This window comes from Ammospiza caudacuta, chromosome 1, assembly GCF_027887145.1.
Source record: "Ammospiza caudacuta isolate bAmmCau1 chromosome 1, bAmmCau1.pri, whole genome shotgun sequence".
NCBI lineage: Eukaryota > Metazoa > Chordata > Aves > Passeriformes > Passerellidae > Ammospiza > Ammospiza caudacuta.
Window position 1 is genome coordinate 62,030,063 of NC_080593.1, and position 143,035 is coordinate 62,173,097.

Consider the following 143,035-nt stretch of genomic DNA (forward strand, 5'->3'; position numbering starts at 1 on the left):
TAGGGATTTGCTTTACTGTGGCTTGAGTTTTGGATGCTGTTTCAGTATTTCTTTTGATATGTTACCTAGCTGTGCTGGTGACCAGAAGGGCAAGGAGGCAAGGACCTCCTGCCTGCCTTTCTCACTGATGCCAGTGTGGCTGGGCCCAGTGTTCAGACCCCTCATTCTCCTGGAGGTTTCTGCTGCCAGGCAGTGCTCTCTGACTGCCTTCATGGCACCATTTGTCCCTGTCTCTGATTCTTTTGGCATGCAGGGATTCTGCTACACCTTCTGTGCAGCACCAGCATACTACCTTATGCTCTCTTTGCAGTTCCACAGCTGAAGGATTTGAATGTATTCCCAGACACAGGTAATTCAGTCTGTACACGTTCTTGCTGCTAATGGCCCTGGCCTAATTATGTGTAGGAAGTGGCAATATAATTCTGCTTGGCTGACCCCTTTCTCTCTCTATGGGAGAAAATTACTTGAGTCGGCCTTAAAGTTAAGGTGAACCAAAATGCAGAGTGAGATTTGACGTGGAGGAGAAGAGGAATATGGAGGTAATTCCTTTCCTTGGAAATCTGTTGTAGTTCATGTGTTAGCTAATAAAAGATGCGGTCCTGATCAGCAGCTGTGAATGTTTAAAAGGTCATGGAGTCAAAATGTTTGTATAGAGGGATCAGTTCAGACTTTTCTTTTATCCTGTTGCATTGAGAACTGTCAAAAGCTGCCAGCTGGAACAGAAAAACATAGTTTTCAGGGTAAGGCAATATATGTATAATACACACCTGTTTTGACCATACCTGCTGCTCAAGGTTGCCATCCCTCTTCTAGCTAAGAGTGCAAGTCAGACTTGAACTTTTAAGAGCCAAGAAATGCCAAAGTAATTACCAGCAATGCTATCTGCTTGTGTTGTTATAAAAATAACAGGCTTTGTGTTATATGTGAAGGATAGAGATTCAGCTAGCAAAATAATCTTGTGGCCTTAGTTATTTTTAATTGCTGGGATCTCAGGGCTGGCCACCTTAAATTTTAATATGTCTTGTGTTTGTGTGATGAAACTTGCACTTGTGTGGGACAGAAAAGTACCATGGGGAAGATAAGAGGAGCCTTGCATGCACACACTGCAGCACTGTTTGCTGTTTTAACAGTTTAAGAAAGCCCACAGTGTCTGGTAGCTTTGTTCTCATCTGTGGGTCAGAAGCTGTGCACTGAATTGTGACTGGGTGTGCTTTGTGTCTGAGCTTGATCCTAATATCAGGAAGCACAAGCTAGTGTTGCAGTGAATGTGAGCTCTTTTATTATGTGGAAATTAAACATCAATAGATGTGGAGCCACAATGGAGCATGGGAGGACACAGTGCTGCTTTTGTGCATTCACTGTATCCTCACATGATTTGTCCCATCAGGATTCAGTGAAGATTGTACATGTGGTCCAAAGTCTAGCATCTTGCAGCTTTGTTAAGTCATGTTTTCTTAATATAAATGATAAAAAAGCCAAAACAAACAAAAAAACCCCTAAAAATTCACAAACAACAACAACATAAACCAAACAAAATCCAAACAAACAAACAAAACCCCAAAACAAACAACCAAATCCATGACCATTTGCTTCAGGAACTTTTGGTTCTGAACCTGGGACAATAACATTGAAAAATTCTGGATAATTTGCACCATTTCTCAGTGTTTTTCTTAGTGTTGCTAAAATGTGGACTCTCATGTCAGTGTTGCTATTATGTGGACTCCTCAGGAAACTGTTCTATGGTAAAAAGAAGCTACTTTACTCTTTTTTGTGACAGTGAGATTGTAAAGTTGGCCTTGCAGAGGAAAAGGCCTGTAAAATAAATATTTTTCTGCCTCTGGTTGTGGTTAATTTTTACCTTGTGATGTTCTGATACCAAGCCTGATACATTTTTCCTTAGGCTAAAGAACTAAAAGTCTCTCTTAGGCATCTGGTCCATTTGGCTGTTTCTGGGAATGGGTGAAGGTTACAGCAAATGCGCAGTATCTCAGAAACGTTTATCTGCTGTAGTAAGTTCTTCTGCAAATTGTAATTTTTTTTTTTTTGTGGCTAACAACTTTTCCAAGTCTACAAGGATTTCCATAGAAACAAGAAAAAGGCTATATGTGAAATTGTGATCTTACCATAATAATCTCTTCTATCCCTCAAGGATGAAGTATTTGGGGTTTGTGCTAATAAGATGGGGATATTTAGTAGGAACATAGCATAATTCTGCTACTCTGTTTTTTTTCTCAAAATCCACAGGAACATTTCAAAAACCACTGAAAGATGAAGCCTGTAAAAATTATATGCTCTGCACATCTCTTTGGTTTAGTTTGAGTGTCTGAAATAAAGCACCAAATAAAAATAATCACTTTGAGTAATGTGTTAGAATAAATGTACATGGGCAAGTGTATGCTGCTGGATTCAGCTTAAGGAAAGGCTAAAGAAGCCATCTCTTTTCAGCTGGAGATCCCTGTCTGCAAAACTGAGCTCTGGATAAATAGACTTTCTCATGGTGAGGGTGACCATATACTGGCAGATTGTCCAGGAAGGTTGTGGAGTCTCCATCTTCGGAGATACTGGATCTGTCTGGATGTGGTCCTTGAGAGCCAACTCCAGGCTGCCTCACATGAGGGGTGTGGATAAGGTATCTTACAGAAGTCCCTTCTAACCTCAACCATTCTGTGCATGGGTTGTGTTAATCTCCATAGTGTATTTCAGCGTGAAATCAAGCAATTCCATTCGCTTCACCTTTGCAGTGAAATCAAAATACAAGGCTCCATGTTGTGGGACCTTCAGGACTGACACTTTCCTTCTTGTGCAAAAGTGCTTGTTTCTCTTCAGTTGCCAATGATCCTGTACCCTGACCCTGCTCAGTGGCTGCATAATTGGATCATTTAGAATGACTTGGCTTAAAGAAAATAAGAACTTTTGGTCTTTTTGTTTGCTACAAAACTGAATAAGGCTATAGTTGATGGAAGGACAGAGGAGCAATTAGGTAATGCAAGAAAGCAAAAATGGCCCTGTTGCTGAAAATTTTGTATCATAGAAGTAGTACCTGGAAGCATCCAGACAACCTTTTGGTCTTTCTCAGGTCAAGCCTTACTAAATTTGCTACAGAGGAGCACAGCTCCTCTGGCAGGAATTGCTTCCTGAGAGAACATCTAACTACAGATATTAAAATAGCGTCATCTTAGAAGCAGTATAATGTGTGTTTGTCTGGTATTTTGTTGTTTTGGTTTTTTTTTTTTTTGTTGTTTTTTTTTTGTGATCAGAGATAATTTTTCTAATTGTGCAGCATAGGAATAGGTTGGGAGACCAGCTTACTCCTCACTAAGGCAGCTGCCTTAGGAAGGGGATTTTGTTTTATGTTGGATAGAGCAAAACAAGAAGTCAAGGATCAGGCTTTTGGAAAGTTAGTAAGAGTAAGAATAATGCAATGTCTAATATCAGACTTCATTATTTGGAGATACTTACTGTGACATGGGATTTCTGATTTAGTGAAGCAATACAGAGTATGCTGAAATCACAATGCAAAATCCATTATACTTGGCAAAATATAGCAGTGGCAATATGCAGTTTTATCTGAATACCAATATGATTCCCTTCACTGATTTCTATAATCCCAGCATCACAGCATCTTCTGTCAGTGGAATGGGACATGTGAGTTGAAGCTAGCTCAGGCCCATTGCTGTCTTTTAAATTTTTTTGTTAGTTGTTTAGTTTTTATACTCTGTATCGGGTTAAGCGACCTGTTATTGTTCACTTGGCTTGTGAGGCAGCCCTTTAGTGAACTGACTGGAGGAATATTTATTCCATCAGTTGATCCATTAAGCTTTTGATAGAACTCCTAACATCTAAAACAAACATCTGGTCCCTTTCTTCTTGAGATAAATACATGTCTTGCTTTGCAGAAGCTGTGGTCAGTCACAGAAGTGCAAGTTACAGATCAGAGTCCAGTCGTTTGTATGACTTAAGAAACATGCCACCTATAAAGGATCCCTTTTCAGAGAGCAAAAGTCCAACTGCTGAGCTTCTAGGGTTTCTAATCTAGTTCAGTCAGCCCTGGCTTTTCTAAGTAACTTATTTTTCCTTTTGCAAGGGAAAAAATCTAGGCGGTTTTTCATCATATAAAATTATGTGTGGCAAGGAACCTGCCAAGAGCAGCCAGTTAGCAGCGTTTCTATCACATGTAGATATAGGCAGCTGAAATATGAAAGTCACGTAATGAATGTGCCTTGAAAAGGGCTGTTCACTGAAAAATCACTGCCTGTGTTTTCATTTACAAAAGTGTCTCTTGGTCAAGCATCCATTTAGGATCCTTTATGTGGGGGGAGTTTGGCTAAACTGGTTTTTTTGTTGCATGAGTCTTGCATGAGTAATGTTGCTTTGAACTATTCATTCCTTACATCTATTTGTTGCTCAGGATACCTTACTTGGAGAATTTAGTGTCCTGACAAGGAATGTCTGCCTAGAAATTCTGCTTGCATTGCCTTGATAGCTGGGAAAGAATAGCTTGAGCACTCAAAAGCTGACTTAACACTGCATGGATTTTAGCATGGAGAATGCTGTCTGTGCTTCCTTGGTTAAAAGTACCTGCTTGTTTGAAGTTACAGCTAAACCAGGGTCTGGATAATTGCAGACAGAGCATTTGTGGGGTTTGAGGTACTGGAGGCCAAGAGTGCAAATATTTCTGGGGTGTTTCTGTGTATCTAGAGAAAAAGATTTCCAGGTGGGTAACTTGTTCTGTATCTTCAGCATGCCTGATCTACTATGTCATCCATCAAGAAGTCAGGAAGTAATGATAAAGCCTGCATGTCACCTGTCTATTGTCTTTAACTGTGACATTCTAATTAATTCTAATTCTAATGCTCACATCTGACCTAATTTTTCCTGTGCTGTCTGTTTCAGTGCTTGATGGCCACAGCAGGGCACTAAACAGTATTAGAAAAAAACCCCAGCATTAAGACCTATAACTCCCACACCACTGGCTGGAAGAGTGGTTGTCACTGCCTTCCTGGTGCAGCATGGCATTTGGACCTGGTGTACTCTGCCTGTTCCTGTGGACAATAACAGGTAGGAGCACTTCTCCTGTGTTTGAATCATCCAGACAGAACAAATGAATTTAATACTCCTGGAGTGTGTGTACAGCTGTGAAATAAATATGAATAAGGCAAAAGTTGGGAAATCCTGTGATTCCTCAGTGCAAAAAGCTTTGGTAAGTTACAGCTTCGTAAGTTGCAATGGAGGAGGGCAGTTGTGAGTAGATGTTTGAAGCCAATTTCAGCAGGCTGTTTTGGGGGAGATACATGGGGCAAGAGTGGGTGGTGGGAGAGTTCAAAGAGTTTTCTCACTTTTTTACTTGCAGGAGAGCAATTGAAGAATAATGTGTTGCTTGCATTGTGAGCTACATTTTTGTTCTGAATTATCATAAGGTGGTTTATATATGAGTAGCATGAGTGCACTGGTTCACATCTCTCACCTCATCATACTCCCTACAAACATATCTATCCTTTCAAAAACAGGAAAGTCCTGTACATTTCTGCTTCAGCCACAGGAATAGGTAATTTATTTCCATAACCAGAAAGATGAAGAATGATAGTTGATACTGCTTCTGTCAGAGAGAGACTTAATCTAGTGCAGGTAGTTTTGATATGATAACTGAAGAAAAATATATTAAGAAGTGGGGTTTATTTGCTTATAAAAATATTGTTTGAATTCTGTCTCTGCTGGTACTGGTAGTATCCATATTAGCAGAAATGGAGAAAATAATGCACTGCTGTCTGGCTCTTACTTCTTGTAGTATAAACAGAATGAGCTGTTTCATGAGAGAGAGACTTGATTAATTTGCTAAAGCTTAATTTGACTGCTGAATTTGGAAAAGTTGGATTAAAGGGGATAGATATTAGCCTACAGCTGAGGGGGGTAGTCATTACCTATGTCTGAACTTGTAGGTGGTGTTTGAGGTAATCATCAAGATCACCAAGAGGATCTCCTAGTGCCAAGCTTTTTGAAGAGAACATGGAGCTGAGTTTTTGGTTGCTGTAATGAAGAAGTGTGCTTTTTGTAAATAAAATCCTCTCCTATGAGATACTGAATACCTGCTGTAGGGTCTATACTAGCATCTTTAGGAAAAATAAACCCACAGCAACTTCAGCAGAAGACAGTATTGTGCAGTAAATGCTGAAATTTGCCTGTAGAGAATGTCACAGTTTCATGCTTGTGATAATACTGTTAATTGTTAGCAGATTAGAACATCTTCCACATGCATATAGGAAGTTATCTGTTTTAAATTGCAAATTTGCTATGCTCTCTTGGCTTATCTGAGAACAAGACCATTGCTCTCAAAATGCTGGCTGTACTTCAAGCCTCTACCTGTATCTCAACTACCAGTTCATAGTGTTCAGAGGATAATATAACCTAATAGCTCATATTATTTTAGTAAAAATGTTAGTATTTATTTCCATCTCAGTAGTTTGCAGTATTTTTAATACAATTGATATTAATTTAAACTGGGAGATTCCTTCTAATTTCCAGGATGTGTTTGCTACAATGTATCAGTAAATGCTTACCTCTTCTAAGTCAAAAGGGCTTCTTTTCAGTGCTGGCTTTAAGGTGAATTGACTGGTGCTCAGGAATTTGCTAGTTGTTCATTCTGCAGGTTTTTTCTGCCCATGAGCTTGTGCTTTTAAAGGTTACCTTTTCTTTAAAAGACCTCAGGTTATCTCAACACTTGTTTTAATTTGAAATAAGGAGAAGACTGACTTAATATAGGAAAGAAAGGCTTGATACTCCATCACTGAGAGAAGAGAGAAACAGCCTCACTGATTAATAATGTTGGAAGGATATTGAAAAATACGCTCTGGTTCATTAAAAGAAATTGAGGTGGGCTGCTCTGTCCTGTTTAGGTGATGTTTGTTTAGTTTTATTTTGTGCATGATAGTTTTTGACTAATAGTGTTTTACTGCTTTTAATGAATGTGTAGGTTTACCTTTGCTGGCTGCTAGGCACACAGCAAGTCACTCTATCACTTCCCTTTCTCAGAAAGATAGGAGAGAAAAATAAGATTAAAAACTCCATGGACTGAGATTGAGATTGAGACAGGTCATGTCTCGTTCATGTACCAGTTACAGTCAAGAGCTGACAAAACTTGACTTAGTGAAATTTATTTAATTTATTGTCAATTAAGCAGAGCAGGATAATGAGAAGTAAGAACTACTATAAAAACACCTTGCCCTCACTTCTCCCATCTTTCTTTATTCAACTTTACTCCCAATTATTCTTTCTTGAGCCAATGGGTCTTTCCCATAGGCTCACACTCTTCAAGAACTACACCATCTTTTCACATGAAGGTCCTTCAGGAACAAGCTGTTCCAGTGTGGATCCCCTGTAGGGTCACAGGTCCTGCTGGAAAATGTGTTTCTGTGTGGAGTCCTCTTCATAGGCTTGGGGTTCAGGCCAGGAGCCTGCTCCAGCCAGGAGTTCAAGCAAGGGTTCACAGCTTCCTTCAGGGCTTACCCACCTGGTTCAAGGTGGGGTCCTGCATGGGCTTTAGGGGTGGGTATCTGCTGCAATGTGGATCTCCATGGGCCACAGCAGGACAATGAAGCAGTGAATCACCATGGTTTTTACCACAGCTGCAGGAGAATCCCTGCACTGGCACTGGAGCACCTCCTACCCCTTCTTCAGTGACCTTGCTGTGTACAGGATGGCTTTTCTCACATTTTCTTACTCCTCTCTTCTGCCTGCTGCACTTGTGCCAGACTTTTTGCCTCTTTATAAAGCTTTATCACAGAGGAGCTGTGTTGAGCCACCATCCATTTGGCTCAACCTTAGCCAGTTGTGAGTCAGTCTTGTAACAGGTTCTGTCCTGACATGGGGCATTTTCTGGTGTCCTCTCACAAAGACATTCTGGCAGTCCATTTTCCCCCACCCCTACTACCAAGATGTGCCACATAAACCTAATTGATACAGATATCCATCACTGACTAACGTCCATGCCTCTCAGGAGGCTTGAGCTGAGTGTAGCAATGGGTACCCTGCCTCTGTCACTCAACATCTCATGCATTTTGGGTGATTGATTTCCAAAATCTCTGGATGCAGTTCCTAATTTATCCATATACATAATTCCTTAGTGTGCTTATAATCTTGTTTCAGTTTTTTGAATCCATTCATTGATGAAAGCAGCATATATTGAAATACATTTCAATTATTCTGGCCATTAATTAATGTTTTTTTGCTAATGTATCAATTTCTTTTTTCTCTATGAGAAAGAAGAGACATTGTTTTCCAGCACAGAAAAGTGAGTTTACTTTGCAACTGGGAGTCCAGTATCTTGGAAGCAATTAAGTCTAGCTCTCATCTTGAGCAGGCATATTTCATTTGGCATATGATGCAGACCTTGCAAATAGTGCTGTTAAAATGCATTTCTGCAAATATTATGAATAGCATTCTCGTGGCTGACTCTTGGTTTTGTCATATTGTGTGTGTGTGTTGTGTGCTTTGTTTTGAGATTAGCCACTCCAACAAAAATATAGACAGCAATTACCAGGTAATTGCAGTCATAGGTCTTGTGTTGTCTGGTCTCCTGTTTTCAGATCCACATAGCCCAGATGTAGATTATATGACCTCCCATATTCCTTGATAGCCTTCACCAATGTCCTGTTCTTTACTCTAGCAGAAGGTGTTTCTAAATATATTACAAGCCCTCAATTTTCAACATGTTTCAGTACTACTGGTCTTGGATTTTGAAAAATATTAATACCCTTTTCTTCCTACATGTCTAACATGTAAAGCCCAGGCCAGGAGTGTCAAGGAACACTTTATGATGTGGGTGTGCCTTTGAAATGACAGTGGAACCACTGCCCTGGGGTCGTGGTGCATTCTTTGTTACTTTTACTACCATGCCTAGATGTTCTAGTGTCCTGGTTCACACAGGTCTTTCCAGAGATACAGGATGGTGTGGTGCTTGATTATGATCTCTGAGATCTTAGTGAGTTATGCCATATGCCAGGTTAGTTCACATTGTCCATGCCTCCATTGGAAGTGGTCTGGTATTTCCTTGTGGAGAGATGCAATAGTTGCAGCTGTGCATCTACCCTTTTTTTTATTATTATTTTTTTTCCTTCTTTTTAAATAGCACCTAGTTGGTTTATCAGTGACAAACAGGGACAATAACAATTGATGGAATGAAAACAATACTTGGAAAGGATGATCAGACCCACTGAACTAATTATGATGCCTTGACAGATTCTGGACAAAAGAAGTGTGAAGACTGCTGTAAAGACCATAAAGGCTTTGCAGATCATTATTTGCAGATGTTTACTGTTGATAGCCTTTGTTGTTGCATATGTATTTGTGTTTAAAGACCTGAGAGACAGCCTCAGGGCAGCCTGAAGTAAAAGAATGAAAATGCTTTCATGGTGTGCAGAGATGTTAGCTGCTGCGAGGAACCAATGAAGTGACAGTTCAGATGTTGAAATGTTCAGATGTCAGTTCTACTACTTTTCTGGTTTCAAGGACAGTACCCTCTGTAGGGCATTACCAAAGCTGATTGAGTATAAGCCTTTTTCATCATTTATGATATGAAGTGCACTTTGCAGGGGTTTATAGCTCTGCTGTGGAAATTATCTCTAGCTTGATAACTGGAATTTTAATTTCTCCTCTTAGATGATTGTAACTAAAATGAAAAACTTACTTTAATTTTGCTTCAAGAAATTTATCAAAATTGTTTCAGTGTGTTGTAATGGTAGTAGGAAAAAACAAAACTTATTTTTTACTGATGCAATGTCTTTCATCTCAAAATTCACCAAGTGAGGTAAAAGTTACTTGAATAGATTTAAAAAAAGATCACTAAGCCTAAAACCAGAATAGAACTAGTTTGCTGTTAAAAGACAGTAGATGGAGCATATGGCAAGAAAAAAGGGACAATCCTACTCTTCCTGTAGCAAGCTGATATAGGATCCTCCATGCTCAGGTAGTTGAGAGGCTTTTAGGCTGTGAGAATAATGTGCTATGTGGGCTCACAATGTTGTGCTGCCAGCAAAAAGGTAATGGGATTCTGGTCAAATGTGACATTTCTTGGTGCAACGTTTGAATCTGAGCTTTTCTCTATTACTGTACATTTCCTCTTGCCACTTCCTTCTGCTTCTTCTTGCAGTGTTTGCTGCTAGGGAAAGCAAACAGAGTGGATAGTTCTGCTGGGGTGATGAGCTGTGATGACCTAAGTGTTAGTACACGGTCAATTTTCTACTGACTGACTAAAGAAAAGAATACTTGCTGGCAAATCTTTCAAGTGCTTATGGCTGTGTGAGCACGGGGGAGAGAGACTCTTAGGTTTCCATGTCCACTTGCGGAATGGTCTCCAGCCAACTGCAACAGGGGGACAATTATATATCAGACACAGAGCTGTGTTCCTGATGGGCTCCTGGCATCAATGGACTCATGCTCCAAGATGTGAAGGAGCAGAAGTGTGAAGCTCAAAGAAACGTGTGGATGTTCCCTCATTAAAGGAGTGAATCTCTTTAAAATGAAACTGTATTCCACACTGTGACTCTGTTAGGATTTTGGTAAGGGATACAGGTTGGGGTTTTTTTAATGGTAACCATCTTGCCTGACTAGGTCTCTGGATATGTCAGTGTTGTCCTGCTGTAGATGTAACAGATTGCACCTAAGAGGAAGGGAAACACTTTGCTTGCAGAAGTTTTAGGCTTTTGACTCATGTTCCAGAGTGTTTTGGGGGGTTTTAATAAAGGGAATCAGTCTTCCTATCGGTAACTTGAATGAGTTCTACTGAAATAGAATTGCATGATGCTGTGTTTTGCCATTAGTGGTTGGAGTAGAACAGAGTTTTAATACCTGAGATCAGTTTACTAAAATAAAATAGTTGTGCTATGATCTCACACAGTGGGTAGTACTGTGGCAGATACAAATGTTACTAAGTGACCTTTCATATTGCACACCTTCAGTAAATTTTCTGTAAATAAGACACCTTGCTATCTCTGAGTCCACTGCAGACTGGAGATGAGATGTAAGAGAATATAATATTAGAGATCAGATCAAGTTCACTCTAAGTACATCATACATATTTTTCATGTGAAGTGGACACACCCAGTATGAGGCCAAAAGAGCTTGATAAATTCATCCTTTCTTGCACACCTACTGCTACAATTCAACTCAGGTGTAATGCTAGATAAAGCAAGATGAAACTTCCATTACTTTGAGATTTTTTTCTGCTCCTTGTTGGGATGAAACCTTCTCACATTTGCAAAAGCAGGTAGCCAAGATTTGTGGCTAGGTTGCGTACTTGGGGAGATCTAGGTTCAAAGTCATGTATCATCTTAGAAATATGCTGGACAAGTTTCTCTCTGTGGTTGAAAAAGCACCATGACTCTTGAGGGATGTTGACTCTGCAGTGTGATAACTGATGTGTCAAACTGAAAGTGGTGCAGTGAGATTTGAAGTTGATTGAGGACTTGAAGTCTGGCCTCAGGATAGAGCTGTGGAATGTCCCAGTTGTGTAGGCCTGTCTCTTAAGCAAGAACTATTGGTCATTCTGTTCTGAGCAAATAAATAGTGAAACCTTCAGTTTGTTTTTTTCTTTTTTTTAACATACTCTTCACGTTCTGTTTCAGGAATACGTTAAAGAGGGGGAGGGTGATGAAAACAGCCATCAAAGGAGCTTTTTGGCCCACATTAATAGTGCTGTTCCTAAAGTAGTCATTGTAATGATTCGTTACTGACCTGATATTACACATTTGCACAGAGTCATGTTTCTGTTTTCCCTTTTTAAAGGCCTGTTACTCATCTCTCTACTGATTTATGGGATTAACTAAATGCATTTGAGCTGCAAAAAGACAGAATGGTTGAACGGTATGCCTGACTCCTGTACTTCATTTTAACCCAGAGTTTTTCTGGCTCCCCTGTTCTAAGTTGTGCAGACAACTTAAACGAAAGACTTATGATGGCAAATCTGAGTCTCTGCCACCGTCTTATGTTCTTGGAGGTAAAAGGGAATGTAGAGAAAATGTTTATATGCAGTGTAACAGAAAAAAATTGCAGAAATCTTGAGCGTCTTCTGGGTACAGATAAGGATACTTCATGTTTGGGCTGTATAAGAACAGGATAGGTTGTTTTAAGTGCACGTTTCCCTGGGTAGATTTTTTTCACTGAGAGTGTAAAGTGGAACAGTTGACAGCATCCTAGTTCTGTGTGAAGGAGCAGCTGCAGTCAGAAAAATGGTTCTTGAAGTTCTTATCCTTTTTGTCAGCTTCCTAATCAGCTATATTTTTGCATATCATCAATCTTCTTTAAAATTTGTTTCATTTCATGTTCTTCCTTACCCCACACAGCCAGCTCTGCAAAACCATCATATACCATCTTGCCCTCTCTGTCCCTCAGTATATCGTGCAATTTTTTTTTTGTTTTTTTGCATTGAACGAACCTACTTTGCAAGCTTTACATTCTTCCCAGGCAGTTTGACTCTGCACATATATTTTGATAGCTATGTTCAGACCATGTATTGTGAAGGAGTGTGCTGCAGTTCCACCCAGATGAGGTGGTGGGAACTGTAATGTGGCGCTGGAGAATCTCTGCATCTCATATTCTGACTTAACCCCTATTGCCAGCCTATTCCTACTCCTTGATTGCATTTTTCCTATTGTGAATAATGAGGTAGAAAGCAAGCAAAATCAGCTTTGTCTTCCATTCCTGTATTAGCTCCACAGTGGGGGCACGTTTGTTTCATTCATTGAGATAGCAATTCCAGTTGAAAACCAAAGAGAATAATTTTCTAGCTTTACTCAACTTTATTGAAACATAATCAGATTTTAGGGAGAAGAATTATGAAGAGCAGTTATAAGCAGGGAAAAAACACCTAGAAAAGATGTTAAAAACTGACTGGAATATGTAATATGTTGAATCATGCTTTTTTGACCATTTCACTCTCAGTCTGTAATGTGCTATGAAAATAATTCCGATGTCATGTTAAAAAATTTCAGCGTTACTGGAAATGAAGAAAAGAGCTCCATACTGGAGCAAGCTCTTGGGTTTTCACATGAACTTGTGGGTAAAGCAACAGAAGTTTGAGAAATTGATCCAGGTTTTATATTAAGATCAGTGAGTACATTGGGGTGAGGAACTCTTCCTGACATTCAGATGAGATGGCAAATCTTTCTCCTATTTAGAGTTTTGCTCCCTTCTCTCTCAAGTGAAAAAATGAGGTTACAGCCTCTTATTTGAGTTTTGTTTCTAAACATGTTTCTAAAGATCCCAGTAGGAACATGCTGCAGAAGTAATGAAGGTACCACATGGTTTTGGGTTGGGTTTTTTTGCTTGGTTTGGTTTTTTTGGTGTTGTATTTTTTTTTTATTCTCTGCTCTTTTCTTTTTTTTAAGTATTGGCAATTTGTTTTCATCTCTATGTATTTGAATTGTAGCACAGGAGTAAAAGTTACTTCTACAAAATATGTCAAGGTCCTACACTGAAAAATCCTCTAAAGTACAATTTTTACTGCAAAGGGACATGCTTAAAAAGGTAGTGATGATGTTAGTGAAAGGAAATGAGCTCTTCTAAACAGGATACCACGTGTCTCTATCTTGAAAGCTATTTATGGTTACAATAAACTCTGTTATCACTTGGATGTAGTGCTGTGCCTTACGTTGGTGGTGTTGTTACAGGTTCCAGTTGTGAGCAGTGCAGAGAAGGAGCCACATACTCAGGTGCAGTAATATCTCCCAACTTAGAAACCACTAAAATCATGCGAGTTCCTCACGCTTTGTCCGTGTCCGACTGCATTGCGGCGTGCTGTGACCTCTCCGGTTGTGACTTGTCCTGGATGTTTGAACGACGCTGTTACATCGTCAACTGCCAACACAAGGACAATTGTGAGCCTAAAAAAATTGAAACTGTCAAGTCCTACCTTACCTTTGTGCTGAGGCCTTCTCAGAGGCCAGCCTCACTGCTAGGGCTTGGCCAAGTGATCCCAAGCATGGTCCACTCTGTGGGACTCCAGAATGAGCCATCAGAGGAAGTGAGTAGCCTGAAGAAGCTGTCTCTGCTTGGCAAAGATCCCAGCCTTGAGGAGATACCTGAATATATTGATGATTATAAAGAGTTGGAGCAGGACCCCTTTCAGGTGGGCATCAAACATGAGCAGAAGGATAATATGGATTATGCTGACTGGGGCCTGATAGTGGCAGGTGAAAATGGCTTCAACGCTTCCACGGGTGATGATGGAGATAACCAGGAAGATTTTGCTGAAAAGAAAGGGGTGGCTGGGAAGGTGGAAAGCCTTCTGAATAAAAACAGCTCTGAACTGACTTCCGTCAATGAACACCCCACAGAGAGGTCGTCCCCTCTGGAGATTACACCACTCCCTGGGAAGACATTTGAAAGGGAAGCAGCAGTTCCACTCCTTTTACAACCTGAGGGTGCTTTGCAAAAAGAGGTATGTTTGCCCCTAAGGAAGCAGGCTATGGTGAGGCTACTTGGCAATTATTTTAGTTTTCAAATCTTTTAAAATCTTAGGTTATTGCTTTATAATATTACAACTCTCAAATGACTTATAGTTGTGTTACTGTGTAGAAGAGGCTGAAGGGAAGAGGATTGTCTTAAGAGACAGATGAATCACTAAAGGATTTTTTTTTTTCATCAGATGATAAGGAGTAATGCTCCCTTTAGGGCACTCTGAGGTTTCCTTGGAAGTGTACAAATTAGGGAACCTGGATCTGGTGTTATAGTGTTACAGCGTTCTTCACTTCTGACCCCTGGTGACTCACTGGAAGAAGTTAGCAGGGCAGTACTGGTAGACCCTGTGGTATCCAAAGGCCAGAATCAGGGAACATAAGCTCCTCCATCAATAAAATTAGGCCTTCTTCATGGTTTCATGCTACTAATGCACAGTGGTGTTACAGGTGTAAGTGCTGAGTTAATTTTTATAATGCTTTTAAAACATGAGAAGGGCATGGAACTTAAGGAGGCATGATAGCAGTTTTGGACCATGATGTGCAGCAGGATAAAGTGGATAAGGTGTTTCTGTTCTCAGAATCCTTGAGTCTGATAATTATAAAAATAAGTTAATTACCTAAAATCCAATATGTAAGTCAATATACGTGAGGTGCACCTGTTCTCTATTTTCATAAGGTGCACCTGTTCTCTGTTTATGCCAACTAGTTTGATCAGTTGACACTCGAAGGGCCTTGGTTTCTTAATAACAGGGATGGGTTCAGCTGGAAAGTTTAAACCAGCTGTAAATTCAGCATTCCCTGGGTTTGACTCCCCTTGCCAGAGGAAAGAGGAAATTGATCAGTTTTAGCTGAATTGCTCTAAATACTACAAGATTTTGTAACTAGCGAGTATCTCTTGTTGTAAAAATGGTAATTTATTATTATTACTGTAGGGAAGTAAAATGCAAGCAAATAAGAAAGTTGCATGAAATCTGTGACAACTGCAGTTCTGGGAGGGGATGACTGATGTGTGGAGAGCAGCAAGTCATAAGAAACAGATAAAGACTTCAGGTAACTGGAAGGAACCTCCTATTAACAGCCCTGGTCCTCTTGGTGGATTTAAGACACCCCAATACCTACTGGGAGGGCAAGAGAGCGGGGCAAAAGCTGTGCAGAAAGTTTCTGAAGGTTGTTGATAACTTCAAGAAGGTTATTGGTTTGAGTTGCTTCCAGGAATTGAGAAGGAGAGACTCTGCTGGACCTCACCCTTGCAGGAAACAAAGGATTGGTTAGGGATGCAGGCATGAGGTAGAAGCTCCTAAGAGGGGCAGGAATAAGTGAGGAAGCAGAGTCACAACCATGGGCTGCAGTCTTTGGTCTGTTGTGGGATCTGTTTGGAAGAATTGCAAGGGAGATGATTGCCCTGGAGTTAAGTGGGGGCCATGACAGCAGGCTGCTTTTTGAGGACCATCTCCTGTAGAGTCAAGGTAGCCTGTGCCTTTTATGACTGACTAAGTTGGTCTGGAGTGTATTGGCACAAGTGAGAAGAGATCAGAACTCATTTTCATGTGTATGGAAGAACACTTGAAAACAGAATGAATGCTGTGCCAAACTGCAAATTAGGTACTGCTTCTGCAAGCAGAGTTGATGATAGGAGACTTGTTTTTAAAAGTTCCTTCTATGCACACTTCCCCATGAGCATAATTTACATGGGGGTTTAGGTGAGAAGAGTAGATATTGGTTGTTTTTTTCTTAGTATGCAAAAAATATGTATATATGTATATATGAAGAGTATGAGAACAAAGTAGACTGTCACTGCTAATAAAATTTAGAGTGAAATTCTGTCATGCACTAGTGGTGCAGTTAGTCCTAGCACAGGGCAATAGCTGAGCTAAGATAAAGGACATCCAACCACTGCTATACTAAGCTCATCTCCCATGTTTCCTTCCATCTGCAAGGGGAGACTTGCAAGCATCTTTTAGTTGCTGCCTGTGTAGTGTGGCGGAAATTAAGCCACACCAAGAACCTGCAGTAGCTCTATGCTCCACTATATTTGTGTGCTTTAGGTATGCAGTAAGACTTGAAACTTGTTTCCATTGCATTTTGCTGTCTAATGGAAGAGCCATTAGCATGGTGCTAATCTTTAGCCAGTTGTCAGGATCCTTGCTGACTGAATTGCTTATGCCTTGTGCCTTACAGGAGTCATAAAACTTCAGGTTCACCTAAACTATGTGTCAGAGCTGAGCAAGTTTGTTCCCTGTCTCTAAGGGATCACGTGAATACTATTTTATGAAAGTTGAGATTTCACATCCTGCAGCAGTGATAAATATATTTGGCCAAGCCTACTTTGTAGATCTTTACTTTGATTTTCCCACCCCGGCCAAAATATAAAGATTTTGCTTTATCTTTTTACACTGACTGTAGATGGGAGTTTATTGTAATGTGAAATGGAGAGAAACCTACTTCTCACTGGGACACAGAGTTATTTTTGTGTGATCTTTATATTATGCTAGCACACCCACTGAAATTCCAATAAAAAGGCTGAAGAATGAGATGGCTGCTTTCCCTGCAGAAGGGATGAGATGCCGAACCTGGGTTAGTCTTTAGCCACAGCTGATAATGATGCTGAAGAACTGGTAAGACAAGTGTAGTTAGAAGGTGGTTGGGACATGCTCTGTGATCAGAGCTGTAGAAAGCATGTTAATGGGATAACATCAAAAGCTGTTCATGACTTGTATTGAGATACAGCTCTAAAGGCTCTCTATTCATGTAAAGATAGAATCTGGGGAAGCAGAAGACTTTCAGAAAGTGCCAAAGTCTAAGTGACCTTTGTTTCCTAGGTGAGAATTCCTTTGAATTTAGACATGTGTGGAGAAATGAAGATGGTGCGCAGTTTTAGCAAATAGTTTTCCCTTGAATGACCTTCCCTAGAATGAGCTTCAGTCCAGACCTATCTCCTGTCCCCTTCCTAGTCTCCACTCCCCTTCCTTTCAATGCAGATTATGTTCAGTTGCTTTGATGAGGAAACAGGTGGCACAGGAGGTTGGAGTCAGTGCATGGCAGTCTCCTTTCTGCCACTTGTCATTTCTTTCTCTCTTCTGCCACTGTTCCTTTCTTTTTGTTTCATCTGCACTGGTGTGGCTTCTCTGTGGGCCTCAATTCCCTGGGAGGTGGCATGGAGTTCCTGTTTCCAGGAGGGTGTCTCCAGCCCTGTGCACAATTATGTTTGCTTCCAGATGTTTCCTGTTGTGCATCCCCCCACATCCTCCTGTGTCCCCTGCCCACAGTGGCCATTGCCCTTGTTTGACTAGGTTTGAGAGGTTATGGTGCTGGTGCATCGTGCCATGATTCCATCCACTGCCAAGCTGACTGGGACCACCAGAGTGGCCCCTGCAGCCAGTCCTCTGCCACCTAAGCCCTGCCAGGTATGCCCAACACAATTTTTCATCTTGGCTTCAAGTTTTTCTGGTTTGGAAACTTTACTTGTGACCCTAGTGAAATAGAAACTGCCTGTGGTGTATAGTGGTGATAGGATTTCCTTCCTATGTGTCTCTTTCTCCAGCAAGCAGATATTTTCATCAAATCTCATATGGATTGTTTAGCACATATTTGTGTTTCCTTCTGAAAAAAGGTTGGTTTTTGAAAACCAGATTTTGTTATGAAGGAAATCTTAAATTTTTACCCTGGATTAAAAATGCCGAGAGGTCTCCAAATAATTTTTCCATTGATATATAATCCAAACAACCTCTCAAACTGTGGTGGTTTTGTATAGGTTATGAAAATATGAAGGTCTTAAAATCATGCTTGCTACTAAGTTTAATGAATTGCCCACTTTGCCCACATTATGCAATATTGTGTTTTCCTATCATCCTCTCAGTTCTGCCACAGAAGCTCTATATCTCCGTTCCTGGATCCATGCTGATGCACTCCCTTCTGCAGCTTCCAGACAAAGCTGTTTTGACAAGCCAGACAGAGCAAGGTGGCAAAAATGCAATTCCCTGATTCCCTCCCTTCACAGTAGTCAGCAGGATGCAGTGTCAGGTGCTGTGTTCTTTGAGCAAGGACCTGCACAGAGATTTTAAACTGAGAAACCAACCAAACACAGACCTCTGGAGTCTGTGCCCTTGGAGTATCCTTGTCATAAATGTAGTCAGATGCAGGGAGTTTCTGTATGTGATTTGGGAGAGAGAATATGGGGTTTGTCACTTAAATGAGTCACCTGACTGTTGGGTTTACATCAGAGTTCAGAGGGATCTTATGGACTGTCAGTCTCTGGCAGCTCAATAACATGAGTATGTTCAGAAACCTGTACAGAGTATGTGCTGTCCACCTGCCCAGATGAGAAATCTGCAGTGCTGCCCATCCTTCAAGTGAGATATCAGCAAAATTTTTTCTCTTTAAAATTTCTAGTTAAAATTTATTTAAAATTTCCTGTTAATTTCCAGCTGATCTGCTAAGTTAAGTAAAGTTTTTAAGGTCTTAGCCAGAGTCTAGCTGCTGCTATGTTGACGCTGCAATGTTCCAAACATTTACTCAGTAGATAAGGCCTGACTTAATTCTTGTGCTTATTGTATTTGCAGGGATAATGGTGCAGTCAAAATACATAAAGCTCTACCTAAGAAGCCTTAACATGGCTGACAGACTCTATGTGATGGTGAGCCTTTTAGTGTCTGATTTGCTTGCCTTCAGAATTCATATTTAAGACTTAGAATGCAGTTGAATAACATAGATATTCATCTCTTGTTTTGGCTTTGTTTCAGTTTTTATGCCTGCAGAAGCTCAACAGTTCTGTTTGGTTAAAAATACATTGACTTGATCCATAGGATGTATAAAATCTCTGGAAGATGTTTTGATACTTAGATTTACCTTTTTTTTTCTATTTTGAAGTAGGTTCTTCATGGTATTTTGTTGTTCTTATTTTCTGTTGGAATTCTCAAGAGATTTGCCCTCAAGTCAAACCCAGGGAACTGGAGGATGTGGGCCCTCACCATTGGTGTCTTTGTATCAAGCAATAGTGGCTGTAAAAAAGGGTAAAAGCAAACAACCCACGAAGACCCTACCAGCAGAACTGCCTATCAGACTCACTCCCAGAGGGAATTCTTTTCTTTCCTTTAACTTTCACTTCCCAAGCTGGAATTTAAGTTAATCTTACCCTCAATATCTGTTCCAGCAAATCTCTCAGTAACAGTTTCTGTCTGAGAGCTTAATTTCTGATATTGTCCCTGCCCCATTTGTCTGCTGTCTGCTAACATTTTTAGTTTGTCTTTTTGGCTGTGACACCTCTTCAGACGTGACAGTGCCACAGGGCACCTCTTTTGACTGCAGTGCCTTGCCTAGGCTTGCTGACTGAAGTGATGTTTGGTGCCACTGCAGAAGAGGCACCCTGGAAAGGTATATTTGAGGTGACTTTGTCTCCATCCGTCCTAAAAAGCCATGATGGCTGCTTTTCAGCTGCTAGATTGGCAAAGAATGAGGAGAGGCGAGGGAGAGGAGAGGAGCCAGAGGAAGCTCAGGAAAGTAGAGTTCCCTCAAATTCAGAAGGCAAAAAACCACTGTGGTTTGCTCAAGTATGGGAAGAAAATCTTTTATAAAGATGAAGGTTGGAGTGAGTATGTCAAGGAGACCTATCTGGAGGAAAGACCTTTTGTCAAGATACAAAACAGGATGGGCTTGAGGTTCTCCCTGTACATGATGCTGTCAAGGGTGGGATTCCTGAAGGCACTACTTTAGGAGAGCTGCAGTCCCTGGTCCTGCTCTCAGGGTCCAGCTGCTCAGAGAGTACTGTCTGCAAATGGAGCAGAGCTGGAGGTGTGACCTCAAAGGTGCTTGCCTTGTCTGTGTTATGGACTCACCCAAAAGGGCAGCTCTTGGTGTTGTCCTCAGCATCCTCAAGAGTGGGTAGCTGTAATCCCTGACACTGCACAGGGATTTGTGCTCTGTGTCCATTGTTGAAGGTTGAGATGGAGTTGCCCATGACTTCCATGCTCTGTTTTCTTGTAGGCTGGGAAGGAACAGTTTCTGGCATTGCTTTCACATTCCCAGCTGCACAAGGAGCTTTTTCTCTTGTCCAGAAGGCAGGGCTGCTCTTATTTCCTAGGGAGGCAAACTGCAAAGGGAAAGTAGAGCACCTGAAATGCAAAGAGTAGAGAATTGGGACTGTTCAGCCTTGAGCAGAAAGGGTTCAGGGGATTTTACAGATGTGTATAAATAACTCTTATGGATGTGATGAAGATGGATCCAGGCTCTTCTCAGTGCTGTTCTGTGTCAGGGTAAGATACAATGGACACAAAATGAAATACAGGGAATTTTATTTGAACACTAAACACCGTATTTTTTTCTGTGAGAATGCCCAAACATTGGAGGTTTTCCAGAGAGATGGATTCTCTGTCCTTGGAGATGCTCATAACCTGACTGAATTTGGTCCTGAGCAGTCTGCTGTACCTGACCCTGCTTTGGGAGCAGGGGCTGAACTGGGATACCTCCAGGGGTCCCTTGCCACCTCAACTGTTTTTGATGTTAGTGTACACTTTGCCAACCTTCATAATCCTATTCTTCAGTTAATAGACAGTGTACAAATAATAGTATTTTGCTGTACCTTCATATGCCAAATACAGTAGCCATAATTAGAAAAATGCTTTTCCCATATCATTAGATCAGAAATTAATCCTAAGAATATTAAGGAAAACCTGCTGGCTCATTGAGGGTAATGTGTCATTGTAAGGTAAGATTAACCCAGTGCTGAGTTATTTGTGCCACACTTGCCATGTCCTTTGAGGCAGTTCTGATTTACTAACAAGGTCAGGCAGTGCTGCTTGATGCCTGAAGTAGAGAACATGTCGGGTGTTTTATTCCTGTTGAGGAGATAAAAGGACACAAGCAACTTGGGTACTGAGCAGATGTAGTAAGAAGCAAACACTCTGTTATGTTTGTGTATGGCACAAAGACAATAATACCACATAGACTTTCTGATATTGTCTTTTAAAGGTTTATAACTGTATTTAGACCTGTTGTACTGAATTTTTTAATATTTTGGTAACTGGTAGCATTAGTTGTATTCCAGGTTACCACATGATTGTTCTACATCTGAAACTTGGAAAATTAGCAATTGTTCCTGGTTGGAAAAAAAAACAGTCCTTGTTCAATGGGTATTCTGTATGTGAATAAAATCTTCTAGTAACATAAATCACCAGGGTCATCCTACATGCTATTTAAAAAACAGCATACCTCTAAATCTAGAAATGTGGAAAATGTCTCACAACAACTCTTTCCCTATAATTCCTTTTTTCAGGCTGCTACACCTTCCTCTTCTTCAGATAAACCAGATTTCTCCCCAGGCATGTCAGAGAAAACCCAGATTCCCACAGTGGCCCCAGAGAATGCCACTGAAGGTGGGATCATGCTACTTCCCACTAATGCTGCACCATCCGAGCCCATGCAGCTGTTCACACCACCTGCTACTGCTGCTCAAGCAGGTAATGTTTCAACAGAGCTTGTGATCTGAGGGGTACCTGCAGGTTGGACAGAGGGTGGGCATGACATTTCTACTGTCAGGTTTCCAACCTGTTGTAAGTAAGAGCTCATTTTTTATCCAAATGTTACATAATCCCACTTTAAACCTGTAGACCTACAGTAATACTGCAAACTTTAGACCCTGTAGTCACTTAATTCTGAGGCAAAACTCTGACCAAGTCCACCATTGTGAGAAATGACAACTCAAGGAAATACAGCAAAGTAAAAAGCCAAGATTAAAGACCTGTTTCAAACGTTTTAGGTTTTGGTGTTTGTTTTTTTTTTTACTTTGTAAGCAATACCTGAAGCTTTCTGGGATTTCAGAATAGTCTCTTGAAGCCATATTGTTGTTTTTGGTGTGTCTCTTCAGGGCACTGCTCCCTCTCAGAAACTCTGCAGTAGAAGCCTATCCATAGTTGCCAGACACCATGCAGCAACATAGATGGGACATGAGGAAGCTCAGCCCTTAACAGTGGAGAACACGGCCTCCAAATCCTGGGAAAACAAAATTTTGCTTTCATTTCAAAACTGTGGGGAAGCTTATCACACTTAAAGCTGCAGAACAGTTGGTTTTATTTTGAAAAGGACTTCTAACTACCATGTCCTCTGTAGTTGTGTTAAATTCTGTGTGTATGTTCATGTATCTCCTTTCTCCTGCTGAGTTTCCTGCCTCCCTGTGCACACTGACAAAGGGTTAGAAGGACCACAAGAAGCAGAGAAGCACAGATGTGTGTTTTTCTGCACTCCTAATGTACTGAGGGACATGGAGAGCTAAGCCCTTTGCTTCCTGGTAGAGGAAGTCTGGTTTAGAACATTCTTGACACCCTCTACCAAAATGCAACCTGCCAGCCAGGATAGCAGTAGCAGGTAAGAGGAAGAGATAAGCTACAAGAGATTCCTCTCCAAGACAGTGGATCATCATTACCACTGACTGTTAGCTAGGCAGCTTTTTCTCCTCCTCCTGTGAAGGAGCAGGTTGAAGAGGGCCCAAAAAGGAGATTGGAAGAAGAAGCTGAAGGGAAGGTTGTGATGAATCTCACAGTAGGTACTGCTTTATACAAGAATTGCCTAAAGTTTGTGTGTTCTCAGCCAGAGTGTCTAGAAAGTCTCAATGACAGTCCCTCATTCTCTCTTTTGGCCATCACCCTCTTCTAGCCATTTTATTATCATCTCATGTGAAGGTCCAAGTGCAAACCTTTGCTCCACAGGTGTGTAGGGCAACTTCCATGATCAATTGTGAAGCCTTGGGGGAATTTAGGTAGCAGTGACAGAAAGTGTGTTGTCAGTGTCTTCATTTCATCATTTTTAGACCCATCAGCTGCCACTACTGAGTAGCTTCTTTGGCATCTCTTCTGAGTTTGTGAGTTGGACATGTAGACACTAGTGAACACTGCCTTCAGAGAACTTTTGTTCTGTGTTTTTCCAATATTAAAAGGAAGATATTTGAAACATTTGAAATACAGGACTAAGTTGTGCTTGGGTATATTTCTTCTGGGGGCTGTTTTTGTGTACTTTGGCATTTTTTGAAAGGAAAAAGTTTTCACAGACAAGGACTGGATAGCAAGTAGATTGAATGGGCAGTTCAGATAATCAATAACCATTTCCCTTGCTATGCAAATGAATTTTTTAAAAGTAACACAAGATGGACATTGGAACCTGCCTTGCCAAGTGCCCCACGAACATAGGAATAGTACTTCTTGGTCAAGGAAAGTGTGATAATAAAGTTCTACTATGATTTTTTTGTCTTCCTGCACTTCCAATTACTGAGAAAAATACATAACTCTTTATGCAGAGCATTGTTACCTCTGATATAAAGGAAGAATGAGAATGCTTTTCTCTGAAACAGAAGCAGGGAAAATGAGGCATCATAGCTGGAGAAGAAAAAAAACAACTTTTGTTTGGTAAAAGGTGAAGGAATCACAGTCATGATTATTAGATCATTATTGATAATGATTAATAATGATTAATAGATCATTATTTTATAATGCATTAAGGATTTTTTTTAATTATTGCTGACTGTTCTCTGTAGAGTACTTGTCAAATTTTACTTAATCCAGTGCAAATGATATTTGATGATACTAAATTTGTATCAGTTCCATCTGTTATAACAATGTACTCATCCTGTTCTATATGCAGTTAAAGAACTTACTGTGTCTGCTGGAGATAACATACAAGTGGTGTTACCCAAAAATGAGGTTGAACTGAATGCCTTTGCTGTCCCACCACCACCTACAGGTCAGTTGAATGCCTTGGTATGCAGGGAATGCATACACTACCAACTTGTAAATGCAGACAAGTTCTGAGTTATGTGAACATCTACCACTTCAGATAAAACAATTTTTCTTATTTCTAATACTGCCTCTTTTACAGCTCTAACTGCAGAGAGGATTTCCTCTGTTGGATTTTAAAGAGGAATTTTTAAGTGGCTTTTACTTTCAGAACCTGAACTTATTAGCCAGCTGATTCAATAGAAAGCCTGTAATTTCTACCAAAAGATGACGAGGCCTAGATTTTAGCATCTTGCTGAAAAGCTCAGGGCAGGGGAGGTGGGAAAGCAGGTTTGCATGCAACATTTGCCTTAAAACTGCCAGCTTCTGAATTGCAGGAGCAAGTATAAGATGTTTCATAAGTAGCTATGTAAAATATGTTGGCTTCACATTAAGAAGTTTTTTGTGAAGAAGTTGATTATTTGTGAAGTCCATTACATCCTTGCTGCTTTACCAAGTTGGAACACACTGGGAGTTTAACATGTGGTCATACTGCTTCATTTTACAGGCTTAGGCAGTAGCAGTCATGATCTCATACTGTAGTGTTTTATCTGATGAGTGGTGAACTTGATTTCTTTGTTTTCTGGGCTTATCTTGAACACAAAACTGATTGTTCTGACATTGTGTTATTGCTCTTAGAAACAGCCTACACCTATGAGTGGAGCTTAATCAGTCACCCTGCTGACTATAGTGGGGAAATGGAGCGCAGGCACAGCCAGACTTTGAAGCTCTCTCATGTAAGTGAGCTGTAAGCTCAGGCTCGTGTTTGTGTGCTTGTGTCCTTTCACAGAACTGTAACCTGTGGGGAAGGGCACCTTGATTTAAGGAGTTCAAGCCATCCTGAGTCTCTTCACTTGTTTTTGTCACCAAATTTATGCCAGTATCTTAGAGTGCTCTAATAATTTTCTAAGATAAAGGAAAAACTCTGCAGTGTTTGCTTCATATTCCCCACTTCCAGGCAGTGGCTAGTGGCTTTTTATGTACGTGTTTATAAAAGTAGATTGAGGATTCAGACATCCCTATTTACTCTTTTGTGATATGATTGTCACATTTAAGCATACTTTTGTATAATCCAACATGTGACCCTATTTGTTCTGTATTTGTTTCAGTTATCAGTGGGACTTTATGCCTTCAAAGTGACAGTTTCTGGTGAAAATGCCTTTGGTGAAGGTTTTGTAAATGTCACAGTCAAACCAGGTAAATCAGTTGACTGATACAATAAATTTATTCAACACAATATTATAACACATTTATTCAGCAGCATACTTATCAAACAGTCTCTCAGTTACTGTTTGTCAAGGATATCTGGCGGTCCAGTCATACTGATGTGTTTCATATCTTGGTGTGTAGAAGGAGTTTTAAGAAAGTGGAGCTAAGGGTCCTGCTCACTGTGTTTAAGTGCTCTCTAGTCTTTCCCCCTCCTCAGGCAAAGCCTGAGATATCATCATGCCACCTTTACTAGTCCTTTTCTCCAGCTAGGGACAACAATCCTGTGCTGATCTGGCTCTATCTGCAGGTTACAGTGCACAGCTCTGATCTGAATTACACCACGTAGGAGCACTGCAGTGGAACACTGCTGTGTCAGCACACTGCTCATCACTAACCTCTTCTTTGCCTTGTCCAAAAAGGACAGCAGATGCTGCAAAGCTGTGTGTCCTAGATTTAATCACTGGGGACTATTGATTTGTAGACTTAACATAAGTTTTGCCTGGGCTTTCACTAATATTTTTTTTCTCCCCCTTTTATTCTTCCTCCCCTATCTTTCTCACAGCAGTCAGAATTAATCAGCCACCTGTTGCTGTTGCTTCACCCAAAGTGCAAGAAGTTTCCTTGCCTACAACTTCTACCTTCATCGATGGCAGTCGTATGTACTGGACCATCCTGTGCTTATATCCTACATTTTTAATATACAGTTAAAACATTATTGTTTGTCAATTTCAAGTGAAATTTCTTATTCTCACTCTTCTCAGAAGTTCCCTGCATAATTATTTATTTTGGGAATATGTGTCCAGTTATAAATTATTTTAATAAATTAAAAAATTATAAAACACAACCTTGCACGTGGAGATTGAGATGCAGTGTGTCAGAGACTGCTGCATCCAGACAGCAGCTACTCTTACAGCTTCTTCCTGTCCTGCCCAGAAAATCTCTGTGCCAGTACAGCTGGGGCCATAGCAGAGAGCTGTCAGATAGGGTGTGATGAGATGTTGTAACTATATTCATAATTAATGAGTGCAGACAAGTCAGAAGGTGTAGAATATGAGGCTGATTTATTTTTTTTTTAAATTCATGCGTGTGAAGAATTGTGTAGATAAATTGTACCAAAGGTAACTTGGTATGACTCTGTGGTTAATGAAGCTTGTTCAATTATACTTGTAGAGACAATTGTAGAAAACCAGTTAGGGATGAACAAATGCATTACTTAAATATTCATTCCAGCAATTGCTACAAGAAACTGATGTGTTTTTCTTTAATGAATGTAGAAAGCATAGATGATGTGAAGATAGTGAGTTACCACTGGGAGGAAATTAAAGGTCCCCTGAGAGAGCAGAAGGCATCTGCTGACACACCTGTCTTGCACTTGTCTAACCTTGTTCCTGGAAACTACACCTTCAGGTACCTGCATGATTATTTTCTTGGAGGCCTATCTGTGATATCAGCTAAATTTTCATTTTTTTCTGTGCTCATCTGTATCTCCTCTAACAAAAGAATTTTTCTTCTGCATGCTGTTACTCTTCATTTTTCTCAGTGGAGAAACATATGGAGTGGTTTTATCAAAAAATGCTTGCAGTGATCCTTTATAACTCAAAATTACATAAAGGAAAGTATCATAAATTAATGTCCCCACTTTCAGCAGTAACAACTGTGACAGACTAATTGTTTCCCTAGCCTAGAAGCTGGCTAGTGCCCTGAATGAAACTGAGTCAGGCTGTGAAAGTCATCCTCTGAAGGGTGGTGGCAGACAGAATAATATTGGCAGACTGGTCCTCACAAGACATTGTTGTGCGCTGATTTTACTAAGAGTCATTCTGTTCTTTATGTTCTTTATAAAAGCATTTACCTTGCTAATGGTTTCCTCCATTTATGGATTGTTGAAGCTGGGGGCTGCCCAGATAGTGGAAGGAATGTTTGTGGTTCAAGGTGCTTTAGTAAAAATCAGTCCTTTTTCTGAACTGTTTAACTTAAAGCTCAGTCTCTACCGAGGCAGACTTCCCACTGACCCATCTTGGGTTCTTTGGCTGTCAGTGGGTTGCCTGACAGTCAATATATTATCTACAATCAGCAGATTGGCTTACATATACATTAACTGTGGTGCTTCACATAAGTTCCACCCAAAGTTTTACAGCTTCTGCTTCTTAATTCTGTATTTTTTACTGGAATTGTTCCATATCGGACAGTAGCAGAAATGAGTGTTAATTTTTTTCCGTGTTGAATGGGCAGAGTCTGGCTTACAAGCAATGCTTCTAAGTGTGTTCCAAACCATAGGGAATTCAGAAGTCAGTTGTTGCATCTCTGCAACTTTCAGGGAGGCTGACTAATGTGAACAAAAATGTCCAGTGCCCTTGATACACATGGATGTGCACTCATTGCAAAATGTATGGGTTCCCTACTGTTTGAGATAATGAGCACTAGTTTTGATCTGCTCAGGTTCCCTTCCATGTGGTCAGCTGTATGCAATTTTCATAACAGAGGTAGATTACAGATTAATTGGTCACCTTTGGAGTGCCTGCAGTAGTCTCATTTTAGGATTACTTTGTGCTTCTGAGAGGCAGTAATGTCTGAGGTTTTTAAAACCCTGCACATTTTTAGTTTTGTAACTTGACATTGATATTAATTAAAATTAGTAATGATGTGCCACAAAAAATAAGAAGTGAGGATCTGCTACTGTTCTATAAGCAGAGCTTCTGAACATCCAGAGTAGTTTTAGATGTTTCTCTGTACTGTTTCACTATAGGTGATGAATAAAATCCTTGTTTTTTACTGAGTACATTTCTAAAAGATTTTGTACTGAATGGTGAAGTTGCTATTGACAGCAGGTATAGGGATTCAGAATATCTAGTTTTGTTTTTTGGATTTTTTTTTTTTTTTTGTGAAAGGTTGAAATTTGGCTTTGTAAAGTTTTCTGAATTTCTTTCTTCCCTTAGCTGAGGGGTATGTGTGTCTGAAGCAGAAGTTCATATAATATAATCAGTGGTTTTTGTTTAGGTGGTGTTTGAAAAAGTGCCAGAAAAAGATTAATACTTCCATTTGGCAGAAGTTCATCTTAGCAGATTCTGTTTTTCCTGTTGTAGACTCACAGTGATTGATTCGGATGGAGCAGCCAACTCCACCATTGCATCTCTGACTGTCAACAAGCCAGTGGATTACCCACCTATTGCTAACGCAGGACCGAATCAGGCTGTCACTTTGCCCCAGAACTTCATCACACTGAATGGAAACCAGAGCAGTGATGACCATGAAATTGTCAGCTATGAGTGGTCACTTAGTCCCAAAAGCAAAGGCAAGGTTGTAGCAATGCAGGTATGTGTATTTCTCCTTTCATAGGATTGAAAAGCTCTTTTATCTTTGCCTCTAACATGGGCAAACACATATCTAAGTAACTGGTCAGGAGCACTGAAATACCTAGAGTTATGTTATTTTTTTGTTTTTCTCTCACATGTATTCAGTTCTTATTTTAGATACTACTTTTAACTACTTTTTTTTTTTTAATTATTTGGGGCCAAACAAACCTGCTTGTTCTCTGGTGGTTTGTAAAGACTTAGCGATCACATTGTCTGTCCTTGAACCCTAGAAGCTGTTTCACAGACTCCCATCTTTTGAGCCTCTGGGCAGGCTGAAAACTGGTTGTAGGAGAATGTGGGGATCGTCACAGTTTTCTTGTAACACTCTCTCCTGGAGAGAGTAGAACTCAAATAGAAACTTCATTTTCTGAGTGAAAGATGACAAGACCTTTTGGCAGTGTTTATGCAGCCACGCTCTGTGGTGGATTTTTATCCTCACTAAAACATGGGTTTCCAGTGAAGCCTGACAGAATTTATTCTCGTATTTTCATGACTGTTTCTATTGTTGTTGTTTTGGTTTTGTTTTTTTTTTTAATCTGAGAAGTTAATAAATATTTTCATTGGACTTGCATTTGGTAAATTGGAGATTCTTACAGCTCTGTAGGCGGTTGAGATAATTAATGTAATGAATCCAGCTGAAACTCAGGAGCCATTTTTTATGAGACTTGATTTCTGACATGTTGGCAAATGCTTTAGACCTTCAGAACTTAAAAGAGATCACTGTAGATCTATTCAGGAAAGAAGTAATATTATTAATGCAAGACTACAGTGTAGAGGAAATTAAAAATTATGGAAGGACTTACAGCATGATGACTTTTTCTGATCGTTCACCAGAACAAAAACTTTCCAAAAGCACCCAAGCAAACTGAACTTGTAGTTTTTGAGAGCTGTTCAATCGTAGAGCAGTCTTTCTGAAGGAAGTGAATGACTGCTCAAATGATCCAATGGATTCAGTGGGTATTTAATGTGGAAATGCAAGTACATGTTACAGTTTCTTTTCAACAGACTAGTAATCTTTGTCATGTGCCTGAAGCTGAGGATTACAGAATCATAGAATGGTTTGGGTTGGAAGGGACATTGAAGATCACCTTGTTCCAACACCTTGCCATGGCCAGGAATGTCACTCACTAGACAAGATTGTTCAGGGTCCCATCCAGTTTGGCCTTAAACAGTTCCAGTGATGGAGTATCCACAGCTTCTCTGGGCAACCTGTGCTGGTGCTTCACCATCTTCTGAGTAAATAATTTCTTCTAATATCTAATCTAAGCCTGCCCTCTTTTACTTTGAAGCTATTCCCTCTTGTCTTGTCACCATCTGCCCATATAAAAAGTCCCTCTCCCTCCTTTTATAAGCCCTCTTTAGGTACTGGAAGACTGTAGTGAGGTCTCTCCAGAGCCTTCGTTTCTCCAGACTGAACAACCCCAACTTTCTCAGCCTTTTTTTGGAGAGCAGCTCCAGCCCTCTGACCCATCTTCATGGCCCTTCTTTCAACCACGCCAGAGGATGCTGGTCTGTGGTGTTTTAAATGGTATCCACTGTTAGAGTGCAATGTAGCAAGTACCTCTGCTGGTTAGTAATTGTTTATCAAGTCTCTGTTCTTATTGTCATCTTTATCCAAAAGAAAAAAAGAAAGCCAAATCTATTTGCATTATGCTTTGGTATTCCTCATATGAGAGATGCCGCAAATGTTCCTTTTATTAGCAAAAGGACCTATAGCTGGGCCCAGTCATTTTATGACTTCTGTAGGTATCAGCAAATGCTGCTAGAAGAGTAAACTCAGAACAGAGTTGTCTTGTTTAATATGGGGGTTTTTTTCCATAACCCTATTATTCTGGATTCAAGTCAAGCTTGGTTTTGCATTTAACAGTTTTTATAAGTACCAAGGGATGTCATTATGTTTGTTTTTAAAATATCCCTAAGGAAATGGAATAAACTGTAGGAATTTTCACCAGTGCCTAATTTCCTAATTGAGAGTGGGTAGTGTTCCATGTGTTTCACAGTTATTATTGTGGAGATGTGATCTATGCAGTGGTTATACCAACAGAAGAAAATAGGATTTATTGCCTATAGATATTTCTCTGGGTTGGTAGGAAGAGTTTGAATAGTGAACACATTACTTCTGTCTATGTCCCAAATTTTAAGCCTCCTCTTTATCTGCAAGGTGCATAACTCCTTGCTCAAACACTGTATTTATGACTTTAAGCATTTCTTTCTCCTTACATTTCTCTGTAAGACCTTTCATTACCCACAACCCATTTCTGTTTAATCTTGTGCCCTGTCCTTGCCGGTGCTGCGAAGGGAGTGCGGACGCCGTACCTGCAGCTCTCTGCAATGCAGGAGGGAGATTACACCTTCCAGCTGACTGTGACAGACTCTGCACACCAGCGCTCCACGGCCGAGGTGACGCTGATCGTGCAGCCTGGTAAGTCAGTGCAGGCATGGCTGGCTGCCTAAGGGCTGGCCCAGCCTGCTGCCTTGGCTCCAACACCTCCTCTCCTCACATTGTTCCACTGATATGGCAGCCCCAGTGCCTGGTACCCCTGCAACAAGGACTTGTCCACCTCCATTTTCTGTCAAAGCAGGCCGTTAAGTGTAGAATCAAATGTAGAATCAAACAAAATCAAACAAAATCCAGGTGGTGATCCTGAGGGCACACACCAGCCTGGTTATGTAAGGCAACAGAGGTCTGTTTGAATCTGCTTGTAAAACCCAAATTGTAGCTCTTGAGTTTAATGTCCTACAGAGTGTGTTTTGAAAGCTGCTCAGAGTATCAATCAGCGCTTTGTTCAGTTTTCTTATTGTTTTGCAATTCTCCTGCAAGAGTCCTTGTGTGATTTGAATTCACTTAAACAAATTGCCAAGGAAGAAGTGTCGACCAAGGACTTTTTGAAAGCTGCATCTTTCACATGTTTATTTAGGTTTGGGAGCCAAATGATGAATAAGCCAAAATGATCTGGGCCTCATGTGATCTTTTTAATTCCTTATTTTTTCACAGTATGTTTGCCTTTTACATCCACAGTAGCCTTTTCTGCCCCTGTGCAGGTCTGACATTCCACCATGGGGAAATGTTTTATCTTCCTGTTACTGCTTAATATACCTCCTTTGTAGATTATTCCTTCTGGGGCAACTTTACAGCAGTCATTCACTGCAGAAACAAGAACATGAATTGGAAGTGTGGTGTGTGGTGGTGCCTTTTAGAACCCGTCATAATGTGGAATTAGAAAGATGCTATTGCTGAAGTCAGGCTCAAGGGTAAATGAATATGCAGGAAAATTGTATTGTTGCCAGTTTTACCATGTCACAAAAGCAGAGGCTGAAAACAGAGTAGCAGGTTATGTTTCTTTGCTAAATTCTCAAAGCCTCTCAATTGGCATTAACTTAGTGGCCTTGAGCAGCAGAGAGAAGGGGTCAGTATCTTCTCTGAGGGCAAAGAATCAAATTTGTGTGGGAGGTTTTGAAAGGGGTGGACTGGTAGAACCAGGAGAATGCCCCTCATGTTTTATGACATTTTATATAATGCATTGAGCATGCAGCAAGATTTTTGGGAGTGTGACTGTGCCTTCAGATATGAATATGAAAAAGAGAAGTAATTGCTGTGGGATTTGGGATCCTGCTTGCTGTGGGACTTGACTTGCTGCAGAGCAGACCTCCCACCTGCTGGCTTGTGCATGTCATACTTGTGGTTTGTACCTTTTGAGCCAATATATCAAATTTTTATTGAAATACCCTATGTAAAATCTGATTGGCAAGCATTGCCAGTGACTACCTCAAAAATGTCATACACTAAATGCTAATTTTGCAGAAAATAACAGTCCTCCAGTAGCAGTGGCTGGCCCTGACAAGGAGTTGACCTTCCCAGTAGAAAGTACTACACTGGATGGAAGCAAAAGCCAAGATGACCAAGGCATTGTCTTCTATCACTGGGAAAATATCAGGTATCGAAAGATTTTACTCATCCTTAGTAAAAAAGTGGAAATGGTTGAGTCTAGAGCCTCTTATCCAATCATGTTGAATGATGAATCGTGAATTATGTTTGAAAATCGTTTTCAGGACAATCTCACTTGGGTAAGTAATAGTGTAAGAAATAACAAATTTAAGCTGAACTCTCTGCCTATGTTTTGCAATGTTTCATTTTGAGGCCTACTTTTATAAAATTAAGAGAAAATGACAGGAACTTCTGTGTCTCCTGTTAAAAAGCAAGTAGCAGGTTTGGGTTGCATCCTGTAATATACAAAGTTTTTCCATTTGTGCTCAGAACTAGGGTTTCTCAGTCACTTGTTTATTGAAAATAAAGTGTCAGTCATATTGCCTTGAACTTCCAGTAATGGGTGACTAAATCACTCTTAAATGATAATGGAAAATATTTTACAAAAGCCTATAACTCTATGTTTATGTGTAAACCTAACTGATCCTTAATAAAAGGGACAGGTATTTTAGCTCCTGCAGCTGTTGTACCTGGTACAGGAAGAGTTATGCTGGCAGACAGTTATACTGGCAGGGTTGTGAGGGCTCTTAGAGCAATATCATTTGCATGAAATAGTTATTAGTTATAGTTCTGTTTTTATGCTCTGATGAATAGAACCCTGTGTTGAGGTTGAACTTCTGGGGGGTGTTTTCTACTCTTCTGATAGGTGGGGATGTATGCTTGGGTGCTTTGAATGTCTTGAGAAAAGGTATTAATTAATTCTCTAACTTAAACTCATGTCTCAAATAGTTCTTTAGCCATCAGTGCTTACAGCAGTAGTAGAACTATAACACACAAAATCAAAAGCCTGAGCAATTCTGCTGACGTCACAGTTTGGGTGGCTGGGCACAATTATTTTTGTGAGATGTTTTGTTTCAGTGGGCCAAGCTCTGTACTGATGGAAAACACTGACAAGGCAATAGCTACTGTGACTGGCCTCCAGGTTGGCACCTATCACTTCAGGCTGACTGTCAAAGACCAGCAGGGCTTGAGCAGTGCATCTGTGCTCTCCATTACTGTGAAGGAAGGTAAGCCTGGCTGCTGCCTCTTAGGGCATGGTGGGCAACTGGACACTTCATTCAGTCGCTGGTGGAATGTGAAGGAAATCAGAACAGAAAGGGGTAACATATTTGGTGTTACATTTCAAATGTGTTTAAGAAAACTGCTCTTTTGTAGTGAGGTAGTATTAATTAATTTCCTTTGAAGAATTAATTTCCTTTGTTACAAGCTGTTTCGATGTTCAGTATATGCAAAATTAGTTATAATAAACATGCTCCAAAATAATATTTTTTACAATTGTATGTCTACATCATTAAGAAGATATGTTTTTATTTTATCTTTGAAATTAAGCTTTGAGCAGAAAAGCAGTTTTACTGTGAATTTTAAAGTAACATCCAAGAAGTGACATCTCAGTGAACCAAGTTCCACTTAAAAATTTAATATTAAAAGACCTGGATTGTTTGTTTTGGTTTGGTTTTTTTTAATTTTTTGATGTGGTGTGTTCTTATGGTGGGTTTGTTTTTGTTGGGGTAGGTTTTTTTTTTAATTATACAGAGAATCAGTTGCTTTAGTGTGGGGTATTTATTTTGTGGGGTTTTTTCCCAACATGCATGCTGCAGAAGAGGCTTTAGGATAATCACAGTATGATAGAGTGGTTTGGGTTTGGAGAGACCTTGAAAATTATCTTCCTTCAAACCTCCTGCCATAGGTTGGGACACCTTCCACTAGACCAGGTAGCTCAAAGCCCCATGCAGTCTGGCCTTGGACACTTCCAGGGATGTGTTGACTTCAGCAAGCCCAGGATGCAGTTGGCTTTCTGGACTGCAAGTGCACATTGCTGGGTCATGCTGAGCTTCTTGTCAGTCAACACCCCAAGTCCTTCTCTTCAAGGATTAGAGGCATTATGCTGACTACTCCCAATCCAGTCTCTGCCCAACTTATACTTGGGATTGGCATTGCTGTGACCCATGTGCATCTTGGAGAAGAAGCTGGACTTTGTTTTACTCATGAGCAGCATTGCTTGAACTGTTTCAGAATTTCAGTTAGTGTTTAGTTAGAAGTATGTGGCAAGAGCTCTGCCCTAATGTGTCCATGGTCTTGTTTGTACTGTGAAGTGTAGCCACATTAAGTTCTACCTACAGGTGCGGGTTTGATATTAAAAATACACAGTTTTCCAATAACCAAGTTTAGTCAACTGATTTTACTTGGAAGAGGCACAGCCCTGTGCTGTTAACAGACAATGCCCTTGAGATCTGCCCAGGATTGAATTATTTATGTCCAACTATTTGTGTACAGTGAGGTATTTCACTCAGCCCCACAGCTTCCTTGAGCCCTAGCTTACTGGTTGTGTTCTGAAAAAAATCAGTGACATCTAGTTTCTGAAAAGAGAACATGTTCATCCTTCTTTGGCTTTTTTTCACCATATGTCCAATGCATGACTTAGTTTCACTGGTAGTGGCGAGCAAAAAACATTTGGGAATTAGACTTACTCTTAAATTTCCTGATTGCGTTTTGCCTACATACAGGCATTTTGAAGATACAAGGTCTTACTGGGTAATAAGTGATTTTCCAGATGAAAAAGTCCCAGCTGTGATCTCACGCTGTGCTGTGTTTCTAAGTAGGCAGAAAGTCTTTTTGCTTGACCAAGAAGATCTGATGCCTAAGTTATTGTGAGACTATAAATAAAATATCCCACAATGCTTTTTGGAAAAGATCTTTCTGCTCAAGTGCAATATGCTTAGAGCCAGATTTTGTATGCCCACTCATCCTTTCTCTGTAGCTTTGATACGAGGTTCTGTTGTTATTGTCTGTAATCAGCAGGTAAAGAATTGCAGTGTGGGTGTATTGGCAATGGCATGTCACATGTTTTGAAAGCAAATCCTTCTCCACTATTTTTATGGCTAGAAAACAACAGTCCACCCCGGGCACATGCTGGTGGGAAGCATGTTCTAGTGCTTCCAAACAACTCTGTTACCTTGGATGGCTCAGGGTCTGCTGATGACCAGGGCATTGTGTCATATTTGTGGATTCGGGATGGTCAAAGCCCAGCAGCTGGGGTAAGTTTCTTGAAGGTTTTAACGTAATTTGGCTTTTGTTGTGCACGTAACTGCAGCAGGGAGAGCAGGTATGACCCATAAGATGCTGTCAGGTGTGCTGCCTGTTTCTGGTTTGTCTCTCCTGCTCTCTGTAATGCTGTAGTTCAAGAGACTGGTGATATTTTCAGTACAGCTAGAGAATATAGTAATTAAGGACTGCGGCAGTGCAGAGTAATTGGTGATAGTATGAAGCTAATGTGTTTGAGGGAAAAATAAAATCTGAAATCCAGATATTCCAAAGGAGGAAGGGTCTGAGAGAGCAAGTACCAATAAAGTTTGAGGAATCCTGCCTGGTAGCATGCAAGGTAAAGTTTAAGGTAAAAATAGTGTTTGGCATTACATGTATAGGCACCTTCCCAGGCCGACTATTAGCCTGGGGCATTATGGCAGGGGATTCTGCTCCCTGAGTGGGGCAAACAGCAGAAATACCTGAGGAAAAACTTCAGTTAATGTCAACTAATAAAACTGGGATAATTTTTTCCCTATTTGCAAAAAGTTTTCTGGACAGCTCTTTGGTCTCGGGAAGATCAGCAAGATCAGTAAATCAGCAAGTACTGGGAGAGGAGAAGAAGCAAAGCCATTAAAAAAACTTCTAGAAGCAATTCACAGGAGGCTGTATGAATTGAAGAGGTTTAGCTTAAATATAGCTGGTAGAGTTGATAGTTGAAAATGCATGAACTCCAAGGAGAAGAAATTAGGAGTTAAGGAAGCAGAACTAAGGATACCCAACTAAAATTGAGAAATAATAATGTAACTGTCTTGGATTTTGAAGAAGATGAGTTATTCAGATTGTCAGCTGTTCTCTCTTTGGGTGTTTTTAGTGAAAATATCCACAGTGTGCAGACCATGAAATTTGGTTGCTTCCAAATTTCATTACTCTGCTACAAACTGTGGGTAGGTCACATTTGTCCCAAAAGTCAAAGCAAGAGCACACAGCATCATACCAGATAGCTGACTTGATAATGAAAACTGCAAATGAAATCTTTCTCGGAGGGTGTAACTATTCTGGACCTTGTTTTTGCAGGATGTGATCCATGGCTCTGACCATGAGGCAGTACTGCAGCTAACTAATCTTGTGGAAGGAACCTATATTTTCCACTTGAAGGTGACAGATGCTAAGGGAGACTCAGATGTTGATTCAGCAACTGTTGAAGTGCAGCCTGGTATGACAATTAAAAGGTCATCAACATGTTGTGAATACCACATCTTTGTTCTCCTCTTCACTTATTTGTTCAGATGTTGATGAGAATCTCTCAAGTTAAAAGACAGAGCAAACAGGTCTCTCTCTTTCTGCCTTCTTACTCTTCTGTGACTAGGCCCAAGTGTGTTAAAAGGTGACATAAGGATTCTTAACTGCTACAGTTGCCACAGTTAGGACCATAAATAAATAAAAATTATACTTACTAGTTAATATTTTCATTAGGATTTTGTTGCTTCTCATTAATTATAGGTTGTTTCTTTTTCTGGTTGTTAATTCGATTGGTCAATAGAAAGAGATGGGAGATGACCACTGAATTTAAGCACAAATGCTGCTGTTTGATGGTTGAAAGTGTGGCTTTGTTCATTTTTCTCCTTTCATCCTGAAAGACCAAAAAATTCCTCAAATAATTTCAGGGGGTTGTAATTGCAGGTGAAATAGCTAAAGGATGGACGTTGAAGTCTCAGGAATAGAGTCTGAAATCTTGGGTCTGTCAGAGAGACCTTGTTTATCTGGCTTCTGGGCAATGATAATGTAGTCATAGTAATTGGATTCTGATTCTCATGAGATATCTGTGAAGTTTGTTTTGTTTGCAAGGCACTCTAGAAGTTCAAGCACCATATAACAGAAAACTCAGTTTGTAAGGGTAGGCAGGGTAAACATACCTGATATTTCTCAAATTTACCATCTTCATTTAGACTTGTTCACTGTCTTGCATGCTACAATACAAGTCCATCTTTGGCTCCCTTTTCCTGAGTTGTCAGCAGTAGATTACTAGCAGGGAATTTGGTAATTGAACTCATCTAGTGCTTACCTCTGACTTTAAGAAGGCAGCATTTAGGAGAGCAGAAGTTGATCTTCTGCACAGAAATGTGTAAATGCTGGAAGTGCACTCTGAAGTACTTTATTTCTATTGATAAGATGGGTTACTATTTTAGGACCCACCAGGTTTGTTTCATAGATAATTTGAAAAAATAAGCTGAGTACTTCTCTAAGAACACAAAAAAGTTGGCTTATCAGTGATAGGGTCCTATGCAGAAAACTATAGTGCTAATAAATACTTTCAAGTACTGCATGTTGGTACTAAAATACTTGCCAGGCTCTGAAGGAATAGCATATTCTTCTTCTGTCAGATCCCAAAAGGAATGGTCTGGTGGAGTTGATCCTGCAGGTTGGAGTGGGACAACTAAGTGAGCAGCAGAAGGACACTCTGGTGAGACAGCTGGCTGTGCTGCTGAATGTTTTGGATTCAGATATCAAAGTTCAGAAGATACAAGCCTACTCGGATATAAGGTACAAAGATGTCCTGTTGTGCCAGAAAGACTTGTGATTTACTTTGCCTCTCTCACTGCTCATAATTAGTTGCAAAATAATCTTTCCTTAGATGACAAAAAATGCTATACTTCTCAACAGAATATACTGTAAAAGGTGAATTTCTTGGTAGAAGGTAGAAAATTGATGAAGTAAACTCTGTAGACTGTTTTGTTTTTAAAAAAAATCCCATTTCTTCTGTACAATTTTTTTCTTTTTCCTTTAAAGTGCATGCATATTTCAGTGTCTTTGTTCCATACAGTGCTGCTGTTTTTTCCAAATGTTGGATGGAGTGAGATAAACAGACTTTCTCACAGTGAAGCATTTATTGTATTTCAAAGTAATGTTCCAGCTCTGTTTAATCAAACCTATTTTATTTCCCCTTTTTTTTCTACTTCTTCTCCATGGTTTTGATATTCTTAATATTTTATAAACATTTTCCCAGGTAACTGGTGGTGAAAATCCATTTTTTGCACAGAAAACTCCACAGTGGATTCTCTTAAATGTGGTATTTCACCGTGAAGAAGAAATAGTCCCTGCAGTTGGTGTAGAATGCTAGAGATGGCTGTGTGTACCCTGAGAAACTTGTCAGCATGATTGGTAGAACCTATTTACATGAGTTAGCTTTAAATTGCTTGTTGTCAACCACTTAGTAATTTAAAACCCATTTTGATGTTTGTTTAGCTTTTGGGGAGCTTCTTAAAATTTTAAAACACAGTGTGGAAAGTCTACCATTTATACCTACGGTATTTTTTATCACAGCTTTTCAAATTAAATTGTTCACATTCAAATTAAAATGTTCCCTGAAATGTCTGATACAGGGTGAGATCAACACCACCCAACTTACAAGTTGTGGATGACAGGGCAGGAGGGCTTCCACATTAAGTTCTCTAGATCCCTTCCTTCTGAGCTTTTTCTCCTATTAAATTCAGTTTCCTAAATTTAGTGAAATTGCTTCAGAGTGTTTTGTGACAGGCTTTATATGACAGTGGAGAAAGCAAATGTATACATACTTAAAGGTCAGGAAGACCAAGGAGGGAATTATATTTGCTGTTATCGTTCTCTATCATCTGTGAAACTGAGCATCCCAAGAACTGCTGGTGTTCCCAGCTCAGAATGAAGATCAGTTCAGGGCTCCACAGACAGAGTTCCCTAATCTTTATCAGTAGTGATGTTGGTTTTTCAGAAGCAAAAAAGACTAAATGCGATATGCCTTTCGACTTTATTGCTAAATGCATGGCAAAAGTGGTCTGTGACAGCAGTCCTGACTTTAGCTGTTCTTTCTGCAGCACTGCAGTTGTGTTCTACGTGCAGAACGGGCATCCTTCCATGGTGATCAAGGCGTCAGATGTCTCACGGACTCTGCACGTGCAGCTTTTGAAACAGAAGGCTGACTTCCTGCTTTTTAAAGTCCTGCGAGTGGACACGGCTGGTATGTTTTGGTTGTGCTTGCCCATCTCAGAACTTTGCAGACATTTGGCTAACACAGCACCTGGAAACACTGCATGAAGTCTTTCTGGCTGCCATCTGGTGTCTGGGCTTGGTAGCTTTACAAAAGATGATGTTGAGGAAAATACTTAAAATGCTTCATGATGTGTAGTAGGTAGACTGGTGTCAGTCACTCTTAAAAGATGCCATCTGTATCAGCAGGCACATCTTAATCTGGTCTGCATTAGGAAGGCCTGTGGAATGAGGATAAAAATACCTTAAAGGTATAGGATAATGAGGATATGAGCATAAAGATACCTTTTCTTACAAGATGTGCAAAACTTAATATAGCCATAAAGTAGATATGTTTCATGTCTATGCTTCCTTCAGGGCTTTTACAGTAAACAGGCTTGTAATCTAACTTGTTCTTGTCTGCCTGTATTAGGCAAAATGGATGATAGCTGTGTTACCACCTGGTCTTCTAATCTTTGCAATATACACAGGCCACTGGGGTTTCCTATAATGAACTCTTTATTTTGCCCCAAAAGATGCTTGAACTTCTAAGCTTATTTTAAACTACACTAGTAATGTCAACCCTTTATGATCCTTAGGTATTACAGACATAACTTCTCCATAATTTAAAATCAGGACACAACAATTCAAGTACAAACAAAGTAAGCAAGGTCTGGTGATAAAATAGTCACTGACTGTGCAGTAAATTCTGGCTTTATTTACTGGGTGAAAAGGTTGTTGTTCTGTTATAAATATACTCTGATCACATTCTTTGTTCACACAGCCAGCAGTCTGCTACTCTGTAGATCTATTTGACACATAACCCCAAAGGAAGGGGAGTTTCAAAACATATCACAGTGTTATGAGCCAGATGCTTTACCACCAATCTAGTCTAACATTAAGAGGATGTATGAAAAGTTGTCCATTTACACAACAGACCCTGTGTTTGGTTCTGTTCTTAGCCTGTCTTTTGAAATGCTCTGGACATGGGCACTGTGACCCCATAACAAAGCGCTGCATTTGCTACCAGCTGTGGATGGAAAACTTGATTCATCGTTATCTCAGTGATGGAGAGAGTAATTGTGGTGAGTTTGGGTGTTGTGGGATGTCTTTCAAGAGTAACTTGTTGTCATGTGAGACTGTTAATTATTTGTTCTTGGAATGGGGAATACTTAAGAGGTAGATGGTGAGGGGAGACTAAAAGAGTCTGTGTTTTCCAGCCTAACAATACCTTTCTATAAAAAAATATTTGAATAATTTCTTGAAATGATATCTTGACAGTAGTAGCCTACATTTTGAAGAGAATCACTATTTGAATAAATAATGTGAAAACTTGGTAATGAGAGGGAGATTTTGCAACAATTTGGGGCCAGTTGGAGGATTTGTTGAATAACATGGGCATTGCAAAGCTTTTGGGCACCTCTGTTGCAAAGCTGGAAAAGAGGCAATTATTTCAATTTCTCTGACTGGGTGATTGATGCTTCTGTGCCAGAATATGATCTGATGTAAGCAAAGAAGACATCAGTCTTCCAGACTGACCAATACTGACCTTTAGAACCTGATAACACTGACAACTGTGAGTATACACATGTTGGAGTTCAAATTGCACATCTCTCTATATCCTGTCCTGTTTACCTGGATTTATAAATATAAATGTGGAGCTAGAAGGATCTACATCTAATCAGCTCCTCTTATGAAGCACTACTAAAGTGCCAGACCCAAAGCACCTCTTTTTATTTTAGTTAGGGAATGATAACTGAGGTGATAACCATGACCCTTTGCAGGACTGTCAGTTCCCACACAGACTTCAGATATCTTGAGGTGGTGAAAGTGATTTTAGAGTATCTGATATCTAATAGTATATATAATGTGCACTTCTAATCTTAAAACTTAAAGATTTTTAGGGATTCATCTAAGAATATGTTGGTGCTGTTTTCCTACATTCCTTTTGTCACTCCCCATTCCTCAGGATTGGTTATTTTAATGGAGTTGTATTAGAAATTATTCTATTCACATGACCTTACAAAGCACTGTTGTGTTTCTTTTTTCAGAGTGGAGTATACTCTATGTGACTGTATCTGTTTTTATTTTCATTGTGGTCATGGTAGGGCTTGCCTGGTTCTGCATCTGCTGCTGTAAAAGGTACATGATTTGTGTTTCTTTTTGATGGGGTACACAAAAAAATTGCACACAACTGCCACATTTTAGTCCAGTCCATAGCACTAAACCACTGAGCTCATTTTGGACATGTAAGGAGCTTCCTGTAGCTGTTTCTGTAGACACATCCTTCTTTTGAAAAAAAGGAGTATCCATTTGTCTCTGCTCTTCTGCATTATGAAAACCAAAAAGTTGATGTTGCAGTATCCTTCATATTAAGTGATAATTGATGTTAAAATGCTGAGAGTATACTGCAGATCTTCAGTCTCCTACTGAGCCCTGCAGGTACTCCATGCTAAAAAAATAAAAGGCACACCCTGAAGGTCACTGATGTAGGAATGTTCCAGGCCATGGGAAAGGATCTGCTCCCAATCTGTTTTAGGCTTTGGACAAGAAGGGTGGGTGCCTAGGCTGCATGTGGCTTACAGGCAAGGAGTACTCTAGTGATCTCAGTCATGCAGACTTCTTGCTTCATCTTTCTTTACACAGGAGCATTCATACTACTGAATGTTGTTTCCCTCCCTGCCTCCCCTCCAGTCTTTCCTAGTGAGCTGATAAGAAATTCTCTTTCAAGTGACAAGCCCCTGCAAGTTCTGTCACTAGAGCAAGTGTTTTTGCTGCAGCTCAAACAGCTCAGCAAATAGATAGCTTGTTCAGGTGTTAGCAAAAATAAAATGCCATCACAATCTTTCTGGGTTTTCATCTTTTTCTAGGGTGTCTTTGCAGTATGTAAAGGATGTGTAGGAGTTGATACCAATTTTATTTTTTATGGTTGAAGGAACAGCGCTGTAAATAGAAAACTTTAAATAGTGAAGTGTGTCCCATTCCACTCCCACAGTGTGGGGTGGAGCCTCACAGGCTTGTGCATATTGGATGATTATTTGTGGGATTTTTTTTTTAAGTTCAGCTGCTTCTGTCCTTTGCCCTCATATGGCTTGTGCCTGAGAGTGAGGGCTGGTTGATACAGATCCATGTGAAAAAGAGTAGGGAATTACAGCATGGGACAGAATGTCAAGAGATTCCCTTTGCCTTGTGGAAACCACATGAAAAAGACAGTGTAGACTCAAGATTTGGCTGGAGATTTGGAGTTTTTAAAAACTTTGAGTTGCCAGATGAATTCTACAGAAGGTCATGGAGGGGAGGCCAAGGCTGGCTGTTGCTGTAATGCTGGCTGAGCAGTAAGGTAGCTTCTCCACTGTGAACTGTGGGGCACATGAATATTCATCTACCATGTTTGTAGTTGCTATGCTGAAATTGAACAAACTGTGGCTTAGGAGAGCAAATCAATCTGCCTTGCTTTCTTCATCTTTTTTATATCAGTGAAAATTAGCTATATTGTCTTGTCCATATTGTACAACTGCCTTACTCAGGGATAAACTAGCAATATTTTTAAGTGGAGGTGAGAAAATACAATATTTTATTTTTTGTTATATATCTGTATATTGGGGTATGTATATGAAAAGGAAGTGGGGGGCAGATTTATGTGTGCACATGAGAATTAAATGTCTTTTTGGTTACTATCTTTTTAGCCGCAAGAGGACAAAGATAAGAAAGAAAACAAAATATACCATCCTGGATAACATAGATGAACAGGAGAGGATGGAGCTACGGCCCAAATATGGTAAGTGCTGTTTGGCAGCCCAGGAGCTCACCCACCAGGTGAGCAGCCAGTGTATCTATATTGATACCTGTAGGCAGGAGGAGCCCAGAAGCAGGCCTACAAGTTTGGGAATGGCAGAGACAAGCAGACAGTGAAGTGGCTGGGGGAGAATCAGTTAATTCCTTTAATAAAGCCTTGGGCTCAACTTCTGCTCTGAGCTTCAGAGTTTATCTTAATTTAGAAAATTCAATTGCCCCACAGATTTTCTCCATGTAAGCCTTCCTCCTCAGCACATGCTTTAATTTGGAGCTGGTTTTGTGGCTGCCCAGCAGTTCCCTCCTGACCCATCAGTGCCCTGTTGGACATCAGTAGATTTCAGCTGCTGTTTACATGTCTTTTAATTTACCTGACTTTCCGTTTTTAGCAAGGGAAATGTTGGAATCCAAGGAAGCAAAATCATTCAGAGAAATTGCTGTCCAAGACAGACAGAGATAATGTTTTTGTAGAAATCTTGACCTTTCATTGCCACTCATGTTAATAAGGTCATTGAGTGGACAGATTGATTCCAGATTCAAGATATTAATAATATATTGGTTGTGTACTAAGATAATCTAGTTGTTCAACTACATTTAAATTTAAATACTTATATTCACATTTCAGAGTTGTAAATTGATGGGCCTGCAATGAAGTCATAAAAGTATCTGAAATGGTATATGATACTTCTAAAGTCAGTTTTTGTATTGGTGTGTGCTGTTACATTGCACTTCAGGGAATGTTTTCACTTACCTTTCATATCACAGCAGGCGAGAACATGGTAATATGCTACTAAAAATCCAAGCCTTTCTAATGAGTTTGTTTTGCTTTTTTATTGTCAGGCATAAAACACAGAAGTACAGAACACAACTCCAGTCTGATGGTCTCTGAGTCAGAGTTTGACAGTGATCAGGACACTATCTTCAGCAGAGAAAAGATTGAAAGAGAGAATTCTAGAACACTTATAAATGGGTCCGTCAGAAATGGAGTTTCCTTCAACTACAGCTCCAAAGACAGATAACTGCATGAGGGTAAAAGCACAGAACACACTGGTGTGACACATCTGAAACATGTTGGCCCACTTCTGTTTTTCCAGAACCAAAATCTTCCTAAAATATCAACTAATTGCAGATTAAAGGGTAAATTTTTAGCACAGGTAGGGGAAGGCAGAAGGAGGGAGAAAGGATTAGATGGTCAGCTAACTCCTCTTGTTACCATCATAGGAACAAGAAAATGCACATCTTATTTCTTGCATGTTCTGTGCTGAATGTTTGAACTTCAGAAGGCCTTTTTTTCTGTATCACTGCTACAAAACTAGCCCAGGCTGTTCTGCTACAAACTATGGTAACTAACAACGGCATACAGATTCATATGTGCTCCTAATGCTCTCTTTGAGAAGTGGTGTGATTTACAACAGCAAAAGCCAATATAGATGAAGTTCCTTACAATTATAGAGAGCAATATGTGGACACAGGCTCCATCTTAATTTTTAGTTTAGGATGGAAACAAAAAGGGCATTTTTAGTGCATTGTCTTTATCCATCTGTATTTTGGGACTTCTTTTACTATGATAGTGCTCATTGGGTAGGGTGGTGTTCATTGGGTGAAAACATTCTTGTTTTCAGAGAAAGTTAAAAACTGGAGCAGTTGCACTGGATCAGCTGTAATGTAACATGGTACATCCTGTATGTGTCCTGTAGGATGCAATGTTCCCTGTATTCACATAGGAGGTGTGATGTCTGCAGGGAAATCCAGCCTTAGGTTGCTTCTGTAATGATCAAATTGCTTTAACTCTGCCATGTCCATCCAGGAAACTGTAGCAGGAAGGACTTGGTGTGATGCACCTTGAGAAGCATTTTGAGCATCCCAAACAATCTTTGTAGATCACTTTGAGGAGCTCTGGACCTTTTAAGACAGAATGCTCAGCTGAGGTGAGTTTCCATCCGTCAACATCAAGTGCCCAATTAAAGGATGTGCTGGGCACTCCTGCAGTGAAATGTTTGTGGCAAATACCCTGTGTGGAGCAGGAGGTTCATTGTATTTTCATTGTCATGGTAATTGGTATTGAGCAATGTTTTAGCTTGAACATGAGATTGTTTGACTTTTTTCTCTCTTGCTCTTGAGTGACTGGATATATTGGCCTAAAGAGATCCTTTTTGGTCTTTGGCAAGGGTAGGTGTATTGCAGATGTGACATTCTTGTTCACAGTCTGGGTAATTTCTTCACAGTCTGCTTGTTAGGCTTTGAAATCATGTCCCCAGTACTGCTTTTGAAATCCCTAACTAAAGACCTGACTTTTATACACAGGCCTCACTTGTGGGAGCATCTGTATCAGTGGTACTGTTTAGCCATGACATCAGCTTCTCCTGGGGGTGCTCTACTGATGTACTGAAGTCTAGGGCTGCGATGGAGGAAGATGTGTTTTGATGGAGAAAGCATTCCTCTGAGAGCATTTTTGAAGAGGGTTTTTTTTTTAATGTTTTGGGGATTTGTTTTGTTGTTTTGGATTTTTTTTAATCCAGTGGTAGAGAACCTGTTATCAGAGGCTGGAGCAGTATAGAGATCAAGGGGAGCAGTTAGAAGGGTCAGGGAGGGTACATAGCCCATTTCCATCATGAAGAATAATGTAGTTGAGGATTTTGGGGCTTTCTCCATCCTTTCTTTGAAGTCTGACACAGAGTAGCTGTGGCTTCTGTGCTTCTCTTGTTAATGGACTTGGGCAACACTCAGAACTGTCTAGGCTGGAAGAAATCAGTGGTCAGAAGGTGCAGCAACATAGCATGCTCATCACTTGTTTCATACTTTTGATTATCAAGTGCAGTCAGCAACAATCCCTAAGGCTACTAATTCAGCACTGAGGAGTATTTACCCTCTGTCCAGCCCTGCATTTTTCTGGAGATCTTTGTGTGGCGGCAGGAGTCATTGTGGTGGGAGAGGCTGTGAAGAGCTAAAAAGGGCTAATACAGGTGTTCTCTATGTTTTTTCCATAAGGACTGCAGTAGGAATGGTATGATTTGCTTTATTCAGAAACCAAGTTTCAGCTCTGTGTATGGGGGTTTAGGCTATTTCTTGAAACAAATCTACTTTCTCACACTCTCCCTCTTCTTGAGAGTGTGAGTGTGTATGTGTATATATATTTTTAAGTATCTTGGTCAACAAAAGCAAGGTCAGCTTCTGATGTCATTCAGTTCCTGCTCCAGATGTGTTAACATAATAAAAGTAGTGTTAATTTTAAAGCATTCCTGAAAAAACTTAAAGCCCGCTCAAAACAGTAATTTATTTCTGTCCTTTGAAATCCAAATGTTGGGCTCGATCCATTATGAACAACTAGACAGAATGTTCTAGCAGGAATTATTATCTTGAAAACATGCGTTTTTAAACAAGGAAATAAGTTGCCTAAATAATTTCAAGTTTGTACGTGCAGTGCTGCCATTGATGCTTCTGCTAAATACTGTCTCCAGTGTGCCTTTATCTGTTAGCTTACCTTCTAGGACATGTCAGTGCAGTCTGCAGCATCTATCAGTTTTGTGAAATTAGTGACTTACGTCTTTTGGGTTTATTTTATGTTTTTAAAGCCACTGCTGAAACCTAGGATATTTTTCTTTGAAGGTATTAAAATATCTTAAAAAAACCAACAAACAAACATACAAACCCCACCAAAATGAAGAGTTGTTTCTCTAGTAAACAACTCCAGGAATCATAAACCTGCATTCCTTAATGTTGCAGAATTTCCTCCAGGACTATTCCCCTGCCCACTGATGCACACTGGTGGGCCCAGATCCTTTGGGTCCCTGGTAAGTTCATGGGCCATGAGAACATATGCATGATTTGGCTAAGTGTTTCTCACTCTAACAAATAAGAAATATTTAGACCAGTTTCTCATTGTATAAGGCCCTAGCAAGTGGAAGTTGCTTGGCCAATTCAGTTCTCTGATGGTACTTTAACGTCTTTGTTGCTAACAGTATTTTAGCTGTGTTTTCAAAGTTGAATATAGATTACATTTTTCAGCTGCTTCTGATTCTAGTTTGATTATTCCATCTGCTTGAAAGAAGTTATTCCTCTTACCATAAGAGCAGGCTTGCTTTTAATATGTGGCACTTGCACATATTAAATATGTAAGCAAGCATTGTATCTTGATTCAGTATAATTGTTACTTCTAGAACTACTGCTTTCTTGCAGAATGTCAGTTCATACCTTGAATGAAGGGTCAGAAAACTGGCTGTAATGCAAACACAATGGCAGAATTTGGATTCTAACCCTTTGTTTCAGGTTATTATAGATTCCAAGCAGGTTCTCAGTCCTCATGTTTACTTCTGCACACTGTTTTCCTTCACATACAGAAAGAGTACTGGCAGCTGATCTGTAAAATTCCCCAAAGACTCATCTGCACTGAAAAGCAGAGGAGACCAGATAGAGCTTGTCTTTTGTGGCTCAGAGTCTACTGAAAATAAAGAATAATTCAGTTTGGCACTGCTAAGATACTGCCTCTTGTTGAAGGCAGGCAGTGCCTCATTGCCTTGAAGTGTAAGCACTGGATTTTCTTTTGCATATTGATTTTACACGCACAAGGGATTCTCCAGCTATGTAAAAGGACTGCCTTTGTTTGCATTTTGGAAGAAAACTTCCCAAGTATTAAACAGGTTCAGTATCCAATTGTAGTATTCCATGCAGTACATACACAGCATGAAACTGCCATGGCTGTGAACAGGTAATTGTCTTGTGGATTTTATTTTCCTAACTAGAATCATACTGCAGTATGGAAGAAAGTTTACCTTGGCAAATCTGTTGAGATCCACATCCAATTTCTCTGTCCTGTGGTTCAACCTGCAATATTAAGTAGAAAAAACAAAGCGAAATGCAATATGTCTAATTACAGACAATTGTTTATTTACATAGGTGAAAAAGGTTATTCTTGTTTTGTGTGTAAGAATAGATTATCAACTCTGTCCTTTTAGTAAACAATTTTACTCTCCCTCTGTCAGATGCATCAGATAAAAGTGCTGTTCAAGTGTCTATTTTGTGCTGTCAGCTGTTTGCTTATACAATGTCAATTTTCCTTTCTTTTGTCTCCTTTGGGCAATCGGAAGTTCACACACATGCAAGGAACTTAACAGTGAGACAGTGAGCGCATGCATGTGTTCTCTGTGCTGTTGCAAACTTTCCTCAGATACTCTGATGTTCTTGAAATAATTGAGTTCCTAGGGAAATGTTCTATTCCTGCTTTTATTCCTGTCCTGTTCCTGCTCACCTCAAGTGAAATTAATTTTGCTCCCTATATACCAGTAATGGGCAGTAGTCAGTTGGAGCTTCAGGGTGGTGGTAATAAAAGAACAGTAAGTGTAGTCTTCTGACATTTAGGTGAGATTTGAGAGAGGAAAACGTTCCTCCAGGAGAAGGGAAATGGGATACAGGTGAATTAGTTTCTTAATGTCAATTATTGCTTATCAGGGATCCCTAACTTGAATACTAATCCTATAATTCTGCAGTGAAGAAAAACCCATTTCATGTACCTTTTATAACCTTAACTCCCCAAGGCAAAGGAGGGAAATATAAAATTTAGAACTAAAATTTTAAGGAGGCAACAAAGGCAAATGATTTTTGTACAGGCCATGAATCAGGTGCAGATGAGCTGCACATCTGTATTTTGTCTCTGTATGAAAGCACTTCTCCCTGTGGGTGGATGGGTGAGCTATTACAGAATTTATATTAGGAATCTGTTTCTAGAAAATGTTATTTATTGCAAATGCTATTGTATTGTAATTGGAACCATTTCTGAGCTGAAATTACTACATTTATGTAACGATTAATAAAGTTTTGTCTTTCCTTTTAGAAACTTGTCAGGTACTTTTTTAGGCATGGTATTCTGTATTGGATCCCACAGTCAGGCCAGGTTAATAGACATATGTTGTCTTCCACAGTTTGTCCATACTCAAACATAAAAGCAATGCAGTAGTTGATTCCTTCCCTCCCTACTTGCAGAAGCATCTTTTACTAGAGAGGTGATATAATTCAGTAGATCAGAGAGCAGGAAAAAAATAATTTACTGCACTTCACAATAAATTTTCATGTGGTGCTTGTCCTTACTTGGTTTAACTGGCTGTGTGGAAGTAATCACCAGCTGTCATGCCAAGTGTGTTGGTTTCACAGGTGCTGTGGCTTACTCTGTAACAGATTCCATACTGGAGTCAGCTGCTTAGCAGTAATCAGAGATACAGGTGTGCAATATAACCCAAATATGCTGTTAGAGAGGGGTAGGTTATGCTGCTTGTTTCTGAACTGGAAAAGAAAACTCCTTCCATCACTGTGAATTAAGTTTGTGCTGAATGGTGATAATAAACGGTGCTATGAGATACAAGTGTCTTTCTGTAAGGAAAAATCACACAGCATGAGAGCAACTTTTGAAGTCTGTTTGGATACACAGTGCCACAGTCTGGGTGGCACAAAACATTGCCACTGGACTGCAAGGGAATCCTGGCAGCTAAATGAGCTGATGAGATATGTGTCCTTTGTTGAAGGATGGAATCTGCCCCTTTGCTATTGCACTGAACGTTTGGTAATAGCAGTAGCCTTCCCCCATCCCTGTGAGTAAGGCGTGCAGCAGAAGATAATGGGCATGATTCCAACACAACTTCAGCCACTTGTGCTAAGCTGCTTTGGCCCTCACTGATGAACTGACCAAACCACCAGCTTCTCATGGTTCTTCTTGGAAGGACCTAAGCAGGAAATTTTGACCTAGGAACCCTTTAAACAAGTGCTAAAATGTAACTTAGAGCTTCTGAACACCAAACTTAAATCTTTAAAATAGCTAAGTTGTTAATATGTAGTAGAACAGGTAAACATAGTTTCTGAGCGCTTTTTATACAGAGAAGTCAAGCAGTGGGGGTGTGTGATTGTATTATTGTAAGATTGTATTAAATAAATAGAAGTACAAGAGCTCCCAAAACTCTATTTTAAATCTTAATGAATGAAATAAAGAATTATGCAAGTAATCATATTACAGAAGCAGGGCAGACACTCTGATCTGTTTTGTGATAAAAATGTTTGACTCAGCATAAAAGACTGGCATACAAAATGACTGATGGCATATTACTATGCCAAGTAGTCTCATCTATCTGATTTAGCTTCAAGGGACTGTAATTGGGGGTACCAAAATCTTACACTATATGAATATGTGGATGCAAAGAAGTGCTGTCTTTTCCAGTGATAAAGATGTCAGAAGAAAATCTCTGCAAATCTGAGAGACTGAATTTAATGTGGCTGCTGTAAATTCATCAATTCAGCACTGAATAACATAATAAACCACAAAATCTGATGCTTTCACAGAAGTTATTTATTAACTGAAAACATTTTTTTAATCACAGTTTTAATATCCAGGAATTGCTAAACTATCACAAGTGCAATCCACAACGGAGGTGTGAGAATTCAAGTAAGTCTTTTGTTGAAGAATCCCAGCTTTTGCTATGAAGATAACTTTGATTATTCTGTGCTTAACTGATGTAGACTTTACTGACATGAGGATATTAGCTGGGATCCAACCACAATCCAATCTAGACAAAAGTATTTCTTAAGTTTCTTACAAACATTATCTTTAATTACTGTTTGTGCTTGTTATCAGGCATTGTAAAAGGTATTATTTGCAATAAAAAAAAAGTAAACACTCATTAGAAGTGCCATTATCAGAAAAGCACATTAAAAGGCAATAAGATTTTAAATGTACCAATGCATCATCAGTAACTTGTAGTGAAGAGAGCAAGGGTTAAATAACTTATCCTCCAACTGCACTGTCCCAAGAAGTACACTCGCGTTAAATACTACCCTGTCATACGCTGTAAGTAAGATGATTTTCATTTTGACCTTCTACAGTTCACAGGCAGATACAATTGAATTTCAGTGACAGATATTCTACCTGTGTACAATACCTGTAACTATGCCCGCATCACTGTGTTGTGGAAGCTGGGAACCTAGGCATGACCTTCTTTCACCCTGTTGTTTTTTCCAATTAATACTAAACACATCAGTAGCCAAGGCTGGCAAACAGCTTTCTCCTGAATTCCCCAAATTCAGGCAGCCTGTGTGCTCAACAGTGTTATCTTAGAAGTTGGGTATAGGAAAGTTTCTTGCAACTAGTGTAGAAAGAGGACATCCTTTTTGTGTTTTTGACAAGCACAGATAACAGTATTAAAGTCCTCACTACCACAAATACATGGGTTTGGTGCATTGGGAATTACTGGAGGGGCAGTAAATATCCTTTAACTGCCCTTCAGTTGGCATGATGCACACAGTACTGACAATAATGTGCTGCAGACCCACCTGGTCTCAACTGCTGCACAAATACAACCATAAAAAATATTTAAAAATAAGGACTAGCAGTCAATGCTACTTTATGTGCGCTTTAAACAAAAACCCTGTGTAACTCTGTTCCAGCTTGCTCACTCTCCCTCTAAGTCTTGTGTTACCTGGTACCTCTTTGCCTGATGGGATAAAAATATTTTATAATATTTCATTTTAAAGGATACATTCATTACTTTATAGGAAGAAGGATTCCGTTGCCTTCTTTTCTTTATTTTTAATAACACAAGAAACAAAATTTATTCCACTTAACTTCTGCTGTGCTGATTTATTCACCAAATTAACATTGCCCATTTAAAGTGCTTTGTTTGACTGCTATTAAAATGTTTTCAACAACATTGTTTATTTCATACTGAGGAAGCCTTACATCATCTTTTGAAGATGACAGAATAGTGAGGTCAAGCCCAAGGTCAAAGCCTCACCTCTAACCACCACTATTTAAATCTTTATTAGATCACAAATGAGCCATGTTCAAAGCTTTTTAAACCTTGCTCCCTAATGGACCTTCACCTGTGTAACCACAAATCCAATTCAAGACACAAACCAACAGGAATGGATATCTGCTCCTGTTCTTTGAAGGGGGTGAGTTATGTTCCTATAGACACTCAGCAATATTTACATCAGGGACTGTACGTCTACCCAAGGAGAGTCATGGTCTTTTTATGGAAGAGAGGGAGTTTATGACCACTTGTGCTTTCTTCACACTGCCCTTATAGTCTCCCCTTATAATTCTGCAAGTTGTTCCTGTCAGTATCTTATCTTCCTCCTGCTTCTCACTAAGCCAGCAATTCTTTGTCCTGGGCTGTCCTGTTCCCAGGACTGCTGGGGCTAACAGGCATCAAACAAGGGCTATATTTCATCCTAGATATGCAAGCTGTTAAGGCCCAAGTACACCTCTTTGCTCAAAAACCTAAAGCAGCCTTGCAGTCAGCATTAACAGTGCTGAAAAAGCTGTCTGTTAGCCTATGTGGATGCCTAGGTATAGCTCAAAACAATTCCTCACCTTTTGTAAGCAGCAGATTTCTCCCACAATTAAAACAAAAACAAAAAAAACCCAACCAAACAAAAAAAAAAAAAAAAAAACCAAACCAAAAACAACAACAAAAAAACACCCACAAAAACAAAAAACCCACACACTTGCTTCTAAAAAAGGTCACATAACCACATTAGAAAGTGTGAGTATTCACAAAAAATTCTAAAGGTAGACTGCCATCCCAAAGCCTCCCTTATCCACACTGAAATACTAAAGGTAGTAAAAAATGCTGGTCTAGTTTCCCTTGCTATAGGTCACAATCTGTTTTTGTTATGCACAAGTCTCAAAGTTCTCCCAGTTACACAGGGATAATCCAAGAACAATAAATATACATCCTTACTCTTTACTACAAATAATGGACATTGTGATCACATTGCTGAAAAACTGGATGTATAAACAGAGACTGTGTAAAAACATTTGGCAGCACAGAATACTGTAGATATCTCTATACACACACAGGACAGGGCTGATTAGTTCTAATGAAGGTGGACGTTGCATTCATACATATTTCTGGCTCAAGAAGCTTATAAAAACAACAGCACTCTTTCCCAAGTTGTGGGCATTGTGCTGTTTGAAGGCTTTTATAATCCTCCAAAGCAGACATATTTTATTTCTAAGTATTCATCGATGCCATATTTTGAGCCTTCTCGCCCTAAGCCAGACTCCTTTACCCCGCCAAAAGGACACTCTGGTGAGGAGATTATGCCTTCATTAACACCAACCATCCCAACTTCCAGCTGTTCTGCAACTCTCCAGATCTGGGCTGGATCTTGGGAGTAGAAATATCCTGTCATGCAGACACAGAGATACAGGAGGGAAAATCAGTAAGAACAATTGCAGAAGACTGAAAAAGAGACTTAATGACATTCAAAATCATCACCCCACAGTATTAAAGCTCACCAAACCACAGAAATACATTTATCTGCAAGAGAAGCATACCTGCTAAACCCACATTAGCTGCATTTGCTATAGCAACAGCTTCTGCTTCAGTGTCAAATCTGTCAATAGAAAGACAAAAAAACAAAAATGAGGCCTGCAGTTCACATGCTGTCTTGCTGACTTACTGACAAGAAGCAGTCTTATCAAGAATTAAAATATCAATTTATTTTTCCCAAAAGTGTACATTAATTTAACTTTCATTTTGAAACACTGAAGTGTCTACCTTTTCTCTGAATTTAAACTGCAGTTAAGTAGTTAAGATTGCCTTTATCCCCCTGAGGTAGCTGGATGGTACCAAGACATTTACTTCACATGGGTTAGTTAGCCTACCTATTTACCCAACTACACAGCACTCTCAAGTCTGAGAGATAACTGTATGTTCTTCCATCACATCCAATTGGTCTGCACAAAGGCAGGGAACGCTTTAAGGAGAACAGACATCTCCAACTCACCCTCTGTCAGAAAAGCTTAGAACTAGCAAATCACATGACAAACTCAAAAGTCCTGTCTCCTGTTTCATACTACAGATCATGAAGCCAATGAAGGTTTTGCTGCTACCTAGCCTTGCTTAACCATTGAGATACTTTAATTTTCAAAAAGTTGCAGAGATGCTAAGATTGGGTCAAGAAAAAGAAACAAACAAGCCACCTATCCAAAGTATGTTTTTACATGTGTGCGCCAATCTTTTTACAAGATTTGTATGATCATACAAAAATACTTTTTTGTCTTTCAAATTTTGTTTATTCAAAATACTCTTTCATTGTTTTTTAATTGTTAATTTTAATCTGTAGAATTAATAATCTTACTTGATAACTGGTGCTAAAGGGCCGAATGTCTCCTCTTGGGTGCAAAGCATTTTTGTTGTAACGTTAGTAAGTAATGTTGGCTCAAAGAAATTCTTCCCCAAGCTGTGTCGTTTCCCTCCAGTCACAACAGATGCTCCTTGAGAAACTGCATCCTTAATGTGTTTCTCTACCTGAGGAATGCATAACAAAAGTTAAAAGTCAGCATTTAAGAATGAGCAATAATACATTTCCCACTGAAGAAATAACTCTCCCAATATTTAAGAGAAAATTTTGAAGAGAGGTTTATACTTTTCAGAGGATCATTTGCAATATTATCTAATTTCTCTTCAATTCTTGTTTCTCTCAGTCTGACATTATTTTAGAGGGATAAATTATGAATGAGGTCCCCAGCCCACTTTGCTGTAGAAATTAAAAGCCTACACCTAATATGAGAAAAAGTCTTTGCAGGACTAAAAACTGAATCTGACATCAGTGATCAAACACTATGGAAATGAAGTGTATGACTGCCATGGAAAGAGAAACAACTCTCAAGATGGAACTGGCGAGAACATTTTCCTACATCTATGATTCTACTTACCCCCAATATTTACAATTCCTCTAAAGACAACAAAGCAATAAGAAAACTAAAGTAGCAATCCCCACCTAGAATGCTGTCCTCTGAAATTACAGAAAGTGACTACATACAGTGTTTGTTTATTTGTATATGTATTTGTATCTGATACACATACTACACTTTTGTGATGCAAAAAGGGAAGACATAAGGACTATATCCTTTGTCTCTCAAATAACTGAATATTTTCCCGTTCTTTTATGAAGAGAATCCGGCAGCATTCATGCGTGATGGATTCAAACCAAGCCTGCATGCAACTGAGCTGTAATATCTTACAAAGTATGGGCCAATTGACTCAATAATCTTTAGCCTTAGGAAGAGTGAAATATTATAAAATATGTGACTTCTAGCATTTTTTTAAAAAAATAAATATTCCTGGAGTTGCAGGTCACCCAAAACAGAAGACCCAAACCATACACATGAAGTTTCAAGTATCAAGAGTTCTGGTATTTTTAACCCTGAGAAATTATTCTGCCTAGCTTTTGCCAAAAACAAACACTGTTCCTCAAAAGAAATTGTCAATCACAGTGCTTCAGAACTGCAGGATCACTGTACAGCTCTCACAGTGTATCCAATTTCAGTGAATGGACTTGAGAACAGCTAGGGAGTAATTAGGAGGAATCAGTTTCTCCTAAAGGAGGCCTCTCCCTTAAAGGAAACAGAGGGATGACACATGAACTGCCCACATCTGTTTGTCTACATGTACACATGGACTTGGGGGACAGAACACAGTTCCAGCCACACTGCAAATATGCTCTAATAAAACAAGGGAAAAAAGGTGAAACAAAAATGTAAAGTTATTTTATGGATCATAAAAAGAAAGTTAGAATGTTCAAAATGAAATATTTACTTATACCTTCTCCACTGCTTTTTCATTGATTAGTGGTCCTTGGGTAGTTTTTGCATCAAATCCATTTCCAACATGTAGTTCTTTGTCTATAGCTTTAGCAAACTTTTCCACAAATTCATCATGAATTCCCTTTTGCACCAGGAAACGGTTTGTGCAAACACAAGTCTGAAAACAAACAAGATAAGACAACACCACGTTAGTTTATATTGAATTTAATCCATCTATTAATTCATTCTGGCCCTCATGCCACAGAATCAGGTTACTACACTGATGTCTCTTGCCTCTCCTCCCTCATCCTAAGCTGTTACCCAGCTATGCCATTTGTGTCACCTCCCATTTCACTTCAGAAATACAACTTCAACAAGCTGTCAGTGGGTGTGTGAAATATGTCACACTGCCAAGTTGCTTACACTGGGGAAATGTTTGGGGAGTTTTGTGGACTCAGATACATGGATCAACCAAGGTCCAGAAGCTGCATGAAATACCTATGAAATACCTTCTAATTAGACTGCAGAATGCTGAACTGAGCAGCAAAAACTCAAATCACACTTAGTGGTTGGGGGTCTTTTTTTCTAATTCCTTTATTGTTTGAATTTGCTTTCTTCCTGAAAGTTATTTTTAAGTGCTTTCAATTTATTTATTTGTCTATTTATTTGTCTACTTATTTGTGCTACCCCTTTGCTCTGACAAAAATATATGGGATTTCAGTGTTGCTGTTTAGACTTACTGGTAACTGGCTTTAGTGCCCAGAACCATTTGTGAGCTCAGCACCTTTCTCCTCACAATGAAGTGTTCTGTGCTTTCCTTTTACATAAAATAGCTTATTTACAACTTAAACTTTATGTACAGCTCTTCACTGTCTAGAAGCAAGGACAAAGATTCTCACCTGCCCTGAGTTTCTATACTTAGAAGCAAGGGCTCCTGCCACAGCCCGGTCCACGTTGGCGCTGTCGAACACAATAAAAGGAGCATGTCCCCCAAGCTCCATGGAAACTCTCTTCACAGTGCCAGCTGCATGTTTCAGCAAGATCTGCAGGCAACAGGGGAGACACACACATCTGTACCTCTAACAGATGTGAACAGTGGAATCATGGATGCAAGGGAGTGAAAAATTAACTCTGGCAAGGAAATAATCTGCATCTTCTCTACAATGTTAGACCATCTCCTATGACAAAAGCAACTTTCATCCATTAAAATCCTTAAAGATGAAATTCTGGTCAAGGACTAATGGAGAGGAAGATTTTGATCAACTTCAGGTCAGATTAAGCTTTTATACACTAATATTGTCAAACTTTTTTTGTTCTAGTTTTTTTTTTTGTAATAAAATGTTGACTACTCTTACAAAAGTTTTCCAAGATCTGACAGAACTTGGTATTATGATTTGCCTTGACACCAGACTTTTGCTTCATCCTGCATACAGCCATCCTAGAGAACTGTCATTTTGTAGCCACACTCTGCAGTTCTAGTGATTCAACTAGAGATGGTGACAAGATTGCTTATTGACTACAGTTGATAGCAGATTCCAGGGCCTCACTCCTGTAATACTTCCTCTCAACTGCTGAAGCCATTCTTGAATGGCACCTTTGAAACTCAGTTTCAGTGCTCTTATAGGTATGTTGTCACCTTACAATATAAACCAAGAACATTGTGTACAGGACTGTTGACATTACAGTTTAATAAAGGGCAGTTATCAAGAATTACAGACAGGCATTCTTCTGTGAAGTACTGATGCTAAAACAAACAAGCAGTACCTCAAGAGGTACACAATTATTTGGACAATTTGTGTACAGTAGCCAGAAAAGAAGGCTCTGTATAAAGGCACACACTTTCCCCGTAATAATCTTCAAGGATATTCTGTCCACATATGTACCTTTCCTGTTGCTGTAGAGCCAGTAAAAGATATTTTGGATACCAATGGATCAGTGCATAAAACTTCCCCTACAGCTGCTGTCTGTTGTCTGGAGCAAGGGACAACATTATACACTCCTGCTGGGATTCCAGCCTGGTTTGCAAGCTGCAACAAAACAAAAACAGAATTTGCAAAATTAGTGCATTCTGTAAGAGGAATAGTCACTTAATGATTGTTCACTATTTTGAAGAAAAGTCTGTAAGTCAATGGAGGACAAAAGGACTCAGCACAATCAGGAATAGGTGCCACAGGTGCTTGAGAAAGCACCTTTGCTCCAGTTTAAGCTGTGTTCAAAAGAACTAAATTAAAGATCTAAGGATATTTTGAGTATCAAAATGGCCCGATACACTTTGAGGCTCTAGACCATGTTAGAGGCAAAGATTCTCAATAAACTCAATAAAATACTTGCATCAAGTCAGTTTGCCCTTTCTTCACATATGAAGCTGGCCAGAGCTACCTTCCAAGCCCATCTGGTTCCCTGTTTATAGTATCAGTCCACTGCTGAGGTAAAGCTTAGTACTGAAAGCTCACCTCCCCAAGAGCTAATGCTGATAAAGGTGTGTCCTCTGCAGGCTTCACCACGACTGTACAGCCAGCTGCCAGAGCTGCACCAACCTTCCGCGTAATCATAGCGCTGGGAAAGTTCCACTAGGAAGAGAGAAAATAGTACAGTCAAAGTTGGGAAAATTCTGCCTCCTGTTTTTGCAGAAGTAAGTGACATTTTGAACTGGGGGGCTGAGCTGAAAACCTTTATGTGACTCAGAAGAGTTCAGCTATGCTTACTGGGGTTATAATGGCTGCCACTCCTACTGGCTGCTTCAGCACCAGGACTCTTCTGTCCTTTGCAGACGCTGGAATAACATCACCATAAATCCGTCGAGCCTCCTCTGCAAACCACTCCAGAAACGAGGCTGAATAGGTGATTTCACCCTGTGCTTCTCTCAGAGGCTTCCCCTTTGATTAAATCAGATTGAAGATACATTGTAAGCAGCAAACAGAAGCAATACAAACAAATTCAAGTAATTTTGGAGTTTCTCTTCTTTTCAGAGTACTTTATGATCCCCTCCCTCTGACATACACTGTAATCTCCAGCAAGGATTATATGATTGCAGCAGCAATAGTTGTGTGGATTCGACATACCATCATTATATAGTCAATAATTTGTATTGCTGTGCCTGGATTCATACCTGCCTAGACAAGGAAGAGAAGCAGAAAATGTACTATGCATTTATTTACAAACTCCACATTAGCTGCTATTACCACTCTGAAGAAAGACACAACTCATGGCAAAACAGTTACAAGTTTATTCCAGGGTTATTTGTTTTGAGGATATTGCTTTGGACCACCCCCAGGTCTGATCCAGTGGACTGCATGACCATTAGCAGCTGTGACACAACAGAGGCGCTGCTGAAGTATCTTCCAGCAAGGTTTGGTCCAAAAGGACACCAGTTTGTGAGCTCCCAGACTACTCAGTGATACAGACTGTATGAATCCAGCTTGGAGACTTGCATGATTTTTCCCACTCACAAACATTTCTGCCACGGGGACCATGGTTGTATAGGTGGATGTACGCTTTTGCATGCCAAGAAGCACATCATGGGTCTGGTTTCCTCTGATTAGGTACTACTGTGACCAAACCGACGCACTTTATGTACGTCCGGAGGAGAAATGTTTGAAACATCACCCACCGACCTAGCAGAGCAATGTGAGTGCACAATATGCCCAAAGTTATTAAAAAGGACACGATGGCAAACTGGTGAGGCACTCAGGGAGAGGCTTGATGGCTGTCCCTTTTACTCGTGTCCCTGTTCGCCTGCCTGTGCTGTTTTCCCAGCGCGAGTGCCAGCACGGGGCAGTGCCCGTGCCCACCCCCGCCGCCCCACTCACGTTCTCGGCTGTGATGATCCGCGCCAGCTCCTCCTTGTTCTCCATCATCAGCTCGTACCATCTGCGGAGGCGCGCACTCCTCTCCTGGGAGGAGGGAGAGACAAGGCTGCCGTGGCCGCCGCACGCAGGGACGGGGAAGCGAGGCCCCGGGAGACCCGACCGGACCGGCCCGGACCGCCCCGGGGCCCCCTCGCCGCCACCTCCCGCGGCCGCTCACCTTGGCGGGGAGGCGGCCCCAGGCGGCGCCGGCTTCGTGCGCGGCCCGCACGGCCGCCCGCGCCTCGGCCGCCCCGCAGTCGGACACCCGGCCCAGCTCCTCGCCGCTGGCCGGGTCCTGCACGGGGAAAGCGGCGGCCGTCTCTACCCATCGCCCGCCCACCAGGCCGCCCCGGCGCACCAGGGCGGCGGACAGCGCCTGGCTGGCGGCCCGCACCGGCCCCGGGGCGAGCGGCGCGGGGCGCAGCAGGAGGCGGCGGCGGACGGCGGCGGCGCCCCGCGGCAGCAGGGAGGCCATGGCCGCGCTCGGCGACAGGCGGCGGGCCCGGCACAGCCCCAGCACGGCCCGCCCGCGCCGCCCCGGAGGAGGAGCTGCCGAGGGGCTGGGCCAGAAGCGACGGCTCGGCGGAGCCTGGCAGCCCGTGGCGCCCGGCCAAGAGCCCCCGGTGTGCCTGGGCAGGGGTGGGAGCGTAGCCGCCGGGGTGGGGGCAGGAGGGGGCTTCTGCTTCCCGGAGCCTCGTGTCCCACACCCCATCGAGAGCCTCTCCTCATAGGGTGAGGGGAGGCCCAGAGTCACAGAGCATCCTGTATTGGAAGGAACGCTCAGGGATCATGGAAGTCCAAGTCCAACTCCTGGCCCTGCGCAGCACACGCCAGGTGTCACACCATGTACCTGAGGGCGTTGTCCAAATGTTTCTTGAACTCTGTTAGGCTTGGTGGTCTGACCGCTTCCTTGGGAAGCCTGTTCCAGAGCCAAAGCAGCCTCTGGGTGAGGAACCTTCCCCTAATTCCCAACCCAAACCACCACTGACACAGCTTCATGCCGTTCCCTCGGGTCCTGCCACTGATCACCACAGAGATCTGTGTCCGCCCCTCCTCTTCCCTTCGCGAGGAAATCGCAGGTTGTGATAAGATCTCAGGGTTTTCAGTCTTCTCAGGGTCTCAGGCTAGCTTGTGCTTAACTGCAGGAGGGCTGGGTCCCATGACAGCTGGTCAGTCTGTGGCACAAGCACCACGCGAAACCCCTGCCCAGTGCCACCATGTCGCTGGGACTGCTGTGGCTGTGGCATGTGCATGAAGGGTGGCTGTGAAGCGCAGGGTGCCCAGCCTCTGCAGCCTGAAGTTCATAGCAATACACTTGGCAGGAGTACTTCCATGAGTCTCCCACATATCAGCTGTGCTTTCAATACTGACCACAAGATCCAGACTTAAGTGTGCAATATCCTGTCAGCTCACCAAAGGTTATGAATTTGTATCACCTGCAACTCAGGAGCTAGTGTTTTTCTATTAACACTGCTTTGGCAGTTGGCTTTAATTTCTTTTGTGAAATGGGATGTAGTTGCTGTAAGGCAAGCACACCATGAGCTGGACAAACTCTGAGAGGATACTCTTTGCCATGATGTTGGATTCGACAAAAAATCTCACTGCTGCTGTGCAGTGATGCATGGATTAAAATGCTCAAATCCCAGAGATATTACAGAATTCAAGTGGGGAGAATACCCACAGTTTATTTATTTCTTTATAGAAATCACTTTATTTGCAGTAAAAGAAAGCATTGGTATAAAATAGCCTTTCAAATTTGGCAGTCGTTTGCTTGCTGTGTCAGCAATATGTGTGAAAGAAAAGGCATGCTCCGTAACCTACATTTCAAAGGTCACAGTGCTACTGCTCCAGGCTTCTGAAAACCACAGTTGGAGTCAGCATCATGGTTGGTCTGAAGATTTGGTCTGTCTCTCTGGTTATACTCTACCATTTCTGTCAGAGATGTATCCCGTGTGGAATTTCAACACATGTTGAAATAGGTAAGACATGTTCAAAATGGATTTTGTTGTGTTTTGAATTTCTTGTGAAGAGAAGTAAATTCAGATTCAGCAGGAAAGCAGAGGGAGGAAATAATGTTAAAGTAACAAGCAGTCTACATAATTTTTAAAAATGTGAATAACAGATGGGATAAACGAGCAGTTTGATTTTTGGAGTTTGAAATTTTACTGGTTTTGTAAGTAAAACGCTTGAGTTGACTTGGGTCGCGTATTTTTCCGTCTCCTAAGACACAGGCATTATGTAACTGGAATGTTTTTGTCTGTGAGTTCTACGCAGACAGAGTTTGGTTTGGAGAAAGAAAAGGAATGCTTTAGGCAATTTGTGGGATTGTTATATTTAAATTAAAGAATAACACAAGTTCTTTGTGGTAACTCTGTTTTTAAATCACTTTGTATTAATTATGCCATACCTGCACAAGTAGATAAAATTCTGTAATGTGTTTCTGTCTGTAACTAACAGCAGAAAAATTTTGTTCTGTATCTCTTTCTGATAGGTTGCTCTCTGTAGCCAGAGCAGCCTAGATTTGTAGAGAATGAAGGAGAGAACTGAGTGAACATCAAAATGGAGAAATATTTCTGTTTTGAATTTCTTGTTTGCCTGTGCTATTTTTAAAATCTGGTTTCTTCCGCAGTTTTGCGAAACACAAGCAGTGTGAGGTTATTCTGAGTTACTCGTAGTAATTGACAGTTTATGGTGTTTGTTCTTCTGGTTTTGTTTCTAAATGCGTTGCTCTAACAGGTGGTAAAATGTAGGATGTTGCCTTTATTCAGGTAATTTTCTCAGGCTTTAAGTACTGAATACAATATATACAACTTTGAACAATTTAAAGACTGGGATTGTTCATGGTGTTTGTGACTGGAGTGTGTTCCCTTACTGAGTGTTGTACTCATGTCAGCATCCTGGGACAATTTGCTTTTTCTAACAATGTGTCAAGAAACCCATAATAATCTGTAGGAGAAGCCATGCTGCCTGAGGTTAGGCAAGTGCACACCACTCTGCAAGCTCAGGGCTCTAATTACCGAGTACAAGCTTCTGAGGACTTGAAATAACAGATTTGCCAGAATAGAGTGTGTTTGCAAAAAAAAAAATCTGCAAAGAGAAGCTTACAGATCTGTCCCAAAGCAGTGGTTTTTTTTCTTTTCCTAATCAAGTTTTCTGTTTGCAGAAAACTTGTATTTATATAATATAGAGATCTTGGTTGCCTGAGGAGTTGTGAGTACACTGAACTATTGGGTTATAGTTTCGTCCATGTGTCGGAAAATTACATTAAACTGTGATCAGCTATGACTCTGCTAAAATGAATACTCTTATTGTTGTTCACATAAAATTCTAGTATGATAAGATGAAAATATTTCCAAAATTCAAACACTGAGTACTCCAGGAAAACAAAAACAAGCAAGCAAACAAACAAAAACCAAAAATACATAAACAAACCAAAAAACTGAACAACAAACTATAGAAGGAGTTCCTCTTACTCAAAGCCAGCACCAAAGAAATCCTGGACACAGTTTTGAATGTACTTTTAAAATGGTGAAAAGCTCTGCCTGTTCAGAATGTTGGTGGTGTTCAGTGTGCTTGGCAGAGCTGTGCTGTGTCCTACTTGCACGGCCGTGCCTGGAGGCAGGTCCCAGTGGGGAAGCTCCTTGCCCTGGGGGTTCCTGTCACACTTATGAGGCTCTATGAGACTGTGGAGATCTGGCATAAAATTCCTTGTGAAGGTGGAGTTGTAGAACCTGGGCCCACTTGAGTAGTGAGAGAAGTGCAGAGGAGGTGTGAGGCAGAAAAAGCAAACTGTCAAACTGAGGCTCTCCCACACTGGAAGCAGAGATGTGTGTAGAAATGTCTGAGCCTTAACATTTTAGAGTATTATTTACTGTTTTGTTGCTGTTTCTCTTCTGGTGCAAGGCTGGTCTTTAAGGTATCTTACTTGTATAAGGATGATTTAGATTATTGGGTAAAATTCAAAGTGAAAGATCATTCAAACCCCCAGTTTTGTCCAGATCTTATTCCAGAATAGGAATGAATTGTTTTGGATTTGGTAGGGGGAGTTTTTTGTTTCTTTGTTTTGTTGTTTGGTTCTTTGGGGCTTTTTTGTGATGTGATTTATTTGGTAAGGAACAAATCAATCTTTGAAAATAGTTTTAGAGGAAATGTTATGTATTTTTAGAATAGTGTTGATAGATTTTTCCTGGGATCTAATATTAATTGGAGACCTCATTAATGAAAAGGAAGTAATTTCATTTCATTCACTTGTTATGCCAGCTAAATAAAGATTTTGGCAGTAAGAATATCTGCCAATTCAATGAATAAGTAGTGTTATTTACCTTGCTTATTTACCTTTAGATTTTTGTTACTTTCCATGCATGTTAAAAATTAATCAAACCGTTAAACACCCACATAGATTCCCAACATACCTTTTTCACTGTTAAGGGCAACAATGAAGCTTGAGTACAGCTAAAACTTTATGGTCTGTGCTTTACATGTGCTGTGTGTGGTCCTGTCAGTTCACTGCTGTGGCTCAGTTCTGGACATGGGGAGTTCATTTCTCTGTGATCAGCTTGGTTGCTCAGCTTGGCAGCTAGGGATTAGAGAGAGACTGAAGATGTGCCACAGAAAGAGCACTTCCTTATTAACTCCCTAGGTGAGAAAACACACCTAGGTGAGAAAGCACACCTTCTCACAGCTCTGTGAGAAATGGTGTTTCATGCACTTGGTGCTTGGCTTAGGTATGAAAATGTGTTGTCTTCTGGTTCTGCTACTGCTTCTACCAAAACATGGGCATGCACCCAGTACCTGTAAATCAACACTTCAATATATTGTTTTTCAGCACACAGAGCTCTGGAATTTTTCACTAATCATGAAGGGAGTGTTAATTATAGAAAGGTAGGAAGTATTTCTCAATTTTGTACACCTTTCTTCTGAATCCTTTTCTTTCTGTCTTCTTGCCTGTCTTTATTATTCTCAGTAATGTGTGCATCAATATTGTGCACAGACTGTATTTTTTACCTTTTTTTATTCAAAATAATTTGAATGATTCTGAATATTATTACAGAAATGTAGCAATTATACCAGTATATATATATATATATATATACACTTTGTGTGGTTTCTTGCATGTTTTCCTATCTTCTTTAGTCATATTCTATGTGAGCAGTTGTATTACAAGAACCAGTAGAGTACTTTGGGAAAGCAGATTTAATAAACCTAAGGACAGCAAATGGCAGCAAGGTTTTGTGCACTACATGGTATATTTTACCAAGATACTAGTTGTATTTTGCTGGCTATTTAGAATGTATCTTTGATGTTGGCAGTAAAATGTGCAATTGTGTTGTGCAATAGCATTCTGATTCCTTTCCCCCCCATCCTTTCCCCAGTTATTATTAAATCACCAAGATGCTTTTCAGGCTGGAAGCATTTATCCTGATGCCTTTTATCCTCCAATCTGCAAACGTGGTAAGAGAAGCTTTATAAGTCCAATGCTATAACAATTACATTTTTATGTGGAAATCTTACAGAGTTTAGTGGGTTGAAAATGGTTACATTGTAAGAAATAAAGTGTGGACAAAAATGCTTTTCTGCAAAAACTATCCAGCATTTTTGTTAAAGCCTTTTTGTAGAAATTTATAATGACATAACACATTTGAAACTGTTTTAGAAAATAACTCTTGGGCAAATTTAACGATTTAATGGGTAGGACAATTTAATAGAAGGATGTTGTTTGATCAAATTAGGTCAGATTACTAAGTACAGAGAGGACAAAATTATGATTTTTTTATAAATCTTAGGGAAGACCTAAAGCTATTTCTGTGTTAAAAATTATTAGTTTCTATCAGATCAGTCAAAAAGAGGACAGGACAATCTAAAAGTCCCACAGCAACAAAATACTGTAGGACTTGCTGGGGGGTGGGTGGGCAAGTGTTAATAACATCCCAGTTTAAAAGCTTTTTTTTTCCAGAGTGCAGTCTTTTGCCTTTTACTCTTCTTGTTGGAAATTAATGTCAGTCTTAATTTTGCTGCTTGCAGATCAAAAGACTGCAGTACAAAATTAGCACCCTCTTGCAATAGGTATGAAAAATATGTCTTGACTTGCAAGTGGTCCCCTGATTTTTCAGCTCTGGAAGGTCGGTTCTTGATCATAAGCAGCTTCTTCAGCAACATTAGGGCTATAAAAGAGCCAGCTAGGCCTTGCTGTAGGATATTTGCTACTGAAAGGGTAAATCTGGATAGTGAGCAGTTAGGAAATGGGATAAAGAGCCTGTCCTCCAGGTACAAGCTATTAGGGTGTTTAGGCAGATACCAGAGACAGGGCAGTGGTAAGTTCTTTGTGTGAGGGTATCTGGCCTTACTGGCTTCAATATTGTTGAGGTATTAGTGCAAGTGTAAAGTATTGAAAGTAGCTTATTTTAGTGGGCCACACAAATTCCATGAAATTTGAGGGATAGTTAGGATCTTTGTTTGGTTTAGAACCAAGTCACACAGTTGCACCCAAAGTTCTCTTTTTCTCAGACAGAGGTTGTTGATGCTGCCTGTTGGTTATGCCAGCTACAGGCTGCTTCATATCCTGATGTGCTCAGCTCACATCCAAATCACCTCTCTGTACTGGCATTTAATACTGGTTTTGTCTTCTGTCACTCATTGGGTCACACATCTTGGTTTTCTGCCTGGCTCTGCCAACTTCTTGTCCCAAACTTCAGTCTTGCTTTCCTTTTATTCATGACTGATATTCTCCTGGGATTTTTTTTCAGTTCCTACTTTAGCTCGCTCTATCTATCTATCTATCTATCTATCTATCTATCTATCTATCTATCTATCTCATCTTTCCCTTCTAACCATTTTGACCTGTTTTATACCAGGTCAGAGATTCTCTATCTGCAGTATCCAGTCTTCATTCCTTCACTAACCTTGGAGTCTGTCTTGCCTTGTTAGAATTGGACCACTTGTCTACAATTTCTTTAGTCAGTATGGAAGAAACAGATACCTCTTCAGGTAGCTGTTTTAACTGTGTGATAAGATCAAGAACAAAGCCATCCAGACTGCCTATTTGGGCAGGAGACAAGCTTAGATGTAAAAGCCTACTCTGATTTTGCTAAGCAAGAACCATCCTTCTTTTATCTGGTTTAGCTGCACTGTAAAATGTCACGAGGCTAAAAGGTAAGTGAATTGCCCCACAAGGTCTTCTCTCTCAGTATTTAATCTCCTCTAACACTGTGCAGGTTCACATTGCTGTGTCAACAAACACACACTCTTCCTCCAAGAGTACTGATGGTCTGAACAATCTCCCACCTACCTTCTTCCCCCTTAGAGAATTTAACATGTGTGCTGCTTGATGTCTTTATGTCAACATCCCTTTGCACTCAGCTTTATGTAGGTACACAGAAATTTTTAGGCAAGGCCACTGTTAGTTCCTACACAATCTTTCTGCCTAAATTCAGGTGAGAGTAGTAAATGCGTCTTCTAAATGAAACCTATTTTTTCCTACTTTCCTCCCTTTTTCCCCTCCTACACTGACTGTGTCTTGGCTAGTTTGCCTTTCTGTTGAAAATGATTGTGGTGATAATGATGACATAGCCTGCCTCTGCCCCGTGGAAACTGATACCTGCCAGAAAACATGACATTTTGAGTTGGCTGCCATTCCCTACAGCTTTTCTGCCATACAAGTGGATGCATTAATTTAGTTAGCAGGTTCTCTGTCAGCTGTCTTTATCCTCTCTGCTTGGGAGGCAGCTTTTCATTGTACTGTACCCACTCACAGGCACAGGGAAAAGGAGCAGGCACAAAATTTTCAGATGCTTCAAACCAAAATCATAGAAGGTAAATCTAGTATCTGTTTTGTTAGTATGAATCAGATAAAAGTAAGTCTATTTTGGCTCTTTTCATGAGCTGGAGTGCAAAATGTATCGTCTGACATGAAATTGAGCAAAAGTCTGTGGGGTTTTTAATGGAGAAAAACCCTTCCTTTTTCTTTTTTTCTATTTAATTTTTCCCCAAAGAGTAAATCAAATACTGATATAATATTATTGCAATAGGAATGTTCCATGATGTGTCTGAAGACACTCACTGGTCACCATTTCTCAAAGCAAGTATTGACTACATCAGAAGGAATTATCCTCAGCCTTGGGAAGAGGTAAGAAAGTTGATTAACTTTTGCTTGATTGACTTTGTTTTCAATTGTTTGCTTCACCTTCACTGGTTGTAATTTCATCATTTGTGAGGTATAGAAAAACCCTACATTTTTATATTAAAGTCTCTCCTTATATAGTAACACTTGAAATCCTGTTTTAATCTTTACCATACAAAAAAAAACTTAGTTTCCATATAAAGTCTGTCAGTTATTTCCACTGTGGTCTCGTGCATACATTTCATAGGTCCAAACTTTTAAATATAATTGGTGGTGTTGCGTTCCTGTGAGATCTGGTTCAGAGTTTGCCATTTGAAAACCAGACATGTTTTAGATTTCTTACTTGTGAAATCTTGAACTTAGTCTGGATTTGCTCTTGTTAATGGTCTGTAAGCTATGTAGGAGGAAATGAAGAACAATTTGTCAAAAGTGAACGTGCTGAGGAATGTATTTCTCTCCTCTGTCTGCCTACACAACAACCATGGTGGCAGAGGGAGTTCAGTCCTTGGAAGTGGAAATGTTTATCCTTGGTCCAGAAATACAGTTTGGTTCACATTTAATTGAAGTATGCAAATTACCCTCACATCAATCATGTAATTCTATGGCCTCAGACTGTATAAACTGCTTAAAGCTTCTCAAGTTACAAAAGTTGACCACAGCATCAAGCAATGAGCAGTCAGCACTTTGTCCTGGTAAACTCTTGGACTATAAGAGCTTCTTAGCTGTATCCTTGTTTAACGCATCTATAGAAAATGCTAACATTTTCTTAAAGACGGGATTCAAATTATTGACAAATGGATTGTTGTTGTGAAGGCTACAGAGAAGCTGGTGGCTTTCCTGTTTGGAATTGCTTCACATATGGTGGCAGATGTTAGCTGGCATAGCCTGGGCATCGACCAAGGATTTCTAAAGGCCATGGGAGAAGTAAGCCTGTATTACTTTATTTATTCATACAACTGGATTTATTGGAATGGATATCTTTGCTTTGGACTGTGGTGGGGAGGTAAGAGAAAAGCTGGAGCCCTGTTTCAGGAAGATTTTTGGAGAAACACAATGTCACAAACTTCATAAGAGTGAAGCTGGTCCAGGTTTGGGACCTGTAACCATTAGTGTTGTTGGAGGGTTGGTTTCTGCTCATATGAAAAGAAACAGACAGTTCTCTTGTTTTTCTCTTTCTCCAGATTGATTTTCGTGGTTCATACTCAGAAGCTCACAGTGTTGGAGATTTTGGTAATGTTTCTGTTTGCCAATCATAGATCCTTGTATTGGAATAAGTCCTCTTCAAAACCAGGGTGGTTGATTCTGGCTCTTGTCCTGTGTAATGCAGAACTTAAGGATGGTATATGGACACTCTATTCTTGCCCTCCCCCATGGCTTGCAAAGCCCTGCTGTACCTGTCCTCAGGTTTCAGGAGATGTGATAAGGCATATGGACATTTGGATTAAAGCCAAAATGCAGACCAAAGGATGCTAAGATATGGATGGAGTCCCTACTGTGATTTTGAATTGTACATTATTCTCCAGAGGTATAAAATGTCCAGCATACTTTCAGGTGAACTATTTGTGTATTCTAAATATATAGCTGGAAGATCTGCCTTATAAATGCATATAGAAGAGCCATACATACTTCATGCACACTGTTACCCATTACAGATACCTAACAGGTTTTTTTTCTTGAGCTGTGTAGGGTTTTTTTCATTCTTTCATCCTTAGGAGGAGATGTAGTGAGTCAGTCTGAGCTGGACTTCAGTTACCTGGCATCGAGTTGGTAAGATAATGAGATTGTCTTCTTTCATATTTAATGGAGTTTTTTGTATAATCATATTTAATATAGTTACATATAATATCACATAACTATCTATTAATGTTTTTAAAAAATGTTTTCCTTTATTTTTCTTTCAAAAAAAACCCTTGCAACTCTTTTAAATGTTATGTGTTCAGTATTCCTTATATGCATATTTACTGTTCCCTGACATAAAAACTGGAAGGACACAAGAGAGTTTTATGTATAGGAACACAGCAAAAAAGATTAAGTTATATTATCTTATCTATATTAACTTATTATCTTAAGTTATAAGTAGTTATATGTAAAATAACTACTGAAAACCTTTTGCTGGAATGTCCTAGCACCTAGTTAAATAACTCAGTTAAGTGACAACCGCAGTGAGATATATTTAAACTTTGGGAAGTTGAGGATATTGAAGTCAGTTTTAAAAGCATAAAAATGAGCAGAAAACTTAGATATCCACTATTTTTTTTCTCACAGTAGCATGTGCAATCCTAATATTTGTAGATCTTCATGACCTTATGTAGTCTTTTGAAATTTGGAATATTTTATAGGCTGTTGTTATTACAAGAACCACAATATTTTATCAGGTGATGTGGACCATCTGCTGTTGTAATACATTATTTTTGTTTTCAGGTATGTACCTGTGAAAGACTTAGATGCTATCTATAAGGAATTTTATGGAAAACAGATCATAACTGAAAGCACAATTGCTGAATGTACTTATTTGCTGTTTTTTGAACTGTAAGTTGAATATCTCTGCCTGAGTTTTGTAAGTGAAACATGTATAGGAGAAATATGATAATCATATTTGAAACACCTTATGCATTGATGTCAGCAACGAAGACTCCCTCCTAGACCCCAAAATCACTGAACATCTGAATTTTTTTAATGACTAGGATTCAAATTTGGGCTACATAATGACTGGCAAATTACTACACCACAGATGGTAAATCTTGGCTATTTAATGCATTTTGCATTTAATGTATTTATGCCTATTTATTTGAGAGCAGCTGTGTCTTCAAGTGTTATTGCACTGTGGTGAGTTAGCAGTATAATTATCATGCACTGAAGGAGTCTGTAGATACATACCTTATCTACATTCTGTGTAGATCCCTTCAAGTCCAAGAATAATTCATAAAACACTTTGGATATCTGGTAGTGTCTGCTTTTGAATATCCTGAACAGCTTAACTTTGTCTTGTATTTCAGTTAATTACCAATAGTCACACAACATCTACAAAAACTGTGAATCCTTCAAAATTAAGGGCAATGAAGTTTATATTGGTTTACATTACAACTTTAAAAATATATAAACAATCAACATGGAAATGTAATGACTTGCATAGTATTTACCATATAGGACTTTTGAAAACAACTATTTAAACTAATTAAATATTAAATTAAGCAAGTTTTATTTCTCATTTTTTTCAGGCATGGAGAAAGGCTTCTTGTTGGCAAGGTTGGTTTTCTGGTTTTTTTAGAAAAATGAGCATGGAGACGATGTGATCCATCTTACTGAGTATGTTACTTGTCCCTTAGCTTTTTCCAACATTTGCTAGTAAATCTCCATTTCTGGTGGACAAGTTCCACGAATATTTCCTTGGGGGAGTGGATGACATGGCATTCTGGACCAACAACATTTTTGAGCTGACGAGCCACATGCTAGAGAATGGAAGCAGGTATGGTGTGTGTCCTTAACTATGAAATGTAGTAGTCAAGTGCTGACACCCACTTAATTGTTCTTCTGAAGAGTGGATCTTTCCTGGAATAGGTGCTGAGCTTTAGATTCTCACTTGGACAAGGGGATTTCCATGTCTGCCTTTTGCCTGGGTGCGCAGGATTACACAGGCCTTGCATTTGTATTTTTTATATGTTTGTGCTCCTTTTCCCTAGTGTGCCTCTGGCATGCCCAGGTGATACTCACCAGGAAAAATTTGTGGCATTCTTTAAGGCATACTCAAGTATTTGCTTAAATATTGCATACCCATGCCCTAGCTGGACTGACAATCTGAGTCTGCACCTTTTGGCTGCTGCCATCACTCAGCAAAGATGTCCCTTTTGAGGAGAGGCCAGATATTACCTTCAGACTCTGAAGGCAAATAGGATTAGAAAGAGTAGGAGTATATATTCTAGTCTTTAAGCTCAGGCTTATTCTCACAATTTCATATTGTTGTAGAAGTTTAAACTTGAACAGCTCTATAACAAATACAACCTTTCTTCATTAGAAGACCAACAGTGGCAATTAACCCATCCATTCATATGGAAAATAGCACTGTTGCTATTTTGGGAAATTATGCTTGAAATACAGAATGGCACAATCTGTTATATTCTTTGTAACACTTTGATGAAAAGTGCTTTAGATTCATATGAGTGCATTTTGCAATAAGTTTCCTTCAAGAGCTCTATAAAGATGTGATATTCATACAGAATCGAATCAAGGTCATCAAATAAACATCATGGGATTTCTAAGGTTATGATGATGCTCTGATTTTGATTTTCTTGAGAAAACTGATGACTTCTGACAGAGGAATCAGTAAGTATAAAAGTTGTATTTTTAGTTTCATTTCCATTGTGGTAAAATCTTTAAAGTGCATTCTCTGTATTCTTCTTTAGTGATTGCTACCTGCCTGAGAACCCTCTGTTCATAAACTGCACAAAGGAGCACAAGGACAGCCACATGTGAGTATAGCTCTGATGGTTTAAAGCTTCAGTGATGAGAGGAGAATCTTCTGCTAGTGTGGACAGTGAGCTACTGAAAATTAGAGATATTTTGGGTAATCTTTTTGTGTATGAATTTGAGATTCTCTTAGCATGAGTAAATTTTGTATAAAGGAACTGGGCAGAATCTAAGAGCAGCTTTTACCTTGAGTCTTTATTTCAGTTATATTAATTCTTATCACTGCCTTCTTTATTTTAGCAGAAACAGACAATCAAAACATGAACATCACAAGAATACAACTTCTTTGCTTTCAGAAACACTTGAGAAGAATATAAACTACACAGAGAGAGGAGTTCAGTTTGACATACAGCCTTGGGCAACAGTAAGTGAGAAGTAACAGATGTGTCAGGTAAAAGTCATCTCTATATAATATTGTTTTTGTTTCTGTCTGAAATGCTGCATGAAGTAGCAGGGTCTCTGGGTGGTCTTTGACTTCATGGACATTCCAGTACCATTGCTAATGTATATGTATACATCATAAATACTCAATTTTTAAACTTTGCTCATTGTATAGTGAAGTTAGAACACATCCTGCAATGCCAAAAATTACAAAATATATATTTAGTATTTACATTTTACAGACATATTATGGCTTTTTTGGGTTAAGAACTCCCAGCAAAACCTGGCAGTGAATGATTAGTAGTGCTCCCTTTAGTGCTCCCTTTAAAGCATACAGATTTTTGTCTTTCTAAAATGGTGCTTATGATCTGAGTCAGACTCCTCTTAAATCCGTGTGGTGATTTCCATTGTTGGTGACTTGATTTTTGAGGTGTCCCAAAACATTCTGGAGTTTCAGCTTCTGGAGTTTTAACTACTGCTGTGTCCCTTTATTATTTTTATTTCAGAAATCCCTCCGCTTGATAAACCATGCTTTTAAAACCAATGTCTGGAGAGCATTAGGAGCTACACATCAGAAATCTTCTAAGCACATCTCCAAGCCAGCAGCTTCATATTTTCTGACTTCACCCTATGCTAGGCTTGGATGGTTGGTAATTTTTTTCATCCTACTTTCCTCTTAATTTCTGAAAATTTTGAGTATCTACCAAAATGTTATTGTTGGTCCTTTGGATATTCTTCTAAGGTGACAGTGCAAATCAATTAGTGGTACAAATTTGAGGAAATGTCTTATATTGTATGACCAGAACAGCAAGTTAACATATAAGATTTTTCTTTCAGGTGTTGATCAAGCTCCAAAAGGAGGGAATCAACATTAATACTACCATTGTCTCTAGTTCTGAACAGTAAAAAATTGTTGCTACCCTTTTTTGGTTGTTGAATGATGTTTGTGCAAAATTAATCATCTGTCATGAGTTGATGACTGATGATGTCTAGTGAGACCTCTTGGAAATACTTTAGACTAGTAGGAGTTCAAAGATAGATTCAGGACAGAGAGAGGCATATTCTCTCTCCTTGCCAATGAGGTTCTTCCTTGACCTGCAACAAGGAAGAGTAATAAAACAAATTTGCATTGCTGCTTATTTAACTTCCCTTATGCTGTCTCAAAATTTGGATTTAATTCTTGAGTTTACTTCACACTGGCTAAATTAATAGTAATTAGTTCTTTCCATGTTCCCTCTCTAAACTCCAGCATGTTACTGAGACCTGGGATCCTTTTGCTTATCTCCTGTTAAGTCCATTGATTAAATCAGATGTTCAGTTTAAAAGATACTTAATTTCTTTTTTTTTTTTTTTTTTGTATTCTTTGTCATATGCAAACAGTCCTTTTTAATGCTTCTTGTTCTCATTTCTCTCAGGTGCCTAATGGCAGTAAAAAGCATTTCCTGCACATCTCAGATGCATTGATGGAAGATGATTCTTCTGATTTCACTTAATTCAAAAAAACATAACCAAATGTATAATATTTAAAATGCTGTATAGGTCTTTACAAAACAATATGGGGAAACACAAGTCTTGGTTTATCTGAATTACGGGGCTTTTTTCCACTGATGTTGAGGTAGTTTGGAAACTAATGCTGATTTTGTTGACTCCCTTGCTGTACAGGGCACTGATCTCAGCTGACCTAAACCAGGATGGATATGAAGATCTGGTGGCTGGAGCTCCAGGGTACAGCACCATGGGCCGAGTTCAGATAGGAAGGGTGTATGTGGTCTATGGCAACCAGTCAGGTTTGCCACCAGGGGACATGGATCTGGATGGGAAAGCTGACCAAGTACTACAGGGTCATCAGGTAAGGGGTCAAGGCAAAAATTTGTCACTTAATTTTTTTTTGCCTTAAAATTGGTGAGTTTTGAATGAACAATAGTATCATTAATGTGTATGAGTATTATTTCTGAAACGCTCCTCCTGATGTCATTTGATGTCATATGCTTTTCAAGGAAAATAATAATTATTAAAGTCCCAGGAACATTTGAAATTATGGTGATCTGTAGGTTCACTTCCATTACTGTACCAGATAAGTGAGTGTTAGACCATAGTGTAATACCAAAGGGCACCAAAGTGCCCTTAAATAAAACTCCGGTTGTGTCTCTGTAAGTCACAGTATAGATAATTCTGGTGCCTGCATTTAAGAAAATATTGTGTTTCCTGTCCTTTTAAAATTATTAATTTAATAAGTTTTAATTCATTTGAGTCTACATTTCTTCATTATTTGATAACTTCTCCCCAGATAATTTTGTCTGTAGTAAGAGTATTGAAAAAAAAAAGAGAAAACTCTTAGACATGATAATGGTTGGTTTGTAACCAAGTAGTAAGGGCAAATGACCCTTTTGGGTGTTAAATATGATGGTCTGTAGAAAATAATTTTATTCATAAAGAAGATAATATGGAGAAATGAGATACATTTCTATTTGTTTCTGTGGTTATAAACTCTGGAGTAACAGCTTCTGTCTTCTTACGGAGTGTTTTAGTGGTTCCCAGTCATAATGCTTTTAAAAAGAAATACCATAAACTTGACATCAATGGTGCACTGGACTCAGGAGATGAAATAGCAAAGCAGCACCATATTATATTCAGTTGTCCTTAATTTTAACACAGTTGACTTTGAATTAAATGTGTTGTCGTGGGGGTTATTACGTAGAAGAAAAAGAATTGTTGGGATAGACTTTTGTCATCTGTTGCCAGTTATTCCCTGGGCAAATGTACATTTGGTTTTCATGGTTTTGACTGGAAAACATGAGAGTAATCCCTTTTCTTTTAGCCTTCAGGAAGATTTGGTTCTGCCTTGGCAGTCCTGGACTTCAATGAGGATGGAGTGCCAGATCTGGCAATTGGAGCACCTTCTGTGGGATCTCAGTTTCTTACCTACAAAGTAAGCTACAAACATGGGTTTGTTTTGGTTTTTTTTAATTCTCCAAACTGAATTTTTTTATTTATACATAATTTTTAAATATTGACATGAAAAAGAGAATTTCTGTTGTGGCTCAAGGTGACATTGTAATTTAAACAGGAGTTTATAACCTTTGTGGGTACTTTGACTACAGCAATGACACCTACCTGTAGTTCTCTTTGAGTGGCCTTTGTGCACATTAGAAATCCAAACCAGATTGCAATTTTGCAGCACTGACGTGCTGGAAATGTAAGGAGCCATTAATGAAATGCAAACGTCCTTTTTGTTTAGGAACAGAGAGTCTGGAATGGACCTCATGGGTCAATGAATTTTGTCATATGCTTTCACAAAGCCAACAAATTATATCTAAAATGTGATATGAACACAGACACTCTTGCCAAATAATCAAGTTACAGAGGCTTTATGACTTGCAGCTTATGAGATAAGCCTGTGTAATGGTCCCTGAATATTTTTAGGCCATGCAAAATGAGAGGCAAAATGTTTTGATTTAGACTATATCCATTAAGCTTAAAGCTCTTCAGAATTTTAGATTCTAATTTCGCTGTCTAAATAAGAATTTAAGTTGCTTTTATTTAGACTCACCACTTGGAAAATTGTGTACATCTGTTGTGCCATTGCATTACATAATAATTGTCAAAATTTGAGCCATCTGAACATGTGTATTATGAGTATAAATACACTGTACTGCCCTTGTTCCTTACACAGAATATGATGAACATGTACTTCTCTGCTTTGTTGCTTGGTTACAGCAGTACCCATTATGCATGGATATTCTTAGGCTTGGGGTGGGAAAGAAAGTGTTATGGGAAAGCCCTGAGAGGGAAAGTGAAGTAGTATGAACAGCCCTTGCAGAACTGTTCCACTCCTTGTGATTGACCTTGCATTTCATACTTGATACTGACATGCAGCTGCTCTCATGCCTTATTTTCTTTTTCTGCTGTTCAGGGTGCTGTGTATGTCTACTTTGGAACGGAGAGAAGAGGCTTGGCACCTCAGCCAAACGTTACCATAACATGTCAGGTATATTGATAATGTAATGTCCTGTTTATACTACCCTATTAGCCAGGCTAACACAGGGCTGCACAGGCAGGAGGTGAGATAAAGGGGAAAAGAGCTTATGGGCTTAAAAAAGGAATGTTAAAATTCAACTTATCATTGCAAGGAAATATAGACTGATGGGTATGGAGCAAGCAGGTACTTGGTTGGATTGGCAGTATTTGGGAAAGACATTTATACCCCAGTGCAGGAAGGCAGCAGGATGACTAGAAAGGTGCATTAGCTCTCAAAACCAAAAAAAGCCACCAAAAAACCCTGACCCAAACTAAACAAAAAACCTCAGAAAACAAAATTGAAGCCAAGGAGTGGGAGGGTAATTTGGTCAAAAACAAATTTAGGTCTTTAGAAATATGTCGCTCTATTTTGCTACAGAATTGATGGTTTCAGATCTATTTCAGGCTTAAACTAACTGTTTATTGCAGTATTCCTACTGTAATCTTGGTTGGTCCCTCCTGGCAGCTGATGTTGATGGGAATGGAAATGCTGATCTGGTTGTGGGCTCTCCATATGCACCCGGTGATGGAAAGCAGAGAGGATTTGTGGTTGCATTTTACTCTCATTTCAACAGGAGCCACCAAGGTAATATTTGTTGAGTAAATTAACCCTTCCATAGTTTATATGACTGATTGATTGTTCCTTATTAATCAAGCCATAATTCAGGTTTGAAGTGATCTCAGAGGGTGTCCCTCCTACTGAAGCTGTGAAGCCAGACCAAATTGCTCAGGGCTTTGTCCAGCTGCATCTTAAAACCTCCAGTGGTAGAAATTGCAGAGACACTCCGGGCAGTTCTACTTCTTGGCAGTCCTCATAGGGAAAAAACCAAACCTCTTGTTACAGCCAGTATGAAGCTTTCTTGTTTCAGTTTATGTTCGTTGTCTATTGTCCTCCCACCTTGCATAGTGATCTTACAGGCATAGAAAGCATGGAACACCCCTACTAAACCTGCTCCAGTTTGTCAACATCTTTCCTGTTATGGAAGGACGTATTATAGGCGTGATCTAGGAAACAATCACTTCTCTCAGTCTCTTTGTCGTGCTCCTGCTTACATAGTTTGAGGCACTGTTGGCTGTCTGGTGTCAGAGCCTCACACTCAATCCCTGCCCACCAGGATCTCCAGGGCCTTTTCCACATGGCAGGTCCTCAGCCAGTGTGTCCCCAGCTGTATCAGTGTGCAGGCATCTCCTTTCCCAGGGTCAGGCTTTGCATTTGTCCTCACCCAATTTTGTGAGGTTGCTGTCAGCCTTTTACTCCAGCCTGCCTGAGTGCCTCTAAATGAGACCAACCCCTGCAATCTCCTGTTATCTGCCAGCTTCAAAAAAGGGCATCATGTTGCCTTGTCTAAATATTTTATAATAAAGTGACCAACGGGATGAGTCAAAAAATGGATCCCTGAAGGCACTCCACTTGTTGCAGGCATTCAGAGAACAACACATGTTTGTTGTCATGTTGGTAGAGATGGGCTCTTGTCAGAGGGGTAATCTCTACCAAGTTTTTCCCATCTGGTTTTCTGTCCATCTGGACTGCAATGTCCCAGCTTGGAAGTAAGAACAAATGTGGGAAACTTTGTTGGGAACTTTACTAAAGCAATGGATTCAACCATCTATTGTGAGTCCAGGGTAGGCTCACTGCTCTCTCTTGGAAAATTGCAAATAAACCTCTACAAATGAATATTTATCATTCCTCTTCATGTGGCTAAAGAGGAATGCTACAAGTGAATACAGTTAATGGGGACAGATGATGATTTTTGCAGCTTGTTCTAATAAATGTAAAATTAGAAACCACAAGAACATGGGTTTGAAAACACTGCTGACAATTTTGTAAAACCAAAGCACAGAATTACTTATTTAAATTATAGCCAGAATGCTCCCACCCAGCACCCTTGAAGAATTGCAAGTTCTGATAAACAGTAAGTAGTTTAGGGCAGTCTTGAGTGGTAGCTTTCATGTACTATTGGAAGGATTGAGAAACAGGCTGTGTCAAAGGAAAGCTTTCACCAGCCAGTAGAGCTGCACGGTGAGCAAGCAAAGTCAACAACTACTGATGCCATGTCATGAACAGTGTAACTTTGAACAGAGAAACTTGTTGTCACAGGATGAATCAGTGGAGGATTGCAAATTGGTTTTTCAATGCCAGGGCACACCAAGAATTAACTCATATTTTTTTCTGGTCTCTCAGGACTTCTCTCAGTACAGGATGCCAACTGGATGGTGCAGGGGGAAGAAAACTATGCTTGGTTTGGATTTTCACTTGCTAGCTGCCAGCTGGAGAACATGACATTACTGCTGATTGGTAGCCCTACATGGAAGACTTGTTCTAGGTGTGTTGCATGTGACAGCTTGCTGCCTTCTCCACTCTGCTCTTCTTCTGCAAGGTTTAAGATTTGCAATAGATTAGACTTCTAGCTTTTTTAGGAACTTTCCTTTTTGTTCTGCTTAGAATATTTTTATTAAATTAATAGTTTTATGTCTTCACCCTTCTTTATGAAGACAAGGATTTTTAGACCCTCTAGAGCAGGTCTTTGTTATTTAAAGACACCTAAGAATTTCTTGGGTTTCCCTGAGGAGGGAGGAGAGGGATCACAAAAATGCTGATGGGTAAATGCGCCTTAAATAACCATATGGATAGCTCTTGCTTTGAGATAGCATTTTTAAAAGCAAATTAAACATGAAAATGTTTTGGATGATAAACAAGTGGATAGACAGACCAAATCTCTGCTCAAAGCATTGTGTAATTAGTTAGAACAAGTATGGGAATTACTAAAGTAGATTTCTGGAATTTGTCAGGCATTGTTATTCCAAAGTAAAAGTGGAGAATGTGTACAATATTATGTTGCTAGATACAAATTTATTTTGCATTGTAATTGAAGCTGCAATCCCCTCTTGCTGGATGTCAGACAGAGTGTTGGGAAGGTGTACGGGTATAACCCACCAAGTACAGAGCCCTGGTTTGAGATCACTGGAGACAAGGTAGGGCTGCTTCTTTACTATGGGAATAATTTGTGAATATTTGTGAATAACTTCAAGTGTAGAAATGTAGAAATTACATAGATGTTTTAAAAATCTAACAGGAGATGGGCAGAATGGGTTTGTCTCTGGCCAGTGGTGTGCTGTCTGTGGCGGGGAACACAAGGAAAGTTTTAGTGATGGGTGCACCTACTGCAGGTATGTCCTGAAAATTGGAGACCATTTCTGCTTTAGGATGTTTGTTTCTGCATGACTTGAGAAGAGATAAAATGTTTAAGGGAAAAGAGACCTTTAAATTCCCATGTAGTTAAAAAAAAAAAAAAAAAGAAATCACTGTAATCACCTCTATATGCCTTATATGTAGAGTCCTCTTTACTGTGCCTCAACTTCAGTGGGTCTTCTTCTTTCCTAAAAATGGGCTTAAAAGCATTACCACTTTGCATTATTTATGTAACAGTGATTTTCTAGTAGACTGCATATTTATTGGAATTGAAACATCACAGTATTTTGTCCTCACTGTGGCAGTAGACAGCAAGGAATTGAGGACGTCAAACTGCAGAAGTCTAACTGGAATGTATTTCTCCCCTGGTACTATGACTAAAAGAATTTTTTCCCTATGCTAATTAGTGTTAATCCCATATAATTGTTGATGTCATTTGATACATTATATTAATTTTGTCCATTTTATGTAATGCCAGTATTACCTATAATTTTAAGTATTATACCTGAGTTCCTATGTCTGATGCTCAACATCTGGTTTTTGGTTGTTTGTTTTTTTTCCAGACAGCCTGTCTAGGATTTTATTTATGTCCTCAGTGCTGCATCAAGCTGGACTGGCTCTGGTTTATGACCTGTCAAACAGCACCAAGCCTTCTCTGCTCAGCACATTCAGTGGGGACAGGAGGTTTTCTCGTTTCGGAGGAGACATATACCTAAGTGATCTGGATAGTGATGGACTAGGTAAAACTTGATGAGGCTAGACCAAAAGTGAAGTGTTTGACTTTTGGCAACAGGAAAATTGGCCACCTACATATTCATACAAGTGCTAAACACAGCTCAATTGAATTGTACTAGTATTCCATTGTGCCTTACAGGGAGGCCTCTCTAAAATCCCAAGCAACTCAATCAGAAATTGAAACATTTTAGTTGCCATCATTAATAGAAATTTTGTTATCTAGAGGCATGTACATACCAGCTCTTCTGTGTTTTGGTCTACCATTAATTCACTTCTGCTGTGTTATATCCTCTTTGTAATACGTGCAGATGAAATGATTGTGGCATCCCCACTGCGAACTAATGGTGTCACCTCAGTCCTGGCTGGTGGAGCTGCTGGCCGTGTTTATATTTTCAATGGCAGACAGGCATCTTCAGGGAATGTGACAGGCCACTGCACATCATGGACATCTCCTTGTCCTGAGGACTGGGTAAGAATACATGAAAATGAATTCTGGACATAAGTTTAGAATGACAACTAATTAATTACATCCAGTACCAATACTAAGTGTGTTCTGCCTTCGTTCCAGAAAACAAAAGTTTTTCTCAGGCTTCTGAATCTGTGCAAAACTCTCAGGCTCCTCCTGTTTGTTCCTAAATTACTTTGCTGTTTAGGAGCCAGGGTTATCATACTGGTCTCCTACTCTCTTTCACTGACTTTTTATTTCCTCTTCTCTTTTCTTCTATAGGCGCAGTATGTCCTGACTTCTCCTGAGGTAAGTAGCCAGAAACAAATTACTGAGAGAAACTAAAAAGTCCTGCTTAAAAAAACCTGCAGCATTATAACCAGCAATGTTATTTTACAGGAACTATCAAGATTTGGGAGTTCCATTACCACTGTGAAATCTGAAAGAAAGGTGAGAAAAATTACATGGTTGGAGGTTTCATATCATCCTTCTACCTCACTTGCATATACTAGCTAACACCTCGCATGTATCTTACACATTTTCAAGTCTTAAGTTCTTTACATAGTTACTCTCTGAACCAATAATTAAACACATTTTATAGATTGATGAGCTATGGAATGCTACAATTTTGGCACCTAAACTAAAAAATCTGAATCGCTTTAAAGCAGCCTGAATTCTAAACTGCTTGGGAGTATGCTGAAAGGTTCCATGGGAAATGCAGCATAGATGCCTCCCAGCTTCATGCCAATCTGTATGGAAAGTGGATGCTCAGCTGTGGAGCAAACCAGGTCCTCAAAACCATCCCTCTGATTTAGTTTTTACAGGCTTGCTGTCCTGGCTATCACCTGCAGTGAATGCTGTTCATATGTCCTGTGTTTCTAAGCACAGAGGTCCAGTTCCTACCTGACTGGTTTAGGATGTGTTTGTCTGCCTGTTTCTCTTTGCTTCTCTCAGATGCCCATTTTTTTACCAAACCCGCATTGCTACATTTGTATGATGCACTAAGGAGCCTTTTTTTTTTTAGCTGGCAGGTTACTTAGTGCTTATTTGGCTGAGTTCCAATGTTCTGCTCACTCTAACATCACCTCCATGAGGACTGGGGTTCTCTGAGGAAGCCTCAGTACCAGGCTGAGGAGGTCTTCAACAAATGGTGCTTGACTTCTTGTGTTAAAACATGCAATGGAGAAACACCTGGAAATTCTTCTCAGCTAGATTAGGGTGCATAATCCAACACCTGAAACACAGGCACTGCTAAATGCAAGTGAGGCCATTCTCCAAGCAGTTGCTTTCTGTTGCTATAGCACCATCTAGTCCACACTCCCCCTTCATCCCTATTGATCTTAGCCCTGAGAAGCAGTTAATATGGGCAAGAGACTCATTTCATTTGGTTCCAGCTTGCTCCAGTTCCCCAAATGAAATAGTCTGGTTTGCCAAACTGTATTCTTAACTGCTACTCCAATGAGGTGGGCTGCTCTCTCATTTCCCATCACATTTCTATATGACACTAACGAGATGGTCATAATCTACGAGGGAAGCTTAAGGCAGCCATGCACCTGCAGTTGCATTTGCTAACCTTTGCTCTTTATCCCTGCAGAAAGAAGTTGTAGTGGCAGCAGAGAGAAGTTCTGCGAAAGCTCGACTTGGTGGAAGGCTTTTTGTCTACTCACTCTAGAAGTTTGCAGCAGCCTTAAAGACCAGGGCACACCTGGTCTTGTAGTGATGAACCTCTGTAGTATTTGTGCTACTTTCCTGAGCCCACATAAACCAACTGTGTGGGCAAGCTTTTGTTGAATTGTGGTGGGCAGCAGCATCACTTATCTAGAACAAGCGAGCTGGTCTGAAAACCTTTGAGAGGTTGAAATGAACAAGCAGCTGCATTTTTGGTAGTAGTATTTGGCTGTATAAGGAATGTTCAGTGGCCACCTTTACTGACCAGATTTGAGTATCTTCTTGACAAAACTGGGAAACTGCAGCACAGCATTTACAATTCTTACATACTGTGATAAGGATTCTAAGTTATGGAAAGTTACTGACAAAATAATAAGCATGCAGCAGGGGCAGCTTTAAGACTGACAGAAAGGTGGGTGCTGATCAACAGGACTGTCTCTCTCTCTCTTCTCTCTCTCAAGTCTTGAGGCGTGCATTGAGGGTGTAGTGCAGCTCACATCTCCCAGGAAAAAAAGAACAAGCAAGACTGGTAAAGTTTGAGGAAATGCAATTTGGCTGGTTACTCTTGACATCCTTTCTGCTTTTGTGTAAAATTCCATGACCATGGTAACACAGAGTTGTTAATGGCTTTTATTGTTAACAGTATTGTCTTTAACTAATTAACACTAATTTTGTACGATGCAGGTTTAACAGTGCGCATCAATTCTCTATTAAACAACTTGAGCAGCAGAATGTGTTGATACTGTTATTACCAATGCTAGTCTGTAGACACATATGTGTGTTTTCTCTCTCTTGCCTCCTTCACAAAGGCAAGGCATTATTTTGATTTTAAATAAAATTGCACAGAATTCTAAAGGTCATACTCCAAAATTAGACATCTCAACTTACCTTCCTAGGAATTGTCTCTCAAGGATGTTGTTCTAAACACATCAAAAAAGGCAAGATGAACAGTAGCTTGATTTACAATGCATTCTGGTATCTATTTTGAGGACTTGCCCAAATAGCAGAACACTTTAAAAAAGAAGTTAAATCTGAACTTTGTGAAAGAAGTGACTGGCTACAACTGGGATTGCAGTACTTATGTTACAAATCTGTTAACCGTGGTATGAGGCAAAACAAGCAGTGTGCTTTTAAGGGCAGAATATTTCTCTTCAAATCAAAATTGACAAAATCAGTTCTGTAGCAATTTCATTCTGAGCATACAATCTCCACTGGCTTTTTGCTATGTATGACCTCCACATAATTTTATTGCACTTGACTGCATTTTGATTACTTGAATTGTAAGAAAAACTTTAAACATTTGCATATGTCTACAGATAAAAGGCAGTCCTGTAGAAGACATGTCTTCGCGCAATTTTTTATTGTGTTTTGAGTCAGTTATGTACAGGTAAAGAGTCAAAAGGAGTTCACAGAAGCCTCCCTGCAAAAAAGCTTACGAGAAAGCTTCCCTAACAGTTGCACCAATATCAGTTCTGGCCTAAAGAAACTACAGCTCATTTGAAAATATCAGCATCTATCTCCCTTCACACACTGAGATTCCTGGGGTTTATCAGCAAGGTATGTAATTGGTTTTTTTTTCATTGGACTGCTCAGTTGGGTGATTTTTTATTACTTTACCTGCTAAGCTTAAAGGCTGCAAAAAAATCAGCTAAAAAACTCAAAAGCATTACAAGCCCCATTATCCTTCTCACCTTCTCATGCCATTAGTATCTGTACTTAAAGTCACATACAGAAGAACTGTTGTTGGAAAGTAACCACATCCAACTGACTTGAACCAAACCAGAATCACAGGCCTGGACAACTTTAATTTAAGAACCTTTTTATTTCCATCTTTGACTCATTAGTCCTGAGAAGAATATTCACAGCTACAGCTACTGTCTTTTCAACCCTGCCAGTACAATGATTTACATGGTAGCACCTAAGGAGCAGCTCACTGTGTTTACAGATAGATTAAAAAATCCCAAAGAAGAAATGGACAGAATGTGACGTGATTTAGACACATTTCATGCTTCCTCTACAACCTGAGAGAAACCAGTGGAGAACTACACCCTTAAAGAGAAGTCCTAAGAACAACAGAAATAGTTGCCATAAGACTTTTACTCCTTCCTGCAGCCTATCACAGGACAACAGGCTTCCACACCTTTAACTAACCTGGCTACTTACTGTGGTGCAGGCTAGTCCATGCTTTGTCTTGGAGGGAAGAGAGAAAGCACATCCTACCTTAAGAAAAACAAACAACCCATCCAATGATTTTTACCAGAATTTGAATTATGGCAACACACGGAGGTGTTAAACTGCAGCTGTACCAATGTGTGTTGAAACAGTATCAGATGGAAAACTCAAGTGGCCCATAGGCCCACTTGCCCTGTTCCTAGAACTGCTGTTTGGAGCCTAAATTAATTGTTAAGGAACATACAAGATTAGCAGCTACATTTCAAAGCCTTTTATTGCTCCTTTTTTCTCATTGCCTCCAATCTAGAACTCATGCTTCATGAGAGATGCAGGTATGCTTTTTGCTTTGGAAAAACTTTTTGCAATTAAATAGGGTCTTAAAAATCCATTCAGGAAGTCACTCTTGGAATGGATTTTTTTTTTGAAGTCAGATTCCTAAATCTGCAGTTCAGAACCAGAATTATTGATAAATCCTGACTGCTTCCTTCTTTAAGCCAAAAATTCTGTTCTCTGTAATAAAGGCCATTAAGTAAAGCAGTATTTGACTACACTACAAATGAGAATGCCCAAAAAGTAAGTACATGTATGTGATACAGAAAACTAAAGGCACATACATGGGGGGGAGGTGAAACTACTATAGAAAGCATTTTGCTATTTGCCCTCATGTTTCTCTCCTTATGTGTGTGAGCATTAAAAATTTCGTTGTAGGTTTTTGGCACAAAATATATATTAAATTAGCAAGTTTAGAAATTCTTGCAGTTTTCAGTAAGGAAGAACAAATACAAGGAAAGAGTCCAAAGTCCACCCTGTAACAATGGAAGTCTCTTCATTCCTGCTGTTCCTACTGGTTTGTTAATGTGCTTCTGCTCAGCCCAAATGTTTCTCCTTTAAGACTGGTCTTTATGTCCACTCTTCCAGCTGCTGGTTGGGATTTTTTCAAAGCTGCAGGAACCTAGGCAAGAAACAAAATAGCCTGGTTACATGAGAAGCTGCTCTACATGTGGCAGAAGGAAGTAAGGCTCCACAGATGCTTGAACCCTGATTTTGCTCCCCTTATTTTCAGAGCAGTGTCTTTGGCTTCTCCCTCCCTAATACCTCCCAATATCTTTCTCCAAGTCAGTCAGTATGTGCTGGACTTAGTTTTGAACTACACTTATTCTAGTAAATTGTAGCCATAGCAACAATCCACAACTACTGCCAGCTGATTCTTAGTAGCAAAGGAGAAGAGGGAAGGAGAATTTATCTGAGCCTCCCTGTGTCATTTGTAGCAACTTAAGTTTTGACTTTACTGATATGCAGAGATGAGATAGACAACACAGTTCCACAAGTCCTGGAGAGTGCAGTCAATAGGGAAAATGACCCATACATGCTAATCTGAGCATGGTCTCTTTGGAAATCTTCCTACAGCTCTGTACCCTCAATGACAAAGATAGCTGGTGTATATGTAAGAAACTATTACAAACTTCAGACTGAGAGTCAGGCATTACAACCACGGCATCATTCTCCAGAGTGATGTTACTGCTAGTGCTCATCTTCATCATATACATCATCATGTAAATATACATCTTCATGTATATTTAGCTCTCCTTACTCTTTTACAAGTCAGGGACTATGGATCCAGAGTTAGTATGTGGGTAGAAGGAAAAGGACTTCTTCTACCATTAGTCCCAGCTCTCCTTGGGCTTCCAGGTGAAAGCAAATACAACACTTCTCATGGAACAGCTTGCAGCTTCACTTCTGCCCAGTGCTGGGGCTCCCCATCTCCTCCAGTCCAGCTATGGAGCACCTTCTCTGTCATGGAGCAGACCCTGAGCTGAATTTTGCCATGCTTTGTGGCCTATCCATCTAAGCCATCTTATCTTCTGCCTTAGGAATGAAGTGTAGAAGCAGAGTGTAGGCAGGAGCCCCAGGCAGCCATACGTACGTGAGGAGGTAGCGGAGGATCCAGGTGCCGCCCAAGGAAGGAAAGTAAGCGCCGCCAGATCAGACCACTTCCCAGAAACATAATCCCTGTCACCAACCAAAATATCCTGGGGTCCTACCAAGAGAACACTCCCATTAGTCATCCAATTATCTCTCCAGAAAAGGGATTATCCAAAGATAATCTCTCACTCCCCACCAGTATTTCTTCCTTTATAAGAGGAAGTAGTAAACTCTTCACCATCAACAGCCAAATCCTTCCTTGGAAAAAGGGCTGTTTCACAGCAAAGCATTTTATTTAGGATCACTGTACTGTATTCTGTTACTGTTCCATGCAGTTTTCCTTCCTTCATTGGGAAGTCTGAAAATTCAATCCTTATATTTAACTGATTTGAAAAGGACGAAGTCTTTGCTTTGTTTGTTTGTTTGTTTTAAAGGTGGTAAGTGCAGTTTTAAAGTTGTACCCCCCCAGCTGGTATAAGCAATTATTGACAGTAGAGTACTTCCTCTGATGTGCTGGAAATGCCCTGGCTGCTTGACAGATACCCTTGTGTCTGGAAGACAAAGCTGCTCTTGTCAGAATAGATGATCATTAACAAAACTTTAATACTACTTTATAATCAACTACTTATACAACCAAAAATGTGTCTTCCCATTTCTTTTCCATGGACATGACACAGAAAAAAGGCTGCAATACAATACTGTGCAGTTTGCCTTGCAGTAATTTGCTTACAAAAGAAGTGACTGTATGAACACATGAATCACTGGAGCTTTGTCTATGGAAAGAATGAAGTTGTACCAAATATGAAATAAGCTCTAAGAGCAGGACACACATTTTATGATAAACACAGGACTTGTTCCTTACCTCTTCAAGGGATGACTCCAAGTTCATACCAAATGCAACTCCTATGAGTCCAAAGAGAGAGACAGAGAAAGTCCCCATGGTCAGCTGCAAGTTCAGCCTCATCATCACATTACGGTGGCTAAAGAAGGGAGAAACATCTGTAAGGGGAACCCAAAAATTTATTTGCTGCCTAAATTCTTAAATTCCATATAAAATGCACTAAAAACAAATAGCGAAAGAGAGGAAGTCATGCTGAAATTATGTAACTCAGTTGCAAAGATCATGAAACAACAGTACAAAGAAACTATTATTTTGACATTGCTACATTTGGACACCTCTAAAGGCAGCAGGTTCTGCTTAACCATCATCAGACTTTCCAGTATTGCTCACTTCTCAGAAGTGTATATACAGAGTAACAGTAAATTTCTGCTGAGATTTGTAACTTCTCACCACCACCTGGCTGCAATTTCTATGTCTGTATTCACAACGGTGACAAATTAATTTGCAAGGTAACAAAAATTTTTTGTTACCTTGCAAATTAATACATTTTACAAAAAATGGAGTTGCTAAATGCTGCAGACTACAAACTTCAGTCCTTTTGGGTGAATTTCATATTCAAGTCTTCCACAAAAAGATTTTTGTGGTTTCCTGATACAGCATCCAAAAAGTGTTTCTACAGGTAACTCCTCAGTGTAGAGGAGAAAGAATATTAAATACTGACCTCAGAGGGGCATGTTCGTGCAAATGCAAACTACAACTCTTTTTCAGTAAGAAATCTGACTAAAAGTGAAAAATGTAGCATACAGAGAGAAAGAGTAGTTAGATTACTAGTTAGTAATCTTTTCTGAACAGAATTTTAATATGCTTCTCAATTTGCAGATATTTCCTGTATTGGACAGCTCCCCTGAAAAGTCTAGGAGAAGCTGGGTTTTGCTGCTAGAGAAGACTGATGCCTAGCTACAGAGTTACATACTAATTCCACTCAGTAATTAGGCTGTCTTCTTGCTTAGTTTTATCCAGTTAATGACTAGAAAAGTGCAATACAGCTGCTGTGACTACAAGTCCCTCACTAAGACAGAATTCTCCAACTTTCCTTGTAGTAAAATTTGAGAAAGTCTAGGCCAAGAAAGTCTAAATTCCAAATTTTGGTAATCTAACAGATGGTAGCTAACCTGTCCAGGTTGATAAAGATGATGCTTTCTGAGTCGTCAATCAGTACTCTGAGTTCACGAGCTTCATTTAAAAGATCTTCTGCTTGTCTGTAATAATTCTCCAACAGCAGCTCCATTTCCTCTGCATGGTCAATCCCAGATGTACTCTCCTCACTGTGAGCAACAATTTATATTTTCCTGGTTATATGTACATATATGTATATACATTCATATGTTAACATTTAACGTGCTCAAAGTATGCACACCACCAAAAATTTTAATTTTTTGGATATTAAAAAGTTAAAGAGTTATAAAAACTTTATATATTACTAAATTTATATATTATTAAATATATATATATTACTCAAGTTATTATAAACTTGAGTATATTAACTTTTTGGTGCCCTCAAGTGGTGAGAGCTGGTAACAGTGCAGTCAAAAATTCTCCAACAATAAAACAACACAAAGCCAATACACAATTACACAGTGATGGAGATGGTTTAGCTTATATTAAAATGGTTTAGTAGTAAAGTATTTGAGCTGTCCACAGTAATTGCTCCAAAGCATTCTTCAATCCTGAAGCAGCCAAGGAGTGACTATCTTAATGAAAGATGCTCCTCTCTTAAGTGAATTTTGAAAGACTTTCATCTAACTTCAGAGTGCTGCTGCTGGAGCAGCAGCCTTCCTCTGAAATACATGTTTCTGGCATTGTATAGATGAAACTGAGACATCTGAGGTCCACAAGAGCTTGGAAACTAAGCAGCAAAGCCAGGAAGATTGTTCTGGCTTTGTTCTGAATATTTTTTTGTTTTGTGGTATGATCTCATTTCTCTAGAGAGACTGAAGTTTTTAATGAATCTCCTCTTGGCACTACTGACTGCTAAAGGAACATCTCTGAAATGGTTTTCCGTAAAAATCAGTGCTACATCTTACAAATCAATTAATGTAAGCTCCCTGAGGACCTTTAACAGAGCACCTAGTTTTTCTCTTTCTGGGGCAGAAACTGAGTTAGCCAACCTGATTTGAAAGCCCTCCAAACCTTGAGGTTTTCACTGCACTGCATGGAGATGAGAGGAGCTGCAGACTTGAAAGTCTTAGAGAACTATCTGCAGTATTACAGATTCAGCTCAAGGTCATTCTTGATGAGCATCTTTGCATTTACATCAGCTCCTCTGGGGATTTACAAAATAAAGACAGCCACAAAGACATGAAAATAACTGCCACTGGATATGCTTTCATTAACTAGTCTCCATTCTGTCTCATGACTCTTCCACATTCTGGCAATTCCTCACACCAAGTCAAGTCTGCCTCATCTCTCTGAGCTAAGTTCACCATTCTGCTGCAGATCTCTGATGGCACCTACTGCCTAACTGTGCTCCTCCACATCCTTTCAGGATGAACTCAAATTTGAGTTCACCAAATATCACCCATCAGTTGTATCAATCCTGGATCCAAAAAGAGCTGTTCACACATGGCCAATGTGCCTCCAAATGTGTTGTCATGGCTTGCGTTTGCTGGTGTGCCTTGTGCATCCTGCAGCACAGCTCTTCACACAACCCCCTACTATCTCTCCTACCCTTGTGCACTGGTGTCTGAAAGAAGGGATGCCTGTGTGTTTCTCTTGACACAAGCATAAGGTGCCATTGGGATCTTTCCTAGATCCCCTACACACTGTCTAAGATGAGGCAACAAAGGCTTTGCCAGCAGACTGTATTGAATATAAAGGAAGGCTGTGAGCAAAACCAGAAAGAGACCAGCTGCTGACTCAGGAGCAGCTAGAATTTAGAGCTACTTCTGGTACTGTTCCAGAAGATGCAAACCATGTCCCACTTCTGGAAGAGAGTTTCCAGAACTGCACATTTAGATTAAGCTCTGCAGGGCAAGACTTCGAACCCACACACCATGTGAACAGGATTACAACATACAGGCACTGCAGTCAGGCAAAAGTATCATTCAGCCACTTCACAAAGTATCCTGGAAGGTAACTTCTGTTGTCTGCTTATATATAAAATACATCTCTATGCCCGAGATTTAAATACAATTCAGCCCAAAATATATGTGGAAATTGTATACATTATTTTTATCTTTTTTAGTTTTTATTAAAGTGAACAGTGCTGCTGTTGCTGTGTGCTGTCCTGCACCAGAACCCCAGGGTGCAATAGGATTGTTTCTGCACATACATCTCCTAGAATGCTGTCCTTCAGGTCACCAAGGTTACTCTAAGGCCTCCTTCTTTCAGGTTCTGCTGGTGAGCAAAAAAGCTAGGAGCAAGGTGTTCAGAACTTCTAGTAAAGGAAGTGTGGAGTCTGACCTAATCAAAACAAGCTTTAAAACCTGCTATATTTTGGTAAAAGTGAAGAAAATGCTCCCAGCATGTGTTGATTTATATTGAAAAATAACATTTGCTTTTTCTGCCATCGGGCTCCTGTCCCATCACATACTAGATGATCCAGCCTGCTATGTCAAGAACTATTTGTAACTGTGTAACAATGGAGTTCCTCTCCAAAATGGCAACTACAATGGTTTCTGAAGTAGCAAGCATTAGGGTTAAAAAAAATAGAAAGACTTTTCCTTTCTGGCTTTTAGCAGTAAACATCCAGTTTAGTGTTCAAGTTTTCCTCAACCAAAATCCACTGTTTAAAAAAAAATGTATGTGGTTTCAAATGATACATACAATACTTGTGGATCAGTCCATTTAGACAGACAGAGTTCTTCTATTACTTCCTCTTCGTCTAAGATCTCCAGAATCGTTTCTTTGAAGACTTTAACATCTGTTTCCAGTTCTGACAAGCTGAAAGAACAGGCAAAGGCTTAAATAATACCCAATGGCACCAGTGCCCAAAGGTAATCTCTACATGAGTTTGCCAGCCAGCACCCTCATCAGACAGAGTGGCCAGGGAAGACTTCCTTGCAGGGCTGTAAGAGCTGCTTCAAAACATGCTCTACAAGCCACACACTTAGCTGTGGCAGTGATCTGTCTGGGACCAGTGAGGTACAGACACACATTAAAGGCATCCAGATGTGTTTCTGGATGTATTTGTAAACCAAAAAAACAAGCACTCTTTGAGCACATAGCAAGCACATGTTTGCCCTATCACATGAGAGAGGCCAATACATGAAGGTAGCACTGTACAAGTAACTTCAAAGCACAGATGTACACAGATTTACAAAGGTTTACATTAAAGGGAAGGTTTTTTAAGGTTTACATTTCCACACAGTTTGATTCTCTTAGGTATTATTTTGTTTTGTCAAATGCTATTTAAGAAGCATGACACTATTTCTGACTCTTCAGAATTTCTTTCCCTTTCCCACCATATCACAGGTAATTAATATACTGACTTTTACATTTCCAAACAAGATGCGCAATCCAGCATTACAGTAATTTAGGAAATTATTATCAGATACCATTTTTCTAACACTTTAATGCATGCCATTTTCTATGGTCATCTTCTAGTGCCTTCACAACTTATTCTTAGTTACCTCTTGCCATTTTGCAGAAGAACATGTAGTTTACTCCTATCCACGGATAAAAGCTTGGGATCCACTAGGGCTTCCAGTGTCTCAAGGATCTGAGGCTGCAAAGTGTTAAGTCTTCCCTGCAGTTTGCTGATCTAGATAACAACATGATCCTTCATAAGAATTAAAATAATTCATTTAGAATGATTTGGGCAACTGACTCCTGTCTCTCAACACAGAATTCACAGTAATAGGTATTTAATACAACCTGCTTTCCAGTGCCTGAGAAATACTTCCTATATGGATACCCCATAAACACAAAGCCAGTGCACAATACAGTATTTCATAGAAAGTGAACTGAAACCCAGTGACAACCACACCAATAAGGCTAATAAAGCTAAAACACTATTGTCTATAAATGTTATATTACAATTAGCAAGCACAGATGATAGCTAGAAATCTCATCTAACTCCTGCTTCAGAGGCCAAAACCTCAGCACATTTGTGTGATTTTCATTCCAGCTACAACATGTCTCTAGAAAGGAATTCTGACTTGTTTTTTCATTTTCCAAATGATGGTGAAGCCATCATATCCAAATAGCATTTATTGGAAAGGGAAGGAAAACACACATACACACAAAATGGTAAGAACTAAGGGGTCAAAACAAAAAAGATAAAGTGAAAATGCAGAATACATATAAAAATATATACATGTAAATATTAACACAAGACTAAAGTCATACTGCCCTTTCTGTGTAGCAAGAACTTCCTAAATATTTTTACAAAATGAGATAGCTCACCCAGTACTGCAGAATTGCTTCCATGGCTCGGAATTCAAAGGGCAGGGAATATGTGACTAGTTGACCTTCCCCGGCCAGCTGAGATGCTAGTTCATTGAGGAGCCAGTGTTCCAGACTTAAATTACGATAATCTAGTATCAGAAGAAACTCTGGTGTTATGACAGCCTTCAAGAACTGAAAAAGACAGTACATGTAAGGAGTCTGAAAAAAACCTCACTGAAGATTTCTCGTAACACTGTAGCACATTTGATGATTTGGGCTTTGATAAAACCAATCTTCAAATGTAATTTCAGGCAGGAAAATAACAAAATCTCATGCTAACTGCAAAGAGGCTCAGACACAGCACTGTGCCAGGGATTGAGAAGAGGCTCTGCACCAGCCTTTACTTCTGTGACAATGTTAGTAATGTTTCTCCAGGGTCCAACAAGGAAAATGGTCACTAATGTGTACAGTTCATTGCTAGGCAGAGCTCCAAAGAAACATTTACTGCTGGACTGCATGTCACAGAAAGCTGCTGTATTCTTGCTGTGCAAGAAAATCACGGTGCAAGGATGAGACAGGGTTTACATTCAGCTATAGGGAAACCACTACCTCCATTCTCATGATGATCCTGTTGTTCCTGGTTGCAATGCTCATCACATGTTGAAATCTTAGATCTCGAGCTTGAAGACCCAACTCCTGGTACAATTCTGTTTTCTTCTTTTCTATCATGAAAATATTTTTAGATGAAAACATTTAGAGGACAAGCATGTATGTTCCAAAATTACATCCTAGTCTGTTAGCAAGTCCCACAACAAAACAACCCAGCTATTCTTAAAGGTTTTCCTCCTATTGATATCTCAATTCAAATTATTTTCTACAACATTTAAAAGATTGTATTTTGAATGGAAAAATTCTAGATATAAGTGAAAAAGTTGGCCATGACAATTAATTTCACATCAGAAACAAGTGACTCCTTTAAGAAAGCACATATAATCCTACATGGACGGACAAGGCAGGAAAAGTAGCATGGTGGTCAGAAAAAAAAAAGGCAAAGCAAAAATTACCTTCCTGTGACAGATGGTAATATATTATTTTCAAAATATTACTTAATATACAAAAACTGTAACAATAGAGATGCTATGAAGGCCCAATGGAAGGCAGCAAAACAGAAGAAATGCTGCAATATCTCAAACATAAACACAGTGAAATATCTAAACCATAATTTTTTTAACCAAGTAGATTTCAATTGGGCTTTTCTGCACTGGACAAGGAAAAAGCTCAAACAAATCCAACCAAAATTCAATGAAAACTTACCAAAATAGGTAGTATTTCCCTCTTTGTCAAACTTCATCTGGAGGAATGGGGAAAAAAAAAATTTGTTTCACAGAAACACTATAAAACAATAAATCAATTTCTAAAATTATTTGCACTTCCCTAGAAGCCAAATGGAAAACACATTATGAAGAGAAAGCAACTTTTATGCTCTCTATTCACAATTAAACAAAATAATTGCATGAATTGACCACGTTTCACTGTGTTTGTGATCAGTGTCATCTGCATGTCCGTGTTCCTACACAAACCTTGCTAAGGTGATTTACAGAGGATCAGACTTAGAGCAGACTATTTCTGTTGGAAAAGACCTACAATGATCAGAGTCCAGCTGCTTGACCAGTTCAGGGCTGACCAGAAGTTAAAGCCTGATATAAAGGATGCTGTCCAAATGCCTCAAATGCTGGCAGGCTTGGGATATTGACCACCTCTCCAGGAAGCCTGTTCCAGAGTCTGACCGCTCTCTTGGTAAAGAACTGCTTCCTAATGTCCAGTCTAAACCTCCCTGGCACGGCTTTCAGCTATTCCCATACATCCCCATCAGTGGATCTCATGGAGAGGAGACCAGCAAGGCATCCCACATCTGGGATTGAAAATTCAGCTATTTTCTCTGTAACATTCTGAAAAATTTACAAATGAAACTTAAAAAGTAAAGATTACCACAGACTGTATGGTTAGGCTTTGTGCCCACATCGAGTATTGCAAAGACATACTATTTAGCTTGTAGCCTGCACCTAAATACTTCTTGTCTTAGCATCTGTCATTCTTATGATTCGCTTAATGCTTGTATTTCCTAGTAAAGTTATGTTCTCGGAAAGACTGCCATTCTGGATTAATAATGAAGTTTATTCTTTTTCCTCATAAACTGTATAGCTTAATTCAACATTACTGACTTTTAAACTGACTTTCAGTGAATTAAGCCTACCTAAGCATCCATTCCAGTAGAGCTGCAGTGGAGGTTACATAGCACCTTGTTGAAAAGCAGAATGACTGATTTTTGTTATCAACAAGGAGACCACATCTTTTTTCACTGGCACTAATAATGGGATTTTTCACGATATATATATTTAAAAGAAAACAATAATGTGCAAACCAAGCAGCTTGCAAACAGCCTTCAGTCACCTTTAAAAAGACAGCATAGACAGAGCCTGTTTTCCACCAAATTCTATGTCTGCTTAAAATTGCAGCTATCAAGACACAGGACTAATAAGGTTCTGACTGCAGCACTTCCAGTAGTTGACTTGCTTTCACAATTAGAGCCAGAGAACCTCCAGCAGATGCTGGGCCTTAGAAAAGCATTTTCATCAACACTATGTACTCCAGCTGGTCCTCAAATCACAGTAGCTCAAACCAACCATTTAGAACTCAGGGATGTTCTCCGAGACACAAATCCACCTGTTTTTATGACGCCTTAAGATTAAAAAACAACCAAACAAACAACAGAGAAAACAGCACCATCATCTTGCACCGGCCGCCGTAGCTGGCGGAAGTGCCTGCAGGTACTTACCACGGCAAAAACAGGAGACACGCTGGCCAGGGTGGCTTGGGAGCTCTCAGTCGGGGCATGTTGGTACAATTTACCTGCGGGGAGAGAACACAGCTCTACTCCCAGCACACCGCCCTTGGCACGGAGCTGCGCGGCGCCCCGCTCCCAGGCTCCGGCACGCACGGCAGGAAGCGCCGGGCACAACAAGGCCCCGACGATCCCGATCCCGATCCCGATCCCGAACCCGACCCCGACCCCGACCCCGACCCGCCCGGCCCAGCCCGCCCACCCGCAGCGCAGCCGCCCCCGCCCCCATGTCCCGGGGCCCGACACGGCGCTCACCGGCCCAGCGCAGCCCGCGGGCGCCCAGCGGCACCGCCGCCACGGCCGCGGGCCGGTCCCAGGCGCGGCCCGGCGGCAGCCCCGGGGCGGCCCTCGGGCGGGAGCCGCCGCCCGCCGCGCCCGCCCAGCCGCGGGCCGCGCAGCAGCAGCAGCCGCCGCCACCGCCCAGGGCGCGGGGGAGCAGCGCGGCCCCGCGCAGCATCGACCCCGCTCGGCCCCTCGGCCCGGCACCGCTCCCGCCGCGCAGCCGCGGCGAGGGAGGAGCCCGGGCCGGGACGGGGAGGAGGAGCCCGGCGCGGTGACGGCAGCCCCGGCGCGGCCTGCGAGGAGAGGGATCCGGCTGGGGCCCGGGCGGCTGTGGAGTGGTGCGTCCTGCCAACCCGCTTCTGTATTTCTGAGCGCTCTGAGATAACCCAGCGGTGCCCTGGAAGTTCGTAGCCATTGTTGTGTATGTGAAAAATGCGTATTTTATGATTGGCTTTTCGCAAATATTAAAATGAATATTATATGTGTTGTGTTAGAAAATAATGCTATATTAATTCTCTTAAGTAGTATGTTAAATATAGTTTTAGGTTATAACAAAATGTTAAAATAGAAACTATGCTATGTAAGATATTTTTTTAAAGAAAGGACTGAGATAGCTGCCACAGGATATCTAAATCTTTCAGAGAAAGAGAATTTATTGCTCCATTACCAGGAGAAACGAATTTCTTCCCGCCTTGCTCGGGCAGGACGATGCCGTTCGGGTTAAGAAGAAGAAGCTGACGATGACCAGACAGAATCCTGTATTTGAATGGAATTTATGCATCATGTATGAGATGTAGGAATATGCAACAGGCTATTGTTTTTAAGGGTTAATCCTCTGTTAATGTGTGTCCTTTATTGGGCTTATGCTGCCCAGAAAAAGGTACCTGGACGTCCGTAACTCTGTTTCTATTGCCTCATATTGTCCTAATTCAAATTGTCCAAATTATTGTTACTCTAATTGTATTACTATTTTATAACCATTTTATTACTATTAAACTTTTAAAATTTTAAAAACAAGTGATTGGCATTTTTCACATGTATATGCACAGAGCCATGATCCTTCTCACCACTTCACCCAGGCTGTGTTCAATCCCACTGTACATGAAGATTTGTGAGAATGGGAAAAAAAAAAAACCAAGTACCCCATGAAGCTCACGTGAGCTCCTCTAATGACGTAGGTCCAAATTGAAAATCCAATTAAATGGATAACTGTTCCCAAAGACATAAGTGTTCTTAAAATCTCAGCTCCAGCAGTGCTCATAACACCTTGCTGTGTGAGCACACCTTACTGTGGCTGGGGTTTTCCCTGCTGCATTCGGCCTCTTCCAGATGATCTTCTAAAATACAGGTTTTTTTCCCAAGTGAAGTACAGTTTTGTCCCCAGCAAATGTCTTGGAATTAAATTTCCTTGCCCTACTTCTGTATCTAAGCTAGAGACAGCCTGGGTGGTTGAGATGCAAAAGTTTCATTAGCAGCACACCAGGTTCCACTGTTGTACATTCATTTGGAACTGCAGCTTTCATGTGCAGAAGTGCAATGCAGGTACTAGGGGTCCTTTGGCTAGTCCTGCTGAAGTGTGTATATCGGCCTGGAGACAAAGCCTGCATCCAAACCCTGCAGCAGAACACGTTATCAGAGTGTACTTAGAGTACTCATTAATCCTCAGCAGGGCAGTAAAAAAGGAAGTGATTAATGAAATGATCCGTGCAGCATGGCTGCTCCAAGAGGAAGGCACAAATCTAAACACTGGTCGGAATTTTGAAAACAAGGGTGTCACCAAAGAGGACAAAAGAAACTTACCCAACACCAATTTGATGTGAATAAGCAGACACTTCTTTTTTTTGGCACTGGGAACACACGGGATTATACCTCCAAACATGTTCCACTTAGTAAACAAAATTCATCCAATTTTTTTTTTTTGCCAAGTCATCATTACATAAGTTGTTTTATGTACTATGCATAATTCATCCGCTCTTAAATTTAATCTTTACAATAATTGGTTTTGCTAGTTATATAACTTCATTAATATTCCTACTCTAAGACAATCATTGATCATCTCTGCTGAGCTCTACTGAAAGGAATCCTTGACATTCAAATCAAGATGGGAAGGGTATGGGGTTTCCAAGCAGTGTAACTGGTGTGCGTGATGGTCTCCACAGTTTCTTGAACAAAACATGAGAAATCCAGTGACTTCTTGGTGAAGTTTCTATGACTGCACATTTTAAATACTCCTAACATTGCTGTACCTTATACTTTGCTTTTTTCTAGCTGTAATAATAACTCTTTTATATGGTTAAATCAATTATATTATCAGAATATTTATAACACTATATTTATAACAACTCTTTTTCTTTCCTGCAGCAGATGACCCATGCATTTGTATGTTTGTGTGTACATACATACATTAACATACATAGATGAGCCTCTGTTCCAAGTGGATTGACATGCACAGAATCTGAAGGATGGTTTACACACACCTTGCATAAGGGTGACCGACCTCACAAGGAAGTAATTCAATGAAAAAGTTCCTCAGTAGTTATGGACAGCATGGATATGTAGACTGAAGCCACCAGATATTTTCAGTTAAAGGGTAACCACACCTGTCAGCAAATGTTGTCCCTATTCATACTTGAAAAAGCTGAAATCTACTCTAAATGGAATATTTTAGCTCTAGTTTTGGTTCATCTCAGCAGGTGGCAGTATGTGCAACACTAATTTAAACTCTAGGATGTCAGAGATACTTAAAATTTGTAAATAGCAGACAGCACAGAAAATACCTCAGGAAGGCAGGAAAGCAGTGCACACTATTGCTAAAAATTAATGGCAGCTTATGTTGACTCTGCATGTTGGAATGCAAAAACTAGGGAAGCATCTAAGGATATCTGCCAGAAATTCACATTTAATGAATGTGCAGTAAGTCTTACACAGCTGACATTTCACACTCTTCAATAGAAAGGGAAAAGCTGCTGGGTTGATCTATTTGTTTTCCTTTGCTCATCTGTTTTTCTGGCTGCTAAGACAACAGAAGTATTGGAAATAAGATGATGTAACTTCTCACTGAATCTCTGCTGTTACAAACTCTGCACTGTACAATCCAACAGGCCAAAGTACAGGTAAGCACTGGCATTGTGTCTCATTACAGCTGCATTATCAGCCACCACTGTGACTGTCTGGAAGGGCAGACAATAGCCAAGTGCCACCTCTGTCTTCAGAGGTGAAGGCAGCACATGGGTGTGCACTGGCAACCAGGGACAAGTCATAAAGCACACACACAATGTCTGACTTTACACTGCTGCTGGCAAAAGATAACTGGAGATCTAGAATTGGCATCTATTTATTGTAGCTCTAAATACCAACAAGCTGCTTGTTGATTCCGCTGTCAGGTATCCATCCTGCAGTGCTGACCTTTGGGAGCTGTTTGCTGAGTCTCATCAAAGAAATAGTGGGCCAAGCTCATCTGCTGTTTGTTGAAGAGCTCACTGACAAGGACAGGCATGATGGCTGTTCTTCATTCACCCAAGAAGAAAGGATAGCTTCAGCACAGGCTTGCTTAGTCATGAAACTGCCATCCAAACCAGAAGCTATTTGTGAGCTTGAATGACACGAGCAACTAGTTGCACTGCTAGCTGAATGTCAGCGCAGACAGGGGACTGCTCTGATTGCAGCCGGGCTTTGTGCAAAGAAACACCAAGGAAACACCAAGGAAAAACACATTGAAGGAGAAGGAAAACACAGGTATCATCAGAAGGGTCCTTATAAATCTCTGCAGAAGAAAAGCTCAGAGAACTTGTTGGTAAAATTATGGTAAAAAGGCATCTTGGTCTACAGACAATTCTCAGTTTATATCTTGTCCATTTGATCAGTCTTTTTTTATATAGAAATACATGCCTGTACCTATGACCTGTTTCTTCTCCTAAAAGAAATGTGCAATTTAATTCACATTGAGAAAAAAAATAAAAACCAGAACAACAAACAACAAACAAAAAGCCAGATTAACAAAACACCCTACAGTGTTTAGTGGATGATGACGGCTACACAAGAAGAGAGAGATAGAAAAGACCCCATGGAAAGATTGCCAAAAAACCCCACTCATCTTTACAGTAATTGCTCTCACATGAATGAATCAGGAATACCCAATTGATAATCTCGGGTTCCTTGATCAAAGGTAGCTACAGCAACACACTGAGAAATCTTTGCTTAAGAAGGATGACTTCGCTTTCATTACTCTATACCAAGACCACATGGAAGGTATCTTTCAACCTTTTCCTTACTTAAGGTAACCCACTGGAATTTGATTTTTCATGGAGAACCATTTCCTTTTGTGCCTCTAAAGGTTTGTTAAAGCCTTTTCCCTATGTAATCCTTCAGCATCTTGGCTGCCTCAAGAATACTGTTGGACAGGACCTGTTTAGTCAAAAGCTATGGCTTAAACTGTGATTGTCTAAGGTATTTTTTAAAGCAAAAATACTTGATCATGGTATTCTAAGGAGTTTTTGATCTGGCAATTGAACAAGTAAATGTATTTGCTATAACATGGGCTTTAAAATTTACAACTGCAACGGTATTTTACTACTTCTATTGTGTGCATGTGAGCTGAACCACTTGGTATTTATGTGCTTTAAACTGGCAGTGCAGACAGTCTGGCTACTCCAGACTTACAGCTGGGAATAAAGTAGCTGCTATGGCTTAGTCTGATTTTCTGATAAGCTGCACAGAGTTATTAAGTGTGATTCTCAGCACTGTGCACAGTAGAATAAGCTGAATTTCATTCTGTGTTTAGAAACTTCATCCTTTTCCATTCTGTCCATTTTGTTGGTCTTTTCTTCAGCACTAGCACATTTCTGTCTTCATAACTTCATGTTTTGCTATCACTGAGCATAGCTGGCAAGGCCCTGTAACAAGCTGCAAAATCTTTCCTGGTTCTGAAATGGCAGAGACCTCACAGCATTCTGGTGCACAAAAAGTGCCCCTGTTTGATGTTACACTGCGCCATGGCTCTGCTCTCATCACATTCCCCAACATTACAGTACGTTATGCTCCTTGTGTGACCTCAGGGGATCCTGACAGACTTCATGTCATGCACCAACCTCATGTAAGATGAGAGGTCTGATGTTGCTCCATCATAAAGAGATTATGTGTCTCTGTATTTATCTTACTCATGTCAGTGGGTTCAGCAGCTTGACTCCTTGCTGTTGAGAATGCGATAGGAGATTGCATACAAGGTGAAACAATAGTGGGAATAAAAGGTCAGACCTTGGAAAAGCTAGGAGGAACAAATTGTCATGGTTCAAGGCACTGCTATTATGGACCTTTTCTTAGCTTTTGGTCAGTCATTGTACTTAGGTGAGATGGAAAACAAAGATTTTGTCCACCAATTTTAGGCTGCTTTGAGGCTAGCAGTGCTCTGGTACCAGTTAAGGGATATTTTATTGCAATCCATAAAGTGATTGCAACTAGTGTGGCCATAGGTAAAGACCAGTATTTTGAAGTATCAAAATGGGTGCACCAATAAAATATTGAGTGTCTTACTCCTATGTCAAAGATGTTGTATGACTACTAACTAGACCTAAGATTACTGAATGTGGTAGAATCTGGTATAAAATAGCAGATAGCTGACATATCACTACTTGAATGCAGAGCAGTGTGAGGGTCATCAACATTTTTGGTTTTTACTCAAAAGCATATCTTTAATAACAAAAATTTCCTTTCAGGCTGCAGTAGTTCAATGTTAAACGGCATTACTTCGAGGATGGTAAATGCTTGCTTCTCCCCGTTATTAGTCAGAAAGAGACCCGCAGCGAGTGGGGAACATTAGCTGTTAACCAATAACAGTAGCATGTTTGACTGCCCTCACCCTGAAATTGCTCTTTTTGTAATGGTTAACTGCTCTTTTGTAACTCACAGCAGGGGGGTAATTTTCCCATCAAAGGAGCTAAGATAAAAGGAAAGAAAATTCTTTCCATCTCGCGTGTAAAAGACCCATTAGTAAAGACAATCATTACTGTACACTACAAAAATTCAGGTAGGAAGGTCTAGTGCATTTTTAGACTCGAGGCTATCGGCGGGGGAAAGAGGTTGATTAAAGGAATTACATTTGAATTGAAGGCGCTTCTGTTTTACTTTCTCTCAGGTTTTACGGCTTCTTGTCCCTAGGGTGTGCCGGAGCGCGGCGAGGGCGCTGCGCCTCCAGGGCAGCTCGGCCGCCGGCCGGGCCCTTGTGGGAACGGGCGGCGGTCGGGCAGGAGGAGGCAGAGCGGGGATTTCCCTGCCTCCCTCGTTCGGATCCCGTTCCCTCTGCCCCCGCGGGCCCCTCTGCCTCCTCTGGGCATGCCGCCCCTCTCCCTCCTTCCCCGGGGGCTGCGGGCCGGGCAGGGTCCCGGCAGCCTCCCGCCTGGCAGCCGGGCGGGGAGGCCGAGCACACGGGGTCAAGTTTCCCGAGGAAAGCCGGGCGGCCGGGCTTCCCGTCATGGCAGAGCCGGAGGATGAAGGGGCCCGAGGCTCGGTCCCCGGTAGCCCGTGTCCCGGCTCGGGAACACCCGAGTGCTCCGCCTGGCTTGGCGTTTCCCACACCCGGCGCCCAGAGCACGGCGCTGGTTGCCGGGGAGGAGCCGCTGTGTACAGGCTGCGCAGGGCCGTGCCAGGCCCCGGCGGGCCGCGGTCGCTCCCGGGAGGTGTGCCCGTGTGCCCGTGTGGGCGGCGTCAGGGCCAGAGGGGTTCCCCGGCAGGAGCGCTCCCGAGCGCACAGGTGCGGGCGGCGCAGGGCGCACGGAGCCAGCAGCATGGCCAGCCCTGGCACAAAGGCATCGTGGCTCTCGCAGCCGAGCGTGAAGAGCGTGCTGGTGTATCGCAACGGGGACCCCTTCTTCCCGGGGCGCCGCATTGTCATCCACGAGAAAAAAGTGTCCAACTTCGATGTGTTCCTGAAAGAGGTGACGGGCGGGGTGCAGGCGCCCTTTGGAGCGGTGCGGAACATCTATACCCCCCGGGGTGGGCATCGTGTCCGGCAGCTGGACGAGCTCCAGAGCGGGGAGCAGTACGTGGCTGGTGGCAGGGAGGCCTTCAAGAAGCTCAAGTGAGTGGCTGAATGTAAGATTTATACAGAAATGAGTATCAGCATCTGGGGTTTGGCACGGTGGCAGTGCTTCAGACGACCCCTCACCCTGTCCCTTTTATTTATTAGTCATTGTGGAAAGAGAACTTGGAAGCTGTGACACAGGGCAAAAGAAAAAGATCTTTAGAGGCGAGCCCCAGAAAGGGTATTCGTACCATGAGTCACACAGTGACAACTCCTTGACAAGACGGTAGAAAAGGAGAAACAGCCCCTGAACCCGAAGGACATGCGGGAATGACATGTTGTTGCGATGTCTGTGCTTAGCTGAAAGGCCAGTATCCGTATTTGTGCTCAGGGGTAACGTGGTGAAAGCAGTAAAAGGTGGAGTGTTGACAGTCCTGCCATGAAGTTGATGAGCTTGGGAATTCAATACCCAATCCTTCCTTTCTTGTTTATTTTTTTAAAATTCTAAAGTATTCTACCCAGTTATCTGTGTCTCCATCACTTCTGTTCATTTTGGGTACATGTATAGCCTTTTAATGTTTCTCCTGTTATTTAAAAGATGACCATGTACATTCTTTTTCCTGTCTGGACCCCAAGAATTAAGCTGCCAGTTTGTCTGTTTTCTAGTGAGTCACTGAGAGAATAATGTGAAGGAGGTCTGGGCTTTTAGGTGTGTTTCCAGAGTGGCTCTGCATGTGATCAGTAATTGTTCTTAATTCTGTCAGTGAATGTCATGGTCTCAATTGACCATGCTATCATTTGCTTTGTCTTTGTGGGCATTTTTTCTACAGTGGAATTTATGGAAATGAATCTCAAAATTAACGTCCCCTTTCCAGAGATGTTTGAGAATTCATATCATCAACTACCACCTTTACAGTGTCTTCCTCATCTTGGTTCTGTAGAGTTGAGGACATTATATTTTTCAGGAGAGCTCATTAGTGGCTTATTATGTTTCAGGACAAAACTCTCTGTGTAATGAACAGGATCTCTATCATCACCCTCACCATTTCTGTCACTGGCTGCTTCTAAAGATTTATTGAAGCTTCTTGCACTTCAGTAGGAAAGCCAGAGAGAAAGATGTATGACAGGCTAAATATAAGCCCTTTTCCAATAGTACTTACTCTCTTCTGTGTCAAATGAGAAGTGCTCAACTCTAAGAGATATCTACCATTACTTTTTCATATTAAATCCTGTGATTCTGTGGATGGCTTAAAATTGTTATCAGCACATCATGTTACACCTCCCTAAATGTGTTTTGTGTTGATAGGCTACAAATAAGTAAGTGTTTGGCATTAGCATGCACTGTTTAGAGAATTGAGCACTCTGGATTTGTGTGGGGAGAAGTATTTCTTTTGGTCAGGCCACACTATATGGGTCAGAGTTTTATGGTGAGACTTTTTCAGACTTTTATGATTGCAACATACAACAAGGTATCTAGTTATTTAAGGCCAATAAAGATAATACTGAAAGAAAGGAAAAGCTAACCTAAGGGACTGGGTAAAACCAGGCTGTGTTATATATCCCTTGATATTATGTCCTAGTCCTGTGCCGTAGAGAGGATAAATGGGATGACTTGAGATCCCTTCCATTTCTGCACTCAGAATTGGAGTTGTTCACTTATTAGTATTTGTTTACACAGTGCTGGAAATGTTGGCAGTGCTTTTATGAGCATTAAAAAGAAGATGAAGGGCTTAATGTTGAAGTTGTTCTTAATTGGGTTGTAGACAGAATGGTAATTAGGGAGACACCTTAGACAGAAAAGTCAGAGGAGAGGAAGGGTTAATTAGAAGGAACAGTTTTCTGAAAGGAAGTGAAGGAATTAAAGAAAAATGTGTATTTTTGTGTAATGTGTCACAGGTAGACAGTTACAGTGTGACAGACCAAAGCATCTGCCTTAAGGGATCTGATGGCAGCAAGAAGTTTGATTAAAAAAAAAAATCTATTTATTTTCCCCCAGTGATTCTTATTGGTCATATTAATTGCTATGACAGACTCTGCAGGGCTGAACTTTGAAATGGAGGCTTGTTGCACTGATGTGTGGGAGCTGTGGGAGTGTAATGGAGAAAGTATCCAAGGAGTAGCAGAAGTTGAAAGTGTCACTGTACAGCTTCAAGCAGTGCATTTGTTTCTTCTCGGATGCCTTACGCTAAGAAGTGAATCTCTTTCTTTCTTTCTTTCTTGTTCACGGTGAATTCAAGAATAAATTGCACTCACCTTCAGCACATGAGCCAAACCCTGCCTCTTAACATTTTGAGGTTGATAGTTCTGAGGGCATATATTCTAGATAAACTGCTGAATAAAAAAAAAAAAAAAAAAAAAAAAAAAAAAAAAAAAAAATTAGTATTTAGAAATTCTGATTTTAGAAAAAAATGTAGGAATTTTCTTCAATGGAGAAATTTTAGTCAATGTTGGTAATTTTTGCAACGTATAACAAGTTTTCAAGCTTGTTTTGTCATTAAACGGTGTCCTAAGTTTTCACACCCATTTTTGCTGTATATGTGGTGAGGTGTGTTGTTGGTATATTGGAGTTGTTGCAGTGGTGAGTGAGAATGCACACATAGGCTGCACCCCTGTGGAGTTCTTCCCCAGCTCTCTGAAAGAAGACTGTCTATGCTAGAGCTGGTTTCGATTTTTAGCTTTTTTCCAGCATGCTACTCCTCCATCTCCCTTCCTTTGCCCATGTACTTGTATTTATGCTCATTCATCAATGGTAGATTGTCCTCTTTCCAGCTATGTATTTCTAAATAATGCTGTAATTTCAGTGCTGGCTTGGCTAGCCATGGGTTGGGAGCATTTCTGCTTTCTTAGTAAGGGAAAATAAATTGGTAAAATTTTTGGTCTGAGGGGTTTTTTTGTGTGTGTGTGTGTGTTTTTTTTTTTTTTGGTTTTTTTTTTTTTTTTTTTTGGGAGGGGGGGGTTTGTCATTATCCAAAAAAAAAAAAAAAAAAAAAAACCAAACCAAAACCAAAAACAAAAACAAAACAGCCTTTGCTCTTATGTAGAACTTTTCAGATTTGCAGGCCCTTGAAATTTGAAGAATGAATGTCCAGACATCTGCACAGTGAATTTAAGCCTTTGACTTGATATTTGCTTTGCTTTGTCACTTTTCTTAGTTTTTGGTGAAGTAATTCACAGGTGCTTTGAAAAGAAGAATCACAGTCAGCAGATATTGGAACCATTTTGCCTGAGGCACTTACCTCTTTTCAGTCTTGAAGGCTGTGAGATTTCTTGGTTTTGGTCTACAGAGAACTCGTTCCTTTTTCTACCGAGAGCTTGGAACAGTTGTTATTATTATTTGTTTCTAAACATGAGGCTTGTAAAAATGTTATCCTATATTGTTACACTTACCTTTTTCAAAGCATTGGCATGCGCTTTCAAGCATGGCCAGGCAGTTTTGCTGTGTCTTACTGTCCCCTCACAAGGAAGTCTTCAAATCCTTGTGACCATTCTGTGTACCCTGATAAATGATTGCTATTCCTTCAAAGAAAGGAGGATGTTTTTTCTTTGTTTTTTTTTTTCCTGCTTTTGCACCTTCATTCAAGTCCCATGAATTCTTAAATTTGGCCAAGCAGGAATGTTTCTTCTGGCAAATGAATCTAACCCCAGCCATTAACTACAGAGAATGATATTACTGTAGGGCTGCAGATGTTGTGAGATCTGAGGTGTTATGGTGAACTTGCACTCCTGCTTGGCTTTAGGTGTACCTGACTTCTCAAATAAGGTCTTCTAGTCTGAAACTCCTGGTAAAGCACCTTCCCACTGGAAGTGAGATCAGGGAACATCACAAGGAGAACATAATATTGTCTAAATAGATGTATTTTGTTTGCTTGTCCAGTTGAGGCATGTGTTTTATCCATAAAATAATTATGACGCTATTATTGGTTCATCCAGCCATGAGAAACAAGTGTTTAGATGTGTCCACATTCTATTGAAACCCAAATGGTATAGATCCTTTTAAACTTTAGCTGATGCCCTGAGTGTGCAGGCAAGCCTTCAATCTATCAGAGACTTACTGTGAGAAACTAAGAGGCAAGATGATGACTTTGAAAACTCTGGTAAGGTGACACTGTGCTGAGAATTATTGATCCACTCACAGCTGTATATGAGCTTCTTTCTGACAAGGGGGTTATTGATGGTCTGTTCTAATCACCAGTGACTTGAAGGTAGGTGGTTGGTTCTCCCCTGTCTTTTATATTAGCCCAGAGGGCTAGCCTGAAGATTTGTATTAAGTGTTAGTTAATATTAATAATTATTTACTTTTTCTGTTATTTTGAAGCATAACAAGTTTTAAAACCTTCATGTGTGAAAAAAAGTGTAGAATATCGGTATTGTTTAATTTAGATGATCCTGTAAATAATCAAGTTGTTCTCTTTCTACAGCTATTTGGACATTGGAGAAATAAAGAAAAAACCTGCTGAAGTCAATAATGAGGTAGGATGGCTGCAATACTGAAGAAATAAGCCTGAAGTTTATGTTAGTGACAGATCTGAATTCAAACCTGATTTTTTAATATACATTTATTCTATTTAATTTTATAATAATACAGTTATCTACCATTCTGCACATATTTCTTCAGTGCTTATTACTCTGGTTTCTCTGAGCATGATATATTGACTGTCTTCTGCTCAGCTTTCTAAATTGCCACATCCAGCTAAAAAGTCAGTAATAAAAAAGATCCCTTGTTTTCTTCCTTGAATCTGGTCATAAACCTAAGGGAGATTTGTACTTGCAGAAAAAATTGTAGGAATGAGAATTTTGGGAGTTTTGGACCAGGAAATTTTCTTCAAAATTTGGTATTTCCTCTGAAGAAGAGACATTTTTGTTTGAAAAAATGCCAGTGTAAACTTTTAACTAGTTCTAGTCCATAATTTGCCAAGCTCAGTTGTTTTCTTCACCAGTGCTTATGCTGTAGTTGGAGGAGATAACTGCAAACTTCAAAAAGCATCATGACGATTTGTGTGAGATGTGTGGCTCTGCATTATTTTTACTGTTTCATTGTGTGTGGAGGTAGCAGTGACTCCCAACAAACATTTGTGTTCCAGCTTGTGCCTCACAAGAAGCATCAGCCTACTTGTTTGTCAAATTCTTTTGCCTTGTGCCCTTGGGCCACATTTGCAGCAATTCATGATTTGTAAGCAGGTATCTTCAGACAGTAGGACACTAGAAGATCCTCAAAATTGCTCTAATGGCCTTTAGTGTGATACTCAGATACTTCTTATTCAGAAGATACTCAATACAGCACTTTTTTAATTTAGCATAACTTGTCACCTGTATTTTTTTGAATGGGCTCACTGAACAGGAAGATCAAATTCAAGTTGAAGATTTGATAGGCTGCTGCTACAGCTACCCTGTAAATTTATTCTTAGTTGATACTTATCAGTACAACTACAGCCTTGCTTTTTAAAGGCTGGTTTTAAGGCTGATTATTTTGCTGGAAATCCTTAGAAGATTTTTGATATTGATATTGACGGAAAGTCCGTGCAGTTGTAGAAGTAGTTGTAGAAGTTGTGAGGTTTTTTTTACTTACAGTTGCATGTTTGATAAAATGGGCTTTTATTATTTTGTCTGGTATCAGTGTTCATTGTATATTATCTTAACACTTTCAGCCATGTCTTGGGGCTTTGAAGTAATCCAGTATAAAACCCTCCATTATCTCAGCTTTCTTCTTCATATTTGACTTATGTTTGCAATCTCCACTGTCTCCCTGTGGAGAGCTTAAATCCCTGTGCTGAATTTAACTTAAACATGATTGATTTATTTGGGGAGAGGAGTCATAAAAATGAGATGAAACATATTGGTAGTCTACAAATTTTTATCTGGCCTTATGAATAACACAGTTGTCTTTATGCCCTAAGAATTTCATAGTGGGAGTGAACTTTCAGGGGACTAGTAACAGAAGTTTTAATGCCCAAATTAGTTTTTAAAATTATATGAGGCAGCAAGCCCCAAGTTACTTTTTTTTTCAGATGTTCACTTAGAAATCAAAACCCTAGATTTGTTGTAGGACCAAGAGAGGCAGCACTATTTCTATCATGCTTAACTACAAGGGTATAAAATCTGATTGCTTCAAGCACGTGTAATTTGGCATTTTGTCCACTAAAACAATTGCAAATATCTGACTCTGGTTAGTGTTCAGGGAGTCAAAATGAAGAAAACTTTATGCAGCAGCTGTACACTGTGTATTTGTATGCATCTGTGTTCCTTTTGTGTTAGTTAAACTGCCAAATGCTTGACATCTGCTTTTGGGAGCACTTTAATGTTCTTGCAAGGCAACATCTCCATTACTTTAAATCTGCAAACTAGAAAATGTGTGTCAAACTAGAATTAAGCAAAAAAAAAAAATTATGTTCAAGATATGGTGTAAATCCTCTGGCAGAGCCATCATGCTGTAATAAAACATCTCAAAATTTTAATGGTTGTGTTACTGGTAGGCAAAATAGTAAAAAGATTTCATCCTGACCCAAGCTAAAGCTTTGTCGCAAACCCTTTCTCAGGTGTGTTTCCATCCCTCACTTCTTTTGGCAGCTGAGCTTCTTGTTTTTCAAGAGAGATCCCTTTTGTACCAAAGCTGATGTGCAAGTCCAAATGCACGTTAAATGATGTGCTTGAGGAATCTAACAATTGATCTCTTGGGAAAATACAGACCAACAGAGTTACCAGTTGTTTATTATAAGCTTAATTGTTTTTAAAAGGTACCGAATGTTATTTTCCAGTTATATGGGGAAAGTCTGAACATTTGTATTTCTCTAGGCACTGTTTGATCTAAATGGTCTCTTTCTCTGCACTCAAAAGATGAATTTTACTTGCCATTGGCAATGGGCAAGCTGAAGAAGAATCAACTGAGCTTTCATATTTGCAAATCCTGTAGGCAGCTGTTTATTTTAAACTCTCTTTGCTTCATAAAAATATGTTCAGCTGGAGCCTCCTTTCTTCTTTGACTTCTTCTGATCAGCTACTCTTTGAACATGCTGCAGTAAATAAACTTTGCCCTGTGATAGTGTAACAGCAAAGAATTACAGGTACCCAAGAAAAGCAGAAGTATTTTGATATTGAAGAACCAGTCTCTTGCAGCTCAGAGAAAAAAGGAAGGTTATACTGTCTGTATGAAACAGCATCTGTTATCAGAAGGCCATAGCAGGCCTGCAGTAAGCTAGTCTACTGTTGATACCCTTGCCCTTGGCTGATCTTAGGTAGTAAGAAAATTGCATTTTTTTGTCTGCGCTTCACTTTTTCTCCTGAACTTCTAGGACAATGTGATTGTGTGGGCAGCTCTGACACAACTATGTCACATTTTCCCAGTTTTCCCAATTACTTTTTCACTGTTTTACCTTATTTTATTGTTCTATAACTCCTTTTTTGATTGCAACTTCTTGTTTTATAATTTGGTTTAGGTGTGGTCACATTTATAGGAGTATTTGTTGAATGGAATAATCAATGTTTTTATGAATGATTCTTCAGAGGATTAGTAAAGATTCCTCAAAGCTATCCTACATGTATGACCTGCATATTTGTATCTGTAACACCTCCAGAACATCTCTCCCAGTGAAAACACTTACTAATCACAAGGACTTGAGTGAATGTTTAAACATTTTTATAATTTTAAATTTCTTTTTCTGATCCAGTGCCTATCAGTTCTCACATTGGTCACATTCTGGAAGACACAGACATGGGCTAGGACATAGAGTAAAGTGCTTTTGCTTTCTAGGGAGCTTCACAGAACGTGTTTGTGCCTGTGATGAAGTGTGACTGCACAGTGAAAATGTGACTGGCAGAATGTCTTCTACCAGTGGTCTCCAGGTGCAGCCCATCCCTCAGCAGCTGCTGGGGGGTCTTGTGGACCAGGCATAGCAGATTGGCAAATCTCAGTGTAGTAGTGGCCACTGCATTCTTGGTGAGATCCTGGGACAGGTCCTGGTCCCTGTTGTCCAGTGCTGAGAGAAGAGACAAGCACCATGACGGGGGAGTGTGAGGTAGAAAATACAATGGTTGAGACTTGGTAGATATGAACTTAGCAGTAAAATTTTCCCCAAAAGCATTTAAGATGATGCTATAAAATTATTTTGAAGACTTGCAAATCCTGCATTTCCCTCTGTTCCCCCATGTTTCAAAATTAAAATTATTCTAGTATCATTTATGGCAATTGTTTTTCCTCTTCCTTTGCTGCTTGACAAAGTCACCACTCATCTCTCAGCAGTAGTATGATTGCACTTATCTGCAAAAAATACATTTTGGAAGTCTATGATGTTGTCTTGGTTTCACAAATTATTTTGGTCTGTTCATGCTGGATATACCTTGTATCTAACTTGACATGAGTCATTCATTTTCAAGTACCTTCTCATGAAAAATCACAGTAGTTATAATTATTTTTTATTTTAAAACTACTGTTTATCATGTTTGACAACATACATGTTTAATCATAAGGAAAATCTTGTCATTTTTCAATTATTGGGATCTTGATTCACTTTAACATCTAACTGTCACTTAGAAATGACTGTTGGATATTTTCTCTGTACAAAAGATAGTTTTGTAAAGGGGACTAAATAGATACTAAAAATTATCCCAGGCTGTGCAAATTATAGCCTTTTGATGTCAAAACAATGTAACTACATAAGATATTCTTTCCAGATTCTTTCCTAAGGATTAAAAAAACTCAAACATTATTTGTGCTACCCAAAATTGCTAAACACAAAATACTGTTTTGCTGGTAACAAGTCATGTATAAAGGTTCACTTCATATTCCTTTGCCACAATGCAAAACTATAGGTTATAGATTGGATATTAGGCAAAAGATTTTTATGGAAAGAGTGATAAAGTTCTGGAATGGTCTGCCCGGGGAAGTGGTGGAGTCACCATCCCTGGATGTGTTTAAAAAAAGACTGGATGTGGCACTCAGTGCCATGGTTTAATTGAGGTGTTAGGGCATGGGTTGGACTCGATGATCTTGAAGGTCTCTTCCAATTCTCTAAACCCTCTTGCTAATCCATATTTGACCCATTTGATTTCTTCTACTGCTGGCATCACAGACTGGGCAAGAATTTTTTTTATTTCCTCATGCTAAATTAATTAATAATTCTGCTGTAAGTGTATTTTAAGGAATAAGACTATTAAAATGTGAAGTTTAAAAAAATGTGATATATATCTTTAATCTCCTTAGCAACATCTTTAATGGTTAAATGTGATATGCCATTGTTTGGTATTTAGTATCCTGGTAACATAATTAGCACAACAAGGCATACAAAACAAATACCCTTCCTGAGTGTTCACAGCCCAGTACCAGGAGGAATTAGAGCAGAACTGCCCAGACATCCAGTTAGAAGATAAGCTGTGCCCTTTTCTTCCTTATTTGGACTATGAATGAATAAAACTTCTCTTTATATACTTTTATATTACCTGAACTGTGCGGTTTCAAGTATTTTGACTAGCAGCTTGCTTACAAATGGATTTATTGAATTTTTGAGTAGCAGAAAGACTTTGGTTCATGCTACTGGAGAATTCTATGGTCTGTATTGAGTTTGATCTGAAACTTAACTTGAAAGTTATTCTCTTCCTTGATTAAGACCTGCCTTGTTTAGTTGAGTAGCCAGTCTTCCTGGCCTGTCAGGAGGCCAGGAGCAAGTGAGGAGGTGCCAATAGTGAAGCTTTTAATGAGGCATGTGTTAGTCTCATTAATAATTTGTTGCTGTATATTAAATTGACTTACTTGAAACATTAACAGCTTTCACCTTTTATTAAAAATGGTGAAGAAAAAAACAAAGATTTTTTGCGTGGGTTTTATTTTGTTCTTCAGTTATTTGACTGTTCCTAGCTTCAGGTCCTTCTGATGAGCCATAAAAACTCATCAGAAGGACCTGAACTTTTGATTTAATTAGTCTAAATAATATGGGGAAAAGACAAAATGTGAGAAGCAAGACCAGCCAGAATCATCACTATCATGTCAGAGTCACAAATTAATATCAGGATCTATTTTGCTTGAATAAACTCTCTTATTGATGCCATCATTGTGTGTGTTGTAAGCAGTGTGAGTACAGCATCATGCAACTCAGAGAAGAAGTGGGAGCTATTGTTGGGATCCAGAGGTAATGCAGATGTCATCTATTTTGGAGCATTGCATAGGCTGTGTTCTGGGCAGATAAGGCCATGCCATTGTTTGACTTGTCCCAGCTGAATATTTGGCCACTGGTCCAATGTCCCAAAGTCATGCCAGATCCAGACTGAGTTTTTTTTTCCCCCCAGAGCTTAAATAGCTGAGGTGAGATGTACAGTGAATACAAACTCCATTTCATTTACTGTGCCTGAAAAGGAGGGCAATTTTCCTTGGAGATGAATGGGTTGGCTTTAAACACTCTGGGAATTTTGTAGGAGCTTTGCAGCCTAGAAGGCTCCCTTGGTCACTACACAACTGTCTGCTGTGGAATAGCTCATTTCCAGCTCATCCTGGTTTTATATGTGCTGAGAAGTTTGTGTGCAGTTTGAGTGTTGCTTTATATCCACAGCAGTAGAAAGGTTTGTAGTTTCTGGCTCAAGGCTGGTTTGTACTATCCAGAGCACCATCTAGCAATGCAAAGTAGCCCGGGAAGTGTGGATTATCCAGGTTAGCTACTGCATAGGATGACTGAAATGGTTTTGTACTAGCAAAACACCTCAGTGAGTTTGACTCTGAAACTTGAGTCAACGTGTAAAAAAAGTCCATTAAAAAAAGTCAAGTTTCTATGAAAAAGATAACATGTTTCCTGTGTTGTAATAGCTTTAGAAAACTTATTGTTCTAGTTTGGTTTTGATCACTGAACCTTGAACATTCCTTTCTTTTACATCACTCGGCGGTGATGGTGTGTATCAGTGGGGTTTTGGTTCTTTTGACCCCAGTTCTACCTCAGGGAGATGTAAATATTTGTTCTCAATTTTCCTGGGCACATTGATTAACAAACAGGCCATTGTAACAAACTGGCAAGGCCATGGCTCATTGCATGAGCTGATAAATTTGGAATGTGACACTGTGTTGAAATATTTAAAGCTTTGAAAGGTTAGTTATAAAGTGACGTGAGTAATGACTGAGATGTTCATAGCACCCAGGACTACATTGGTAGCCATAAGAAAGGCCAGCTTTTCAGCCTGCACAAATCAAATGGGCACAGAGCATCTGCTTCAGACACATTACATTTTTTGACTCTTGCTTTGTTGCTGTCCAGTGTGGCTTTGTAAATACATGCTATCCTGCAAATCATGCAGCTGTTTAATTGCCCCTTTGATGGGGGGACATTTCTGGTAAGGAAAGGCAATAGTGATGCCATTTCTTAGCTATGAGTAACTGGTGCATGTATTCATGGCAGCACTGTGAAAGTGCTGCCAGATGCCTGTATTTAGCATATGTCTAATTATTTAATGACCACTGAAAGGAAAAGTGATGATAAGAACAGCACATTTCTATTTGAACCTCTCCTCAAGTGCATAAAAATCATCTCTTTAGAAACTGAGTATGTAGACTGGTGTGCTAGAGGCCAGTTAAAATACTAATTCATTAACTGCATCCTTTTCTTATATACAAGGGTTGACTCTGTGAAGTGTCATGTGCCTCTTGCAAGTCCCAAGTAGCCAAGAGGAGATTGGGTAGTTTTCAGAGTCTGTCCCACTTTCCAGTCTACATTTTTATAATAAGTGTTGAGAGGTATAGTGCAGCATTCATAGAAGCAAAAACTCTATGTGTGGGGATCAGCAAATAAGTTCACACCAACCAAAACAAATAAACTTAATTTTGATACATCTTCATGTTAGAGATTAATGTTTATTATCTTTTACTGGTTAGCATGTGTCTGAAGCAAGAAGTGAAAACCATTAATTTTTATCTGTATACTTCAAACCAATGTGTGCATTGCTCAGAGTCCTTACATGAATAGCCATTCTCAATGATGATTTCCATTTAATGCCATATGTGTGACATTCTTTCCCAATCTCATACTTCTTGGAGTTAGAAAGTTTGCATAAGCAAACCCATTCCTAGTGTTCTAAAAAGGAACACTAGGAATAGGTTTAGTTATTTAATGAGTTTGACTCTGCATCTTTTGTCGTTGTGTATAAAAATGCCTGTTAAAAAATGTAATGTATCTATGAAACAGATCTTTCCTGTGCTGAAATGGCTTTATAAAACTTACTGTTGTAATTTGTTTTCATGTAGTGAGCTGAACATAAACATAAAAGAAGTTTTAAAATTAAAATTGCATTAAAGTGTGTATATATTTATGCATACACACATATTATATTCAAATGTACTTGTGGATATGCACAGGCTAATTCAAAATGGTTTTCCTATAAAAATATGGAAGTATGCCTGAGGTAATGGTTTGGCTGCTGATCATTTAGCTTTGTTTTTGTTTTTTTTCCAGCAGTCAACACTGGAAGATGTAAGTACCAAAAGTAGATTGCACAATGTGTTGTATGTGTTTCTTAAGTGTTGTGTTTGTATTTGTTAAATTTTTGTAAATATTTAGCAAATAGCTATGTTTAGCATAAAAGTGAAAAATATAGAGGATGTTTTTAAAACAAACAGCTGTGAGAGCATGTATTTTATTACCTGGCTTCAGTTGGATGCTGATGTGCTGTGTGTTTGTATTTACAAAAAGGCTGTTAGGAGACACTCAGAGCTAATCACACGTTCAACCCCAGGGCGTTATGACCAACGAGGAAAGCTGGATTCCCAAGAGACTTTGTAAAAAGTGTTCTGAGATTCAAGTGTTTACAGAGTTCTCCAACACAGTGATTCCCATTCCCAGAGCCTAAGCTGTGCTGAGTTTAGTTGTTTTGTTTTCCCCAGACTTTACAAGGTGCTTTGCAAAGCCATTTCACAGATGGTAACTCCTCTCTCAAGTAAGGAAAATCCATTCTGCTGTAAGAGGCTCTGTATGAAATATCTTTTGTTTAAAGAATAGAAAAACAAAAATTATAGTGGTTTTGAGTGTCTGTGATCTCGTGGTGTATTTCCAACTGTGTAACTCTTGTTGCCTTGCAAATTGTCATTGGATTGATTGCTTCCAGCTTACATAAAGTTTTCTCTGAGTTCCTCCTTCCTCTCCTGGACACTTTGTGCTGCTTTGTGCTGTGTGCTCAGATAAGTATCTCATCACAAATTATGAATTGTTGGCAATGTTTGTCAGTAGGAAATGGAAGCTGCCCTTAAATGAGTCTTTTCAAACAAACTGAAAATGTACAAAATTTAAAGATAAAATCATAATGGGGTCAGACCACTGATTAATGTAAATCTGCTTGCAGTTGCTGACGTAAATAGGAAAGTGCTGATGTACATCATCAGAGAATGTGGCTGGTGAAATGAAAAGAAAATAAAGGGGTTAGGGGGCTAGTGATGCTGGTCTCTTAATGTAAGCACAAACTTTCACCCAGGACCACTTTGTTGTTAATATGTAACTCTGCAGTGCCGGAGGGGCCAGGATATTCCAGACGCTGCAACAATGTGGTGCCTCCTACAAACATAATAGGAGCAGAACTATGTATTCTTTAATTAACCCCTGGACCAGTTCTTCCACTGGCATGGTTTCGTGGAACTCCATATACCTCAAAGGAAATAAATTGATTTACTGTGGCTGGGCACTTGGTCTTTTATTAATGTATACTTCTGTGTTTTGAAGTTAGGTGCTGTGCTTTTCATGACCATAAATAGTTTAACATTGATCAAACAGAAGTTATCCTAAACTCTACAAACAGAACAGTCAGATTAATGAAAAGAAACTTGTATAGTGTAGGAACTAGTGGGTTTTTTCTTACCTTTTTTTTTTCCTTTTTAAATCACAGTGTAGTGTGATCTTTATAAAATATGACTTCAGAGCATACATCCTTGCACTGATATTTGTAGTTTCACTTTATCACACGTATTATTGCACTAACATATTATCTTCATTTTTTTTAAATACAGAAGGTACATTGATTTAAACAGGCTTAGGTAAATAGTGCAAGTTTGTATTTTGTTCCAGTTTAGGCCATGCTTAGGTAGAACAGACAAATATTTAGTCTTGGCCCAAGCTGGTCCCATGTTATAATCCCCTGCAGTTTGTTTGTTTAATAACAAGCCTAAACTTGTAAGGGGCAGAAGACTGCCAGAAATACTAATGATCTTCAGAGAGCAACTCAAAATACAAACTTCCAAGTTGATGCTTCAGTACCTACCAGGGGCAGAAATACAATCCTTCAAATAATAAATGGGCTCGTAACATCTGCCAGGTTATTGTGTTCTCCAGGGTCTGGTGACTGTGCTATGTGCAATCACTTGATGCCTTCTGAGGAGCCTACACCAAAATTAATGGTTTCATCAGCCTGCAGGAGCAACCAAGTAATAGGATACACCTAGGGCTATCCTAAAGGGCTTCTTTATGCTTAGTGAATGCCTTCTAACTGTTCCAGTGAAGTGTGGAGCACTGGAACCTGAATGCTGCAGACTACATCAGAGAATTTAATTTGATGGACTGTGTGGAGAGACTGTGGGAGAGCTTAAGTAGCCGAAGTGAGCATCAGGAATGGATGTGAAATCAACTTTTAGACAAAGTGATTTAGAATTTTACTATTTATGTATTGGATATTTTATAGGGGATTATCCTGGCAATCTACCAGCTATAAAGAAAGGTGTAAGGGCATCCAAGGTTTAGTAACACCCATTTTGTGTTGGAGCCTAAACATTAGGACCTGATGCTATGGAAATAAATCAGTATTGTCTTAGCCTCCAGTTGCATAACATTTAGAAAGTTACTTTTTTCCCCCTGAAAAAAGCTGAAACTCATTATTAGATAGCTTACGCTGAGAAAACAACCCTTTAATGGCTGACAGCAGCAATAGAAATGTTTTCAGATGCTGCAGTTTAACGTTTATTTTCATTTTTTTCCAGTAAATTTTCATTTCAAACTTTGGTGACATAAATAACCAGCTATGCTCTGAAAAATATTCTTCTAATGTTTCTGCAAGCATGGTTGAGCTCCTAAGTTACTTTGCACTTCTCAAGAAATGTCTTTGCCTCCCCTAATGAGGTGTATGATAGCAACCTCTTACTCTCTTTCCAAGCCTGTAGTAGTAGGTGTGAATCTTTCACCTGATTCAGATCACACTGGAATTGACAGCAAGACTGTGAACTGCAATTACCTTAGGCATTAGTGCATTTACAGTCTAGTACGAAATTTCTCTTTGAATGAGGCCAAAACAAACATGCCTCTACAAAATAGGTCTGAGTAAATGCACATGACTTGTGAATTTCTTGCTTAAAGGGAAGGTCCCCAGCCATGCCAGGAGTCTGCTTCCTAGTCTGGTCTGCAAGCAATGCTGGCACAATGCAGTAGTAACATCTTCCTTGCTGTCTGTCCTCTTGCAGATGTCTCTGGCCAAAATATCCCTTTGCACTGACTTTCAAATCACCATGCCCTTCTGGGTCTGGTTGCTTCTGTTTAGTCTTTTTAGTCTGTGGAGCTCTGCAAAGGTTGATTCTGCCTTTCTCCATCCATAACCACTGTGGGCTTTTATGTTCTCTGAGTCTCTCAAAACATGAATGTTTGAGAGGGCTACGCAGCTCACAAGGGCCTTTGAAAAACACAGCAAGCTGAAGTGAGTTGAATTCAGAATAAATATGCTTCTTTTCCAGCAGACATTGAAAACAGATTTTGTTCCACAGATTCACCTGTTGCTGTATTTCACTTGAAATGGTTGTACACTAAGGAGTGCCATTATTGCTTTTGTTTTGTTGGTTCCCTTTCTCCTAAGTTTGCTGTCTCACCTCCAGAATTTACGTGCCTGGTGTAGAATTTGCTGTGTGACATTCTTTGACCCATGTGGGAAGTCAGATTTCATTATTTTAATAATAATTTTTAGCCCATTGGGAATATCTACTAGGTTGAGCACCTTTCTTTTCAGTGTATGCCCAAGAAAGATCTGGAAAGCATTCTAGTAATTATTAAATGTGTTTGTGTGAAAATCCAAGCAAAGACTAAAAGCCCTGGAGTTCAGACCATTTCCCACAAATTAAATGAGAAACACTGGTTAAGTTAGCACAGAGTGTGATAAAACTGCAACATACTGTGTCATTAGACTGCTTTACATGGTGACTGGAAAATTGCCAGTTTAAATAAACTTTGTGCATCTATTTGAAAGCATGTCTCTCTGCACACCAGCTATTTAATCCTTTAAGTTTCTATGGTATTTTTTTTAGAAATGTAGTGAACTTGTAAATGCGTGTACTATAACTTTTGAATGTTTGTTTGGATTTAACACCTTATTTTGATTTGCTAATTATGAAGAATTAAAAATAAATCTTCCTGATTTTTGAAAGGCTTTATCCTTTTCTTTTTCTTAACTTTCTGTTCAGAATAACAACATTAATGTTGATCTCAATGCAGTGTCCGTTCAAAAGAGTATAGGGCATAATTCTAGGAATTAAGTAGCCTGTGTATTATTCTGAAGGCTAAAACCTGCAGTTCACCTCACTTTTGAGTCATTGCTCTAAAATGAGCAAAGTATTCAGGAATCTTTATAAATTACTGATGGATTTGGATTAAAGGCCTATACAAGACCAAAAGTAGTTATTATAATAGCAAAGGGATCTAGCAATGTCATTTATTGTTAAAAAGAGGAGATAATTAAATTGCCTGCACCATGGTTATAATCAATAAAGACTAAGACAGCAAGAACAGCATTTGGGAGTATTTCTTTGGGTCTGTAGAACACCAGAGATGTCCATACAATTCTGTCTCCTCAGTGCCAACCATGTGTTGTGCCATGGTGCACTGTGGTGTGCTGTGCTGTAGTTGTCACTGGGCACACACATAAACCTGCAGCAGTAATTATGTGTGCTATGTAGAAGGTGAAGCTGGAATGGAATAAAATGCATTCTTTATAGACATGCTGTCCCACTTGCTGATGGTGGTCAGGGTAAACTTTTTCTGACTATGAGGACTAATTCTTCTTTTGTTCTTGCAGGTCAAGCCAGTTACTCACAGTAGGATCACTGTGTCAGCACGGTTTCGCAAGCCTCTCCAGGAGCCCTACACTATTTTGTAAGTAGAATTTTCACTTAGTGGATTGCCATTTCAGGGGTGGTGGTGGTACCGTGTTCACTTCAGGGGAGCTTTGTTTAAAATGCTCCTCCAAGTTATTTTACTTTGCTTTATTTCAGCCTGATTGCTAATGGAGACCTTATTAGCCCTGCAGTGCGCCTCCTCATTCCCAGGAAAACACTGAATCACTGGGACCATATTCTTGAAATGGCAACAGGAAAAGTTCCTCTCAGAAGTGGAGCTGTTCACAGGTATAAGGAAGCCAAATATTTGCTAGATACATTTTATATGCCTAGATATGTTTCTAAAACTCCATAAGTAGATATAATGGGTCATTCCTATTTTATGGGAAGTTTCACTGTAAGAAAATTAAAATGCATCAGAAGGCCACAAAGTGGAAATATGTTGACTCTAAGTAACCTTCACATTTCATTTCTACTGCTATTTAAAAAAAGAATAACTGCAATTTGCTTGAACTGTTATTTTAAAATTAATATTTATTAATTTATTTAATTAGCAGGCCAGTAATAATACAATGATATTGCAACACATTTAGTACTAATAAATAAGTTATGTGTCATAATGAAATAAATGAGCATGCTAAAGTTGGTGAAGATGTTTGGAATGTGGGATACACAATGTGTGTTACTTTTCAATTTTGATAGTTCTTTAAATTCATTGGGGCAAACAATTTCAAGGAGAATATTATAGATTCTCTGGGGTTTGCATACCTGGGGCAAGATTAGGATGTGCTTCATATTCAGCCTCTTAATAAAAACCAAGGCCAAAGTTGTTGTTGGGGTTTGCCAGTTCCAGTACCTCAGCTGGTCTGAGTTGTTGAGGTATCCAAGGAATAGGAGGTGACCTCTTGGATAGGTAGGTTTCAGTCCCTTAAGGCTTTTACAGTGTAAAATAAGTTACCTAAAATGGCATTTGGTAGTTTTTGTAAGTTTTAGAGCAAAATGATAGATGTGATATCTGTGAGAAACATTGCAGTTTAAGTGTGCTCTCAAGGTGTGCAAGCAAATTACAAACGTTCCAGTGTGGCCCCATGCAGAGCACATAACAGAAATCTCTTCATCAGGCGGGAAAGGACCTTTTGTGGAAAATCATTCTTCACAGCCTATGCAATGTCTGAGGCTAAGCTTGCAAAATCTTTCTCAAAACAGTGCAGATAAGGTAGTCTTTTAGTTCTTCTGCTTGCTTTCCCGTTTGATAAGGGTGAGAGAACGTTAAGGTAATGCTGTTGAATATTAGCTCTCATCAAGTTTTTTCTCTCAGCCCTGAACTTCTTTGCTCCTATTAACTGGCTGCTTATGACTTTCACTTGCAGTAAAGTAAATCTGCATGTGTTGAAGCTTTCTGGGTCTGTTTCTCCACTAGTGTAATTCAGAAGCGAACAAAGCGAGAAAAAACATTTACAACATACCAATTCTTTCTGCTCTCAGGTTGTTTAGCCATTTAAAAATCTTTCATATTTTATTTTCATTACTTGGTGTCTCTCTGGTGAAACTGAATGTTGTACATGAAAGCATTCAATATATAACTAACATTCCTTTTGTGAAGTTCCCTTCAGTGCACATCTTTAATCCTTCAAAAATAAGATAATGTACATGACATTTTAAATTATTTAATGTTCTCCCCTTGCTGGTTTTAACTCAGTTTTCATTTTCTTTTCTTTAAAATATTAGAAATACATATTAAATCCATTAGTAAAGTGATCATAGTTCTCTAGTAAGTTACACATTACTTGCTGGGGTTTACTGAAACTATGTTAGCATTTGGGGAAATCTGGTAAGACCACTGATGCTGGGAAGATGTAATTTCTCATTAAAGAAGCATAAGTGGATTTACAAGAACCTGCATTATAAACAGGGCAGCTTTTTCTTTCCTATGTTATTAAAAGACTTAAAAAGCTACCAAGTCTCACAGTTTCACATGGGGCTTTTTAAAAAAGAAATTATTGATCACCCTGATCAGAATAGAGATGCAAGCATGAAATATGAGAGGGGGGATGATGGGAAAGCAGCTTTTCTGCTTGTCAGATTGTTGATGGGGAGGGGGTGCAGCAATCTGATGGGCAGGTACTGGGTGCATCAGCAGCTGGGAATTTGGGGATATTGTCCCAGAAATTGTGTCTTTGCTGTCTCCCTTTCTCAGCCTGTATGCTTGCTTTCTTTTGGCTGTCACTTTTTACCTTGGATTCAGGACGGAAAGTGGAAGTCCACTGACATCTCACAAGGCAAACTTAGTTCATCCTCAGAAGAAGTGACCATTTTTGGTACATAGTACAAGCCAGAGAGAGCCTAGCTGGTTTGTGAATGGTTGTGGCAAAGTGGGTGGGTGAAAATTATGGCTTCAAAATTCCAAAATTGTAAACAAGTAGCTTCAGAAATTTGTGTCACAAAACTTGTGTGTGCTTGTTAAGTCCATTTAGTTAGTTATTTGTTTGAAGATCCATTTTTAAAAAATACGTTTTTGATTTCACTTTCATCTTCAGAGACTGATTGTGTTTGATTTTGCTATTGTGATTATAATTTTCAGGGTGAGAAATGCAATTAAAGATTGCCAAGTAATCTGTAACATTTTTTGAGTTATTTTAAACAAACAACTTGTGCACTTTAAATATAACATTAAAACACAAGCAAAATGAAACATCAGGAACAAAAAACCCCATTATTTTGTATGTACCCCTCTATATCTGTAGCCTCATACAAATATATAAACAATTCTTAAGCTGTGGTACACTGATTTGCTGGTTTTTCCCCTGAGTTCCCAAAGTGAAGTGCAATCTAGCAGAACACAGTGAGATTAATTCAGAAATAGGCTTCCTGCTGATTTTCTGATAGCTTGTTTTATTTTCATTGTTTGTGTGCAACTGATGTTGACTCAGTGGTAGTGAAACATAAATTGCTCTTTGAATTGCTGGCGTGCCTGTAGAACGTTTGTGCTGTGAAATAAATATGAGTAACACAAACGAGGTGCTCCAGAGTTAGCATACCTCTTCTCAAGGAAGCAGCAATGTGATCTCGATTTAAAATAGCTGCAATTTCACCTTTCAAAATTTTCAGTGTTTGCACTTGGAAACGTGTTCCCATGTGGCAGGAGACACACAAAAAATTAGGGTACTTTTATGAGGGTAATACAAGAAAGACATGGACATGCAGGAACAAGTGCAGCAAAGGGCCACAGAGAGGAAGGGCTTGAAGATGCCTGTAGTGTGAGGAGAGCTGGGACTCTGCAGCCTGAGGAAGAGAAGGCTCAGGGGGATCTTTTAAATTTGTGTATATACCTGGTAGGAATGAGTGAAGAAGACAGAGCCAGGCTTTTCTCAGTGGTGCGCAGTGATAGGACAAGAGGCAATGGGCACAAAATGAGAGAAGGAAATTTCACTTGAACAGAAGAAAAAGAACTTACAGTAATGGTCATCATATATTGGAACATGTTTCCTAGAGAGGCATTGGAGTCTCCATACTTGCAGGTGTTCAAACATACCTAGAGACAGTTCTGAACAACCTACTCTAGTTGCTCTTACTCTGCAAGGCCTGATTGGACTGGGTGGTCCCCAGACATCTTGTTCAACCTCAGATATTCTGTGATTCCTGGTTCAGTAAAATACATTAGTTTCTTCTGCATTTATTCAAGGTTATGCCGCCACATGTATCAGTTTTAAAAGTTCTTTAAACTGAAAATTTTTGCACATTATAAGTCAAGGGTTTATTCAAGGTAGCCTCCTGATACTCTTCTTCAAATGTTCATAGTATGGTTGTGTGTATTTTTTTACATCTCCTTGCATTGTGTTGAAAATTATGACTATAAATTTGTACAAAGTATAGCTCTAGTATAGCTAGAAGGCCTCTAGAAGGGTAGTTAAGATAGCCATTCAACATTTCTGCAGTTAAGACTTTAATGAAAGTTGTTATTGCTGACTTTTAAATTAAATATAAATATTGTTGAATTTTGAACCATGCTTTGTAGGAAAGAGCTAATTTATTATTGAATGTTCCTCCTTACTCACTGTTTTGACTGTGCTAAAATAAAATCACAAATTTGACTAGGAAATAAATTCCCTCCAGCAGTCCCTGATGCATTCCTTTCTTCTCAAAAAGAAGTCATGGTAAAAATCCACCTGCTGTAATAGACATAGTCATTATTGGTATGTGCCCAGGATACATGGCTTCTTGTTTTAATATAGTGCTGTAATTCCTGTTGTTCCTGTCAGGTTCCAACCTTCTGATCTACACAATGTAACAATATAAATGCAATGCAATTGGCAGGGTTTGTGTTAGGTGGACAGGACTTTTCAGTCATGAATTCCCTGTTCTTCCCAGGTTACTGCATAGTTCCTTGAACACACATAGAAGGTGGAACTTGGTAGGAGAGGGGGCAGTAACTCATGCAATAGATTCCTTCCAAAATAACAGGGAAAAGGTATTGAAGACCTTAGAAATACAAAGAAATTTATTTCTTTCCAGAAATTATGTATTTCCTCTATTACAGCACTTCATTCTTCGTTAGTTTTATATAAGCTGTGATTTAAGTAGTTATTTTGCTGTTTTCCTTGGAGGTTTGTTCTGCTTTTTTTGGTTTTTTTTGGTTATTTTTTTTGTTTTTTGTTTTTTTTTTTTTTTTTTTTTTTTTTTTTTTGTTTTTTGTTTTTTGTTTTTTTTTTTTTTCTCGGTTGGGTTTTTTTTTAAAAACTGTGTTGCTGATCATTGTATGGTGTCTGCTGTACTTTATTGGGTTTCATATCTGGAAATTCAACATATATTTAGTGAGTTTAGATTAACATAGCTTTCAGTGCTCTTAATGCACCTAACTGAATGTTAAGGTTTATTATAATAAGCATTTTCATATTTTTCAGACTCTACACTGTAGATGGAAAACTTGTTCAGAATGGGTCAGACTTGGAGAATGGGCAAATTTATGTTGCAGTGGGTAGAGAAAAGTTTAAGAAATTGCCATATGGTGATCTGCTGTCCAAGGCTACAATGAGAAGGCCACAGGGGTAAGTTCTAAAAGTGTGTGATACATTCCTGTGTGTTTGCGTGTGCCAATAGTAAAGTAAAAAATTCTTATTCCAAGAATGATGCATGAGTTATGGATGCAAACCTTCACTGTCAGCTTCTGAGAAAGCTGAGATAAAAATAACAAAAGCAGAAATGGAAATTCAGGAGACCAGTTCATCTCATAAGCATTCCCTTGATCATGTATCACAAAATTAGCATCCAAGAAAAATTAATACAAGTCAAAGTAATCCTATTTTTTTTTTCCTTGGGATAAAAATGTGCACAGCTGAATCAGCAGTTTAGGTCTACTCTTGGTTAGTAATGTTTTGTGCAATATATACTCCCTTAAGATTGTTTTATGTTTGGGTCTATTTTTTGTAGGCTAGAACAATCACATAATAGAGTGCTAAACTAGGTGTCTGTAAGGAGAAACTTGTGCTTTTTGTACCTTTGGAAAACATGAGAATTTGGAACCATTTCATTGAAAGAAGAGGAAAGAAATGAAAATTGTAAGAATTCACATAGTAATGCACTGGATACTGCTCTGCAAGGTTTTGGTGTATAAAGTATGCATTGTGGGGTAATGCACTTGTTGAATAAGTTAATGATTATGCATTTAAACATAGTCTAGTAAACAGAACAAGTGATGCTTAGTGAAAACACACAGTGAAAAAAGCAATTATCTCTGTTGCCATAGCCATCTTGGTGTTATCTGCCTTGATTATAGATACATAGTGTCTGTGCCAGGGACAGGTCGCACAATTCTAATATATGGTTTATTCCTGCAGTTCCAAAACCTCTGTACTACCTCCAGTTGTGGGATCTCGAAAGTCTAAAGGCAGCGTAAGTAGCAAATTTCTAATTCAGCTAAATTCTGGCAGATGGAAAATCCCTGTCCTTTGGGTCTTAATTAAATCTGAAGAGAAAAAAATTCACAGCCACGTGGTGGCATGCTTATTAAAGCCTGATTAATCTTTAGCTATTTGCAGTGTCAATTAGACAGAAGAAATCTGAGAAAATATTGTTGTGATTAGGGCTGCTTTGTTTTTGATAAAAGCTTCCATAGCAAAGATTAGCTGCTGGGTTGAGGTCTTTCCTATAAACCTGATCATTTGTGTATTTATTTATTTATTCATTCAAATTATATACCTTAAGGAAAAACACAGAACCTTTCACAAAACATTTTGCAGAAAACAGTGTTTCTGAACACTGAGTCTGAAAAATGTCCTAAACCAGTTTGCAATTTGATATGTTTATTCTAGGTAACCACTACAGACAGAGCTTGATCCTTCACTGCTTTGTATCCTGTTTAGCTATTTATATGTGTACAAAATGAGTCATCCAACCATTAAGGTTGGAAAAGACCCCCAAGGTCATCGAGTTCAATCTCTGACCTATCACCACCGTGTCGAGTAAACCATAGCACAAGTGCCACATCCAGTTGTTTCCTAAATACTTTCAGGAATGGTGACTCCACCACTTCTCTGGGCAGCCTGTTCTAATGCTTAATCACTGCTTTAGTGAAGGAATTCTTCCTTATGTCCAACCTGAATTACCCTGGCATATCTTGAGGCCCTTTCTTCTTGTCCTGTTGCTTGTTGACTGGGAGAAGAGCCTAACCCCACATTGCTACAAGAAGAGTCCTCTGTGGATTTAATTTTAGTGCCAAAACAGAATATAAGTATCTGTTTCCACCAGTTCTCCACAAGTGCAGTTTGCTGTACAAGACAGCAGGGAATCAGACTCACAGTCTGTCGTTATAATTGTGGTAGTTGATCATGTCCATTCACTCTTTACAAAACAAAACAAGTCTCTGGAGCCACTAAAAAGAAGTAAGCAATAAAACATACAAGTTTCTGTTCACATTACACTGAGTGTGTGACTGCCCTATGAAGGCTGTCATTCTCCTCCAGCTTCTCTTCTCATTTACACAGACAGTGATATATTAGCAAGTCCTATTAATGTGTTATATCTTGTGGCTGCCTACGCATATGGATGAGAGATAGCTGCATATAATATGCATGCATGCATAGATTCATCCAGCCATTCTTTTCATTAAATGAAAAATTATTTCCTTATAATAAATATGTGATTTTTCTCCTGGAAGCTATTGAAAATTTAATTGGTCAGATCATACAGTAAGTTCATAAGATAGTTATCCTTCTCTGGATAATTTAAGGTATCACTTAAATGTACTAATTGTAAATTATTACGGTTCCTTAACACCTGATACCAGTCCTTAATGAAATTTAAAAAAATAAGCTTTTTAATTCACACCACTGATAATTATGTCCTCTTCTTTTTAGGGAAATGGTGGGCAGTCTAAGTCTACAATTGGATCTGGTGACCAGGGAGAAAACAGTTCCTCGTCTCAGCTTCCCAAAAGGAAAGACAAAAAAAGCCAGAATCCAGAGAATTCTGTGTCCAGACAACACTTTTCTAACCATTCTACAAAAGTAAAACAGACAGTAAAAGCTTCCCCAGGAATCCTTCAGGATAATGGTCAGTACTAAGATAAACACTGTTGTAGCAAAGTGGCTTTTGGTCATCAGTTAAACCAGTGAAATAGTAGAATAACATGCTTGAATAGTTATTGAATTGTCCATTTACTCTGGGAAACTGGAATTGCCAAAGTTCTTTCTGCTTAGGAAATGCACCTGAGCATCGCCACTGCATTCCTCGCTTCAATTACAGAGCACAAGAGGCAGTGTATGATTTTTAGTATTCCTTGGAAGTTAAGCTCATATGGTTCTATCATTATGCTTTTGGTAAAGGAAAATAAATATATTTTCACCATTTTCCCACTATTCTGCCCTGCAATAAGGTGAAGAAAAGGAGCTGATGTTCTCAAAGGACCCCTTGCTGTCCCTGAGAATCCCTGATTACCTGCCTGGCTCTGTGTAACAAAACAACTAGAGCCTAGGGGAGGAACACAGACAGAAGCTCCAGTTGGCTGGCAGCTTCTGTGACTAATCCTGCAGCAGAGCTGCTGGAGGCCCTTTCAGAATTTGCCTGTCTCTGTGCTGTAACAGCAGTGGCAGCAGTTTGCAAATTTAGGCAAAAACATCCTATTTGAGAAACTGTTATCTTATAGTGTGATATTCCCTTTCCCCTCATTTCTCTAAAGAGCTAGAATATATATAAAAAAATATATATGTATGTATGTACAGCCATATTTGATAGATAGAACATAAATAGGGAAATATTTATGTCTCTGTATGTAATGCTGTTGCTGTTCCACCTGCTGACAGAATTGGTTGGAAAGCCTCTAAGTTTATTGAAGGACTTTGCCTCTTGCTTCAGCTTTTCTATGCTTTATGGGTCTTGTGTAACTAGGAGAAGCTGTTCAAGGCAGTGGATTGTCTAGTATGAGCTCAAGTGTACTTTTGGAGAAGCTCTGTAATCCTCTATTTTACCTCCATATATAAAGACCTGTTAGTAAAAGTGGGAATGGACAGTTGTAGCCAGGTGTGGTTCAATCTCTTCTCTGAGGTAAGAAGTAACAAGACAAAAGGAAATGGCCTCAAATTGCCCCAGGGGAGGCATAGATTGGCTATTAGGAAAAGTTTTCATCACAGAAAGGATTGTAAAACATTGAACCTGCTGTCCAGGGAAGTGGTGGAGTCACCATCCCTGGAAATATTCAAAAAAAGTAAGGATATTGTACTAGAGAACAAGGTTTAACAGTGAACATGGTGGTGGTACTGGGTTGACAGTTAGACTTGATGATCTTAAAGGTCTTTTCTAACCTTAATTGTTCTATGATTCTAACTCTTGAGAAATTAAAGACTTTTCACTCACCTCTGACTCAGTCACTCAGTGGAGTGTGGGAGCTCCACTGCAGTCAGAACTTTGGTAGCTTGTAGGGAAGTGGCTAAAAGAAAAGGTCCTACAATGACTCCTAATGGTCACCTCCTGCAAAGCTGTTATCTTTTGTGCATTCTGTTCTGGTCACACCTCAAGATGGAGTGAGCTCAGGCCAGGCAGGCTGTAGGAGCTGTGAGCCGTGCTGCTGTGGGAGTATCCCTTGCCCCACCAACCCTCATTGTCAAAGACTGCCCTTGACAGAAAGCCAGCATTGCAAAGTCCTCATTATACCATGGTCCTTGTCATTTATCTATCTCATATAATACAGAGGGAAGCCTTTTATCCCATCCAGACGCATGAAGTGTAAAGTAGCTTATCAACAAATCATCAGCACATTCCACCATCTTGTTTGCTTGGGGATAATAAGATTAATAATTTCATAATGATATGAAAAATTCCTTTGATACTCTCCTTTCTGTCCCAGTGCTGTACCATCGTGCTGGTCAGGAGTAATCCATCATCAATTTGTGTGTAATCTGGAACAGGAAGACTGGAAAAGCAGTTACAGAGCCCTGAAATAGTAGCTTTGGCATTAGTATACCTGCTTTTAGTGACAGCTAACAGTCCAGATACCAATTTCATTCCTGTCAGTACATGCTTAAAACCATTTGATGTTGAATAAATTTTCTCATTCTTTTCAGGCCACTTTTTGTGGGCCTGAATGATCAAATATTCCCATCAGACAGTTGCCAAACTTCTCTTTTAAAGATATTGTATCTTGAAGTATTTTCTCCCTGTTCTGTGACTGCAAGAGTGTGTGAGGTCCATTGTCTTTCCCCAGGTAAACATAAACAGACTTTGGCAGTACAACATAAATTACTTTGTTCATTTGTTCAAGTCTGGTGCATGGTCCCTATTTCTTTTAAAACTTATGTCTAATTTCTCAGCATCCATTGGGGTGTTCAGTGAAATTTGAGCTCCTCTATCAATCATGTATTTCAAAGGATGTTTTCTAGGCCTACTGGTAAGTAAATTGATAGGCTATAATGAGCCAGGTGATAAAGCCCAAAGTTCTCCTAGTACTTAGTGAGGTTTTTTGTTTCTCTTTTCCTCTCCTTAAATAGTTGCAGGTATGTTTTTTCTGTGAAAGCTTTTGTTTTTTTCACATGTCCCCCTTGCACTCTTTTCACTAAGTGTTCTCTGGTTGTTGCCTGAGAGCTGCATGGGGAGTACCTAAAGCTACCGCTGTCCTCCAGAGCTCATTTTGCTTCAGGGTTGTTTTGACCCTTCTTCTGTCTCAGGCAAGGTATGTTTAAAAGTCCTCACCTGGCACTCAGGAAGTCTTTGCACTTGGGGTTTTGGGCCCCTCTGAAAGGCCCAAGTTTGTTCTCCAGGATGGAGTTTCCCAGCCCATTTCCCTAGCGTGGTTTACCGTGTCATGAAAGAGTCTTGCCCAAGAGGAAAGGTCATCTTGGGAATCTGGTAACACTTCACTATGCATTACATCTCCTCTTTGTCTTGTCTTTGTCTTCTCTATTTGGTGTTGTCACCCTACTGAAACCATTTTTCACGTTATCAGGGCTTCTTTCAATAGAGATCTTAACATACTAGGATTGACTTCTGTGGAGATTGGGATGAATCCATATAAGTGTCCATACATTGCCTTGTAATAGTGGTGAATATTTCATGAGAGGACCACGTGGGTATGGAAGCTGGTCCTGCTCTTTCCATAACCTCTGTTTCCCCTGCCCAATATGCAGCCCTGCAGATTATTGAATGGGTTTGATTGATAGGCTCAGTCCTAGGTTTAATAAGACTCCTGGCTCCCAGTATCTAGCCTTATGGAATGATTTTATCTAGCATTCAAAGACTACTGAGCTCTAGACGGACATATTTTAACAGAATGTTCCTTATGATAAGTGAATAGTGGTCTAAATTAAGGGGATGGTGTGTGCAAATTTCAGCATATGGAAGTAGTAAATCACATATTTTGGTCCTTTTCTCATGTAGAAATTTAGGTTGTAGTAGAGAAAAGAGAGAAGTTGAAAGAAGATTTTATTAAGGCTCTGAGAGACCAAGCACGCCTTTTAACGGAAATAGAATTTAAAATATAGCAACCTTGCAGTATTCAGGAAAATTTAATAAAATCAACGTAATAGTTATACTTGTGCCTTTCCCTACTTGAATGTTTATGCCTCTGTATGTAATATCTGTTTTATCAAGTTGAATTACATCAGTGTATTACAACGATGTCATGGAGTCAATATTTTACCATACGACCTCCTTTCTTTGCAGAATTTCTTAGTTCTCTATCTTCCCCTACTCCTTCTCATCTTCAGCCCCGAATTATCTGGCAAAGTGATTTTCATCAGGAAAGGACAGTCCACAAAAATTGAGAATTTTTGGAGTAAAATATCTCTTATGATTATTTTTTTCCCCAGGAAGATTTTCCTAGATCCCCCTGTAACATCACAGGGAAAAGGAGTCTCCCTCTTCTCTTCTAGTTGGCAAAAAAGGACAGACAGTGCATTTTTCACTGATCCATACCTTCACTTCCATCCAGCAATATTCTACTTGCTCCTGAGAGACTTATTCTCAACAAATCCTCAGTCTCTGACTCCCCTGGTTTTCATCCATATTTTTCCCGTATGTTTGCCACTTGCAAGGCATCCCAGGGAGTAGTTCTGACCATGTTTTTTTTCTGACCTCCTTGAGGTCCTTTGAACACTTCAGTCTTAATTACAGGTATAATTTTTAATTCTAGAACCTCTTCCTTTTTAGAGGAGGACCTAGAGGTTCAGTCATTTCATCAGAGACTTATTCTCCCTCATCAGCATTTTCCTAAGGGTTTTCCCAAATACCACCACTTCAATCCTCAGATGATGCTATTAATTATTGGATTTTTCTAAGAGTTGGGGGATTGGTGAGTTTTAATGTCAGCTCTGATTTTTTCCCCCAAGGTTTTTTGCTTTCCTTTGGATTCTTTTAACTGTTGTTTAACCTTGTCATTTTGATACCATAAAGACAATTTTTCTTTCCTTTATTTACTAGCTCAGATGCTTAGTTCATTTCATAATTTCATAATTTCACCTTATTGCCATGCAGCCTTTAAGCATAGCCTGCACAACTGTAGTGTGCTTGGTATTAAAATTATGGAAGTTTATTGAGAACTCAACAGAGCCAAGAATATTGGTTTGGGTTTTGGTGTTTTTTTTGTATTTTAAGCATTCATTACAAGTTAATGTGAATGCTGTGCTACAGCTGTGGAACAAGAATCTTTAATTTAGTTAAAAGGAAAGAAAGCCAACAGGAAAGAAGGCCAACAGGCAAACTGGACAAATCTTGTTAAAAAACAAAGAGCTGTTTCATTTCGAACAAAAAAACCCCTCCACTGAAGTTAATGTTTAAAGATACTGGGCCTCTGGGTTTCAGAATACAAATAAGTGGGCATGGCTTCCTCTGGCAGCGAGACATGGTGTGTGCATACTTGTACCTACGCTGTGCCTGTATGCTTTGTTTGCATGTCTGCTCAGGACCTGTCACACTTCCCTTCGGGTTTGGAAGGACTTATGCTGCTGGGACAGCATGTTGGGATCCAAAGGACAGGCAAAGGGTGCATTCCCCTTTCTGGGGACACTCTCCATACACTGGAGAGCTGCACTAACACCCAGTGCAGCTTGAAAGGGCAGAATACAAGCTGTTCAAGCTTCTCCTATGTGTGTGCTTTTAGTGCTCTGAAAGTCTCCCTGTCAGCAGAGAATCTCCCTTGCTCTGTCCTGGTTTGTCACCTTGTCTCAGGGTGAGACAGACCCCCACAGTGACTGTGTGACTATGGGGCTGCTGATGAAAATACCTTACAAGCTGGTATTCAGATTGGTTTGTTCTCTCAGCTGACAGTGAAATTAGAAATCTAGTTTAGACTGGGTGCTGAAGTACTGGATATATGCTGAAGTAGGTATGTGATTGCTGCCTTGCTGCCTTGAATGATGACATTTTCAGGTTCATTTTAGTGTGAGGAGTCTTATTCTGCAATGGAGATTTACTCTTCATGGAGAATCAGAAGTCAGCTCCAGGAACACAGTGATAATGGTGACTCCCAAATGCTGTTTTGATCAGTACAGCTCCACTGTCTATTCTGAAGGCTCATTGCAGTTCCTAAATTGGCTTTGGAGTTTATTCCAAAACAGTCTCTCAAACTCAAAGGCTTTGGATTGAGTAAGGGAAGCATTTGTCTCTATCTTGGGAATTTTATTTAATTTTTATTATAATTTTATTTTTTCCTGATGGACAGTGAAAAATACTTTTGGCATTTTAGCTGGCTGCATTTGGCTGTCACTGATAAGTGATTAATTAATTTTAATCTGAAACCAATAAACTGCATAGTGAGTTTACACATGCATATTTTGGGGTGTATGGAAATAGATAAAAAGAAAATGTTCATAGTAGCAAATGTATCCCATATTCTTTGCTTTCCTTTCCCCTGTCAATTTAGCATTGCATGGATACTTCTCTTGAGTGCTAGACTGTTTGAAAATTATTGTTTCCTGGTTCTTAATTCTTCTGAAGAATTATGCACAGTGTATTTAAGTCTTAACCCAATCTTCCAACTGAGTTTAGTTGGGCTAGCTGTATATTTACTTTGACTTTATTTTTTTAATACACTGAGAATTTCACCAGCATGCCATTTATATTACAACTGATAATTTCATAATTTTCTTAAATAAAGATGATTAAAGAATTTCTTAGAGTTGAAAGCTCTGTGCAAGACTTACATTCACCCCTTCTCAGGGCAAATCCAGTAAATTGTGAGCTGATGCTTTGTGTTTGTAACCTATGAGGAACAATATTAATGTTATGATCAGGCTTCCACTGCACTCATAGAAGCCTTAATAACATTGAATATATTGTATGCAACAGTAATTGCAATTAGAAATGTGATGTTTAGAGCTTAGACTAGTGCATCTGGTTCAGAATTCAGCAGAATCTGGGTTTATGAAAGTGACACCAAAGGTATATTTAATTATCAGCAGCTTGTTTTGAGGTTTAAAAAAGACAGCAAACCACCAAAAAAAACCCCAGCCTATTAATTTTTTGGTTTGTGCCACATCCTGTAAAGAGTATGTGTAGGAAGTTGATCAGGAAAGTAGCAAATGCAGAAGTGTAGCAGAAAATTCTTGGAGGGGAGAGCCCTTATTTAAAGCCTGTTCCATTCAAATGCAGTAGTTTAATTGTGGCCACATGGCTTGTGAAGTAACTCTCTACATAAACTATAAAAGAACTTAGAGAGTTTGAAGTTCTAGAGGTTGAATTTGAGTTTTTTCTTTGATTTGGAGAAGTCATAGAGTGGACATGGGCTGACCCATTCCACAGTTTTTCAGATCTATTTTTGAGTATTATGAGGTCTTAGAAGTTAGTTGTCATCTCAGTTTCCTGGGTTTGTTACTGGCTAAGGAAAAGGAAGAAAAAGGCCCTTATTTATAAGGAAAGCTGCACAGAATCTCAGGTATTGCTGTCCTGCTCTGAATTGGTTTCAGTAAAATTATGAACTTGCCAAAGAGTACAAACCTGGGCTGCTGAATATCCACTCTGCATTGTGAGCTGAAACTGTTGTCTGTGTTTTCCTGCTGACAGCTTTTAAGATTAAAGACTATCTGCCATTAAAACACAATACCATATCATTCTGGTATTGTCAAAGCAGATGAAAAGACTGCTGAAGAAAGAGAGAGCTTCTCATTTGCAGAGATTTTACAAGACCTGCTGGCTTATTCCTTGCATAGTAGGAGATAAATCTGTATGAAGAAATGAGAACCCTTTCTGCTGTAGGTGTGTATTGTTACAGCGCTGGATCATGGTGGCCAGAGCATTCTAATGCCAGTGTGGAACTAAGATGATTATAAACCTTGCAGCCACTTTAATCAAACACACAAGTTTCTTTGGGTTTGCTTTTAGGGAAGTGAATACTTCACAAAATGTTAAATAGGAAAATACATACTTATCAGCAGGAAAGCATGCTGCTTAATTCCTGGCAGGAGGGTGTAAACGTTTGGAATGATGGGACCAGGACAGACATTTCAGGGCTTTTGCATTTGTTTAGTGACAGTTTAGCCCCTAGCACACAACTGTACTCAAGAGAAGGCTGAGTTATGTAACAGGCATGGAATTTATAAAATGTGGCTGAATGAGAACTGCTTTCTTAATTTAAAAATGCAAATGGCCTTCCTTAATGATCTATAATTTAAATAAATTAATGAATTGGATGCTTAGAAACATGGAGAGTAGGTGGGATGAAGAGCCAAAACATGGAGAGGGAAGAAAAAACCTTTGTATTATGACAGTCAGTCCTTTATTTTTGTAGCTGTTGGTGTATAAAGATGACTGAGCTATGGCAGCTTTTCCTTTGCTCCAGCATTACCAGATTTCCTATTAGTAAGGGAGAGTGCTGCATACAAGGGCAACCTCTAGAAGCACCTTTTGCAGTTTCTGTTGAGATAATCAGATGTCAGCATTCTCTAATGGCACCAAATTATACTACAGATTTAAAATTCTCAAAAGGGAGGAAGCAATCGCTTAAAAACTTGAGGCTGCAATAGTATCAAGGAAAGAAAACTATGCACTTTTTAATATTCTCAACAGTTTCATATGTATATTGCTAGCAGGTTTTTTTCAATTCCATTGCATTTTGATGACAGGAGTCACAGGCACAAAGACACATGCAGAACTATCATGATGGCAGTGGCTCCTTGTTGGAAATGGATCTTGTTCAACAGAGATACTTTTAAATTAAATAAACCCCAAAACACACACAAAACAAGAATATAAAATTATGTTGTATGCAGGCATAAACAGATGTCCTTCTGTTCCCTCACAGCAAACTATTCAATTTTATGAGCCACTTTTTTATTTTTTACATTTTGTTTTTAATTTTACTTACTGCTTTTATGATGCAGCCTCTGTTGTAAGTCACATTAATTTTTTTTTACAGTCACATTAACTTCCTTCCTTACCTATAGGGCTTGCACATAGTAAATGCCTCAGATTTCCACAAAATATTCAGGGCAGATTATTATTACAATGACTTTTAAAATTTTTACTACTAAATTTCAATCAGTTTAAAATTTGAAATGCATTAATATCTCTATAATTTTGTAATTTTTGCTGCAATAAATGTTTCATAGTTAATGATGTTTACGAAAGGAGCTTAAATAAAAGCTATTTATTCCTGTGCTTAATTATTTTAAAAGTACAGATTTCTTATCAGCTAGTTTAATATATAATTTAATTGGTGTTTAATAAAGTCATATAGCCTTGTTTATCAAAGTGTAGAAAAAGAATTCCAGCTGAAATACTGAATAGCATCAAACAGAAAATGATCTTTGTATTTTAACCAGGACGTGCTTGCTTATACATGCACCAATTTATGGTTTCTTTCTCTACATGCTGAACTGAATGCACAATACACTGAACACTTCTGTGTTGAGACAACTACTAAAATGTGACCAGTGAAATGTTGCTAGTCGAAATCTTTTGGGCATTTATAAATTTGCTCTTGCTTACCTGTTCTGGACCTATCAGGAGATCAGGAAGTAAAAAAGATCTAGAAAATAGCTGGAAAATTCTCCTGAATGGGCAGCAGAATCCCTTTCACATAAATGAATTCTCAAGGGCTGCAAAATCAGCAAGAGCTGGCATGCATAAGGGCCAGGACAGAGTAGGTAACTCTCAAAATGAAGATCTTTGACTTTTAAGAGTCATTGTGAAAGTCATTAGGAAGTCTTAAAATTGTCTTAAATTGAATCTTAAATTGAATGAATTTGTTTTATCAGTCCATTTGCAACAAAGAGCTGAAAAGCTGTGCAGGAATACAGTACCACCTTCTATTCTTGTTGAAAGCAGCTGAGCACTGAGCTGCTCACTTTGCGATAGACCTTGGCCAAGTACAAACTCAGAAACCTTGCCCCCTGTTTACCAGTCATTATCCTTTCCATGGTTCTCATCCAAACCTGACCACAGTGCTTTCCTCTCACCTGCAGCCTCTGGACCTGATTACCAAAAACTAAGTGTAGAGGTAACATCCTGCTCCTGTAATTTCACTGCCTTTTTCAGCTGAAAATTTCTCTTGTTCGTACTATTTGTGTGGTTTCCTTGCTCCCAGCCGTAGGGGTTGGCCATAAAGTAGGTGCCAGTGTTTCAACACCTGTATCATTTCAGTTTACTGGGGGAAGGTTGAGTTGGTCCACGGCTTTTTTGAGGCAGTAGTTACCTTTCCTTGGCAGGAAAGGTAACTACTGTTACCAGGCTCCAAATGTTCCTTTTTCCTGGTAACACTGACAAAACTTCAAGGAATTCAGAGCTTTAAACCATCTGGATCCTCCTGAGATGTCATCATTCTTTCTCTCTGTGGGATTATGGAGCTGGAGAAGAGGCAGGAGAGAGCACAACTCTTGAAGATACTCTGTAGGAAAGCCCTTATGGTTGCAGTTTTTGTTCATCTCTTCAGCGTGAAACCAAAAAATCCTGTAAGAACTCTTTCCACTCTCCAGAGTCTTAATAAGTATTGCTTGTTGAAGAAATAAATATGAACAAAAAGTCAGTAAAAATGTCTGCCTGAAAACAAGGAGCATTTTTTCATTGCTGGTTTTTTTTGCTGCACTTCTGTGTGTAACATCGGAATACAGACACTCAATACCAGGTAGTAGTCCAACAGCATTCCTCTTTGCAGGCTTTCCTGAAGCAAGATTCTTTTAAGAAGCTTGAATTGGCTGGGATACCTGCTGACTTGGTTTATTCCCCTCCTCTCATTCTTTCAAGCTTCTACTCTTCTACTACCTAAAAGCCATTTTTCTGCCTTCCAGTCAGTGCATTGGACCCCATTGTTTCCCTTTTTCTCACCAGTATTTCCTCATCTTTCTATTTTCTCTTATACAGTTCCTCATTCCACATATTTTTTCTAACATCACTGTGCCTTCATCACCTCCATCAGTGTCTCTGTCCTCCAGCCTCTGCATATTCTCTCTCCACCTGGCTGCTCCTTTTGAATGATCTGTTTTTTGCCCTTCTGCAGGTTCTTCTTCCCCCTTTTTACCTCAATTGCTGAATATGACCCTGCTTTAAGATAATCAGAAATAACAGGAGATGTTTTGGTTACCTAGCTCTCTTTGTTTAGGGTATAAAAAATAGTGCTGATTTTTGGCTCAAGGTAGTCTATTGGCACTCAGTGACTGGCAAAACTTGAAAAACTCCAGTGTCTTCTTTTTGTCTGGACACCATGGAAAAATATCCCCACAAAAGATCACGAAACTTTCAGTAATATTTTGCTTGGCCTCTTGACAGAAGCTGCACGTGCTGTGGCATGGAGAAGCGAGGACCTAACTGAAATAAATCCTCTGTTTATACTTACCAGCAATGCCATGGGGAGACACACCTTCCTTTCTTACCCCCTTTCCGAGCTCTTCTGCCCCAGTGTTGCCATGGCCCTGTCTGTGGTCAGTTCTCAGGTAGTTTGAGGCACAAGAAAATCAGAGCTGACTCATAAAAGAGGAGCATGTTTAATCTACAATTTTTTATGAACTGTTTGGAGTAGTCATAAATGTCCCATTTAATGGAAGTCCTGGAATTTTTTTTTGGCAGGGTACGCCACATATTTCTGCTTCACCCAGATTGCAATAGAAGCCCATAACAATAGAGGATGGAGACTTGCAGAAATGGTTCTTCATGTAATTTATGGCATTTTCTAAAATACTTTCTTGTGTTTTCTCCCTTAGAGACATGTGAAGAAACTGACTAATGATTCAGACACAGAGATGTGAAATATTGCATCAATAACATTTTTCATAGTTTTTTTTCCTAAACCAAAAAGCATTATCTATAAAATATGAGGCAAGGTTACCCAACTGAAAACATTTCCTTGGAAGTAACTCAGAGCACCAATAATTGTGATTAATGTGGCCTGCAAACTCCTGTTGACAAGATCTTGACACAGAATCAAACAAACAAGAAATGTGTTGGCCTTTCACTAATCTTCCATTCTCCAGATATTTGTAACTTCACATGCAGAAAGTGTAAATACTTCTGGCTGTAGAGTAGCAATGCTAATAATGTTAACATTTTAAGTTATTTTTATAATGCTCCATTTATTCAAATTAATTTAATGTAAATTATTTTGCAATTTTTGTTTTTCACTTTTTATAACAAAAGGCAACTCTGTGTGTCCTAATGTAAGATTAATTGCATTCATTGCCATTTCCTTTGGAATTTTTGGTTCAAGTATTACAACTTCCCCATTTTTCAGTTAGTGTAATTTTTTTCTTCATCTGTTTTGGCACATTTCAGACCTAAGTATTTTAATTCTTTCCCTGACCATACATGAATTTTGGACATGTGTCTTCCATTCTCTTATGTTTGTGCAGAGGTAAATAATTAATTTCACTTTTGTTGTAAATGTTCTATTTTCCTTAAATAATATTTTCAGTCTGTGGAAGAACAGGAGTGCTGTTTCTCTTGAGAATGCTTTCTGTGCAAGACAATGAACAGTGGTATCCCCGAGAGATGCTGCAGTGTTATGCAGAGTTCTTTTCAACTAATATGTTTTCATTTCTGACCAGCTTTCTTAGCAAACACCCGCTAGAAAGTGCTTGGAGGAAATTCCATGGAGATTTCAGATTTTGCTTATTGAAATCCTGCTGTTACTACCTTTTTGGGCACTCTCTTTTAAATGAGAAATATGATTCCTTACTGAAACTTACAGTCTTCTTTCCTCTCTCCTGCTCCCTCCTGGTTACATGAGTAAGTTTTTTCAAAATACTGTGTAAGTGCGTCCCTTGGGTTATTCAGCATAGCCCTGAGCCTGATCTGCTCTTCTAAGAAGAGGTGCTTTAAAATTGAGAATCCTCAGCTCTTGAGTGGATTTGGCCTCCAGGGGTAACACATGTTCATCTCCCTTGTACTCCTCCTTTTGCCCTGGAGTAAAAACCTGATGAAAATTGCCCCTGCACCCAAATCCTTTTTACCTCTAGAGGCCAGACAGTCCCCATTTTGGTTGAAAGACTTGGGAACCTTGAAGGCAAAGGTGTTATTACAGAGCCTAAATGGAAGGATAGTGATATTAAATACAGTTCTTTCAGACACTGAGTTGACTTTCTGTAGTTCAGTGAGCCAAGGAATCTAGGGCAAGGCTATTTTCTTACATACTTAAAGGAAAGCCTTGAAATAGGAGAGTCTTCATAGTGGCTTTTAGGGAACACATCACGTTTTCCTCTCAGAATATGGTGGAAATCTATAACTCAAGTGCCTGTGATGAGAGGCAGCAATGATAATACCAGGTAAGAAAAACAGAACATTCTGTCTCTTAGAGAGCTCAGAAAAATGGGAAATGTGAAGTGCATTGATTCTTTGAAAAAGTACAAGTAGCATCTGTTCAGATGCATTTTTTTGTTATCCTCAGCCACTCCATGTTTTTATTGCTGATTTTGTCAGAAAACCCAAACGAGTCTTGTGTCAAAGGGGATTTGTAATGGGATATATACAGGTATATTGTCCAAGGTTTATCATACTGCTATCAAGTATTGAATGTCCTTTGTTGGTTTCAATGGAACATCCATGCACACGCATCGTATTTAGTAAATCCCAAGAGAAAGGAAGCCAGAAAAGAAAATTATTATTTTCATGTGAATTACAAAAATGAGGTCTTGAAAAATATATGTGAGTTATTTAGGATAGGAATCCAAGCAATGATGCTAAGACCCCTCTGGTATTTCCAACATTGTTACTTTCAGAGGATGTAGTAGTATGGACCTTTTGGTAGGGGGTTCCAGCAGGACTGATGCCTGGGTATTCAAGGTGCTCTGTCCATTAGGAAATCTTTCTCCTAAGATGCACCCAGCAGTACCACTTTGGAATTTCATTGTGATGTGCCATAGAAACCCCCATTTCTGCCTCTTCATTTCTGGGAGAATGGCCTTCACTTCTGGTCCTCTGGGCAGTGGGTGTCAGGCCCCTGTCCAAGGCCATCTGGCACTCCCCTCCAGTCAGCCATTTGCAGCAGTATGGTGCCTCAGAACTTGTTCCCAGGGCAAACTCTTCCCTTGGCTCTCATAGTGATGAAAAAGTAACTGAAAAACTACTGGAGTAGTCAGTGCTGATTTTTTACATGGATGGACTCTGGAATTCTCTAGGTCTTGGGATTTTATTAATTACTTTTCCACCAAAGTGGCTCTGTGCTACACTAAAGCTGTTCATTTAGCAGCATGCAGCAATGCAGATCAATTTGCATGGTCAGTTGACATTAGCAAGGAAGAACTAGGAGGCAGTCAGAAACAGTGGAAATACTTTTTTGTCTTTCTTACTGTGGTTACATATTATGTTGGATATGGGCACATCTTCATCTTTCCTAGATCAATGGAGAGAAATGATTTGGAGTAACTTGTGCCTTTAGTTTCTGGGCTGTTTTCAGTTCAGGGGAAAATACAGAGGATCGTGCATCACTTGGAAATTGTTTTCTGTATGTACCTATGTTCACTTTCTGAATATCATAAGACTTGTGCTGGAAACTTCAAAGACCCCTAGTTGCTTCTTATACTCAGGGAAAAGAAATTACTTAAACTAAATGGTGTAAAACCTCTGCAAAATGTAACTGTTAATCCTTATTTTCCAGGAGTACATGCCTTTTAATGTGGATGTGGAGTTTCAGCCATAGCTCTACATGCATGTGCCCAGAGTTGAGGAGTAGAGCTAATCCAACTGTTTCTCTTAATTTTTTAACTCTAACCTGATTCAGCATGTTTGTTTTTGATTCAGGGACTGAAATTTTTGATAGATGTATTTTGTAATGCTTATTATTAAAGGATACTATAATTGGCTGTAGAAACATAAGTATTATGTTGTTGTTGTAATGTACCTAGTTCAGATTCATTCTGGACCTTTGCCCAGAGTGAAGGAACTTCAGATCCAGAACTTTGTTCAGCTCCCTTTCCCTTTGGCTTTTCTCCTCCCTTCCCCAAGTGATGTGGTGTATAAGTATTTGTTGTTAAAAGGAAAGAAAAACCAATTGACAGTAATGGGAGACTGAAGACTTGAAAGAACTGTATGGGGAATGATGGGTCAGCTCAGAAAGCTGTTCTCAGGAGCAAAATTGAATGTGCAGTTCAGCAGTTGAGCCACACTGTGGCACTATTGGACTTCACTTCCTTCCACTTTGTCTTTCCCATTATAGGTGAAGATATTTACAAAGCCAGAGAAGAGGGGTCTGAAATGTGGGGGGCCGTTGAAGTGCAAGAAGATGAAGATACTCTTGTGGAAGTTCCACTGGACCAGGTAGTGATCAAGCTTTAAATAAATGGTTTTGCTTCTTTTTTTTTTTTTTTTTTTTTTTTTTTTTTTTTTTTAAGGATTACAGGTTGTGTGTTGTTTCTCTTCCCTCAATTTCTTTCAAGTGTACAACATAATTCTGTGGGGATGACTGTAAGCTCAACAATACTGCTTCTTTTATGGCAGCTTCAGCAAATCTCCCTTTCTGTGTTAATATGTCAGTTACCTTTTCATCAGCATTCATGATAATGTGTCAGATACAGTATCAAACCATGAGGACCAGCATCTGTAAATAGGTGCCAGTTAAATCTCAACTGCTCTGA

The 143,035-nt window shown here is 39.6% G+C and overlaps 5 protein-coding genes across 8 annotated transcripts in view; 3 read left to right on the top strand and 2 right to left on the bottom strand.

The window, feature by feature from the left end:
- Positions 1-4,890: 4,890 nt before the first annotated feature.
- Positions 4,891-49,356, top strand: KIAA0319 (KIAA0319 ortholog). 2 transcript variants are annotated; one of them, XM_058803773.1, is made up of 21 exons: positions 4,891-5,058; positions 13,659-14,428; positions 21,715-21,898; positions 23,313-23,318; positions 24,072-24,170; positions 24,842-24,939; positions 25,312-25,399; positions 25,974-26,066; positions 26,686-26,818; positions 28,495-28,723; positions 31,063-31,186; positions 32,567-32,699; positions 33,608-33,756; positions 35,633-35,784; positions 36,848-36,986; positions 38,155-38,314; positions 39,622-39,764; positions 40,735-40,857; positions 41,824-41,914; positions 43,459-43,550; positions 44,405-49,356. In XM_058803773.1, exons 1-21 carry the CDS (start codon positions 5,010-5,012, stop codon positions 44,581-44,583), a joined length of 3,234 nt encoding a protein of 1,077 aa, XP_058659756.1. In that variant the 5' UTR covers positions 4,891-5,009; the 3' UTR covers positions 44,584-49,356. The 2 variants fall into 2 exon arrangements, with proteins under 2 accessions (XP_058659756.1, XP_058659748.1); XM_058803765.1 differs by lacking the exon at positions 23,313-23,318.
- Positions 49,357-52,961: 3,605 nt separating this feature from the next.
- ALDH5A1 (aldehyde dehydrogenase 5 family member A1) lies at positions 52,962-60,458 on the bottom strand. Its single transcript, XM_058815796.1, has 10 exons — positions 60,162-60,458; positions 59,945-60,028; positions 58,841-59,011; positions 58,589-58,705; positions 58,019-58,162; positions 57,035-57,178; positions 56,155-56,313; positions 54,689-54,858; positions 53,883-53,941; positions 52,962-53,730 (listed from the first exon to the last, which is right to left on the bottom strand). The coding sequence occupies exons 1-10, from the start codon at positions 60,456-60,458 to the stop codon at positions 53,525-53,527; spliced, it is 1,551 nt and encodes a 516-aa protein (XP_058671779.1). The 3' UTR covers positions 52,962-53,524.
- Positions 60,459-61,856: 1,398 nt separating this feature from the next.
- On the top strand, positions 61,857-83,983 carry GPLD1 (glycosylphosphatidylinositol specific phospholipase D1). Of its 3 annotated transcripts, none has more exons than XM_058815771.1 (25): positions 61,857-61,962; positions 64,809-64,864; positions 65,356-65,434; positions 68,008-68,105; positions 68,913-69,023; positions 69,281-69,329; positions 69,812-69,866; positions 70,521-70,628; positions 71,318-71,345; positions 71,426-71,565; positions 72,500-72,565; positions 72,804-72,927; positions 73,451-73,590; positions 74,607-74,793; positions 75,763-75,873; positions 76,858-76,932; positions 77,391-77,547; positions 79,144-79,285; positions 79,835-79,934; positions 80,036-80,129; positions 80,715-80,891; positions 81,195-81,355; positions 81,614-81,640; positions 81,731-81,781; positions 82,926-83,983. In XM_058815771.1, exons 1-25 carry the CDS (start codon positions 61,866-61,868, stop codon positions 83,001-83,003), a joined length of 2,511 nt encoding a protein of 836 aa, XP_058671754.1. In that variant the 5' UTR covers positions 61,857-61,865; the 3' UTR covers positions 83,004-83,983. The 3 variants fall into 3 exon arrangements, 2 of the variants coding, with proteins under 2 accessions (XP_058671754.1, XP_058671763.1); XM_058815780.1 differs by having other exon boundaries at positions 72,807-72,927; XR_009275430.1 differs by lacking the exons at positions 80,036-80,129; positions 82,926-83,983 and having other exon boundaries at positions 81,731-81,773.
- Positions 83,614-96,922, bottom strand: MRS2 (magnesium transporter MRS2). Its single transcript, XM_058802577.1, has 11 exons — positions 96,481-96,922; positions 96,160-96,233; positions 94,638-94,674; positions 93,933-94,045; positions 93,342-93,515; positions 92,567-92,697; positions 91,761-91,877; positions 89,108-89,260; positions 87,957-88,074; positions 87,096-87,209; positions 83,614-86,123 (listed from the first exon to the last, which is right to left on the bottom strand). The coding sequence occupies exons 1-11, from the start codon at positions 96,920-96,922 to the stop codon at positions 86,013-86,015; spliced, it is 1,584 nt and encodes a 527-aa protein (XP_058658560.1). The 3' UTR covers positions 83,614-86,012.
- A 6,364-nt stretch (positions 96,923-103,286) lies between these two features.
- The window catches only part of DCDC2 (doublecortin domain containing 2), a 52,679-nt gene continuing 12,930 nt past the window's right edge, over positions 103,287-143,035 (top strand). Inside the window, exons 1-9 of the mRNA XM_058816485.1 lie at positions 103,287-103,579; positions 107,941-107,992; positions 115,939-115,956; positions 120,518-120,594; positions 120,714-120,845; positions 125,459-125,602; positions 126,392-126,446; positions 127,910-128,105; positions 142,618-142,718. Coding sequence (XP_058672468.1) covers positions 103,287-103,579; positions 107,941-107,992; positions 115,939-115,956; positions 120,518-120,594; positions 120,714-120,845; positions 125,459-125,602; positions 126,392-126,446; positions 127,910-128,105; positions 142,618-142,718 — 1,068 coding nt within the window. The remainder of the gene's footprint in view (positions 103,580-107,940; positions 107,993-115,938; positions 115,957-120,517; positions 120,595-120,713; positions 120,846-125,458; positions 125,603-126,391; positions 126,447-127,909; positions 128,106-142,617; positions 142,719-143,035) is intronic.

What these genes read in the sequence shown, in the direction of transcription:
- GPLD1 (XM_058815771.1), top strand. Translation starts at nt 61,866, where the DNA reads ATGGTTGGTCTGAAGATTTGGTCTGTCTCTCTGGTTATACTCTACCAT. An exon ending in ATGCTAGAGAATGGAAGCAG is followed by an intron (nt 71,566 to 72,499) that starts GTATGGTGTGTG and finishes ATTCTTCTTTAG; the next exon opens with TGATTGCTACCTGCCTGAGA. An exon ending in ATGTCCTGACTTCTCCTGAG is followed by an intron (nt 81,641 to 81,730) that starts GTAAGTAGCCAG and finishes GTTATTTTACAG; the next exon opens with GAACTATCAAGATTTGGGAG.
- MRS2 (XM_058802577.1), bottom strand. Translation starts at nt 96,922, where the DNA reads ATGGCTACGAACTTCCAGGGCACCGCTGGGTTATCTCAGAGCGCTCAG. An exon ending in AAGCAATTCTGCAGTACTGG is followed by an intron (nt 92,698 to 93,341) that starts GTGAGCTATCTC and finishes GTTGTTATCTAG; the next exon opens with ATCAGCAAACTGCAGGGAAG. An exon ending in TGGACTGATCCACAAGTATT is followed by an intron (nt 89,261 to 91,760) that starts GTATGTATCATT and finishes TGTTGCTCACAG; the next exon opens with TGAGGAGAGTACATCTGGGA.
- KIAA0319 (XM_058803773.1), top strand. Translation starts at nt 5,010, where the DNA reads ATGGCATTTGGACCTGGTGTACTCTGCCTGTTCCTGTGGACAATAACA. An exon ending in TACCTTCATCGATGGCAGTC is followed by an intron (nt 26,067 to 26,685) that starts GTATGTACTGGA and finishes TAATGAATGTAG; the next exon opens with AAAGCATAGATGATGTGAAG. An exon ending in CTCCATTACTGTGAAGGAAG is followed by an intron (nt 33,757 to 35,632) that starts GTAAGCCTGGCT and finishes TTTTATGGCTAG; the next exon opens with AAAACAACAGTCCACCCCGG.
- ALDH5A1 (XM_058815796.1), bottom strand. Translation starts at nt 60,458, where the DNA reads ATGGCCTCCCTGCTGCCGCGGGGCGCCGCCGCCGTCCGCCGCCGCCTC. An exon ending in TGGCAGCCATTATAACCCCA is followed by an intron (nt 58,706 to 58,840) that starts GTAAGCATAGCT and finishes CTCTCTTCCTAG; the next exon opens with TGGAACTTTCCCAGCGCTAT. An exon ending in AGCTAATGTGGGTTTAGCAG is followed by an intron (nt 53,731 to 53,882) that starts GTATGCTTCTCT and finishes TCTGCATGACAG; the next exon opens with GATATTTCTACTCCCAAGAT.